The sequence below is a fragment of the Sminthopsis crassicaudata genome, chromosome 3 (assembly GCF_048593235.1).
Source record: "Sminthopsis crassicaudata isolate SCR6 chromosome 3, ASM4859323v1, whole genome shotgun sequence".
In the NCBI taxonomy this organism is placed as follows: Eukaryota; Metazoa; Chordata; class Mammalia; order Dasyuromorphia; family Dasyuridae; genus Sminthopsis; species Sminthopsis crassicaudata.
Genome location: NC_133619.1, coordinates 72,864,193 through 73,008,371, shown reverse-complemented (window position 1 = coordinate 73,008,371; position 144,179 = coordinate 72,864,193). Strand labels below are relative to the sequence as shown.

At 35.1% G+C, this 144,179-nt stretch overlaps 1 protein-coding gene across 5 annotated transcripts; it reads right to left on the bottom strand.

Annotated features, from left to right (window-relative positions):
- Positions 1-77,963: 77,963 nt before the first annotated feature.
- Positions 77,964-126,274, bottom strand: LANCL1 (LanC like glutathione S-transferase 1). 5 transcript variants are annotated; one of them, XM_074298802.1, is made up of 11 exons: positions 126,058-126,274; positions 125,325-125,808; positions 124,259-124,355; positions 117,888-118,005; positions 100,106-100,313; positions 87,538-87,673; positions 87,096-87,242; positions 81,358-81,540; positions 79,884-80,060; positions 79,276-79,348; positions 77,964-78,876 (listed from the first exon to the last, which is right to left on the bottom strand). In XM_074298802.1, exons 2-11 carry the CDS (start codon positions 125,483-125,485, stop codon positions 78,800-78,802), a joined length of 1,377 nt encoding a protein of 458 aa, XP_074154903.1. In that variant the 5' UTR covers positions 125,486-125,808; positions 126,058-126,274; the 3' UTR covers positions 77,964-78,799. The 5 variants fall into 5 exon arrangements, with proteins under 5 accessions (XP_074154903.1, XP_074154904.1, XP_074154906.1 ...); XM_074298803.1 differs by lacking the exons at positions 125,325-125,808; positions 126,058-126,274 and adding an exon at positions 124,645-125,044; XM_074298805.1 differs by lacking the exons at positions 125,325-125,808; positions 126,058-126,274 and adding an exon at positions 124,743-124,878.
- Positions 126,275-144,179: the final 17,905 nt, after the last annotated feature.

The window sequence follows — 144,179 nt, the reverse complement described above, 5'->3', positions numbered from 1 at the left end:
TGTCTGAGCAGCATGTACAAATTGCAGTCCAAATTTGGTGGATAGGATCTATATGGAAATCACATCTTTTTATTTACTTTCCCCCCTCCTTAATGAATTGGGGGGAGCAGAATTCAATGGCTGTGCATCACTCAGGCAGTAATAAGTACCATTTATTGAAACCACAGACTAATCCAATCCTAATTTATCTCATCAGAAATCAAGCTACTTTTATGTCATTTCAGGGAATGAATGTGAAGAATATGAAATTAAATCTCATATGTGAGAGACTTGGTGGTGAATAATGCTATCACAAATTTTCACCCATACTCATCTCTTATTACTTTGGTATCTCTTATTAGTCCTGTATCAAATCCTAATAGTGAAATTTGGGGTAATATACTTTCATATGTGACCATTTCCTTATGTGAAAAATTAAATCATATATTTCATGTAAGATGCAACCCATGGGTCAAGTCCTATCTATCTAACAATAGTTACAATATATCTGAGATTTTTAGAAAGAAAAGCTTATTTAATTTTTAAATTATTTATTTATTTTATTTTAACATACAATGAAATAAGCATTTCTATAATATAGTATAATAAAAAGACGATTGCACATAAAACTGCAAATCTATTATGTGCACCTTGCTATTTCTTCTTTTAAATATATTATGAAGTTATCATATGGATTTCTTTTTTCCTTTCCTCCCTACCATTGCCCTAGAAATGGCCACATTAGACACAAATAGTGTGTGTGTGGAAGTGATTATAAAATTGTTCTATACATACTTCTACTTATCAAGCTTTCTCTAAGTGCAGATAGCATTTTTCTTCCTATGTATTTTGTAGTTAAACAATATTGCTGTTACTTTATATAATGTTCTCTTGGTTATGACCTATTCATTCTTCATTATTCCATACAAATCCATCCGTGTTGTCCTAAGATCACTGAGCTCATCATTTCAGTACTAAGAAATAATTTTTTAAAAGTAATTTTGAAAGACCTTAGAAGTCTAATCAATGCAATGTATCTACCCAAAAATCACCAGCAAGAATTAATTGTGAAAGAAGTAAGCTAAAAGCTTTCCCAGTAAGATTGGAGAGAAAAAAAAAAAAAAGGATGTTCATCAATACTAGTACTATTCAATGTTATCTTAGAAATGAATGCTAGCAATAGTAATAAGAGAAAAAGAAACAGAAATTGAAGGAATTAGAATGGACAGGGTAACAAAATTATCTTTTTGCAGATTATATGATGATATGCTTGGACAATCCTAAAGATTCAACTAAAAAGTTAGTGGAAACAATGAATAATTTTAGCCAAGTAGCAGGAAATAACATAAACCCACATAAATCACTAGTATTTCTATGTATCATGAACAAAACCTTGCAAGAAGAGATAGTAAAAGAAGCCCCATTTAAAATAATTGTAGACTGTATAATACATGTGGGAGTATACTTGTCAAAACAAGCCAGGAACTACATAAACATAATTTTAAACAGTTTTTATACAAATAAAATAATTTACAAAATAAAATAAATATTAATTATTCATGAATAGACAGAGCTAATATAATAAAGATAATAAATTTACCTAATCTACTTATTCAATGTCATCCTGATTAAATTACTAAAAAATTAGTTCATTGATCTAGAATAAACAATAAAAAACTCATTTAGAATAACAAAAAGTCAGTAATTATACTGACATATATATAAGGCAGTAATTATCAAAACTATCTGGTGCTGACTAAGAATCAGAAGGATTAGTGGAACAGAGTAGGCATAAAATGCATAGGAACTGATTATGGTAATTTTATGTTTGAAAAATGTAAAGATTTCAGCTTTGAGGATAAGAATTCATTTTTAATAGAAACTGCTGAAAAAAGCTGAGAAGCAGTTTGGCAGAAATTGGGAATAGACCAATATATTTATTACACTATTTACCATAAGGTCAAGATGAATACATGACCCAGATATAAAGGGAGATAGAAGAAAATTAGAAGACCAAAGAAAATATTACCTACCAGACTTATAGTACAATAATTTATGAGTAAACAAATAATAGAGAGCATTATAAGATATAAAATGGTTGATTTTTATTATTTTAAAATGAAAGTTTTTGTGTAAAATAAAACCAATGAAGCCAAGATTAGAAAGAAAATTTAAAGCTTTTAGAGATAATTTCTCAAAGCTCTCATATTTCACATATATAAGAAAATTTGTCAAATTTATAAGTCATTTCCCAGTTGAAGAATGGTCATAGGAAAGGAACAGGAAATTTTTCAATGAAGAAATCATATATATATATATATATTATATATATGTATGAAAAAATCTTCTAAATTACTATTACTTAGAGAAATGCAAATTAAAGCAACTTTGAGATATTATATCACACCTATTAGATTGGCTAAAATGATAGAAGGGGAAAGCAACAAATGTTGAAGGGGATATGAACAAATTGAAACTCTATCTACATCCAGAGAAAAAACTGACAAGTAGAAGTATGCATAGTATAAAGATTATATATATATTTGTTTCTATTTGTCTATCTATCTAATGATAGCCTTTTATATATAGAGTGGGGAGAGAGAGAAGGAAAAAAAGGGCATGGCAGAAAACAAGAAAACTTGGAAGCACAGAAAAGCAGCATAGCTTTGAAAATTACATGTAATATTAATTACATTTTTAAAATAAAAGAATGCAAAATGGAAATTCATGGTTTATATTAAATTCCCTTTTATGTTGTGCTGTGTATATGGAGATGTTTTTCTTTTTTCCTTTTTTTTTGTACTTGTTCAAAATGAATAAAAATTTCTTTAAAAATTTTAATCCAAAATTCTCATTGTGCCCTGTAGCTAGAATCCTTCATTGTAATTAATATGTTTTCTGATTCTATTAAGTATTAGGGCCATTTACATCACTTTATATATAGTTTTGTTTTTGTTAATTTATTTACATCTTATTATCCATATTAAGTGTAAGGTCCTTGAGGCACTTACTGTTTTTATTTTTTAGCTTTGTATCTCAATGCCTGGTACCTAAAGATACCTAATTTGCTTGTTGAGTGAATAGATGAAGCATTGAATGAGATAGGCTCTCATCATTCTCTCTGTTCTTAAGAATATGAAAAATATTTTTGTTAACAATCAAAGTTTCTTAGTACTTAGCAATAGGTCTTCAGAAGATTATAGAGTATATGAAGAGAAGCAATGTGTAATAATACTGGAATGATAGATTAGAGCTAGGTTTTGAATAGTTTAAGTATCACTTCAATCCTAGAGGTATTGGGGAAACATTGCAGTTTATTGAATAGGGGAAAGTCACTTTGGTGGCTATGTAGAAGATGTATTAGAATGGGAATCAACTTGAGACAGAGACTGTTGTAATTATCCAGGAGAGAAATGAAGAAGGTGTTGCTTACATGAATTGAAAAATGGGGACCTGGGTGAGAGATGGGGTAGGAAGACAAGTTACTTTATTGGGAACTTATTCAATATGAGGAGTCAGAGTGAGGATTTGAGGGTGACACTGAAGTTGTGAACTTGGAAGATTGAAAGGATGATGCTATCTTCCACAGAAATAAGGAAATTTTGAAGAGAAGACTGGTGGGAGAGGTAATGATTTCTGTTTTGGACATGTTGAATTTGAGATGGTCATAAAAAATTTGGTACTAAATGTTCAATAGGCAGAACTAGAGATACAGAGTTCTATCTTAAGTGTTGCGAATTGAATTGTGGTATATAAAAGGATCATGTGCGATTGAGAATTGAATAGTTGAGAATTACTCATGAGGACTACAGAATGAAGCTCCAGACATTTAGTGGCCAATTACCATTAAAAGATTCATGCTAATTAATGGTTCTATAATTTGAGACTTATGAAAAATCTGAATGATAGAGTGAAAAGGGAAGAGGTTTAAAACACTGAAGATAAGATTCTATTCAGAAAATGTGAAGTATTTATTTATCCAATAGAGAAGAAAGACAAAAGGTGAATTCATTATAACTTTTCATTATATATATGAGTATTGACTAGAGCAAAGCTTCATAAACTGTGAGTTGGGACCCATATGGTATCATGTAATTGAAAGTGAGGGCTATGAAAAATTTGGCAACAGTAAAAGATTTCTGAATTCAATGACCAAAAATTCATTCAGAATCAAACTCATAATGAATCTGAGGTGTTTCTGGCAGTGCTTGCCCATGTTAAATATTGTGACTTCCCTGCAGCCTTGGTTCTGAATATACAGCATGCACAAATGTTATCACAAACACCTCGACTCAGATTTGAGATGGGGTTAAGTAAAACTTTCTCAGATGAAAAGAGGTTGCTAGCGGAAAAAAATTAAGAAGCTCTGCTTTAGAGGATAATTTTCAGCTATTTTCCACATAAATCTAGATTAGGAGGACAAAGTAAAAAGACTTTTTCAGTCAAAAGGAAATAATTTCCTTATTGGGGGCTATAAGAGAGTGGGCTTGAAAGTTTGTAATATTCTGTTTAAGATTAACAGAGATAGATGGATATTTAGGTGTAAGACACCTAAGAGAGAGTGGAATAGGTTGTTTCCTTTTGAAGTAACCCTTCCCAAATATAGAGCTGTAAGGGAATTCAGAGATCTTCCATTCCAACTCCTTCATTTTATAAACAAGAAAACTGAATTAAGGAGAAGTTAAATGATTTGTCCAAGATCACCTAAGAAATGGAACTGAATTTGAATCCAGCTCAGCTGATTCCAAAACCCTCTAGGGCACCAGGCAACTTCTCTAATAAGGAAGATGTTTCGTATTTACACTCCTCTCATCACTGGATCTTAGTAATGTTATTTATTTCACACTCCATAAATCCCAGTGAAAGCAGGGGACTCATATTATTTTTCTCATTTTGTTGCTGAAGGAGATGAAGCCCAGAATGTCTTGTCAGAGGTCAGGCAGCACTGAGCCAGGACCAGCACCCAAGAAGTCAGTCAGTGTGTGCAACCTGGGGCACTGAACTAGCCATGATTCTAATCATGGCCCTCTCCTTCAAGGCAGAAGTGTACAGTTGCTAAAGGAAAGTCACTTGGAGTAATTAACATTACTCAGAGCTTGCTTCATTGTGTCATGTTCCCTAGTTTAGTGATAGCTCGAGAGGAATTTTGAAACTGTAGTATTGATGTTGGCAAGGGCAGAGAGACAAAAATATGAGGACACAGAATCCCAGACAGTGGCACAGGAGAACATGTCCCTCAGGTGCCACTCAAGGAATAGGCGGGGATGGTGATAAGAGAACTCTTAACACACTGGCAAAAGAACTCTTTTAGCTTTCGAGATCCTTGAAAACAGAAACTGTCTTTTTTTTTTTTTTACCAGCATTTAAGCTGTTGCTCTCAGCTTAGCATAGTGCCTGGTTTATTATAGGTGCTTAATAAATGCTTCTTGAACATGACAAATATGAAATTTTTAAAAAAGAATCTCACCTATTTAATCTATATTAGATTGCTTGTTGTCTTGGGGAAGCAAGAGGTAAAGGAGTGAGGGAGAAAAATTGAAAACACAAATATTTATGAAAATGAATGTTGAAAACTATCTTTACATGTATTTGGAAAGATAAAATACTATTTAAAAAATAAATGCTTGCTGAGTGACCAACTGTTTGAAGATTGTTCCTGACACAGAGCAGGGCAGCTCAAAGTATAAATACCTAGACAGTAAGTTCTAATACCAACATAATGTCCAAAAAAAAGCCAAAACCCGTTTTCCTACATGCCAATACTGTGCTAAGTTCTACTGACCTCAAGAAAGACAATAACATTGCCCTAGTCTTCCTCAAGGAGCTCATATTCTAATGGAGAAGATAATTAACATAAAAAAATTGGCCATAGAAGAGATATATAATGTAAATGAATAATGAAATGACTAGTGGTCTTGATACACTTTACAACTTTGGACCAATCACTGTTCATTTTTCTGGACTTCAGTTTCCTCAATCACAAAATGATGGGGTTGAACTAGAGGACCCCTAAGGTCCCTCCCTTCTAGCTCCAAATCTCATTTTTTATTGGAGTGAGCACAGCATGAAGAAACTAATAATAAATGCAAGTCACCTAACTCTGCCTCAGTTTCTTCATTTGTAAATGAGCCAGAGAAGGAAATGGCAAACTACTATATTTGTCAAGAAAATCCCAAATAGGATTCAAAAGACTGGGACATGATGGAAATGACTGAACCACAAAAAAGCACTTATATATCACTGAAAGATTTGCCAAGCACTTTATGTATATTACAACAAACCTGTGACAAAGGTGCTGTTATTATTCCCATTTTGTGGGATGGGGAAACTGATATTTCAAGAAAGTAAGTGAATTGCCCAGCATCATACAACTAGTGAGTATCTGGATCTGGATTTGAATTTGTGACTGACTCAAAGTCCAATACTCTGTCTTTGGTCCCATCTAGTTGATATATGTCTTTTTAAAATGATGTTTGTCAGATATTTTAATATGTTTAACACATATTGCATTGCTTGCCACTAGGGGAGGGAGTAGGGGAAAGGAGGAGAAAATGTGAAATACAAGGCTATGCAAGGGTCAATGTTGTCAAATTATCCATGCATATTTTTTGAAAATAAAAAGCTTTATTTAAAAAAAAGGGGGAAATTAAACTTTCTATATCAATAAAATCAGATTTAAATTAAAAAAATAAAATGATGCTTGTCATGAAACAATATGGATAGGGATTAATTGCAGAGACTTGAATGAAGGATGAAATGAAGAATCTGAGTTAGATGAAGTGGGTCTCTTTTCTAAAGCAAAAGGAACAGCCCATTTTCACAAGTGGGGAGGAGGTGGGTCAGATACTGTGAGTCCATGTTGAATCCTTTTGGATCAAAGGCAACAACTGCTGTGCCCTGAATAGCTTAAGCCTGACATTGCACTTGCTGCTCCTTGTGCCCCCAGCTCAAGGTTTTCTAATTTAGTCCTAAGGCAGTTGGCATCTGTGCTTCTAAGATGCCTCCCGTATAGCATGTAAGGCATGTCTCAGAGAGCTCTCTGCTGCCTTAATCCCAGTTTTGGTAATCCTGCTCTTCCCTCTGCCCACACCCCCACTCCAATCAAGGAGAAGAACATCACTTAAGGAATACTGGTCTCACCATGTACACAGACTTAGAATAGAGCCCCTGCTTTTAAAACCTGAAAACCCAGCCCAAACTTCAGAATTTTTATCACATATTGTCTGAGGATTAATGTGAAGAGAATCTTTTGGAATTTCCAACTCACAGTTTGTAGATTTCTGAATTTATCTTATACCCTCCTGAGTTATCAAAAATAAACACTTGCTTTTGGACATGTTAATGGCCAAAACTGTAAAAGGCAAGTAGAAGATAACAGTGAAAAGATTTGCAACATGTGTTTTCTCAGCTTCTAATGAGAGATTTGTAGCCAAGACCAAAAACACATATTGATTCTCTTCAAGTGGGATTTTTTTTTTTTTTTTTTTTTACAGGCTTGGAAATGTTGGCTGTCTCAGGGAGCATCCTTGTAGTGTGAAGTCATGCTGCATGATTTCAAATGTACAGATTAAATACTGTACAAGATGTTGTTCCCGACTTAGGCACAAGGTAGATATTAAAAATCCCCTGGGTTCTACGTTGAGCAATTAAAATTCTTGTAGTTTCAGTGCCCCACAACCTGTGCTCCAGCTGGAGAATTCCTTTTTTGTCTCCCCAGAATGTGTACAGGAAAAATTCGATTACTATTCGTTGAAATGGACAACATTGTTCACAAGTCCCGTTTCAATAATTTGCTAGAGACTGCAATGACTTTAGGATTGGAAAGGGCATGAAAATGTGGCTAAATAAATAGCACGGTGTCCCCAAACACTTGGTTAGCCTACAGTGCTACAGTATGACAAACACACAACTTTTAAATTCTACAGCCTTTTTCTTCATTAAACAAAACCTTAAAGGTCTCTCATGAAATCAGAATCAGTTTAAACAGTTATGGAACTTATTCTAATTCTGAAGAATTCTTCTGGAAACCCTCAAAAATGCTAGATCTTTACACTAAGTCTTTTTTATTTGTGGAGTTGGTTTATTTGCCATATGTTAGATTTATATATGAACTTTGTAATAATAATAGCTAACTTTTATATTGCACTTCAGATTTTCCAAAGCCCTTAACATAGATTGTCTCAAACCAAATTTATGAGGCAGGTTCTACTATTCCCATTTTTACAGGTAGGGAAACTGACATTGAGAAAACTTAAGTGACAATTTTGCTCAAGGTCACACAGTTGATAAGGACCTAAGGCTGAATTTGAATTAGGAACTTCCTGACTCCAGAGGTTGCACTCTACTCACTGTGCCATCTAGCTGTCTAGGTAGATGTACATGTTCTCTCCTCTGAGAGAATGTAAACCCCTTGAGGAATAGGATTATTTCATTTTTGTCTCACATGTAGCAACAAGTTCTTTGTTGTTTGAACAATTCTTAGAACTGGAAGGCATCTTAAAGTCCATCTAGGAAAGTGGCATTGTACAATGGGGAGTAAACTGGATTTGGATTCAGAAAATCTGGTTTCAAATCTCAGCTCCACTATACACTTATATGACATTGGGCATGTTGTGTCACCCTTCTAAGCTTCAGTTCTCCATCTTTAAAATGAAGGACCTAATAACCTCTAAATCCCTCCTACTTCTAAATCTATTTCTAACCCAGTTCCCCTTAAGATCTAAGTCAATTATTTTTATAAGTTATATTAGTCTGAAATGATTGATTATAAAAAAGGTAAATCTGTCTTCTCTATATTCTGCCCCACTCAGGATGGAGTTCTGCCATCTCGAGTCTAATGAAGATATGGGAAGAGAAAAGTCTTACTGGTTCATGTGGATTTGGAAGAATCCATCAAGGGAAATGAGAGTTAAAACATAGTTTGAATTTCTAAACTTGCTTTTTTTGGTCCTTTTCTAATTATGTAACTTTGTTGGTCAACAAGTATATATTAAGTGCTGATTTTACATTTGATTTCATACCAGCAAAGGTGTTTGAACCATGAATAGACATAATATGTCAAATCTCTTACCTCCCTTTCTTCCAATCCCTTTATAACATTAGATTTTTCCATATGCTGTACTTACTCATAGTAATAATAGCTAGCTTTTATATTGCACTCCTGACTTTGCAAGGCACTTTACATAGATTGTAAAGTCAAGTGCTACTATTCCCATTTTTATAGATGAGGAAACTGATACTGAGAAAACTTAAGTGATTTGCTCAAGATCACACAGTTAGTAAGGATCTGAGGTTGAATTTGAACTTGGAGCTTCCTGATTGCTGACTTCAGCTGTAGACCAATTAAGATGGAAATGGTGGGCAGTTACTTCTGAATGCTACATCTTCACTGTGTTCTTTTACTAAGGGAACTGAAGAAAAACAAAAGCAATTTTTGGTGGCTCTTTGACTTTTGTTTTTCTGTGAAGTCTGTGATTTAAGTAGATTTCTCCTCTTTTGGGAAATTCTGGAAATCTGGGAGCAAATCCAATAAGGTAAAAAAAAAAAATTCACGGCTTCTTTGGGACAAGGGAGTCTTAGAACAAGAAAGTTATTTATACTCTCTGTTTTCAAAACTTTATCCTTTTGGTTAAATTTCTGAGTCTTTTTTAAATTTCTTTTTCTTCTTCTATGAAATTTTTCCCCCTTAAATGATCAATCCAAGCCCACATTCTATTTAGTTGGCATAGATTAATTTGAAGTGGTCACAGCAGATCTGGTCTATGACTTTATATGGGATACACATATATAAAAGCAGTAAAAATCAGAGGCTCTGGGGCAGTCAAATTGAGTCAGGTAAAAAGTCAATTTGCTATTTCTTGCCTCCACAACCAGGAACTTATTTCTTACAAAGAACCTTTCCCAATTCTATAGCTGTTAGTGCTTTACCTTCTCCTTCCAGATCTTCCTCAAGTTATTTTGAACTTGTTTATCATGTATTTTGCATTTACTTATGAGTTCATTTTAATTTCTGAGAGTAGAATGCAATCTTGCTTAGGGCAGGGACTGTTCTCTTATTGTCTTTGTATCATTAGTGTTTAGCACAATACCTGACATAAGATGGATGCTTAACAAATGCTCATCAAAATACATTGAATTGAGTCTTCTAGAATGAATCTTTGTTCTCCACTTCAGTATCCAGATCTTCCTCAGACTTTTACCCTTAGGATCATAGAATTAGAGTTGGAAGGAGCTCAGAAGCTACATAGTCTAACATTTTATTTTACAGATGAGGAATTTAAGGTCTAAGGAGGTTTGACCTGATTAAGATCAGTTACTCAGGTAATGTGTATGCTTGTATCCTGAGTGGGGGATTGTCCCACCTTCTCCAGGAGACTGCTTACCTCTCATCCTGATGTTTAACCAAAGACTGGAATAATATTCCCTGATTCTGACAAAGATACTTACTCCATCAGTGGTAACACTGGGCCTAATAGCTAAGTTACAGAGAACCCTCTTGTCAAGGTACAGAACTGACCCCATTCTATTTTTTTTTTGCTACTGTTAAGGTTGTGAAGGGACCCCAAAAGCTTGTCTCAGAAGAATTTGCAGGCTTGAACCCATTTCCTAGTCAGGGAACAAAGTTTATTGTAATTGTAATGCCATTTGGAAACCGTCTAAATTCCAAGAGAATTTAGCAAAGAAACAGAAGCAAAGAGAAACATTTATCTAATTTTTCATGTCATAGATATGCTCATTTTATGGCCCAGAAGTAGGACCAAGGAATGGTCTCTGGAATTTGATTCTCATTGACCAATAGAATATCTTTTTGACAGTCAGCAATGAACTGAGGAGTGGTCTATTCACTACTGTCTAAGAAGTTTGATTTGTGGGACTATCCTGAGGCTAGAAGACTTTAGAACAGATTGGATGTGGGAGTTCCCAGAGCCATATTCCAAAGCCAGAGGACTTAAAATCACTGACTTATTGTTAGGGCAAAAGCCCCCAAAGGTCACCGGACCTCAAAATCATTGTTATATTTCCCTAGAAGCTATACCATATCATTTCCCCTCTTAAGCGGTCAGTTTGGACAAAGGGACGGCGATCTTATCTTCTGGAGCTGCTTCACTACTCTCTGGAAAGTAAAGTCCTGGCTCATGTAGTTGTTGGAGTCAACTACCTTTCCCCTTACAGCACCTAGAAATGGTAGGAAGCCAATAAAAGATTCCTGGCCAAACTACTCATGGACTTCCCTCCAACTAACCAGGCTATCATAGCCTTTATGGTATACTGCTTTACAGGTCAGTTCGTTCAATGATCTGCCTCTTAAATTCACTGAAAATAGTCTCAATTGGACAACATAGAAAGATTCCCTTTAAAAAATGAGAAATTTGACACCCTGGGTCAGAGTAGCAATATCTATCATGATTCATTCCCCACCTCATATCATATCTCCTATCCCCTAAATAGAACAGGGAAGAGTGAAAAGGTCAAGACCTGGAGGGTAGGACGAGGCTCAAGCTGTGTCTCTCTAGATGTAGCTTCTGGTAGCCATTTGCTGTATTGACAGAGGCAATAAAGGTCCCATTCATGTGGGATTGGGATCCCTTCAATGTGTGGAATTGTGAAGACTGTGTTAGTTGCTACATCCTGTTCCACAGGGTCTTCTCACCTTATATTTGTATTCATGCCTCTAATCCCATGTATAGGCTTTGAAGTACATATTATGTTGAACTGCAAATTCAAAGAAATAGCTTAAATGCTACAGGAGCTTGTATGAGGACTTAGCTTAACTAAAGTATTCTCTTTGCATTAGAGTGATGCTGTTTCCATATGGAGATGATAGAACCTCTGACTTTAGAAGTTAAATGTCCTTGCATCCTTGCCATGTTAGGTACTAAGTACACCTTCTATTATTAATCATGCATTGTGTTGCAAGTACCTCATTTCACCTAAACACTGAACTTGAACTAAAAGGCTCTTCACCTGCCTTTAACACCCTAGAATTGAGGCTGCTCCAACAAATATAAGAGACTGTGCCAAAATGTATGCCACCTGCTCCTAGACCCTAAATAGGCACTTAGCATGAGTTTTTGGAGTAAGATGGGTTGAGTGATGTAGCAAAATATAGCTATCAAATAGAACTTAGGAAGGTAAATGCCTTGTGCTATTAGATGAATTACTTAAAACAGATGTCTACAACATCTTTCTGGATAAGAACCACTAGATTATGTTAGTATAATTTGATGCACCATCCAAGGTCATTCAATGGCATGATCCACCTATTCTAGGACCCTCAATCCCAACCTGCTGGCGTCAAATCATCCAAGCAATCATGGATCATCAGATACTTGATAGTGATACTGTAGTACTTTTTGAAAACAAACCCCAAAACTGGGTAAGAAAAGTTACTAAACTGATTATACCCTTTAAATGAGTGATCCCACACTTTGGGGCATCTTTCCCAAGGAGATCACTAAGCAAAGGTTTTTTAATTAGAAAGTGGAGGAGTATTTGTTGACAATGCTTTATAAGAGAGTAGCTATGGTGAGAATAAATATCCTTTTTAACTCTGAGATTCTGTGATATTCTCCCGTCACAAAGATAATGGAATCACCACCTCCACATTTTGGATTAGCCAGAGTTTAGACCTCTCTAGAAAATATAGGAGCTAGTATATGATGTTTATGTCATAGGCCTTCTAGCAAGAATTGGACTGGAGCATAAGTGACTAAAGAGCCTAAGAGTTATATTTCTCCTCAGACTGGGAAAAGAGTAAATTAATGTGAAATTAGGATTAGAGAGTGGGATTTTGTAATGGGAGTTTCAAGTATTTCTTCAGAGAGAAGACAATGTCAATGCTTTCCTGCATTGCATTTATACCCCTGGATTCATAAAGAAATTCATTCTCATCAAACCACAGTCTAGAGAATTGGAAATTATATCCTTTTTCAAATGGCTGAGTCATGAAGAAATGTTATCAAATGTTTTACCTATGAGCACACTAAGAACTTAGTATATAAAACAAAGACTGGAAACATATCAAGCCACCATAAATGACAGAAGCTTTAGGGAGACTGGTTGATTCAAATAGCTTCTAGAGACAGTGTTGACCTTTGGGGCTTGGATCTCTGCTTCTGTACCTGGAATCCAATGCAGCCTCAGCCTCTTGATGTAGCAGTCTTGAAAAACATAGGTTTCTCACCCTGGATAACCTTTAGGATCATTTCCACTTGGATACCCAATTTGAGTCTTGCTCCACATTTACAGGACAAGTAAATATTTCAATCACTGGCATATTTTGGCTTTACAGAGCATATAACAGCAGCCTTCTTTCTCTCCCTTTAAAGGTCAGCTGTCTTGGCACTGAGGAAAGAGATAACATTACCCTATACATTTGTTTGTTGGAATTAACTTTCTGCAGTCACAGATAATTGTCCAGACTTAACAAAGATATTTGCCCAACTACCACGACACCTGCACAATGTCTTGGACAGAGTAGCTATTCAGCAAATATTTATCAAATGAATAAAGGAATCAAATGACTCTATTGCTTCTATGTCATCATAAATTAAGACCATCAGCTACAAAGTTATAGAAATACATGTCAATTTTATTTCAAAATAATTTAAAATACTATTAAGTTGTTACTTCCATGATATGAAGAGTTACCTATAAAGTTCAAATTCTATTATTTCTAACCTTATTACTTCATTCTCACTCATGGAAAGTTTCACCTTTTCTTTTTTTTCTTATTATTTCTCATTTAAACTGTATGTATATTTAGATAATTTCCCCTGACATTAACTCTACTGACCAGTGGACAGAATTTTTTTTTTGTCATTTTTAATTGTCATTATAACTGTTACATTGACAAAAAGTCATTATTCTGTTCTATTCATATTCTGTTGTTACTGTCATTTTTATATGCTGCCTCTTTTGCAGCATATAATGTTTCATAAGCTTTTAAATGTTCATAATTCTAATAGTAGCTCTATTTGACTGAATTACTCCTACTCTGATATCTCTACATGCCAAATTTCTTTAAATGGGCCACAGAGTTTTAGATCCAATTTTAGAAAAGAGGAATCGTGACATAGTAGATCACAAGAATGTCATTCTGGTTCTCATGTAACTTATATGGCCAGAGTTTGCTGAAGGAACTTACTACTGCATGGCATAAAGTCTAAATGAAGATCTAAGTTATTCAAAGAACTCTGAGCGTTTGCTCACAAGTGGGATATATAGACAAGTATAGAAACTGTTGGTTAATCTGAAACCACGATGCACAATGATATTCTAACAAAAATGGAAACACCAAATAAATAGAGGATTACCTTCCAAAATATAAAATAATCAAACTAACAGAAAGCCAAATGGAGATCTTAAATAATCCAATCTCAGAAAAGGAAATAGAATTAATTATAAGGGGAATGCCAATGTAAAGAACACCTAATCTTGATTGATGGATTTATAGGAATTTATCAAAATTTTAAGGAATAATTAATATCAATACTACAAAAATTATTCTCAAACATTGAAAGAAAATACTATATTAAGCTCCCTTTTTTGAGACAAATGTAATCTTAGCAATTACAAAAGAACTATAAACCAATTTCATTAGTGAATATCAAGTAAAATATTTTAAATCAAATTATGTCAAATAAACTTTAGCAATTCATCCAAGCAATCAATTTGTATTTATACAAAAGATTCTTGGATAACTAAACATTATCAGCATAATTACAAAACAGATATCCAAAACCAGATACTTATCTTAATAGATGTAGAAAAAGTCTTTGATAAAGCACAGAATGAATTATGTTAAGATCCTACAAAGTATAGGCATAGAGATATTTTAATAGCATAAAAATATCTGAAATCAAAAGCAAGCATCATATACAATAGCAATATGCTCAACATTGTCAGTAGATACAAGAGTAGCGATAGGATGCTCATTTTCCCCACTATCATCTGATATAATTCTAGAAATATTAACAATAGCAAAAAGACAAGAGAAAGAAATTAAAGGTATGCAAAAAGGTAATAAGGCTACTCCTATTTGATGAAGGAATGATAGTTTATTTAGAAAATCCTAGGAAACAAAGTAAAGAATCTAATTGAAACAATAACTTCAACAAAATTTCAGGTTACAAAATAAACCTAGAGAAATCAATAGTACTACTATTGTAACAATAACAAAATCCAAGAAGCAATATAGACAGAAAATCCTATTCAAAGCAACTATAGAATACATAAAATATTTGAGGATACATTTACAAAAATATTTGTATAGATTCATTTAAAAAGTGCTCTTATTATTTTGTAATTTAGTTTTGTAAAAGAAATATTGATTCATCTACAGATAGGGCGTTGTGAGTTCATAACTTTTCAAGTTTCATCACTCCTATTTAACTTCTGCTTTCACTCTTGTCTTACGTACATTTAGAAAAAAAAATCACTAATGGTCTTTCATATTGTTGTTGTCCTTGGTTGCTATCTTTGCTCTTCGTGTATTTCTTTTGTCTAGGCTGTTGGAGAAGTAAATAGTTTCTTCAAGTTTTGTTTTCTTTCCAGAAATGCTTCAAACATTAAAAAAAATCGAATATCCATCTTTCTTCATGTATATATGAGCTTAGATTTGCAAGGTAGGCCACTTTGGACTGTATCTTGAATTCCTTTGCTCTTTGGGACATGTTTATTCCATTCCCTTCCATATTTTTCGGTGGGTGGAGAATTGTCCTATGTTATTTAAATTTTCTTTTCTTTATATTTGGAGGTCTTTTCCCTGATTACTTGAGGAATTTGTTGCTTGGTAGTGGAGTTGTTAAATTTAACCCATATGTGTCTTGAAGTTTGCATAATTTTAACGCTCATGAATGGGTCAATATAATAAACATGACAAAGTTAATTTACAATTTTAAAGCTATGCCAATTAAAATATTAATTTAATATTTTCCAGAACTTGATTAGATAATAACAAAATTCAATTGAAGAAACAAAAAATCAAGGAAAGAAAAATAATAATAAAAAATATAGGAATGGAGAAGAGAACTTCTAGGCCTTAACCTATTCATAAAGCAGAATTCATTAGAAACTATTTTAATTGGTTAAAAAATAGAGATAAATTAATGAAAGATTTATTGGACAAAAGAAAATTTGAAATAATGAAACTCAGTAAATCAACATTTGTTAAACTGGAAAGCATGCAACTTGGGAAAAAACTCCATATTTGATGATAACTGCTAGAAAAACTGAAAAATAGTCTGGTGGAAATTAGGCTTATATCACCATTTTACATTTTATTCCAAAGTAATTTTAAATTTTAAAATGAATATGTGATTTGATTATTAGAGATTATATCATTAAAAAAATTATAAGGGAAGCAAGTAATGTGTACTTTTCATAGTTATGGGTAGAAGATGATTTCTTGACCAAAGCATAAAGGCAATTACAAAAGATAAAATAAATTGATTACATGAAATTGAAAGGTGTTTGCACAAATAAAATGAACACATCTAAAATAAAAAAGAGAGGCAGTTGAATGGTTAAAAATCTCAGTATCAAATTCTCATACAAGAGTTTGATATGCCAGATTTATAGACAGCTAAAAGATAGGATATATATTGAAGACCAAAATCCACTCCTTAATAATTAAGTGATCAAAGTATATGAACAAACATTTTTCAAAAGATGAATTGCAAGCTATTAACAACCATGTGAAGGAATGCTCCAAATCACTAATAATAAAAGTAATGTAAATATAAATTAAAATAAATCAGAGGTTTCATCTCATACCCAATAAACTGTAGGTGATGACAAAAATGAGATTAGTCATTATTTGAGGAGTCTTTGCAGATAAGCACACTAATGCATTGTTGGTGGATCTATGACAGTACCTTCTTAGTAAGCAATTTGGAATTATCCAGATAAAGTGATTAAAATGTCTTTAAAAAGTGATACAAATTGGGGGCACCTAGGTGGTGCAGTGGATAGAGCACCAGCCCTGAAGTCAGAAGGACCTGAGTTCAAATCTGACCTCAATCACTTAATGTTTCCTAGCAGATTATCCATCTGTTGGGCAATAGCTAAATAAATTGTGCTATTTTTGATGTAATGGAATATTACTGTGTTGTAAGAAACAATGAGTATGATAAATACAGAAAATCAAGGTGAGATCCACATGAACTGCATCCTGCTTACAAATCTTTAACGAGGGGGACTTACTATGCCACAAAATAGCCTTTCCACTTTTGCAGATCTTTTATGGTTGATAAGTTTTTCCTTATGTGATGTTAGGAAGTGTTGGCAAAATGTTAATGTATCATTCTTTTAGCATTTGGTGATTTTAAATACTCACTTTTAGGGTAAGTTTTGTCCTGCATTGTTTTATAAAAAAGAAAGGAGAGATGGTCTTATGAAGACCTGCTTGCCCATTGTCTGCTCAAAAAAAAGTAGCATATAGAATATACCTCTTCTCCCAGCAATACCAGATAAACAAAAGGAACTTATAGTAAGAACTGGATTATGCCCAATCATGTGAGTTCAGACAGAAGCAATTAGCAACTATCCCTGCCTAGTTAGTTGGCTGGGAAAACATTTTTGCTCAATGAATGAAATCTGTGTGGCTTGAAGCACAGAGGAGGTCTCCTGTGTATTCTCCATTGTCTGATTTTTCTCAACCTTAAGAGAAGAGGGGAAAAGAAGGTGGCAGAGGGGAAATGGAAAATATAGTATAAAAGAGGGACAGAACCCTTAATAACATGCTCTAAAGCAAAGCTTCTTAAACTATGGGTCATGATCCCATGTGGTGGCGCATAACTAAATGTGGAGGTTGTAAAGAAAATCTGGCAACATTAAAAGGTATCAAATATTCCACCAAGATTTACTTCTTTATGTAAAAAATAAACAAGCACATCTATCTCATTAGTATTTAAATTTGTACTCATCTTTAATAAATGGTAAAATTATATACATATCAAAGACTTGTTTTAAAATAAATTTCTTTATGACTTATTATCAATTAATGCTTGATTTGTATACCTCTTTTATATATTTGTACATCTGGAATTGTATAAAAATTTCTTGGATGAAAAGGGGACACAAGGGGAAATTTAAGAAGCCTTGCTCTAAAGCACAGTTTTTTTGTAAACTGTTTTCTTTTCTTGTTCAGGTTGAAAGTACAATGGTTATTGAAATCTCATTGCTGATGATAATAGGAGGTTTGACGCCCTGTTTCTAATACACATAGACTGATCCCTCAAGCAACCTGCTGTTGCCATTATTCCCAAAGGGCTCATCATGTTGGTGCCAGACTTCATGTAGATACTTGGCAGATTTAAACTCTATTTCAGCTCAGAATTTCTCAGCTCACAAAAGGATCCACTTCCCAGGAAAAGGCATCATAGGCATGTATCACTTGTCTAGCCTCCAAAGTACCTTTCATTTTAGGTCATTTTTATATGGAATAAGATTTTCTCTCAGGGTAATTTTTCTTGAACTCTCCATTCTTTAATTTCATATGTTTTAACTGCAGAGATGAGTTTGTTTTCTCTTTTTTTTAGGGTCCTTTATAACTTTTAATGGTCTTTTGGGATATTGGGTGCCTATAACAATATCAAGAGAAAAATATTTGGCTCATTTCAAAATAAAGAAGCTTTCCCCTGTGTCCATGGCCTCATATTTGTGCAAGGACACATACGCACATACACACACACTTTGGTAACATTGATTTTTTTTTCATATCTCCTTGAAAAACAGGAGCGAAGGTTCTTTTTCATCCAAGTAATGGTTTAAATATCCTATTCTCTGTTTGCCTTCCAGGAATTATAGTAAAGATATCTTCTCATAGCTCTCCCAGGATAAGAATGTTCCCATTTTACAATATGTAATTAAAAAATTAAACAGTGCAAGCAGAAGAATATTTCATGATAAAAAGGATTTTTTTCTTTTTATATTTCCCAGGTGATTCCCTAAGTAAAATGGCTATAGGCTTCACTTAGCCCCCAATCCCCAAATACTAAACAATGATCTCTTAATGAATGAAATTTCTGTGACTATGGTTAATCTTCTTCAGTTTTGGAAAACAGGTTCCCGAAAATAGTTGTAAACCTTTTCTTTTCTTTTTTTTTTTTTTTTCTTTTTTTTTTTTTTTTTAATCTGCTTTCTTTCTGTGACAAGTGGACATGTATTGTTTGGTTCCATGTGACATTCTGGGAAAGGAACCTCCCACCAACATATGAATTCCATTTCATGTTGATTAATTTCCTGTCTATTTTCTCAAGGGACACAGGTAAATGGTAGTTTCTTCTTCTTCTCTTCTTCAACTCATTCAGCATCAGGACCTGGTTCCACTTCACTTAATTAGACAGAATTATAGTTATATTGTTCAAAAAAGGGGGTGGGATCAGACTTAGTGCTTATTTCTGCATGTCAGAAGACAAGAGGAAGGGAAAGGAATAAGCATTCATATAGCACCTACTATGTTCCAGGCACTATGCTTAGTGCTTTTACAAATATATTTATTTCAGCAATCTGCTCTTATTATCACCACTTTATAGTTGAGGAAACTTAGGCAAATAGAGATTTTAGTGCCTTGCTCTCTGTCACACAGTTAAATGTCTGAGGTCAGATTTGAATTCAAATATTACTGACTCTAGGCCACAGTACCAACTAGCTGCCTCAGGAAAATATATGAGAGAAGTAAAGTGTATATATGTATGTGTGTGTGTGTGTGTGTGTGTGTGTGTGTGTGTGTGTGTGTGTGTGTGTTTTGTTTTGTTTTTTGGTTGGATGAGGGCAGGGAGAAATGGGGATTGAGATAACCTTTTGATTTTCATATACTATCTAACAATCTAATGTACAATTGATTCTTTCATGGGGCTTCTCATGCATCAAAGTTGGAATATATGAAGAGTTGGAATATATGAAGACAGTAAATTTTTGTATGAAATAAATAATGGAAGTGCTGATGTGAGATTTAGATAAAATAATGTGTATTAACATCTTTGTAAGTATTAAGGAAGTTAATTGATGCCACTTATAAAATAAATAAGGAAATATTTCTTTTTTATTAAAGCTTTTTATTTTTCAAAACATATGCATGGATAATTTTTCAACATCAACCCTTGCAAAACCTTGTGTTCCAAATGTTCCTCCCCTTCCTCCAAGGGGTAATTTCTTAACAGCTAGGGTGGGGGTGGGGAAGGAATCTCTAATGTTTAGAATGATGGATTTAGAATCTTGGAGATCTGGATTTTAATCCTGTCTTAGTCACTTATTGCTTGTGTGACCCTTTAGCATGCCTTTGTATGCTACAATTTCTAAGATCTTTTCCAGTTCTAAATCTGTGGTCCAATGGAGACACTGTCCCTTGAACTAAGTAAGCATTGAAGATTCATTCTAAGATGGAGGAGGAGAGGAGAGAGGGAGTCCTTGGAAATGCAAAGGATGGAGATGAGAGATGGAATCTTGAGTATGAGGAATGGAAAGTAGGCCAGTTGGGCTGGAGTTCAGAGTACATGAAAGGGAATAATGTGGAATAAAGCTAGAAAGGTGGGCTGGATTCAAGTTGTGAAGTTCTTTAAGTACTTGAAAACCAAGTGTGTGATTTGTCTGAGACTTTGAGGGGGTTTAAAACAATTCAATAAGCATTTATTAAACAAATCACTGAGGAAGCAAAGACAAAATGGAAAAACAAATTAGCCTTCAAGAAGCTCATTTTCTTCACAAGATACATGTTGCTGACCTTTTTTGAAGAGGACCACTGGGTGATGTGTTGACTTGTGAGTAAATTGGATTTAGGTGAAGCAGAGTTCCACAAAGTTAGCAGACTCACTTTCTCAGAGTCACTGAAGTTCAGTGGTGAGACAAAGGTGGAAACGACTGGCGATAGTCCAGGATGTGGTGGATGATCCTGACATCTTTGATTTCTGACCAAGCTCTTAGTGCTCCACAGCACCTGCTTCAGCTGCCTTCATGGCCATTGGAACAAATTTTTCTTATCTGCTCATCCACCATGGGAAGTTTCTACATCGTTGGTATAGACATCAAATTCATAAGCATTTATTGGAATCTCTTCCCAGCTGCTAAAATAATTTCCTAAAGCACAGACCTATCCATGAAAACTCATTTGCCCCTCTCCATAAATATTAATGGTTTATTATTACTTCTAGAATCAAATGTAAACTCCTTCTTTGGCACTTAAAACTCTTCACAATCTAAGTCTTTCCTACCTTGCCAGTCTTTGTACATATTCTTTCTCTCCATATACTCTTTGTCCAGCCACATTGATCTAATTGCTGTTCTTTGCACATGATGCTCCATGCTCAATCTCTCTTCTCCATGCTTTTTCATGGACTGTCTCTTACCCTTGTGTGTTCTCCTAAGGTTCATTTCAAGTACTTCCTTCTTCAAAAGACCTTTTATCTCCCTTCTTCCCCCTGCATTCACTAATGACCATCCCTGGAAGGCTCTCTTTCAACTACTTTGCATTTATCATATATGTATTGATTTAGTTCCAAATGGTCTCCCCTATTAGAATGTAATTTTCCAGGGACTGTTTTTGACTTTTTTTTTTTTTGTATTCTCAATGTTTAGCACAAAATAAGAGTTTATTAAATCTTTGCTTATTTCAGGGATATTACCTTTCTGATTTATTTGTAGCATCCAATCCTACTTACTGTAAAGTTAAGGAGATTTAGGCAAACTTTATATCCCTAACCCCCAGTGTCCTGCATAATGCTTGGCATGTTGTAAGCATCTAACAAATATCCATTGAACAAGTGAGTGAATGAATTCTATATTGAAAAAAATGGGTTAGTCTTCATTTCTCAAATTGAACTCTGGGCTCTACACTTAGTGACTTCTCAGAGAGGCAATTGTTACCTTCATTATTATTCACTTGTCACCATAGACCTAAATAGTATATTGCACTCAGTAAAACATTATGAAAAAGGCAAGCTATCATTATTAGGATTATTCTGCAATTTTCAGGAGTGAAAATACTCCTGGCACTCATCAGGAGTGCTGGGTGCCAAGTTCTAACATCAACTGAGCTCTTCTCTCTTTTCTCTTTCCAAATCTTGTCTTTCTATTCCTCCAAACCCATCAAGATGAACTTTTTGCATTAAGTCTTTGGCTGAAAGCTGTCTACAGTCAAGACTGGCAATTTGCCTGTCCCATTGAAGCCCACTTCTGCCTTTTCTGGACAGCAGGAAGCAGTGATACATTAGCTGTTTGTGATGGAGAAAGCCTCTCATGTGTATGAGCAGTTTATAAGTGGAGAGAATTTGAATCTATTTGGGAGAAGTATTCGAGACAAACCTTGGTAGAAATATCTGAGGCTTTATGTTGGGGTATATCTTTAGGGACCTTGGAGAGAAAATGTATCTGAGCAGAAGCTTCTCCAAGACAGCAAGGTGAATCAGTAAATAGAGTTCTGGACTAAGAGTTAGGAAGCCTTAAGTTCATCTCAGCATCTCTAGCTGGGTGATCCTAAACAAGTCATTTATTTAATTTTTTATTGCTTTAGTTGCCCATCTATAAAATGGGAATAATAATAGCACCAATTTGAGCATATAACTCTAAAACAAGGTAACATCTGTAAAGCATTTTGCAGATCTTAAAATATTATATAAATGTTAGATATTATTATTATGAAAGCTCTTTCTGCAAGAATAGGGAATGAGAGCTTTAAGAATATTTATATAATAGAATGGAACTGAATTAGAGATTGTTGTTAGGGTGAAATTGAATCAATACACTCTGATGAATTGTAGAAGTGAAAAAAAATTGGGCATTGATGAATAAGACAAAATAAGTGGTGATCCCTGCTAAGGGGACCAGGTGACCCTAGTGAAGTTACTGAAAGTCTTCAAAAGCATCAGTTAGGAGAATCAGTTCCAAGAGGCCATACATTTGTCCCTAATCAGAAAGAAAGAGAATTGTCTAGAAAATGGACAGGACAGAGCTTTTCCTTAGGTGAACAGAAGATTTAGAAGGCTGTTAAACTTAGTGTAATTGCTGAGATTGAGTATTATTAAAAAAACATCTTTTTTTTTGGTGAAAACAGAAAAGCCTTGAAAGGTTAGGGAGTCTTGGATTGAAATAAAAAACACTATATTCTCATCATAGGAAGTGGGGTGTTGAGGATGGAGGACTAAAGTTATATTTAGGAAGATTTGGGTTCTACTTCTGCCTTGAATCTTGACATTTCCTAACTACATGATTGTGGCCACTTATCCTCCCTGAACCTTAGTTTTGTCAGCTATAAAATAGGGCTAATAATAACACCTGCTTTAGAGAGTTGTTGTGAATACCAAACAAAACAGTAGTTATAAAATGCCTAGCAAATTATAAACCATATGTCAGCTACTATAATTATTTCTATTAATAAAGAGATAATAATAATAATGATAAAGCTATCTTGCAGTTGGGATGTGAGACTAAAATGAAATATCGTCTACATTAAGTGGTTTGTAAACTTGATAATGCTATAAATCCCAGTTGTTAATGGTTTAAGGGTACAGTGAATGAACAAACCTCAAATCTTGATGTCTCAAATAATGAATTAATGGTAAACCACCAAGGTCAGGTTTGTGTATTTCTTAAAATGAATTTAATTTGGAACAGTAAACATGACTCAGTACTTGGACCCTATCTTAACTTTTTTTTCTTTTTTGCAATGATCATGAACCAGAAAAAGCCATATATCAATCACATACCAAATTAATGTTTTAGATAGTAAGAATAAAGTATTAAGAAACATTTTCTTTTATCTGGTGGCAGTGTGTACATCCTGGCTAACAATAAAGTTTTAGTATAGTACCAAAAAAACTTTGAGAAGATTAACATTTCTAGCTTTAATCTGATTCGTGATAAATGAATGACAAGGAGTGTTTCAATTGTGAAAATTACTTTAGCATACAATCAAACAGGGATTTTTTTTCTCCATATTTAAAAATTTGTTTTATGCTTCCATAAACTTACAGTACTTGATATGTAACTTTTCTCTGAGGATTTCAAAGTAATTTCTAGATAATTCTCTTAAGTAAACATTTATTAAACACCTACTATGTACAGGGCATTATTTTGAAAGCTGGAAGAGACAAAAGTTTAGATCAGACATGGTCCCTGCTTAAGAGAAGTTTATATTCTAGATGGAGGGTGTGATTTATATTGGTAATCTAGAATATAAAATAAGATAATGCAATTGAGATAGACAAACAAGGTGTCTTCCAAAGGGGAAAAGAGAGTTTATTTCCTGAAGAGGCAGGCATCACCTTAACACCTGACAATAGTTTGAGTAAGGCAATTATCATTAGTAAATAAGAGAGTTAACTTAGACCCCAGAAGACCCTGGATTCAAGTTTTGCCTTTGATATATAATGCCTGAATGAAGATGAGCATAATTTTCACTCCTCAGTGTCCCAACAACTCTCAGAAGTTAAAAGCATCAGTGGAAGGAGCTTTCACTTTACTGCCAGTGAAATCATAGGTTTGGACAAAATAAATATGTTTATGTACAAATCATAAGTCTCTGGAGGTTAAGTGAAAACTAACATTCCCAAGACTGACATAAGTCAAGTGATAATTCAGGGGCATCTTTAATGTTTTATATGTTAATTCCTAATGTCCATACTGTACCTCCTCAATTAACTGCATCTTTGCATAATAATCTCTCTCCTTTCTTCCTTTCTATAGGGGGTAATGTGGGGGCAGGACGCAGATGCACTTCTCTTTTATGGATATTTTTAGTAGATTGCATAGTGCTGGTAAAATTAGATCGTTGAAGGTGCTGGATTGAAATTCTTCATAGAGACTAGGGGCTTTCTCTTTCTCCCACTGCCTTTAGTTTAAAACAAGAACAACACTAATACATTCATAAAGAGAAATTTAGGCTCGCTGCTATTAGATTTCCTTTTCTGAATTCAGGTTTTTAAAAAAGTATGTCTGAAGGTCATAGTTGATGAATGATGGGGCATCCGGCTATTAATATTCCCTCAACATGGCTATGCTAAGTGGCATTACTGTAACATATACAGGAAATCAACCTTGCATCATTTGCCGGTAGCCTTAAGTGTTTATAATAAAATTCCATTAAAAAGGAGATTAATATCACTGACAACTCTTTATATTTCATGTCATCAGAGATAGGGATGGATTAGAGACTAATAGACAGCAACTTATTTTCAGGATCATTTGTGTTTCCCTCCCAAAGAACATCCCTATACTGTAGAATATGAGGAAAGAACAAATTCATACTTCCAAAAAGTCTAGCTATAAAATGTATATAGGTAGGGGTAAGGATGGAGAGCAAATTGGGGGGACAAGGTTGAGGTTCTAGGTATTACAGGGTATTTCAAAAGTTTTAGTGCAGTTTTAAGCTGCCACAGTTTATTGTTTCTAATCTGTATTTTGATGATATTCTTTCATTCATTCAGAAGGCACTTATTAAAACCCTATTATATTCAATTCCCATTGCTTGGTGGTAGGAGACACTTAAAAAAAAAAGACAAAAATGCATCGTTTTTGGCTTGAGGATGCTTATAATCTGACAGGAGAGAATAGATACCAACTTCAGATAAATAGATTAGAATGAGATAAGCAAAGGAGGAGTTTATATAGTTGATAGGGAAGTGACTTTGGAACTTAGGAAGCAAATCTTTAAATTTTTGGTGTAAATATTTGTCCTTGGATAAAGGCTACAAGCCAGTGTTTGATTTACTGCTTTGTTGATTGTTTAAATTTTAAAAAGTGTTGGAGAATATGTTAATAAATGCAGTTTAAACATAAAAAATGTGTTCAGTTTTAAAGAGCTGGTTGTTAAATCTTTACTTAGCACATCACAGAAGACATGAGTTCAAATTCTCTACTGACATATTGATGGTTTGAGCCTGGGTAACTTCCTTAGCATCTCAATGATCTCCTAGATAATTTTTATCTTAGACTCAGCCTCATGGAATAAATACATAAAACGCTGGATTTGGAGGTAGGATGATTGGGGTTCAAATTCTGCTTCCATGATTAAGTCACTTTTCCTTTTGGGGCCTCAGTTCCCTCATTTCTAAATTTGTAATATTAGAAGAATATTCTTCTTCAAGGATTTGTATAAAGTTCTCATGAGATAATGCATATAAAATGCTTTGTTTATTTCAAAGTGCCACATAACTATTAGTTATTATCATTGTTATAATTTGAACATAGATTTATTTATAAGTACATTTTCCCCTTTTGTATTAAAAATGAATTTACATTTATTTAGTATATTTCTCAGATTCATGTGAATATCTCTTAATGAAAATTAATTTGCATCTCTATTCATTGAAATATTTTAATTATAATAACATCCATAAAAGTTTTTCAATAGAAAAGATTTGGTAAGTTCTGATGACCTTTTTGGAAGCATTAATGTTGAATATGCAATAGGAAACTTCTCCTGACATGCATATTCTCTTTCCAGCCTTAGTTTTTGAAATGGCAGAAAGCCCTGTCCAAAATTCAGTATCATTACATTTAATGGAAGGCCATTATGTAATACAATGGAGCTTAAGCTGGTATTTGTCTAATTAGTTCTAAAAGCGCATCTTGCTGATTGTAGGATCTCTTCAAAGGAAAAAGGGACAAAAGCTTCTGCCAGGGAATTAAGTCAAAACCAGCTGAATATTTCTGCACTCTGATTTCTGAGTCTATTTATTCTCTGTTCTCAGGGATAATGCGAGCAATGTTCCTTCCTCTGCAGAAGCAAAGGGTGAAATGAATGAAGAGAAGAGTCAAAGAGAGTGATGGTGGGTAACTCTTGGGGTAATAAGACATCTGTCAGGAAGACATTTCCACTAGAAATCTTGCTTCCTCTATACTATGGAACATTAATTTTTCCCTTTTAAATACACTTCAGTTGAGAAAATATTAACTGCTTGTTATCTATGGTATTAATTCAATGAAAATATTCTCATCTTTTTGATCATTTTTCAAAAATAGAATGGTGAAACAATTTCATGAGATTTCACAAACATACTTATTTTGTACTTTTATATCCTAGAATTAAAGAGTGAATGGGATCTGCTAGAACTGGAAGGAATTTTAGAGACCATTAAGTCCAACCCTTTCATTTTACATATGGATAAACTGAGAGAAATTAATTGATTTTCTGACCCTCACATAGAGATATAATATGTTCTGATAGTATTTATCTTAATCTTACCATCATGTCTAGCCATTCAGCTTTTCACTTGTAGAGAGGGTCAAGGTAATGTGTGGGATGATAGTGATAAGGTCGAAAAAAGAGAAATACCTTTTTGGGAGAGGCGGAAGGAGATAACAACAGAGAATTCCTGTCTTATTTACAACAACAGAAAATTCCTGTCTTATTTATGAATATCTCCGAACCTCTTGGATAACATCTTTGTGCAAACATTGTTTTGATGACCCTAGTTATGTATAAAAGGAAGGTCTAAAAAATGGAATCCTTGCACTCAGTCTACACCAGCCTTGTGCCTGCCAACTGGCATCCCCTTGCCAGGCAGTTTGGCCTTCCTGGAGGCCCGTCTATCCCTTTACTATCAATAAAGACTTTATTTTGATACAGCTTTGAGTAGCGAATTCATTCGCTACCAAACCCGCCCATTGGGACTTTGGGAAGGAGAGAGATAATTAGACATCCCAAAAGGAACTGACCTATCTCAGTTTAGAACCTCAGTTTACTTCTCATCAATAGCAACTACTAAGACAATCATGAGTCCAGGTATGAGTGCAGGAAAAAAGTTTCTTTCTCATGAGAAAGGGTGCAAAGTCTTTGACACAAACCATGGTTTAAGAGGGAGCTATACACACAAAGAAGGGGCAGTCCCTTTTTATTCCCTAAGGCGAGCTCCCTGGCTCCTTTCCCCATTGGCTGGGTTTTCTAGAGCAGTTTCTAAAAATGTGAGGTAAGAAATCCTGAGACTTTCAAATGCTTGACAGGACATGATGTTTCTCATTCACCTCAGTCTCTGCCCCCAAGGAACTTCCACTCTGGAAGGGGAAGCTTACTTCGGAAAGCTAGGGGCAAAGAACAAAAGATTCTTTAAAAATCTCAGGTCTCCATCCCTGATCCCAAAACCTAGTTTCTGTCCTGAAGGAGCTTGCATACTTACATGTTTGTGGGGGGATAATCCCACCCTCAACCTCTGATGTCCCTGTAGCTTTCAACCTTCCAGTTCAAGCCCTTTTTCTCCAATTCAACCTTCACAACCATGAAAGCCAAACAAATGCCCCTCCATTTCTCACAGAAATAGTTCCTAATGTGAAATCATAGCTCAAGGCGTAAAGCACGTGTGAAAAATTCACAAACAGAGTTCTCTTTGCCAAAAGGTACCTTTCTTTATGTGAAGAGGTCATGGACAAAATGAAGAGGTAAAATAGATACCAGGAGTAGCTAATATGAAATAGATTCAGGCAAACAACAAGAAGAATATTATAGTTAGCAAGAAAAAGGTTTTTAACAATGGGAAAGACAAATTCCCTAGTAGAACTCATAGTTAACCAGGAGAATGTAAATACATCATGAGATAAGAATACACCATTGACTGGCAGGCTAAACCATGGAGGAGTTTAGCAGACTAACCTCCAAAGTCGTGAATGGGACTGATTGGATGAAGTTTTCTCAGGTTATAAGACTAGGCCTAAGTCACATGATCCCTATTTCCAGTCTTGAACCCTGGGTTGCAGGGAGACACGTGGTCTCTAAAGTTCACTCCCACAGAAAGTGATGTTGTAATGCTGGAGAAACTGAGCAAGATAGAGATTAGAGAACAATTTAATAATTTATTTAAAAGGGAGAGATTTACTGGGACCAAATGGTCCCAGGGCTGAATAAGACTGTTGTCTCAAAGAATCCAGCAATGAAATGTATGATACAAGATTCTTTTATAGGGTAACAAGAACAATGACATAATGGGGGCGGTACCTAGGATGACATAATGGGAGGTACTGGAGAGGCTCCTGATATTCTAATGATGTCTAAAATGAATAAAGACCTTTATCCCATCAAACATTAAGAGGGAATGACTATAGCCTAAGGTTTAAGATATAAGACCTTTATCCTAACATTAAAAGGGAATGGTTATAACCTGAGGCAGAGTAATTGAGTAGGACGATTAGGGAAACTGAGTCTGGACATTAAAAGAGAACTATGGCACAAAATGTCACCCATAAGAAGCAGACGACATTGGTCAAGGATAGTTATGTCCTTTTAGTCTACCCACTGAAAAGTCTCTGGTCTTTTGCTTTTTAAATTTTGGACAAGCCAGAAGTTGGCAACGTTCACCAGCACATGGCAGTAGTTGGGATAGCTCCCAGGTGTGTGTCTGGGCCTCTCCCAGAGGGGAGCAAATAAATGCTTTTTCTTTGTACCTGAAGATGTCTTTAATTAGCTAATTTGGGAAAACCCATCCCACACGGTTGTTAACTAGAGAGGGGATTACACCTTTGGTTGGTGAGCTAATCCTAAAAGGGATTTAATAAAAGAGTTAGCTATAACAAGGAGAAAGATACCATGAAGTGGAGCATGGGGATTTAGCAAAGCTGGCATAGGCCATGGGCAGATTTATAGAGGAAATTTAACCTCGGAGGTTTGACATCATAACTTGGGTTTCTGGTTGGACACAATAAGATGAGGTTTCCAAAGACTTCCATGGGGGAGGGCTGACTGTAAAACTGAATTGATCCCACCAGCTCTTCCCTGCTTATCTCAAGGAGTTGTTACTGTTTGTTGTTGTTTGTCCTTCTCCAAAAGGAACATGATTTGGGGAGGGGATGCCATGGCATGCAAGTGAATTGGACTTAAATGAGGGAGGGCTATGCAAGGTCAAGTGCCTCAGTTTCCCCTCCAGAGTCATCTGGGTCCAGTGGCCAGATATAGATCAGGATGACTGGAGATGGTCCCTGGATGCAGTGGGAGACCTTGACCTTTTCAAGCTAAGGTCTTCAGCAGGTCTCAGGTGAGTTAAACCTACACTCATTCAATGACTAAATAGCAACTGAGGCAAAGAATCTCCTTTTTCACCTGTTCCCCCCCAAATCTAAACAGATAATTAAATGAATGAATAAATCTGGCAGGGGAAGACCCTCAGGGTTTCTGGCCAAAGCAGAAATTATAGCCACATTCAATCTGAGTCTATTAAGGCTTTCTGTGCTATCTCCACCTAGCTACCCAGGACCTCAAGGTTGCTATTGAATCAGTTCTTACAGAGGCAGTTTTTTGTTTTTGTATCACAATTAAACCACAATCACAAATTGTATCACAAATTAAACTTCATCAGCAGGATGTGCCATAAACCGGGAAGTACCTGGGACTAGAAAAGAAACTTACTAGCTAGCTAGGAAATAAGAACACTTAAAAAAAAATACTTTATCATGGGGAAGCTAGGTGATGCAGTGAATAGAGCATCAGCCCTGAACTCAGGAGAACCTGAATTCAAAACTGGCTCAGACACTTAACACGTATAGCTGTGACCCTGAGCAAGTCACTTAATCCCAAGTACCTCAGCAAAAAAAATTAAAAATAAAAAAAAGTGCTTTGTCACTACAAAGAGTCTTATTGCGAAATGAAAGTAACCTTGCATATCTTGTCAGACTTTTTCAATGAATTGATCAGTTTTGATTAATAGTAGGTAGCTTTGCAAATGGAAGAAAACCAACATTAGTTAGCATATTCCTCTTTCTCCTCATTTTCTTCATCCTTCATCTTCCTGTTCTTCTCAGTCAACTCAACAATAAATTTTTAAGCACATACTATAAATGCAGTCACTGTGTAACACTTTGGAGACACCCTCATTCCTGTCCACAAGAACCTTACATTTTCCTTTTTTTCTTCTTTATAATTTTTTGGGGCAGTTACTATTAGAAAATAGAAGATATTTCAAGTCAAAAGTGAATCTAATGTAATTCTTTTTCTTTCATAAAAACAAAACTTTGTTATGTCTGATGATTCTCAGGGAGAATAAAGGGAAGGGATACAAATTATGAAAAACAAAAAGTTCAAATATATTAAAATATATCATCATTCTTTACCTTCTCTTCCAGTTTCAAAATCTTTGTTTTGTCTTTTATTCTTTTTGTAAAGATGTAAACAAATCTATAAATATATATATTTTTAAATATATTTTAATTTAATTTAATTTAAACATAAATTTAAAATAGATGTATATATATATGCATATATATATATAATGTTTTATATATATACACATACATCTGTATTTTAAGAAAGGTTTCAGACAGAAGAAAGTGCTTGAGCTGAGTCTTAAAGAGAAAAATTCAAAAATTCAAAAAAAAATTAAAGTCTTTGAAGTGCATAAAAGGATGGAGCAGATTTTAAGTATGTGAGACAATCTATCTCTCTGTTGCTCACTGACTCACAGACACATCAAGGTCCCATTTACTCATATATAGCTATATGTCCAGTTTTAGTGCAGGCTGATACCATCTCCACTTACTACTTCTTGTTTCCCCATATACAAGCTCACTCTTATTAATGTATTTGGTAAATCAATCTGAGTCAGACATTGATAATTGAAATAATGAAATAGAATTCTCATTCATTAGCAAAGAAAAACTTTAAAATAACTGATCTTTTAAAGCATAGTTTTTCTATGAAAAATTCCTAATTATGTTTCACTCTTTCCAAAGAGGGAAAAATGTCCATCTAAATAGAATTCAGAGATAAACATATTTTACTTCTTTGTGTTTTTTCCTTCTTTACTATCTCAACAAGGGATTAGTTTTGCCAATCTTAATTCATTTATAAGGAACTTTGCAAGTGTATGCCCCTAGGCACAGAATGTAAATGGTTCAATTACTTTTTTAGTGTCTAAACCTGTCCTGCTCCAGGTCAACAGAAAGGCACATGGTTTGGTAACCTCTTCTGTCTTGGTATTTAGAAATAGGAAGAAACACCTGGACAGTGTTAATAATAGAATGTCCCAACTTTGAACTGGGGGTGATAGAACATGGCATCTTTTATGCTAATTACATTCTAATGTCTTTGGATAAATAGAGACATTAGGCTTTATATTGTTGATAACCTGACATTTGCTATCATCATTGCATTCAGTTTAATTTTTGTTTTAATACAGAAATTATTTTAGTTTTCTCATGATCTAAAGAGCTTTTGACAGATTAATCACTGGTGAAAATACTTGGTTGGTGCAGGCATTCTCAAATCAGTGATATTTGTTTATGGATCACAGCTGGCTAGGCAGCTATGCAAAGGGAGGAGCAGAACCAACATCAGTCAGCATATTCCTCTTTCTCCCCTTTTTCTTTATTCTTCATCTTCCTGATCTCAGCCAATTCAACAATAAATTTTTAAGCACATCCTATAATCCAGGAACTGTGCTAAGGTCTAGGGACACCCACATTCTTGTCCATAAAGCACTTACACTCTCCTTTTTTTCCCTTCTCTAATTTTTTTGAGGGCAGTTACCATTAGAAAATAGAAGATTTTCAGGTCAGAAATGAATCTACTATAATTTTTTTGGGAAGATTCTTAACAATATTAGGAGGGCAGCTAGATGTCTCAGTGAATAGAGCACCAGTCCTGAAGTCGTGAGGATCTGAATTCAAATCTGACCTCAAATCTTAACACTTCCTAGCTGTGTGACTCTGGGCAAGTCACTTAACCCCAATTACCTCAGCAAAAAACCCCAAAACAAAATACTAGGAAAACATAATTAAGTCTCGTCTCATCATCATAATTCAGCATTTCCAACTGACAGAGACTCCAGATTTACACAGACAAGAAAATAATGGAAGGTACTATTCATAGGAACTCATATCTAAAGCTGGAATTTGTTGAACCCCATCTTTTTACAGAAAAGGAACAGACCTCCAGGAGAGGTTGAATAACTTGACTTAGTCAAGGTCACATAGAGATGACAGAGTTGGGATGTCCTGGGTGTGTGGTGTTGGTAAACACAGAAGGACCTTACAGACCTTCAACATGACTGAGTTTTATTGCTACAAAATTACATTTGTATTGATGAGAGTTAGGAAAGGGGGAACCCCTTTTGGTTAGGCACAAAGATAGTCTAGTGATGATAAAGGAATTTACAGGCCCAAAAACCTTGATTGATAAAAAAAGGTTTATTGTAGGATTTGGAAGTAAGATTAAAAGGTAGGAAAACACTAGAGCTAGGGTGGCTCCAGTGGGCAAAAATCCTTGACATGACCAGTGTAAGGATGCCATGTTTGGGACCTCTGCAAAGAGTGGACTCCAGTCTGGCTCTTTTTATAATAGGAGGGCTTTGGACAATCCAAAAGGGCCCATGGGTGGAGTCCCAAGCTGGCCTCCAGCCTGAGCTTCAGCCAGGGTTAGAATTTGAATAGAATTCAATGGGTTTTTAGATAAGGAAGAAGCTGTTTGTGGGGGTTGGGGAAACCTGAGCAGATAGTGAAGGAATGGGAAAGCCCAAGCTAGCTCAGATCCAGTGGGGGCTGGGAAAGCCCAGATATCATTGAAATTCAAAAAGGGTGCTTTTGGACCAGGATTTCAAATCAAAGATCCTAGCTTCTTCAGCCATGGGGGGGGGGGGGGGTGGGGTGGTTGGGAATCAGAAAGGAATCTTAAAGGGACCTTAACCCCCATCAGTATCTCTCCAATCTTGAGACACTTTGCCCATTTTATCTTGTAAAGATTATAACTAGTGACTCAGCAATTACATTTACCATTTCTTTCAAGGAAGCAAACAATTTCCATTTTGTTTTCATGGCCATTTTTGTGTAATTATGGCAAATATTGTATTCTGTATGTATTCTGATTCGTGTCAACTTTTGGAATATGATAAAATTTTAGGGTTTTAAAGTCAGCAAGCATATATTTAGTACTTACCATGTACTGGTAACACTGTGGTAAGAGCAGGGATACAAAAGAAATGAAAAAACATCCCCTTTCCTCAAAGAGCTCACATTCTTTGTGATAAGAACTGGTGAGCCATCTGGGAGACTAGGATTGGGAGAATTTAAGCGGTTTGAGTCTATAAAAGGTTCCAGTTTCCCTTTTGATAGTGGAAAACTCTAAGTAGTTCAGTTTGAATCCATAAGGGTTCTTGAAATTTTCTTTGTTAAGATTGGGCGAGTTCTCCACCAAAGAGGACAAGATACTGTGAACCCTGGGAAAGTAGCAATCTAAAGAAGCTGTCTCTGAATACCCATCTATTGTCTTGGCAAGATAATCTTTTGGGAAGAATTGGGAAATGTTTGATTGGGGAGGTGCCCTACTCAGAGGAACTTTCTTTCTATCCCCTGAGGGCTGGGTGGAAATTCAAAGGAGCTTTCATCTGGCCAACTCCTAAGGCTTCAACTCCAGAACTTCCCTTCTAGTTTCCACTCCAAGGTGGGGCCAAGAATGGGAGCTAGATTGATTTAGAAAAGCAGTTTGTGTTTGTGTGAGTGTGAGCCTGTATTTCTGTGTTTCTTCTGTGTTTCTCTTAGCCTAATTACAAAAGAAAAGATCTGGATATTTGGAATTTAAAAACTGCTTGTTTTGTACATAATTGGACTTATATAAATAGTTCTTAGCTAGAGAGAGGAAGGACTAGTTCTGAGATAGGGAAAGTTTTTAACTGCCACATCAAAAAGAGAAAAAAAACAAACACCCCGACAGTTCTGTGGATCTAGAACTGGCCAATTTGGATCTGTGGAAATAGTTAAAGTTACAGAACTGCTACAACACTTTAGCAGATTTTGGGGGTTTTGAAGCTAAATTTTAAGTTGCTTGGCACTTCCTTTTAGTCTGCTTACTTGAATTAATTTATTGTATTTTTAAGTAGGTTTAATTTACATGACTAAAAGCCTTCTGAGGGTCTGAACCTAAGGCTTACAGAAAAATTGCAAAAGGAAGAAAAGCCCCTGTGGGATTTTCCAAGCTTCCTTCCCTTGATCAGGCTTGTGGAATTTGTGCTGGCTAGGCTGGGGTACTTTGCTGTCCTGGATTCTTCTGGGGTTTGAGCTGGTGCGCCAACATCTTCTACATGGATCCCCTCATTTCTAGCATGGAAGGTGGGTTAGTCATTGGGCTATAGACCTATAGATGGACACCTAGATCCAAATTTCTCCAATCCTCTTCCCCATGGTTCTAAAGTCCTCCAGTTTCTTAAAGCCCTTTTTGCATGGTCCCCTCCTTTGTAGATGGACTTGAAAGGGCAGTTTTCTGCCACCTTAAATTTTGGAGCTGTGTGTGTTTAAAATGGAATTCTGATTCTAAAATTGTATGAGATAATTGCTATTTACTATTGAGTGCTAAAATTATAAATTTGTTTATTCTGGTATAAGATTTTAGAACAAAAAAAAACATTTTTTTCAGCTCAGCTGGATATGTAGTATAAATTTTATGAAATTTGGTCCAAAGTTATTTAGATATTACCTATATTCTGAATCTTAAGATTTGTCTTGCTTTCTCCCTTTAACAAAGAAATAAAAGGAGATAGAAGGATATAGAAATAAAAGACAGAAGGATATACTCAATTGCAAAGCAAATTGTTTCTGAAAGGTGTGTAATATGTCTATTACATATAGGTATCCCTCTGGGGAAGGAGCCTGGCTTCAGAATATTCAAGTTAGGTTTTACTGAAATGACACCAGTGGGAAAACTGAGGGATTTACTGATTATAATGGACTATTTGATAGGATAAGTAGATGCTTCTCTTGAGCTCTGCTGCCTTGAGAGTGTTGTAGAATAATGAACAAATGGATTGGTAGAGACTATTGATTCTGATACTTTACATACTTTGCTTCTAAGTTTTATAAGAAATAATGGGGAGAAACTGCAAATTTGAGTGGCAATTCATACACCTGGGCATTTGCCCCCATCAGGGAAAGAGAAAAGAATGAATCAGATTCTTAAGAAATGGATTACTAAATTGATGCTAGGGACTAAAATGCCTTGGACCAAAAGTTTGCCTATTGCTTTGTTAAAGAATTAGAAGTGTCCCCAGAAGTGATTTGGGACTTTCCTTATATGAGATTGGTTTATTTTATTTGGGAGGAGAAAGGGAGAGATGCTCTTTTGAAACAAAGGTACATGTTTAAGGAATTATATAAAGGCAGTGTCCTCATGCCTTTTAACCCTTAGAAAACAGGATTGCTGACTCAGACAACAGCTTTGTAGTTCACAGTTCCAGGACAGTGGGTGTTTACTAAGTCCTGGAAGAAACAGAGTAGGAAGGACCTTATCAGATGTCACAGATGACTGAGACTACAGTCTGGAGGCTGAGAACACCAGCCTTAAAAGACCTTTAGAAGAACCTGTGGAGGTTCTGTGAAGGACTGTTAAGGACAATGTATAACCTCTAAAATCGACTTTGTAATTAGGAATGTTTTGGTAATTAGGAGAGGAGATTAATTGTGCTTAGAAGAATTTTAACAATATTGGTGTTGTACCTGTTAATTTATGTTTCCAGAAAAGTTTATTGAAACTCCTCATTTAGAGGAAGTTCAATTAACATTTTTTTTAAGGATGAAGAATTTTTTAATGTTAATTCTGATAGGGTTCTTTAATTGTGAACTTAGAACAGTATATTCTATTTGAGTTTTAATTGGTTGTATTGAGTCATTTTAAAGCTGTTTTCATTGTTTAATGAGATTCTGAGAACAGTGATCAATGTCATTGTACCTTTAAATATGGTTAATACCAAAACAAATTTTGATATAGATTGGTTATTGAGCATCTTACAGATGAATTTAAAACCCATCTACTTAGATATGGAGATTAGCTGTGAACTTTCTAGGATGAATCTCTTACTGTTATCAATATAAAATTATAGTCAATACTTATTTAAGTATGTTATCCTTGAGAGCTAAATTCACCTGAAGCTTTGATTAATGAGACTTGCTATTTGAAATAAAATCTCTTGAAATTGTAGCTGAAATTATTAGGAGTTTTGAATTCAGATATGATTGCCTAATGGATCATCAAGCCAGCATTCCACCATCTGAAAGGAATATGCTACAAGGAGAATGTGATTCTGATTGTTACAGGTGGACATTAATTAATATCTGGGCAAGAATTAGGAGGACAACCTTGCCCTCTGTTTAAGGTGGAATCCTTCTGACTCAGTTTTCCAGTGGTGTTCTTTTGAATAAGAACCCATCTGATTATTTCTGAGTCTGGCTATCAGGTGGAATTGTTATTGTATATAATTAGCTAAGGATGCTTTTATCCTGTCAAATATGTGCTCTCAGGCTGAGGCCTGAAGGACCAATTTTCATGTTATTATAACCAGGTCCCTGCTTTTTCCTCTTATAGCAAATATTTATAATCAGGGCAAGTATTCAGTAGAAGCTATAAGCACAGTTCAAGCATGTAAGATCTTGCAGTTTCCTATCTGGAAATATGTGATCATTATATCCTAAATAAGTAGGTAAGTGTTTGATTTAGTCATCTATCTGTTGCTAGATGCATATGTCTGTCTATTTCTTTTAGCATTTCTGTTGTTGCTGACTTTTTTGATAAACATCTTTATTTATGAAGAGTTACCAACTCTAATTACTGAGGACTACAAATGGCTGGGGTGATAGATGGCTCCAGATGGGAGTTGAAGGTACAGAACCCCAATTTGTATGCTAAATAGACTCATTAGACTCCAGGCCATGGTCAAAATAATTACTAACCAGATGACAAAGGCATTGAATTTGTTAGTAGACCAGGTCATTCTAGAGAAGCAATACTCTAGCGTAGATTGGTATTAGAAGGTAGAGTTTATGGGAAATTAAATTTTTGCTGTGTGAAAATTGATGATAATGGACAGGTAGTAAAGGGAATTGCCAAAGTCAACAGAAAATTAGCCCATGTCCCATTCCAGACCTTACTGATGTAATTTATGGTATGGGGCTTGTCACCAATGATAGCAGGGTTCAGTCATTGAAGAATTCACAATGCCATTCTCTTTGACAAAAGGTAGATTTATTTGGGAGAATTGGTTACAGATAAAATGAAGGGATATGAAATAGAATGAAAGACAAGTTCCTCAGTAGAACTCACAACTTCCCAGTAGAAAGAGAGCAAGGCAGAATGCTGTGGTGGGCTGACCCAAAGGAAGGTAGTGGTCAGTGGGTGGATGGGATGGAAAATTTAGCCTCAAGGACATGACTGGGATTTCCAAAGAGAATGGGTCTCTGGGGCTTGACATATCTGGGATAGTAAAGATGGAACAACCTGGAAGGTAAAATCTAATTAGATTTGGGACTAAGGAATCCAATTGAAAACAGGTTCTTTGGTTCCTGAAGAAAATGGTCCCCAGTAGAAAAAAAGGACAAACCAGACCAGAGGAATTGGAAACTAAGAACAAGATGGTTGAAGAGATGCATCAAAAATGGTGTGAGAGATCTTAATAAGTAAAGAGGGATTGAATAATGTTTTTTTTTTATTTTTAATTTTAATTTTATTTTATAATTATAACATTTTTTGACAGTACATATGTATGGGTAATTTTTTACAACATTATCCCTTGCACTTACTTCTATTCAGATTTTTTCCCTTCCTTCCCCAACCCCCTCCCCCAGATGGCAAGCAGTCTTATATATGTTAAATACATTACAGTATATTCTAGATACAATATATTTGTGTAGAACCGAATTTTTTGTTGCACAGGAAGAATTGGATTCAGAAGGTAAAAATAACAGTTTACATTCATTTCCCAGTGTTCCTTTTCTGGATGTAGCTGATTCTGTCCATCATTGATCAATTGGAATTGGATTAGCTCTTCTGGGACTGAATAATGTAAACTGAGTGAAGATCTCTCATAAGAATGTGACCTTGACCTAGGCCCTAATTGTGACTTGAGACTTTGCAATAACAAATTGAGCTATAGCTAAAAGCTGTAGGTGTTTGAACATGTCCCCTCACCACCATCTTTTAATGAGCATGTAAGTACTTAATGAGTAAAGAGTTTGTTATTTACCAATATTCTTTTGTTTCTGCGATAGATTTCCACCTTTAAGGTAGAAACCTGGACTCCCCCAGACAATGGGAGAAAAGGTTGGAAATGAGTATGGGGGCTTCTGGTTAGAGTCCATGTAATCCTATGTTTGTAGCTTGTGCTTTGCACTCCTTTACTGATGATACCTTGTCTGTTAGGAGTTGCCCTTTCTCTGAAGATTGTAATAAATCCTTTTTTGCTTTTTTTTTTTTTTTTTTACTTTAAGAGACTTTGATTTTAATTTGGGTTGGGGTCATAGCTGTTCCATACAACAGGAAAACAATTGTGCTAGGTAATAGGAATTGCCCTGTGGTTTCTGGACTTGTTTCAAACTCAAGCCAATAAACATTTATTAAGTAATTATTGTGTGGGAAGTAGTTTTTAAGATGCTAGAGTTAAATAATAAAAATAAAGTGAAAAATCATTCTGCTTATGATGACCTTAGAATAGCACGCTCTTAGGAGATGACCTTTCATGTGGACTCTATATTCCAGATCCTTGAATCTATGAGCAGTTTCTGGCATAATCCTCTATATCCAGAACAGAGGCTGTTACACATGAATAGCAGATATAGTGACATGTACATTTCCTCTGTTCTACTGACCCTGTTGGCAAGTTTTCTCTGTGTTGAAGGAAGCATTTATATTGGAGTTACTCCTTTAATTTCTTTGATGTGTAGTGATGCAATATTACTCTAAAGCTTTGCTTTCATCCTTTATATGATATAAATTTTGCTTTAGTTAAGAAAGACTACTAGAGAGCTTCATTGTGAATTCCACATGTAAGGTAATTCTGTAACATGTCATCTTAGAAGTTCCCCAATTTGTAGTATTGAAGCAGATCTCACAGCTCTGTGATTTAAAAGCTGTGATTTAAAAGTCCATCAAGACTTGATTAAGCTTCACAAATCTAAATTCTTGTAATTCTGTTTAATTTAGTTCCATAAAATACATATTTTCTATGTTCAAGGGCTTTGTGTTAAGCTTTAAGAATGCAAAAGAAAAAGGAAAACAATCTATGACCTCAAGAAGCTTACATTCTATTGGACAATGATGGTTCTAATAAGGAGACTTCATTACTTCTTTAAATCCATTTGAAGTCTCAGTCTCAATTAGCACAGAGATGATGAATAATTTTATTATGATTTATTGCTTGGATTGTAGCAATAACCAATAGTATAGAATGATCTTATTTATAATATTCAATTTTGTTTAAAATTTGAAACAAAGTCTTTTTATATTAGAATTTAAGTAAGTGGGGTAACAACATTCAACCCTTTGAAATGTACCCAAAGCAGCTGTTTTAAATAAAGGTCTACAAGGGGTAGGGAGCTGAATCCACTTCTTTATTAGGATGTTTGAGGATGTAGTTACTTTGCCTCTGTTTTTTTCCAAAGCCCAACTTCTCAGGTAACAATGAACAGTCAAGGGACAAGCAAACCTAACTTTAACTGTTGTATAATTACTCTAATTTTGGTGGTGATGGTGGTGGAACTGCAGTGTCTGCCTAAAGGGGGGAAAAGTACCAGGAACTTATAATGCATATAAATACTATATTGCTGGGCATATATATAATAGAGAATTGAGGCAATTATATGATTTTTTAAAAAAGCATGCTATTAAGAAATTAATGGTTCTGGAAACTTAATATTAGCCCTTTACAATAATAAAATTATCTAGATGATTGTTTAACTTTCCACTTCCATCTGCCTATGTAAATTTAACTAGTATGTTTCTCAAGTGTCTTATTTCCTGATCTGCATTTTGAATAAATTATTCTTGAAAATAGCTTTATACATCCTCCCAAATATCCTTTAATTATTTTATTTTAAAGCAAAAATGAGGTAAGAAAACTGAGATGAAGAGACAGTTCTGTGATAAGTTACAGAACAGCTGCATCTTTAATTTGTTGGATAGTGGGTGTCCCTAGGGGCTGACATTGTCCCATGGGACTTATGCTTGAGGAACCTACATTCAGTGATATGATAGTATCCCCTTCACCAATGGGAAAGTGCCAGGACATAAAATAGGAGGAATGGACCTCTGGGACTAAAATAAAACTGAACCAAATGGTGGAAACATGCTCGACTCCTTAATTTATCTAATCAGAGATGACAGTCGCCATGTAGAACATTTGCTCCCATTCTGCATGCCATTACAAACTTCAGTGGAGCTATTTCTAGGCTCTGCTCCAAATTTATGGGAGATGAACTAACAGAGGATTCAGTTACAGCCTGGAGTCACTGCATGAACTGTGATAGACTGCAGCCACTGCAAAATGTCCTGGCAGAATGTACCCAATGAGCACACATCTTGCCAGCCTCAAGATTTCAAAGTAGTAATATTTAGAGTTAAATAGTACTCTCTTCCTCTCCTCTCCTTTCCTCCTCACCTCTTCTCTCCTCTCCTCTCCCACCCTCTCTTCACTTCTCTCTCTTCCTTTTTGTTCTCTTCTCTCTCATTCATTCTTTTTCCCTTTTTATTCTATTTTACTAAAAAAGCAAAATTGTTAGCACAAAAATTGGAATTCTGATTCAATGTTGTTTAGAAATTAATAAAGCAATGCAATACTGAACAAACTTTTGAGTTTTAAAAGTGGTACTACATTTATTCATCATAATCAAACAAATGGATTTATCAAAACACTATGCAAAATGTTGGATTATAATACAAAGCCTCCAAGAAAAATAAGAATTGGGCTCAGGCCATGGAAGTGCAAAAGAGATTTTGAAAATCAAATAAGAAAGATAGAGGGACAATGTGGAAAATAATTGAGAATGATGTAGGAGGAAATACAAAAAGCAAATAAAAAAAGAATGCCTTAAAAAGCAAAATTGGCCAATTGAGAAAGGAGGTACAAAAGGTCACTGAGGAAAATAATTCCTTAAAAAATTAGAACTGAGCAAGTGAAAGCTAATGACTTTATGAGAAATCAAGATACTATAAAGCAAAACCAAAAGAATGAAAAAAAAAAAAAACCAAAAACAAAATAAAAACAAACCCAAATGTGAACTATTTCATTGGCAAAGCAACCGAGTTGGAGAGAGAATTTAAAAATTATGGTTTTCCTGAAAATCATTATCAAAAAAAGATCCTGGATATGATCTTTCAAGAAATTATCAAGGAAAACTTTCCTGATATTCTAGAATATTGGATTATAAAATGACATTGTTATCTACTTGATACCTGTTCTGATTATGGTATTTGTTAAAGGGAGAAAAATAACAAATATAAATAATAGTATAGTTTTATAGTATAGCTGCTTTTTCCCACAGTTTAAGAGGCCTTGTGCTAAGTCACATTATAATTGGAATTGGACCTGTAATCCAGGGCTACAGACTAGAATTGTGATCTTCTTAATAAACCATATGGATTGTCTTTTGGGAAAATAAGCAAGAGGCAGCTAGGTGGTGGAGTGGATAGAGCACCATCTCTGAATTCAGGAGGACCTGAATTCAAATGTGGTTTCAGACACTTTATACTTCCTAATTGTGTTACCCTGGGCAAGTCACTTAACCCCAATTGCCTCAGGGAAAAAAAAAAAAAAGAAAAGAAGCAAACAACCATCTTATTAGTATGGAAATTTGGATTTGCCTTTAATAAATGGTAAAATTATATGTATACCAAAGAACTATTTTAAAATAATTTTCCTTAATGAGTTATTATCAGTAAATGTTTTATTTGTATTTTATATACCTATCTACCCAGGGTCAAGTAAAAATTTCTCAGGCAAAAAGAGCTCACAAATGGAAAAACTTTAAAAAGCTCTGATTTTGACAACTATTTAATTTATCTGTGCCTCAACATTTTTTTTAAAATTTCGCATGAAAACTAAATAATATTTGCCCTTTGTACAGTAATGGGGAAGTGAGCTTTTTTTTTTTTTTTTCCCTGAGGCTGGGGTTAAGTGACTTGCCCAGGGTCACACAGCTAGGAAGTGTTAAGTGTCTGAGACCAGATTTGAACTCAGATCCTCCTGAATTCAGGGCTGGTGCTCTATCCACTGTACCACTTAACTGCACCACTTAGCTGCACCACTTAGCTGCACCGAAAGTGAGCTTTTTAATGAGAAAAAAAATTTAAATGTCTTATAAACACTTCCACTAAAGTTGTTATCAGTTTTTAACCTGAGTTACTTTAAATAATTAATTTTTATTGCCTCTACTAAAATCTTACTGGAATTTTCACTTTTCTGACATAATCTTCAAGAATCTTGCATCTCCATAAAGAGGCACCTAGGTAAGATTTTAGTAGTAGTGTCTCTTTATGGAGATGAGAGACTCTTGAAGATTATGTCAGAAGAGTATAAGTTCCAATAGGATATGTCAAACTAGAAAAGCTTTCACTATGGACCTAGAGATAATGAATCTTTTCTTTTAGGCAAGTGTGATATGGCAATCTGATGAAAATTATAAATCCCTTCTCAGAATAATGTTTTAAAATAAATAAAGAATAATGTATGAGATTATAAAGAAAATTAATATTGAAATGTGGTTAGAAAAAGAAAAAAAACAAGACTCATAGATATTGGGCTCTGCTATAAGGATCAGCCTTGCTAAATTAAAAAAAAAATATATATATATATATATATATATATATATATATATATATATATATATATATATTAATGTCTTTTTTTTTTTTTTACATCAATTTATTTCCCAGTATAAATTTATCCTCCCCTACAATTGGGCTCTCTCTCATAAAAGAGAAAAAAAGTAAAGCAAAAATGACAAAACACTTGTGTTTGACATCAAAGGCAGTATTTTGTACCCATAGCCCCTATTTTTCTGGCAAGAGGAGAGAAATGTTTTTTTTTTTTTTTTTTTTTTTTTTTTTATCATTTGTTCCCTGGTATCAGTTTTGTTCACTGCAATTAACCAGACATTAGTTGTTGTATTAATGTTATTTTCAATTACCTTATGATAGCAACTGTGTTGTTTTCTTCTTACTTTGAGATGATCAAATTTATTAATTTTGTAAAGGTGAGGAAATGAGACCAGTAAAAACTGGCTAAAAGATAGACTTCAAAATGTATAGAAGAAAGGTCTTGTCAATATTTTAAATAACTTGATTGTATATGAAGGAGCCTGGGAGACAATGAACTTACATCTGGGAACAAAATATATTCTCACCCTAAGCCAAGTAACTCATCTATGTGAAAACTGAAGAGGAATTCCAGGAAGGATAAGTGACTGAATTAGGATCACCGAAAAGCAAGGGATAATGCCTTTCCAGAAGAGTGGGGCTTTTGAGAGAGGAAAGATTGTCTAATAGGAGAGCCTAGACTTTTACTCCTAAAGTGACTAGATGATGCAGTGGATACAGTGATGGATTTTGAATCAGGAGGACTTGAGTTCAAATTAAATCTCAGAGACTTAATAAGTTGTATGACCCTGGGTAAGTGACTTAATTCTGTTCATTTTAATTTTCTCAACAATAAAATGGTGATAATAGTAGCATCTACCTCACAGAATTGTTGTAAGAATAAAATGAGATTAATATTTATATTTAAAATTTTGACTAAGTGTTAAAGGGAAGCAAATTAGGGGCTATGAGCTAGAATTAGAAGTCTAGCCTTCCAAATTGTTTTCTCTAAGATCCTGAAATTAGTAGTAGTCACTCTTCTGGAGACCAAGTATATTAATACTAATGCAACTTGGGAAGTGAGCCCAAATAAATGTTGTTATATGTTGGTATACTACAATTCGTTCATGGGTGAATATTTATTAAGTACCTATTAGGAGTTACACAATGAGAATACCAAAAAAAAAATTCTTTTCTCAAAAAGATCACAGTGTAATGGGGAAGATATTATGCAAGCAACTATGTACAATTAAGCTATATACAGGACAAATTAGACATGATCATAGAAAGAAAGAAGTATGTTAAGGAGGATTGGGAAAGATTTCTTGTTAGAACGAGGAATTTTGGGTGCTATTTGAAAGAAGTCAGGAAGGTCAGGAGACAGAATTGAGATGGAGAATTCCAGATATGGGGAATACCTAGTAGAAATAATGGGGGTTGAGGTCCCTTTAAGAACCGCCTTCCTCTCCCCCCCTCCCCCCCACCTCCCGTGGCTGAAGAAGCTAGGATCTTTTGATTCACAAATCCTGGTCAAAAAGCACCCTTTTGAATTCCAGTGATATCCAGGCTTTCCCCAGCCCCCACCGGATCTGAGCTAATTTGGGTTTTCCCAACCCCAACAATTGAATCCTATTCAATGCTGACCCTGGCTAAAAAACCTGCCAGGAGCCTGGGACTCCACCCACCTTCAAAATCACCAAGAGCCCCCATTATAAAAGGGGCTACTTTGGAGTCCAAGTTTTGCAGAAGTCCTAAGCATGGCATCCTTATGTCAGTCATGTCAAGGGTTTCTGCCCACTGGACCTATTCCGGTGCCCTTTTATTTCTACCCTCAACTTTACTAACTAAACTTTACTTCCAAATTCCTACAATAAACCTTTTTATCAATCTAGGTTGCCGGGCCTGTAAATTTCTTTACAGAGGACTCTACACGTTACTGGACTATCCTTGCGCCTATCCAAAAGGGGTTCCCCCTTCCCTAACTCTCATCAGAAACTCCTGGAATTTGAAGATGAAGAGTCTTGTATGAGTTTCCACTGAACTGCCTCACAGTTCTCTTTTATTGTCCTGACTCAGTTTCCCTAATTGTCATGCCTTGATATCCCTGAATTGTTCTGCTTTAGTTTCCAATTGTTCTGCTCAACCACCTCTTCCTCCTATTCATGATGATCCAGAGAAGAAGAAAGACCTTTTATCTTAGGCATCATCAGAATGTTGGGTGCCTCTCCCCACTGTGTGATCCCAATTATCAGATATCCCCCGTATCTCCCCTCACCAGGTCAGAACCAGATTATTAGTCCTGTGTTCCTGCTCTCAACATCCTGACTCTGGCATTACAACTTGCCCAGGGTCACACAGCTTGTAGTAAGTAATAAATGTTTGAGACCACATTTGAATTCAGGTCCTCCTGACTTCAATGCTGGTGCTCTATCCACTGTGCCATCTAGCTGTCTCTCTATGATGACTTTTTTTTTTTCCCCTGAGGCTGGGGTTAAGTGACTTGCCCAGGGTCACACAGCTAGGAAGTGTTAAGTGTCTGAGACAGATTTGAATTCGGGTCCTCCTGAATTCAAGGCTGGTGCTCTATCCACTGCGCCACCTAGCTGCCCCCTCTATGATGACTTTTTAAAGGAAATATTTAATATCATATCTCATGCAACTTTACCTATTGTTTGTTAACATTTAATACCCCAAATTTCTTTATCTTGAGGCTGTAGCTAGTTATTCTATTACTGTTTCAAATAATAATAGAGAGTGGAAGCATCTTTGTTTTACCTGGAAATTGTTCCAGTGTTCCCCCACTGCTTTTGGGTATGTATTTGTATTTGTTGATTTTACAGAAGGGTCTTTTCACACCTAAACTTTTAGAGTTTTACACAGAGTGCTTAATTTTTTGGAAGTGTTTATTTTTCCTTCCCATCTATAAATATAATCATGCAATCATGTTTTTTGCTTAGTTATACTGTTTCCTAATATTTGAGTGGTTCATCACCATGTTAGCTTCAGTGATGATTTTTTTGACCACAAATTTCAAAAAGATAGTTTACCATGTGATAGAATTGTAATTTTTGATATGGAGGAAAACCCAACAATAATATCATTACAGAATCATAGAAATATTGTTACAATCAGATGCCTTACTACTTTGCTCCTAAACAGATGGATTTTTGCAATTTTGTTACATAGAAAGGGAAATGATCTTCATTCATTAATTCATTTATCAAACTTTTAGTACTTACTAAATATATGACATTATGTTAAATAATTTGAGGAATGCAGGGATATGTAAAAAGACATTATTTCTGTGGTTAAGGAGGTCACAGTTTGGTAAAACTTGAGATTCCCCAACAATTTATCTATCTATATTGTCCACTCACAGCACTCCCCCATTACAAAAATGACTCAAATTATCACAAGTTTTTTTGAGTGTTCTATTACTTTCCTCTTCATTATGAATAAAAAAGAGTATTTAGTAGAATGTAGAGAAAAATCAGTATCATTTCCCCTTTGTTCTGAGTAGACACATTGGTATAAAGAAAAAAATGTTGTGGACTTTTCCTAGATAAATCTCTACTTTTGAAAATATCCTGTCTTAGTGGATATTTCCTTATCCTTTCTGCAAGGAGATTATAAGAGAAAAGGCAACAAAGGGAAATGGGACAAATTGGTACAACATTCTGCCATTTGACAGATACATTTGATAGCTATGGTGATATGCAGCAAATTACAGAGTTCAAGAAACTGAAACTTGGGGATAGAGATCTGTTAAATGATAATAACTTCAGGCCTAGAGGAAATGGAGCATTAGCAATCTGATTTTGTGTGCCCTTCAATAAATACCTCTGATCTCTTGTGTAGTCATTTCCTGCACCTTTTAATTTGACTTTCAGGCACTGATCAGGTATTCCCATCAATCTGACACATGACCAATGGATTTTGCTGCTCTTCTTTGGCAAGATTTTAAGGATGGTTTGGAACTGATTGGTCTTTGCAGAGAAAATGTTAAGTTGATATTATTTTCATTTTGAATGAAATAGCTTACAAAGGCCATTTCAGAATTTATATCTATTGGACTCCAAGAAAAAAGAATATTTTTAATAAGACACACTCAGATTAGTCATTAGATAGCACACTGATTACATGCGTACTTGTGGCTGGTTGTCTAGCTCAAAGCTAATCAGAATCATTATTCTCTCACAAAAAATCTGGATGATTGCTAAAAGAATGGACAGCATAAGACAGAACAAAATAGACCTCTGATATTTATACAAACAACAAAGTCATATAATTCAAACCCCCAAATCTGGTCTGACTATCTTTGTTAGTCATTCAAGTAGGAGAATTGTCAAATCTACTTTATTTTGTATCATGCTACAAAAAAATTCCAGCCTGTTTCAGCAGCTATATAACTGCTCCTGAGATCTTTCAAACCATACCTGTGTACTTAATTTTAGAAATCAATGGAAGAGATTAGTTATTTGAAATTTTATTGATTCATGTTGCAGTGTAAATTTAGTTGCTGGCTAGAAAAAGCAAGCAAGAATTTAAGGCACATTTTATTTGATCAGCTTAACATTTAAGAATTAATAAAATAATGAAATGGTTAATGAGTTGTGTAGAACATTTTCTATTATTGTGTACAAAATGGAAATCAAGCATTTTTGGATTGATTGGCTGACATATAAGTCTGAAGTGTGAAACAGTTAAAATTATTTTCTAATATATTTTCACTCCTTATCGGTCTATGCTATAATCATTTTCAATTTTAAAACAAGCTTCAGGCAAGATTAAATACTTAGGTATTCTGGTTTATACAAAACTTTTAGATCCATTCAAATTAAACTTCCTCTGCCTAAATGACCCTAATCATTCTAATTTAACTAGATGGAGCTTATTTCTTTATAACAGTGCTTGTCATTTTGAATCTTATCTGAGGAGATGAACAGCATGCCAAATTGATAATATCTATTCCAGATGTTACCTTGCCACTTTTCAGCCAAGTAATTAATAAAAATGCAGTAACTCCTTCTCCCTCTCTTTTTTTTTCTTCTCTTACATCCACTATGAATCAAAACTTTCCATTAAGAAGCTGAAAATTTTAGGGCTACACTGGTGGAAAAGGAAGATGATTTCATCAGTTTTTATGTTGGGATGTTAACCATACTTATCAATAATGGCATACTTCGGGTTTGAAGTACAGAATCTCTAATAATTTTTATTTCTACTACCTCCTCAACACATAGATTTACCTTTAAGAGCATGAATTCCAAAATTCCATTTTCTAACTACCAACTCCTATTCTGCTCATTCATATTATACCTCTCTTTGCCCTCATCAAGCTCTCTAATGCCTCAGTTCTTTCCTAGTCTTACATCTAGCATCTTCATTCTGGCTTTACTTGAATTGGATTGGCTTCACTTGGTAACTTAAATTTCATTTTTTTTTGGTGCCCCTTTCCAAAAGAAAAAAAAAAGGATTTCTCTCACTTTCTTCATTATACATTCTTCAAGTTTACTCCCCATTCTCTGATTTGTGACTCCTATGATTATCTAGTATATCTCTCTTTTCTCTGTAGTCCTCAAACAATCAAAATGTCCAATGTAACCATTCTTGAGTCTCCCCTTTCTTCACTACCTTTAAAGCTTGGTTGAAAGATTCCCTTTTTCTATTATGCACCCCTGCCAAAACAAGCAATGCCAGTTATTGCAGACATCAGAGAAAATAGGATCCTCCCTCACAATATCCTTGATTATGTAGGCTACCATTGAACTATAACCTCCCTTGTTAATTTCCCACCCCCTTCCCCAAATTGCCTAAAATCTCTTTACTGAGAACCATGTTCTCCCACTTCTCCAGATGCCAGTTGTTCTAGGAGTTCCAAGTCCCCTGTTGCATTTCATAATGTTTCATAATGTTTGCATTTCATAATGCAATCTCCACAAATCTGAGAGGTAGACTATGGCATATTCTATGCTAATTTCTGCAGAATATTTTCCAGTTTTTCCAGCAGTTTTTTTTTTTTTTAATCAGAGAATTTATCTCTAGGCAACTTATATAAGCCTGTTTATCAAACACTTGAGTTATTACCTTATTATTTCTGAATCTTCTTTGTCCAGTATGTTCCACTGGTCTAGTTCTACTTTTTAAACAATAACAGATGATTTTGGTAACAGTTTTCTAGTATAGTTGGAAGTCTAAAAGTGCCATGCCTCCTTTGTTCCTTTTTTTTTTGTTATTTCCCTTGATATTCTATAGCTTTTGATTTTTCAAATGAATTTTGAGAGCTCTTTGAAATATCTTTTTGGTAATTTGATTGACATAAGATTAAAGGTGGAAGTTAATTTTGATAGTATTGTCATTTATATTATATTGGAATGGCATAACCACGAGTACTGAATATATCTAGTTTTGTTAGGTTGTTCTTTAATTCTTTAAGGAATTCTTTTTTTTTTTTCCCTGAGGCAATGAGGTTAAGTGACTTGCCCAGTATCACACAGTTAGGAAGTGTTAAATGTCTGAGGCCAGATTTGAACTCAGGTCCTCCTGACTTCAGGGCTAGTGCTCTACCCACTACACTACCTAGCTGCCCCGATTTCTTTAATTCTTTATAATAACATGCTTTAGGAGATTGATCCCAAGATATTTTATATATATATACGTATATATGTAGTTATTTAGAATGGGATTTTCTTTTCTATTATTACTTATTGATTTTGTTTTTATTATATAGAAATGCTGTTGAGTTTTGAAGATCATAGAGCCTGCAACTTTGTTGAAACTCTTGTCTCGGAGAAAAGAGTAAGACTTCCGGCCAAGATGGTGGCGTGGAGGCAGATAGCTGCTTGAGCTCCTCGTTTTCTCTCAGAACTTACTTCATGACAAGCCTCTGACTTAATGCTTGACCCAGAAAGAAATCCACAAATTATCACCAAGAGAAGACATCCTTGAAAGTCGCCAGAAAAGGTCTGTGTTTGTTCGGGGGAGGGTCAATCAGACTGGGCGCAGACTGAGGGCAGACAGCCAGAGCAAGACAGGCAGCTCACACAGCTCAGACCAGAGGGGGAGGGGTGTGATCTCTGCCGTTTCTGTGAAAGGGCTTTTGCCCCAGTGTGGATGCTCCATCTTGGCAGCAAGCCAGGAGCGGTGGAGAGGGTGTAAACACTGGAGGTGAAGATTAAAACCCCAGAAAGCCAGCGTCTCTCAGAGCCCGGCCACCCCCAACCCCCACCTGGACTGACTCGGTGCGTTCTCGGAGCCTCAGAGCGCAGACTCAGTACAGTCATTGCTGTTCTGTTAGTGGTTCTCTGCTGCCCTACCCCCAGTCTGTAGAGGAAGCCCATTAATACCATCCAGCCCCATCCCCCCGCAAAACAGACCAATTGTTTCTCTTGTCAGTTTGTTTTCTTTGATTCCTACTCTGACAAAATGAACAAAAAATTCAAAAGGGCTCTAACCATTGACAGCTTCTGTGTGGAGAGGGAGCAGACTTCAAATGCTGAAGAGACTAGGAACAGAATGTCCCCAGATGTATCCCCTGGGAGGGATATAAGCTGCTCCTCAATACAAAAGAACCTCATAGAGGAAATCAAAAAGGCTCTCACAAGAGAGCTGGAAGAGAAATGGGAAAAGGAAAGGGAAGCTTGGCAAGAGAGCCTGGAGAAGTCATCCCATGCATTCAAAGACAGAATGGATAAAGAAATCAAATCATTGAGAAACAGGATTAGTGAGCTGGAAAAGGTAAACAACTCCAAGGAAAACAGGATTAGAGAGCTGGAAAAAGAAATCAGCTCTCTAAAAAATACAATGGAAAAAAATTCCATAGAAGATAAAAACTCAATTGGACAATTACAAAGAGATATAAAAAAAGTGAGTGAAGAAAATACATCATTGAAAATTAGACTGGAACAAGTAGAAATGAATGACTCAAGGAGAAACCAAGAGGGAGTCAAGCAAAACCAGAGAAATGAGACAATTGAAAAGACTGTCAAGTACCTTACCAGAAAGACAACAGACCTGGAAAACAGATCCAGGAGAGACAATTTGAGAATAATCGGACTCCCTGAAAAATGGGAGGAAAAAAAGAGCTTGGACACCATTTTCGAGGAAATTATCAAAGAGAACTGCCCAGACGTTTTGGAAACAGAGGGTAAAATAGACATTGAGAAAATCCATCGATCACCTACTGAAAGGGACCCTAAAATCAAAACGCCAAGAAATATAGTGGCCAAGTTCAAGAACCATCAGACAAAGGAAAAGATATTGGAAGCTGCTAGAAAAAAACAATTCAGATATGGAGGATCCACAATAAGGATAACACAGGATCTAGCAGCGTCCACATTAAAAGAACGCAGGGCCTGGAACATGATATTCCGAAAGGCTAAGGAACTTGGTATGCAGCCAAGAATAACTTACCCAGCAAGAATGAGCATCATTTTCCAGGGAAGAAGATGGACATTTAACGAAATAAATGACTTCCATCTATTTTTGATGAAAAAACCAGACCTACATAAAAGGTTTGATCTTCAAATACAGAACTCAAGAGAATTCTAAAAAAGGTAAAAAGAAATCTTGAGAACTATACTTCTGTCAAAAAAATATGTAAAGAACATATGTACAATTTGTCTTAGAAACTAGAGGTGGAAAGGAGATTATATCATAAAAAAGTATAAAGTGGTGGTACTACATCTCATGAAGAGGCAAAGGTAACCTATTATATCTGAGAGAAAGAAAGGAGGGAGATGAACATAGCGTGTATCAATAGACATATTCGATTTATGGTGAAACTTCTTCCACTTCATTGAAAAGTGAAAGGGAAGGAGTAAGCTAAGGGGAAGGGAATACAGTAATTTCGAGGAAAAGGGATAAAATAAGGGGAGGATCTTTAAGGTGGGGGAGGGATCCTAAAAAGGGAGGGCTGTGAAAAGCAAGTGGTGTTTACCAGTTTAATACTGGATAGGAGGGTAAAAGGGAAGGAAAGGGGAAAAGCATAAGCAGGGGTTAATAGGATGGCAAGCAATATAGAATTAGTCCTTCTAACCATAAATGTGAATGGGGCAAACTGCCTCATAAAGAGGAAGCAGTTAGCAGACTGGATTAAAAGTCAGAATCCTACTATATGTTGTTTACAGGAAACACACCTGAAACAGGATGAGACATTCAAACTAAAAGTAAAAGGGTGGAGCAGAATCTATTATGCTTCAGGCAAAACCAAAAAAGCAGGAGTAGCCATCCTCATCTCAGATCAAGCAAAAACAAAAATTGATCTAATTAAAAGAGATAAGGAAGGGCATTATATCCTGCTAAAGGGAAGCATCAATAGTGAAGCCGTATCAATATTAAACATGTATGCACCAAGTGGTGCAGCATCTAAATTCTTAAAAGAGAAATTAAGAGAGCTGCAAGAGGAAATAGATAGCAAAACTATAATAGCGGGAGATCTCAACCTTGCACTATCAGAATTAGATAAATCAAACCACAAAATAAATAAGAAAGAAGTCAAAGAGGTAAATAGAATACTAGAAAAGTTTGATATGATAGATCTTTGGCGAAAGCTAAATGGAGACAGAAAGGAATATACTTTCTTCTCAGCAGTTCATGGAACCTATACAAAAATTGATCATATACTAGGGCATAAAAACCTCAAAATCAAATGCAGTAAGGCAGAAATAGTAAATGCATCCTTTTCAGACCATAATGCAATCAAAATAACATTTAATAAAAAGCCAGGGGAAAATAGACCAAAAAATAATTGGAAACTAAATAATATTATACTAAAGAATGATTGGGTAAAACAGCAAATCATAGACATAATTAATAACTTCACCCAAGAAAATGACAATAATGAGACATCATACCAAAATGTGTGGGATACAGCCAAAGCAGTAATTAGGGGAAGTTTTATATCTCTACAGGCCTACTTGCATAAAATAGAGAAAGAGAGGGCCAACGAATTGGGTTTACAACTAAAATTGCTAGAAAAGGAACAAATTAAAAACCCCCAGACAAACACAAAACTTGAAATTCAAAAAATAAAAGGTGAGATTAATAAAATTGAAAGTAAAAAAACTATTGAATTAATTAATAAAACTAAGAGTTGGTTTTATGAAAAAACCAACAAAATAGACAAACCCTTAGTAAACCTGATTAAAAAAAGGAAAGAGAAAAAGCAAATTGATAGTCTTGAAAATGAAAAGGGTGAACTCACCACTAATGAAGAGGAAATTAGAACAATAGTTAGGAGCTACTTTGCTCAACTTTATGCCGATAAATTTGATAACTTAAATGAAATGGAAGAATACCTTCAAAAATATAGCTTGCCCAGATTAACAGAGGAAGAAGTAAGTAGTCTAAATAGTCCCATCTCAGAAAAAGAAATAGACCAAGCTATTAACCAACTTCCTAAGAAAAAGTCCCCAGGACCAGATGGATTTACAGGTGAATTCTACCAAACATTTAAAGAACAACTAACTCCAATGCTATGTAAACTATTTGAAAAAATAGGGATTGAAGGAGTCCTACCAAATTCCTTCTATGACACAGACATGGTACTGATACTTAAACCAGGTAGATCGAAAACTGAGAAAGAAAACTATAGACCAATTTCCTTAATGAATATTGATGCTAAAATCTTAAATAAGATATTAGCAAATAGACTTCAGAAAATCATCCCCAGGATAATACACTATGACCAAGTGGGATTTATACCAGGAATGCAGGGCTGGTTTAATATTAGGAAAACTATTAGTATAATTGACCATATTAATAATCAAATTAATAAAAACCATATGATCATCTCAATAGATGCAGAAAAGGCATTTGATAAAATCCAACATCCATTCCTACTAAAAACGCTTGAGAGTATAGGAATAAATGGACTATTCCTTAAAATAATAAGGAGCATATATTTAAAACCTTCAGTAAACATCATATGTAATGGTGATAAACTAGAACCTTTCCCTGTTAGATCAGGAGTGAAACAAGGTTGCCCACTATCACCATTACTATTCAATATAGTACTAGAAACTCTAGCCTTGGCAATAAGAGCCGAGAAAGAGATCCAAGGAATTAGAGTAGGAAATGAAGAAATCAAATTGTCACTTTTCGCAGATGACATGATGGTATACTTAGAGAACCCCAAAGACTCTGCTAAAAAGCTATTAGAAATAATTCAGAATTTTAGCAAAGTAGCAGGATACAAAATAAATCCACATAAATCCTCAGGATTTTTATACATTACCAACACAATCCAACAGCAAGAGATACAAAGAGAAATTCCATTCAAAATAACAGTCGATAGTATCAAATATTTGGGAATATATCTACCAAAGGAGAGTCAGGAATTATATGAGCAAAATTACAAAACACTTGCCACAAAAATAAAGTCAGATTTAAATAATTGGAAAGACATTCAATGTTCTTGGATAGGCCGAGCGAATATAATAAAGATGACAATACTCCCCAAACTAATCTATTTATTTAGTGCTATACCAATCAGACTCCCAAGAAACTATTTTAATGACCTAGAAAAAATAACAACAAAATTCATATGGAAGAATAAAAGGTCGAGAATTGCAAGGGAACTAATGAAAAAAAAGTCAGAGGAAGGTGGTCTAAGTGTACCTGATTTAAAGCTATATTATAAAGCAACAGTCACCAAAACCATTTGGTATTGGCTAAGAAATAGACTAGTTGATCAGTGGCATAGGTTAGGTTCACAGGACAAGATAGTGAATAAAAATAGCAATCTAATCTTTGACAAACCCAAAGATCCCAAATTTTGGGATAAGAATTCATTATTTGACAAAAACTGCTGGGAAAACTGGAAATTAGTATGGCAGAAACTAGGCATGGACCCACATTTAACACCACATACTAAGATTAGATCAAAATGGGTCCAAGATTTAGGCATAAAGAACGAAATCATAAATAAATTGGAGGAACATGGGATGGTTTACCTCTCAGACTTGTGGAGGAGGAAGGAGTTTGTGTCCAAGGGAGAACTAGAGACCATTATTGATCACAAAATAGAACATTTTGATTACACCAAATTAAAAAGTTTCTGCACAAACAAAACTAATGCAAACAAGATTAGAAGGGAAGTAACAAATTGGGAAAAAATTTTTACAGTTAAAGGTTCTGATAAAGGCCTCATCTCCAAAATATACAGAGAATTGACTTTAATCTATAAGAAATCAAGCCATTCTCCAATTGATAAATGGTCAAAGGATATGAACAGACAATTTTCAGATGATGAAATTAAAACTATTTCCACTCATATGAAAGAGTGTTCCAAATCACTATTGATCAGAGAAATGCAAATTAAGACAACTCTGAGGTATCATTACACACCTGTCAGATTGGCTAAGATGACAGGAACAAATAACGATGAATGTTGGAGGGGCTGTGGGAAAACTGGGACACTGATGCATTGTTGGTGGAGTTGTGAAAGAATCCAACCATTCTGGAGAGCAATCTGGAATTATGCCCAAAAAGTTATCAAAATGTGCATACCCTTTGACCCAGCCATACTACTACTGGGCTTATACCCCAAGGAACTACTAGAGAAGGGAAAGGGTCCTGTATGTGCCAAAATGTTTGTGGCAGCCCTTTTCATAGTGGCTAGAAGCTGGAAGATGAATGGATGTCCATCAATTGGAGAATGGTTGGGTAAACTATGGTATATGAATGTTATGGAATATTATTGTTCTATAAGAAATGACCAACAGGAGAAATATAGAGAGGCTTGGAGAGACTTACATCAACTGATGCTGAGTGAAACGAGCAGAACCAGAAGATCATTATACACTTCAACAATGATACTGTACGAGGATGTATGCTGATGGAAGTGGATTTCTTCAACATAGAGAAGAGCTAATCCAATTCCAATTGATTAATGATGGAAAGAACCAGCTACATCCAGAAAAGGAACAATGGGAAATGAATGTAAACTGTTATTTTTACCTTCTGAATCCAATTCTTCCTGTGCAACAAAAAATTCGGTTCTACACACATATATTGTATCTAAATTATACTGTAATATATTTAACATATATAAGACTGCTTGCCATCTGGGGGAGGGGTTTGGGGGAGGAAGGGAAAAAATCTGAATAGAAGTAAGTGCAAGGGATAATGTTGTAAAAAATTACCCATGCATATGTACTGTCAAAAAATGTTATAATTATAAAATAAAATAAAAATAAATAAATTAAAAAAAAAAAAAAAAAAAAAAAAAAAAAAAAAAAAGAAACTCTTGTCTCAGTATATTTGCTGATTCCTTGGGGTTTTCCCAGTAAACTATCGTATTATCAGCAAACAGGGATTGTTTTATTTCCTCTTTACCTCTCTTTATTCAATTCCTTTTTCTTGTCTTATTGCTATGATTTCTAGAATTATATTATAATAGTGGAAAGAGTGGGTAATCTTGTTTCATTATTATACTTACTGGAAAAATGCTAATGTATACCCATTACATATAACACTTGCTTTTGGTTTTAAATGCTTTTTTATTTAAAAAAAAAAAGTGCCTCTAAACTTATACTTTGTGTTTGTTTTTGTTGTTTTTAAACATAAATAGCATTGTACTTTTTCAAAGAGGAGTAAAGTCTCTCCCTATCCTCCCTATTCCATAAATGGTGTTCTATCCTCCCTATCCTCCCTACACCAAAAATGGTATCCTATCCTGATGTCCTATCCTGTTTCCTGTTCTTTAGATCTCTGGTTTGGCACTGGCAGAAAGATGCCATATTGATGGTCTGAGATTGCGTTCTCCAACTAATGGGTTTGCTGTTTGCTCCATCAGTGCTCAAATTTCCACAGACTGGAGCTGGGAATTAATTCCCATAGTGGGAAGATGGAGAGAAGTGGATTTTATCACAACCTTATATTGGGTCCTTGAGTTTGTTAATGCAGACTTGTGGGTAGTGGGGAATGGGTCAGTGAGCATTATTTTATAGATTTGAGTATTTTTAAAATTATTCTTTTGGATTCCATATGCCCTAGACCAGAGAGACATCTGAAGTCATTTTATCTTTGGTTCATGATTTCTGTTTTAAAGAGGTTTGAGAAGTTGTGAGCATTAAATGTTTAATACCCCATCTTGTTGCTCATATGACCTAGAAGTCACCCCTTGACTTAACTTAGTAAGTTACGTATTAGAGGTACAATTCATATTACTATGTAAATGCATTAGAGAGTGGGAAAATGCTTTATGATGTTCAAGGAGGAAGGTCATGGAAGGTTTCATGGAAAATTTGGCATTAGAGCTAGGCTCTAAAAATGTATAAGAATCCAACAAATGAAGAACATTTTAGTTACAGAGAGCAATGTAAACAAAAGCTATGACGTAACAAAGAGTTGTTAATTTGCCTAGAATATAAGGCATAATATAAGGATGAAGGGGTATAATATAGCCAGGATGTGGATGGCCCTGGATTCCAGGAAAGGAGTTTGAACTTTGCTTAGTAAGCAATGGGGAGCCTGAAGATTTCTGAGCCAGAGTAATAACATGATCAAATCTCTACATATTCACAAACTAGGTATAAGATTCGACAAGATTTATGAAGTTCCTTCCAACTTAGAATTTTATAGTTTTAAATTGAATGAAAATACAGGGATTATGATCCAGGAAAATTCAGAGGAATCAAAAGTAAAGTGTTTCTAATTGTTAAATTTAATGTCACAACCAAAGAATAGCATCTGAGTGAAGATGAAATAAGAGCTAAAATATAAGAACTTGTTAATATTTACCCAGTATTGTCCAGGGGAGGGGATGTTCAAACTAGCAGACAAAAACATATTGGTCTGCTTGTCATATTCTTAGAATAGAGATTAAGATTGGGTTTAATGACACTTTCAAGGTGAGACTCACGAAATCATCCAACTCCATTTATTTTAATACCATAGTGACTGAGTAACTTTTACTATTAATTTTGTTTCTTAAGTAAGTTTTCCTGTTTGGAAGTGAATATACTGGCCAGTTGACATGAGAATTCTGGTTTGCTGGCAACTTTATTTTTCAGGGTAAATTAATTTCATTCTGATTTATTAGTTTACCTCCTCCAACTTTCCATAGTGAGAATCTTTCCTTCAGAGTTTGGTTACCTCAAGTGATATAATTTAATTCATTAACCTGAACAGACCCTTAGTTGGGGGGATACTTTCTCTCCTTGCTAACAGCTTATAAGATGCTTCCTGAAATATCTGGCCATGTTTTTTTTTTTTTTTTTTAATTTTTAATAGTTTTTATTTACCAGATATATGCACGAGTAATTTTACAACATTGACAATTGCTAAACCTTTTGTTCCAATTTTTCCCCTCCTTCCCCCCCCAGATGATAGGTTGACCAATACATGTTCAACATGTTAAAGCATAAATTAAATACAATATATGTATACATGTCCAAACAGTTGTTTTGCTGTAAAAAAGGAATCAGACTTTGAAATAGTGTATAATTAGCCTGTGAAGGAAATTCAAAATGCAGCTGGACAAAATTAGAGGGATTGGGAATTCTATGTAGTGGTTCATCTCCCAGAGTTCTTTTGCTGGGTGTAGCTGGTTCAGTTCATTACTGCTCCATTGGAACTGATTTGGTTCATCTCATTGTTGAAAATGGCCACATCCATCAGAATTGATCATCATATAGTATTGTTGTTGAAGTATACAACGATCTCCTGGTCCTACTCATTTCACTCAGCATCAGTTCATGTAAGTCTCTCCAGGCCTTTCTGAAATCATCCTGTTGGTCATTTCTTACAGCACAATAATATTCCATAATATTCATATGCCAAATTTATTCAGCCATTCTCCAACTTATGAGCATCCACATAGTTTCCAGTTCTGGCCACCACAAAGAGAGCTGCCACAAACATTCTTGCACATACAGGTCCCTTATCCCCTCTTTGGGATACAAACCCAGTAGTAACACTGCTGGGTCAAAGGTGTGCACAGTTTGATAACGTTTTGATCATAGTTCCAAATTGCTATCCAGAATGGCTGGATGTATTCACAATTCCACCAACAATGTATCAGTGCCTCAATTTTCCCACATCCCCTCCAACATTCTGTATTATCTTTCCCTGTCATTCTAGCCAATCTGACAGGTGTGTGTGGTATCTCAGAGTTGTCTTAATTTGCATTTCTCTGATTAATAATGACTTGGAGCATCTTTTCATATGACTAGAAATACTTTCAATTTCTTCATCTGAGAATTGTCTGTTCATATCCTCTGACCATTTATCAATTGGAGATTAGCTTGATTTCTTATTAGTCTCAATTCTCTATATATTTTGGAAATGAGGCCTTTATCAGAACCTTTGACTGTAAAAATGTTTTCCCAGTTTATTGTTTCCCTTCTAATCTTATCTGCATTAGTTTTGTTTGAACAAAACCTTTTCAATTTGATATAATCAAAGTTTTCTATTTTGTGATCAATAATGATCTCTAGTTCTTCTTTGGACATAAATTCATTCCTCTTCCACAGGTCTGAGAGGTAAACTATCCTATGCTCCTCTAATTTATTTATCTCATTCTTTATGCCTAGGTCATGAACCCATTTTGACCTGACCACAGTGTACAGTGTTAAGTGTGGGTCAATGCCTAGTTTCTATCTGGCCATGTTCTTAAATTTAATTCTAAACTTGAATACCCCAGAATAAAAAAAAAAAAAACAAAAAAACTCAAAGGGTATTTTTGTATTTATAGTCAAACAAAAACAGGATTCCTATGAAAAAATAAAATAACCATTTAAAACTACTTAATTTTTAAATGTAATTCTACATGTTAAAATGTTCTGTTTGTGCCTCTTCTCCAATTGATAACTGGTCAAAAAATAAGGACAATTTTTCAGGCAAAATTAAAGCCATTTCTAGTCATATAAAAAAATGCTCTCAATCACTGATTAGAGAAATGCAAATTAAGACAACTCTGAGGTATTATTACAAATCTATCAGAAAAGCAAACATGATATGAAAGATAAATGGAAGGGACATGGGAAAACACATACATTGTTGGTGTAGTTGTAAACTGATCCAATCATTCTGGAAAGCAATTTGGAACTAAGTCCAAAAGGCTATCCAACTCTGCATTCCCTTTGATCCAGCAGTGTCTCTACTGGTTCTGTATCCCAAAGAGATCATAAAAAAAGGAAAAAGAACATGTACAAAAATGTTTTGTACAAGTGTCTGCCTTTCAGTTGCAGATAGCTGAAAAACTTTGGTATGTATTATAGGATATTGTTTAAGAAATGATCCTGAAGAGATTTACATGGAGTAGAAAAAACACTGTACACAACAAGATTATGTCATGATTAATTGTGACGGACTTGGTTTTATTCAACAGAGAGGTGATTCAGCCAATTCCAATAGACTTGTGATGGAGAGAGCCATCTGTATCCGGAATGAGGACTACAGGAAATGAATGTGGAACACAAATTGTATTTTTGCTTTTGCTTGCTTTTTTTTCCCCCTTTCTGATCTTTTTTTTCCTTGTGCAGCATGATAAAAGTGGAAAAGTTTTTAGAACTGCACATGTTTAACCTATATTCCTTATTTCTCTAGGGAAAGGGGATGGGGGGGGGGAACAAAGGTAGAAAGATATTTAAGGGTGAATGTTGAAAACTACCTTTACATGTATTTTGAAAAAAAAAAAGGCTATTAAATAAATTTTCTACTATGCATGAAAAAATAGGTTCAATGTTATTTGGTGTCAATTTTACCTTCTTGTCCCAACTAATCTAAGGAAAGGAGAAACCCTATCCTCCCTGCAATATTAAAATTAATCCACACAATTGTCATTCCCATAAATGTCTTACTGTACCTTGCATCTATTACATCTTGTCAGGTGGTAGGTAACATGATTCATCATAGGTCCTCTGGATACAGTTAATTCTTTCAAAAATTTCTTTATAATGTTGCTCTCCTTGTATAAATTGCTCTAGATCTGCTCATTTCACTTTCAATCAGTTCATGCTACCCAAGATTCTCTGAAATTTTATAATTTTTTATACCATAATGTTACATTACATTCATATATCAAAATTTATTCAGCCATTTTCCAATTGTCAAGAGACAAAAAACTACTTGACTCCTGCCTTCTTTCCCCTTCCCTCCCTTAAGTTAAATTGTTTCCTCCCTGGTATGATTTTCCCTTTTAATTTCCTCCCATTTTACTTGTGTTTAATTTGATCTATTTCTACATCAGATTCTTTTTTGTAAATGTGTATATATTCAACTCTTTGTTCATTTCAAAAAAGAGGTTCATCTCTTGATGGAGCCCATTGGCTCCACTATATCCTTTATATATTCTTTTCGCATAGCCCATTTATGAGAAACAGTATATTCTACCCACTTCTTCCTTTCTATACATATGTTCCTTTTATCCTTGCTTCTTTTCCATCTTCTTCAAACTTTCAAAGCAAAATCCCCTTAGGATCTTTATTGAACTTCAATACAATTTGAAGACATTAAGCTTATGAAGACACTAGATTTTTTTCTCCTAATTAGATTAGCATGTCACCATATAGCTTATTCAACTTGCTGAAGTTTCTTTGGATTTCTGTTTTTATCAAAACTCTGGTCTTCTCATCAGACATATTTCAGTCTTTATTCTATTTAAAATGCACTATTCCCCTATAGAACAGAACTTTTCAACTTTTGCCATTTGGGTTATTGTACTTCAAGATCTCTCATTTAACATAGAATCTTACATGTTTTGTGTGAACATGATTATCCTTTGCTAACGGAATTGCTTAATAGATGTTCCCAGCATTTCTTTGACCTCCTGGGAGAGCTCTGGGTTTGGCTATGACATTCCTGGAACTTTTTTTGAGGTTTTTCAGTGGATTCACTTTAATAGATCTGAACAGTTTTCACTTATTTCTTGAAATATAGCATCCAGGTTTTTTTTTTAATGGTTTTCAAGACATCAATGATTCTTAAATTCTTTGACTTATTTTCCAGGTTGTCTTTTAATATCATATATTTTCTACTTTTTTTCAATCTTGATTTTGATATATTTCTTGAGAAATATATTGAAAAGTTGATTTCTGTTTGGGTTATTCATTTTGAAGAGTCAATTAAATAAATGATCACTTTCAATCCTATTTGTTCTAATTCTTTCCTTAAGAGCTTTTAGTTGTATTATTTGCTTTAGCTCTTGCTTCAATTCTTCTAGGCATACATGTACTCCTTGACATTTTTCCCCCTTTGAGTCTTTTGTCTTGATTTTTTTTTTTTTTTTGTGGTAGAGTTTTAGATTTGCAATTATTTTTTAATGCTAGTTCATGTCTCCAGATTCCATTCTCGAGTTGCTTTGCACCAAGGTCAGGCTCTGTCCCGTTACTTTTTTGCATCCTGGATCACCTGAATTCTTGTGCTGACATCCACACTCCTAGGGTTGGGTCCCTCTAGATATTTGAGGTTCAGAGTGTTGAATTTTCACTTAGGCACTTCTAAAGTGTTTGGAACAGATGCTAGCAAACTTAGGATACTCAGGTCATAATTCTTCACTATGCTATGCACTGGTTGCTGCTACTTGTTACTCCCATTTATCCCCATTCCAGGGCTTCCTGATCACAGAACTTTTTTTTTTTTTTTTTTTGAGCTCCTTACTCTTGTTATCCAGGAAACTAATCCTTTTCATACATTTTCTTGGCAATCCCCAGTTATAGCGGGGAGGCTACTATGTGTTAGTGCCAGGTACTCCCTTTCCTATTGGTTTCAGGCTTCACTTTTGGCTAATCTCTTGTGAAGTCAGGGTAGAAATGATTATTTCTCATTGGATTTCTTTTTAAGTTATTTGATCCGATAAGAACTTCAAGGCTTTGTATTGCTGGTGGATTTGTGGGAGCTGGGTAACCTGCTTCTAGTTTAAGCAGTCTTAATAAGCTGCTCTTCTCTTAAGGTTAATTGCTTTGAATTACATCACTTTTTCAAGTAGGGAAGGAAGAATTAGTGATTGTGAATATAAGGGGACAAGGAGATAATTCTATTGTGGTTATACTTGCACTTTTTGTCATCATCCTCATGGCTAATTTTCTTAACAAGTTTATTATTTTAAAAATTGAAATGAGAAAGGCTTATGTTCACTTGCATTTCTTGTGAAAATGGAAATGTTATTTTTGCTAATACCTCAGAATATACAGAGGAACAGGTATAGTGAATAAAATTCTTTATTATTTTGTAAAATATCACTTAGCCATACTTTAAAAAAAATTTAAAAAAATTCTGGAGGATATTACAAAATGTTTCATAGATGCTATTGTTTTTAATACTGCAGCCATTTCTGGAAGTAATACCCTTGGACATTTAACCTTTTCTTTTAATAAAGAACAGTTAAGCAAAAACACTTGAAATAATGACCATGCCTTAATGGATATAATACCCTACCTTAGTAAGCTTCCACTTCTTCCTGAGAAGAGGTATTTTTCATCAACCTTCCTTTTAAAGGAAGTATTGAAAGTGACTTGGAGCCTGGCTTTCTCATAGTGTTCAAAGGAATTATGTATATTTATATTGTAGTTATTACACTCTCCTGTTTCTATTTAATTTCTATTCATATAGACCTTCCCATGTTTTTATCTGAATTCATCACATTTGCCATTTCTTTATGAATGAAAATATCACCTTATACTTAATGGGCACTCACTTTGCTTCCAGTTCTTTGCTATCACAAAAAGAGAATTGGACTTTTTTTGCTTTTGACCTCCTTGGATCAAAGTGTATAAAAAAATGTAGTCTTTTCTTGAATAATTTCATTTAAATTGATATGCAGAATTGGTTGGACCAACTCAGGACCAACTCCCACTTCTAAATGGTCAACCAAAAGATTTTTTAATTGAAGATTAATTTAAGATTGAATTTAATATTTTTTAATTGAAGTTTAACAACTCACCATAGTTGTTATTTATCCTTTTATGGGCACATTGGCTCACATAAATTAGAAAACTTTTAGTGAAAGTAAATGTATTTTTACTTTCATATCAGTCCCTAGTCTTTCTAGCAAGTACATTATCCTATGGTAAATCCTTTAGGGATATGACACTCCTATAAATATGGAGGTTTTATTTATGGAAATAAAAGCCCAGGTTGAAACCACTTACTCTAGCAGCATAATCTTCTTGAAAATTAAGTAAAAAAACCAATACATTTTTTCCCCCAAATGTGTAAATGGGAGAAAAATAGGTTTTGTAATAACATAAAACAGATATAATCTTTTCAGTCATGTGTTAAAAGTTTGGAATCAAGTAGATTTTCACAATCAACTCCAATTAGAGCTATGGTAGAATTATTTTAAGAGGTTTACTGCTTATATTCTTGTTCACAGAGTAGTGGTTGATTTCAGTGACTGAAGAAGAAAATATCCCACTGAGAAATGTTCAGGTTTTTTTAAAAAAGATGATTATTTTATTCATGGAAATATAAAAGAAGAAGAAAGTCTCAAGGCTATATACACCCTTAGAGAAATTGTGTGCAATGAGCTTAACAGATGATCCCTATTCAAAGCCACCAAGGGATAAGAAAATTTATGCTTCAAAAAAAGATACCCATAAAATGAAAAATCTACTGAGACAATGATTAGGAAAATTTAACACTGTTAACTTTGCAAATAAGATGTTCCTACGGCTTCTAATTCCATAGATATATATTTTCCCAGTGCCACTGTGTGAATGAGAATGCTTTTCCTATTCCCTTGTTGTTGGCTCCATCATATGGAAAACATCTATTATTCTGGTGAGTGAGATTAATCTTTTAAGCTGACAACAAAGGTTGTAACAGTCTCTGGGTTTGGAATATGTCCTTATTAGTGCTGTGAAAATGAGGTGAGAAACTGAAGCACCTCTCAGTTAGGAATCAAGAACTTGGGAGTGGGGAAGAGTGTGAGAGAGGGTGAAATCTTTTATATAACCCGAGCTTGATGTGATTGTGATTCAGTCCAAAAGTCTAAGGAAATATGGCCTCCTCATCACTCAAGAGTATTTCCAAATTGTAGGTTGGAATGGTAAGTGAAGAGAACTATCTTTATCGAAAGAAGAAATCTTAAAGGAAAAAGTTCATATCTATGTTATACTTTGTTTACAGAATATTTTACATATTTCATATGATCCTCATAACTGCTTTGGGAAGTAGTTCGGGCAAGAATTATCTTACTTATAAAAACTGGAACTCAGAATTAAAGTCATGGCAAAGTTGTAATTTATAGGGAGCAGAGCCAGTATTTGAACCTATGTCTCCAAATCTTAAATTCAATAATCTTCTATAGTCTTGCTGCCAGATTGCCAGACTTATCTTTTTTAATATTACCATAAAACCACCTTCAGTAATCAGCTCATATATTTAGCAGATGCAAGAGCAAAGAAAAATGGGTCCCCCATAAAGCATATTCTTAACCCCAAAGATGTATAATAAAACCATAGAATTGCCCCAGGGGCCTAAAATCTATGAAGCACAATGAGAATTTAGGGGGTGTGCTGAAGTTAAGTGGGTATGGGATAAGTGGGTATGGGTTAGTAAGGAAAACTGGATATGGAGTGGGAGTGGAGTAGGACATAGAGGAATTGACCTACCTAGAAATAATTTGACTACAATTTATTTTTGCTAAAGTTTTAAGAATCTCTACTTAGCATTCATTCTCTCATATCCAATTCATACAGGGGAAGAATTTGTGGACTTCAGTGCCTTATGTGCTGTTTTAGCCAAACCAATATTTGATTATATGTTAAAGTTAGAATAAGGCATATTCATTCTATAAACTATTGTTTCATTTCTATCATTTGTTTGTTGTCTTTAGTTGCGCAGTAAAAATTCATTTTCAAAAACAATTTTGTCTTACTTGAACTCAAGGGTAAAATGGATTCCTCCCCATCTCATACTCTAAGGAAGACAGCTAGAAAGATCAATGCATTCCAAAGGTCAGTGTAGCTAGAGTAAAAGCAGCTCTGAAGTTGATATTGCTGTGATAGATTGGCTATAGGCATTAGTACTTTCCCAACTATGTTTTATTCCTACCCTCTATAAAATAGCTAGACTGCAATGACTAAATTTAACTCTTGGATTAGTAGAAACAGATTGAATTAATCTAGGTTTTCCAGAATCATTTAATAACCCAATAAAAGAGCAAGATCTGTATCACATAATCATTTAGTTTTAAGCATGGAAAGGACTTCAGAAATCATATAGTTTAAACCTATTTTATAACTGAAAAACTGAGGTAATTGAGTGCATCCGTGGTCATGTAGCTGGTTGGTGGGAAAGATAGACCTATGTGGGAGAGGCAGGCCTATGATCCATGTCTCCTGATTATAATCTATATTTTCCTTAATAAAGCATAGGGCATAGTAACCTATTAATTAAAAAAAATTCTTAAGAGTCTTTCTATGAGTGAAGATTTATTATTTTCTCACTGATTAATGATATAGTTGAAATGTTTCCCATATTGGTAACAGTTCAACAACCATTTCTAGGAAGCCTGTACAACATCCAACCTGTAGCAAACTTCTACTTATCCCTTTGACCTTCTAACTTTTCCATTTGGTTCTATCCTAGAGCAGAAGAAACTCCAACTGCTGACTTTGAACCATAGTTAGCACTCCAATAATAGCCTTTGAGTCACAGAATTAGAATCTTAGCACTTGAAGAGACCTTAGAAATCTTTTCCAACACTCTAATTTAACAAATGAAGAAGCAGGACTAGAATGGTAAAAAGAATTTGTGGCATCATAGCTTTAGAATTGGAAGTTAGAATTCCAATTTAGAATTGGGAAGAAAATTAGAGGCTATCTAATTTAACTCCTTAACTTTATTGGATGAGGAAATGCAAACCTGGTACCCTCTAACTCCAATTCTAGTCTCTCTCCATCCTTAATGAGAAAGCCTATAAAAATAACAGTAATGGAGGACATAGAGAAGGGAGAGCTATTCAACTTCTATTTTACGTATGTTTTCTCTATCAAGAGGAATGATGATTAGGAAATATGAAAGGTAATGGTTATCAAAACCCAAAATAAGTTGAAAAAATAAGAGAGGCCTTAGTTGGTCTCAAAGAGGCTATTGTGTTGCCTAGACAACATACACACCAGATGTAGGATGTAGCTGTTATTGCTTCATGATCTTTGAAAAATCATGGAGAATAGAAAGGTATTACAAAAATGAAAACTAACTTTGTTCCAGTTTTGAGAAAAAGAAAAAAGATGAAGTGTTCAAATAGGGAGCTTTGATATGTGGCAAAATTCTAGGTCATTTATAAGCACTTAAAGGGGAAGTAAGGTTCACAGAAAGCTAGCATGCATTCATCCAGTACAACGCTGAACTCATATGTTTTGCTAAATTGGTAACTAAGGAAAATGTTGTAAACATAGTAAATTTGGATTTCAAGCAAAGTACTAGCACTATCTCCCATCGTGTCATTATTGTGTTATCTAGACAAGACATTATATAATATAATGCAAACATTGTTGAAAAAGGTAGTTGGGAAAGATGTATGATTAGGTCTCAGTGAATGCAAGAAGATGGAAAAAGAATGGAAAAGGGTTAAGATGAAAGCTAGTTTGTTACTTATAGAGCAAACATTCTAGAGAGTACAATGGGTAATGTAGTTTTGACACAATGAGGGGGGGCAGAATGGGGAAATTTGATTTCAGGAAATGAGATTAAGGAAGTGTTCAATGAGGGATGGAGAATGGGCTTTGAATAACAGGAGCAAGGTGTTCAGAATCCCTACCAGGTATGATGGGACAGTACATTAATCATTGAGGAATGAGTTCAGGTTAGTTTGTCATTGTCCAAAAGGGTTCTGCCTCCAGGAAGTTTAGGCCTAGGGTACAGGGAAGCTGTGGGCAGCTAGACAGCATAAAGGTTTGTGGCTCCCCAGCAGGACAAAGTAACTCCTAATTGTAAGAGAATGAAAGGAGTATGATGGAGTGGCTGTTCAGGGAAGCTAGGAAGTTCCCTTCCTTCCCAGGTGGAGCAGAGGCAGGATATGTTTCCAAGAAGGGGAAAACAAAAAGTATAGCATAGTCCTATAAAAAAGTATCATGGCAGCAAAAACTTGTTAGTAATAGTGAGAAGGAAAGGAAGCTCAAAGAAATGGTGGACTGGGCTTAGGTGGTGGTGGAATGATGATAAGGGATGAGAGAGAGCAGAATTGCTCAACTCTTATTCTGCTTGTCTTTTTCCAGGAGCATCCTCGCTGAGCTGGAAGTGCTCCTGGGGAGATTGTAAGAGAGCATCCGAATATGATGAGTTCAAGTCACCAAATCCAGATGAAGGACATCCACTAAGAGGACTGGTGGATATAAGCACTGAGGCACTATCAGTGCTGTCTGAAAGATTCTGCCATTATCAAAGCCTGTTCCATTCTAGATAAAATCTTTACATCTTAAAATTTATCTCAAGTCAAACCAGTAAGCACTTATATACCGGACACTGTGATATGCTAAAAATACAAAGACAGACAAAAATTAAAATAAAACAGCCTTGCCCTCCATTAGTTTACATTCTAATCAGGGAGATAATAATTAGGGAGATACAAGATCTATAGAGCAGATGTTAAGAGACTAAAGATGGGATAGCATTTGTAGTTTGAGGGGTATGTGTGTGGAGAGACAGGGAAAAGCAGCCTGAAGTAGATGGGATTTGAGTTCTTAAAGGAAGTATTGGAAACTGAGAGGCAGAGTGAAGAGGGGAAGATTACTCATGGTATGGAAGACAGAAAGGCCTACAGATAGGAGATGAAGTTCACATTCAAGGAACTACAAATAGATTAATATTGCTGAAATGTTAAGTGCAAGGAAGAGAATCCAAAGAAGTAAGAATGGAAAAAAAACTGTAGGGAACCAATTTATTAAATGCCCAACAAAAGAACTTAATTTGAGCTTGGGCAAGGAGCCATTGGAACTTGTTTAGCAGGAAATTGATTCACTTTTTTTTTTTTTTTAATTAACAAAATATATGCTTAGATAAATTTCGACATTCATCTTTGAAAAATCTTATGTCCCAAATTTTTTTCCCTTCTTTCCTTGCACTCCCTCCCACAGATGGCAAGTAATCCAATATGTTAAACATATGCAATTCTTCTATGTATATATTTCCACAGTTATCATGCTGCACAAGAAAAATCAGATTAAAAAAGGAAAAAAATGAAATAAAATGCAAGCAAACAACAATAAAAAGAGTCCCCATAGCTCTCTTTCTGGGTGCAGATGGCTCTCTCCATCACAAGAGCACTGGAATTGGCCTGGAAGTGATTCAGTATGGATATGTGTGTAAGTGTAGCTGTAAATATAAATACATACGTATGTAGATAATGATAATTTACGTATGTAAATGATAATTAAACCCATGGGAGCTCATGAGATCAAGCAAATTAATAAAGGAGAAGAGATGATATCCTATGTCAGAGCTTTGGGGGATTACCTAGGAGTAAACCCCAACTAGCAGATACCACATATAACCCAAAGTGTGTTTGATTAGAAGGGAGAACCAAAAAAAAAAAAAAAAAAAGAGAACCAAGAAAGAACAGGATCACAAAAACCTCGTGAGGAGTATCCACAAAGAGAAGGCTCTCAAGAGGTGAAGAAGGATCCTTTTGAAAAGAGGTTTGGTCTATCTTTGAAAAGAGCAATTTCAGTTGAATAATAGGAATGGAGGCAAGAATGAAGTGGGTTTAGAAATGAGAAGGAAGGAAATAAAAGTATCTAAAATGCTTGGCTTTCTCCAGGATTTTAACTAGAAGAAAAGCACAGTGAGCATTTTTTTAAAGATGTGGGAAAATGTGGGTGAACGTTTGTAAACAGCAGGGAAAGAACCAGTATATAGGAAGAGACTGGAGGTAGGGGAAAATGAGGATAACTGCAGCAAGGACGCATATAGAAAGCGTTGATCTTGTCAAGGACGACAGCTTCCAACTGAGACTGGAGTGAAGGAGGTAGGGGAAGATGTCTGAATGATAAGAGCTAGTGAGTAGGGTTGAAGAGGAAATTCTTTTAAAATGCTCTCAATTTTTTTTTTTTTTTTGGAGGGGGCAAGGTCTGGGGAGAATGGTGAGAGTAAACTAGGCCTGGTCAAAGGGACAAGAGATTAGAGATGATCACTATGGATCCCTGTTCTTCTAAATGCAATTACAAACATATAAATACATAAAAATCCATTCATTAATTAGTCATTAATTGTGGATGACCAAAATCTATACTGAACCAAAGTTCAAGAAGAAACAAAATTATGAACTTAACTCTACTGACATCTGCTGGAGAGAGTATTTATCATTGTGTTAGCCCCAGGAGTAATGCTGTTTTTATTGGAGAGATAGTTTTGATAGTCTGGGGAGCAAAGATCTGCAAAAGAAAATAAAATCAGCATGGAACCAAGTTAAATATAAATTCCTGAAATAGTATGGCACAAACTTAAGACAAAAGTTCGTGAAACATGGGTAAGTCAACTTCACTATCAGAAAATTCATTAAAAGGTAAAACCAATTCCATTTTAAAAACTAAGCAGTTGAGTATAGCACGCTTTTTGACATGATATACATTGACATTCCAGAATGGTTGTAACGTGCTGTTGTCTCTTTTTTTGTTGTCACTTTAGTAAGAACCTAATATCTTATTATCTCATTAGCACTTAGGAAGAACCTAACAAATGGTGGAGAGTAAATTTATTAAGAATGATTTAGAACTAATTTCTGAATATAAAACACTCCAAGAATAGACATATTTGATTTTTATCATTTCAAAAATTTTTCAGATACATCCGCAGCTCTTCTAAGTAAATCACTGACAAGCTAGGTGGCCTAGTGGATAGAGTAGTGGGCTTGAAGTCAGGAGAAACTGAATTCAAATTTGACTTCAAGACACCTACTAAGTGTATGACCCTCAATTTAACTGTAAAATGGAGATAATACCTATACCAGAATTGTTAACACTTGCAAAGTGCTATATAAAATTTTCCCTCACCTTTTCCTTCCTGCCTTTCTAACTTGCGCCTACATTGTTATTGACTACTCAGTTCATAAAATCATCAATTTAGAACTGGACTTTAGAGATCATCTACCCTAAAAGTGCCACTGCAAGTGGCAAATGGTCTATAAAATTCCAAAGTATTTTGGAATTGAATTGAAATGTAACTGGGAAGAAAACATTTAGCTAAATAAATAAAAACAATGTTAATCTGTGATTTTCTAAGTTAATGAGGTCTGCAGGGATGTGTTCTAATTGTGTTTGACACCACTGATCTAGTCCAGCCATCTCATTTTATAGATAAGAAAACTGAGGCCTCGGGATGTGAAGCTACTTGCTCAGGATTATTTCTGAATGAATTATTCTAGTGAACTTTTTGATATAAAGTGCCCCGTGGTATTCTTGTTGAGAAAGAAGACTGTTCAGCAAAAGCAACCCCAAATACGTATCAATGACCAATAGTTTATCAACAAAAAAAATTTAAAATTAATTTTTGCCTTAGTGATTGAATTTAAAGCTGATTTCATCACTTTGAAATTTTGGAGCATGGAATGAATACTGTACTTGAGACTCAAAGGCCTATGTTCAAATTTTGGAGCTGTCATTTATCTATAAAACAGGGATATATAATCCTAGCTACTGACATAAGGCCATTGGGAGCCAAATGCTCTGAAGCCTTAAAGTACCATATGCATGTAAAATGCAAGCCATTATTTTATTATGTATAAACCATTTTTGCTGATATAAAATAATCTTATTAGTACATATGCAATCTGTCAGGGCCCACAAAGTCATCATCTTACAAAGCAGGGAAACTCAAAAACATCTAAATTGTTAGTTGGAAAGGATGCAAAATGATATGTAAAACAAGAGTGTATTATCCATTGTTTTTATTTACATTTAAGGAAAAAAGACTTTTTTTTTTTTTTTTTTTTTTTGCCTTTGTCACCTTCACTTTTTTCCACTGCTAAGACTTACTGACAGGTGAAACATATGAAGATTGATTATGTATACACCTTAACAAAAAAAACTATAAATTCAGAATATTTATTTCCAGGGTCAAGAATTCAAAACAGAATGAGGTAACAATACTAAAATGCAAAAGTATGGAATTTTGATGAAACCCTTCTATATCCTCCTATAGAGATCTCAAAGACAGGTTTAAGATTAATGTTTTCAAAGGAAAATACAAGGATTTTGTATTACAATTTTGCTCAAGCGATTACCAAAATCAATTAAGTCAGGTAAGTCTGCAGTTTGGGGACAGAAGCAGTTTTGAGAGGTGCTGAGGTAGCTTGGAGAGGCATTAAGTGTCACATTTCACGCTGCAAGGGGGAGAGATCCACAGCTTGGCAACTGGCTTCCCTGCTTGATTCTTATAACTGTGCCAGAAACAATCATTCAAGGATACAGGTCATGTGATCATATGACCTTGTTTCATCATTTTAGAGCATATTTCTTCCCTGTGATGTGTGTTACCAGAAAGTGAGTTAGAAACCCCAAATTCCTTTGATGTAGCAAACAAGAGACCCTGAGTATGCCTGCAATCTTTGGCCTTTTTATCATGTCTACTAAATGATTCTGCACATATTTGCAGAAGTCTTTTCCCGGACACCTGTTTCTGGAGTTACTTCTTTGCCTGTGTCTTCATTTGATACCTTGACCCCTTTGGTCTTCATTGACTCAGAAGAGTCGATGCATCCCATCATAACTTTGCCATCGTGTGTTGTTAAGCTTTATGCTGATTGGATGGACTGTCTGTAATATTCTTGAAAAGGATGCCTCGCAGCACTCGGGAAAGCCTTAGAATGACTTATACCCACTTTCGAGGGCTGGCTCAGAACCAGATTACTTGGGATTGCCCATGGGACCGATTTGTGCAAATTTTTTCTTAATCACCCTGTACATTCAGGTACCACTCTGTACCCACCTTATTTTTGGTCAGAGGGTTCTGAACCATGTGGGGGGATGACACGCCTCGGTCATAAGAATTCTAAAGCTAAGAGGTTACGCAGCAGGAGTTAACCCCACCAGTGGAAGTGTTTAAGGAATTCTGGGTGCCAGAAGCGACCATAGGCTGATCTACTGGTTCAGTGTCCTAATAACTAGCTGTGACTGGCTGAGGGTCTTACAAGGAATCCTTTGGGCCAAAACTTTGAGAATCACTGGCTTATACACTGAGCGATCCAACATGATCTCTGATGTAAAATTGATGACGTTTTTGCATACTGTTAGATGATAGGTTTGAGTATGAAAAGAGGTGAATGTGGTATTAGGTATGAGAGCCCAAAGAAATTAAACTTGCAGATTTTTATTAATTTGATGCCTGTAGGAGCAGAGCATGAAGCATTTATGAATTTATGGAGTTATCAAGTTTAGGAAGGAAAAAAAAAAGAAAAAAGAAATTATGTGACAATCTTTCCTTCAGTGTTGTTACTAGGGAGACAAAGAAGACTTTTTCTGAAATTCAAAGATAGAAAAGGACTGAAGAAATCAATTACTATGAACAAATCTGCTGCAGTCAAATCAGTTCTCTATCACCGGGGGACCCAGATTTGTTTGTTTATGGGATTGGAAATGGTTACCTTTGTGATTCCTCTTAATCAAGTAGAGAAAAGAAATGAGGGGAAAAAAATCAACTGAAGAGGGAAAATCAGATGGCATGAACTGTGACATGTTCTGTGGCTGAGTCATGGGAGAAAGTAGCAATACTCTAAATACCACTAATGCTTCTTATGAACTAATACTCCCTGGGCTTCATATTCCTTTCTCAAAGGTAAGAATTAATTGGTATAATTGCATATTTACTCTTAATCATACAAAACTTATGGGAAAATTTAAATAGCATTTTAGGAAAATGTAATCAAACTTACTAAAGAAAACAAAATAATTTAGGGTTAAAAATTAACATTTTTTTAATTTTGGAAATTCTTGCCATTTGTTGGTGACACTGAAATGTAGCATACAGAATACTACACAAGACAAAAGATCTTCTTCCATAGTACAAAAATATATTTTACAATTATTTCTAGCCTATTCCCAATTCTTTCTATCCCCTTATACCTCTCTAATTCAAAATTCATCTACGAAATAATCCACAGGGTCAGGGAAATGAATTTTTAGAATTACAACTTTGTTTATCAATGATAGAATGGAGTCTCACATGTATGAAATGTTAAAGATACTTTTTGTGACATGAAGGTTGAGGGAATGAGCTATAGAATCTATTAAAAATTCTTGCAGTTATCAATGCAGTTATCAAACGAATATGTGGGCCCACAAAATTAGTTGTTACCTTAAAGATTTGTTTTCTCAAAAAAAATTGTGCTTCTGGAAAATCAGTTTTGGTCTAAAGAAAAGAAGGCCAGAAACATGCCTCAGACACTATTGTATAAGAGAAAGGTGGGAAACTAGTATTCTTTGATTTCACTTTTGCCACTGAAATAAGAGTTTGATTTATGACAAATTTTTCCACAAAGTACACATGATGATGACAATGTTAACATTTACTAATAATCAATAAGTTAATTATATATATCTCTAGTCCTAAAACATAACACAATAAAAGGGGTTAAACCAATTTATGGGAGGGAAATAGCTATTCTAAAGACCAAGGACATATGTTTACAGAAAAATTGCTTTGACTTTGGAGGGATTACCCACTGAAAAAAATAAAAATGGAATCAATAGTGCTATAGGTAAGAGTAATAATAGACTTCTGAGAAATTCAGAAAAAATAAATGTAGGCATACAATTTTTATTTGTATAATTTTTTATATATTTTTATAATTTTACTAACTATTCATAGAAAGCAAAGCATTTTGGGACCCAAAACAAAACAATAATAAGGTGATGGCAATGAAAAACATTTATTTTAATTTATTCACAGAATTTACTGATGCAGAAGGTGCTCCTAGATCTAACTACTTTTATTTAAAATCCTACCCATCACAAAGATTTCTAATGCTATATAATTATAACTGGCATCAAAGTATGAAGAGAAGGGAAAATGCTCTAAGGATGATTAATGGTTGCAAACTCAAATAACTCTAGGCCCAATAGAGATCTGGAAAAACTGTCTTTAAAAAGTTACCTTGGGATGAGAAATTAATTACTTCAATTTCTCATCACTGTAGACATAGGCACATATCATAAATGTTAATGCTTTTAACGTACATGCTGAACCAGCTTCTCTGTCTTAGGTCCACACAGAACATAAAAAAACCCTACACCCAGGAAAATGCAAATGAGTTTTCATTAAATCAACTTTTTTTGGGAGGAAAAGGAAAAGCATAAATGAAAAAAAAAATACCAAACCACAAGCTAAGGACAAGGATACTTACAAGCAAAACACAAAAGTAAAACTGAAACCAAAAAACATTTTCTATTGTGAACTTTTAAGAAAACTTGAAGTTTTCAAGTTTCTATTGCCATTATAATGTCTCTGATTCTGAGCATAAATAAAATGATGGCACCAATACTTAACACAATGCCAATTGAAAATCTCATTTTAAAAAATCCAGCAAACCACACTTCAACCATATGATTTGATTAATTCAATTCTGTTTACATTAATGGAAGTTTGCTGGCCTGCTACTTTAAAGTAATTCATAGACTGTTTGCAAGCCAACTGTTTTAATACCTCTGGAGTTCATGAAAGGTTTACCTGAAACTTTTTCTAGATAAAACTTCAGTTAAAATCCAAACATCAACTAGGATTCTCAATGAAAACACAATTTTCATCAGAACAGAAGTCTATCTAGAATTAATAGAAAAAAATTCAAAGCAGTAGAAGCTAGTTATTTCTACCCTCCAGCTCAGAGGAATGTGCTCTTTTTCTCCATGATTCACAACTATTTATTGAAAAGTGCAAAAATAATACAGCAGACATGTAGCTAAACAAATGAGCTTTATTCTTTCAACCAGGACAATCAGCCAAAGGCAGATTAACTTCCTTGTGACTTACATTTCTTTATTACTATAACTGCCCACACAGCTGACCCAAAATCTTTCACAAGGTACAGCTTACCCACAGCACTTTGGAAGGATATGTGACTGAGGGTTACCCACAATTTGCACAATCCACAGAAGGCCAACCAGGAAATTGTGTAGTTAAGTGTTTTCAGATTCTACTATCAGCAATATTTAAAGGTCCAAATTATTTCCAGTCACTATTAGCTATTTTTAGATAACAGGGAATGTTAACATCAGGAGCCAACGAGTAGCTCACGTGCCAGATTTCAATGTCAGCAACATGTTTTTATTCTTGTGAGGGGATGCTGATATCAAACAGGTACATTCCATTTTCCTAAACTGTTTTTTAAGCCCTTAAAGAGTACTAAAAAGCTATAGAAAAAAGAGTAAGAGGCAAGGTCCAGCCTACCCCAGGGGTCAGTAGGGGAGGGTGCTAATCAGTCCGGAGTTTGGGAGGATTTTGAGGCACCAATGTTTCTTTCCCTATATAATTTTAAAATCTTAGAAAATAGTGAATTGCAACACAAATGTTTTGTATTGGGGAAATAATTTTTTAAAGGTACATATTTTTGTTATCATTAAGCCAACAAAACAAATTTTCATTTATGATTTAACAATTCTGTAAGTCCCGATTTGTGTTTTGTCTGTTCTGGGATCACTACATTTGAGTACTTCTTGCTTATTCTTTCCTCCCACTTTATAACAATCTTAGTCTTCCAATTAAACATGTAGCACTCATTTTCTATGAGTTTTTATGAAAAAGATCAAGAAAATGCCATACAGCCAATAATTTGAAAAATTGGCCCCTGAGTATTCAGCAAAGTTCTATTTGTTCACTGGGGTATTTAACACAAACATCTTAATAAATCCATTAGTCTCAAATCAGTTGCCTATGGGGGAAACTAATTCTGTTTGTTCATGAGATTGGAAGTAGGTACAAACTAGGTACTTAAGATTGTTCTACTATTTGTGCTGAACACAATCCATTAGATAATTTTTTGTTGTTCAATCGTTTCATTTGTGTCCAATTCTACCCTCATTCTACCTTTTCTTGGCAAAGACATTGCCATGGGAGCAGTTTGCCATTTCCTTTTCCAGCTCATTTTTACAGTTTGAGAAACTGAGGTAAACAGAGTTAAATGACTTGCTTAGGGTCACAAAGCTAGTAAGTATCTGAGGCTGAATTTGAACTCAGTTCTTTCAGACTCCCAGGCTTAGCACTCTGTCTCTATACTTAGTATCACCTAGATGTCTTCATTTATAACCTACAGCTAAATAGAGCTTCCACTAAATGCTGAAGTGCCTCCTTTTCAAGTAGTTGGCTTGGGGGGATTTTTCTTGGTCTTTGTAACAAAAGTGGGATAAGTGCTATTCTATTTAGTGAGAAGAGCAGACTCATATAACTTGAGAGATTAAACTATTCTACAGCATTAGCAAGCAGTACACCAAAGCACAATGATCACAAAGTTAGTAAAAGGGAAGTAAAGGCTCAAGAGGGTGAAAAATTCACAATATAGTAGTAAACAAAAACATGTTTCACTGATCACTGGTAACCACAAAATCATCCACCTTTTAATAAGCATTTCCAAAATTCAGAACATTTTTCTAGAGCCAAAAATAATAAATGTGTAATTCTAAGGATACTTTGAAAAGTTTATCAAAACATTAAAGTAAAATTTTTAAATTGATAATCACATTTTAAAAGTTTTTTTTTAATCTGGGATATATATATATATATATACAAAAGCTAACTTATATCCATGAAATAAAAAGAGTTCATTAAATAAACTCTGAATAGATCATGTGAATTTAAGAAACAGATTCGGATATCCTTGGTTCAGCTTGTGGCTTTTGCAATTTTCTAGAGGAAATATCTTTCTGCTCCCCTCCCCTTTGATAGTCGGCAATTCATAAAGAAAGCATGGCTATAATAATATGTTTTCGATAGGCCAAAAGAAAATGAGTATTTAAACAGTACTATTCACTAACTGCTATGTACTAATCTTTAAGTACAACTCAGTTTTTATTATAGTTGTGAGAATTGTATCAACATTAAATCATGTTGAAAAGTTTAAATAACTAGCAATTTCTTCCAAGTTCAGAAATGTGTGTGTATGTGTGTTTCCAACAAAATACTGTTCATTTATCCCCTTTTCAGGAAAACAACCTAAAGTTTTTTTTTCCCCTTATCCTTTTAAACAAAAGAAAACTCCCCAAAATGAATTGAGCAGAAGATTATTGTGGAAAAGACCAATTATTTTCAACACAGAATTTGTTCCCTTTAGTTAAGAAAGATGGTGAAAAGTAATGGACTAATCATTTAGCCAATGTTTGCATGGGTAGTGATGGACATGCAATGAACTGTAGGGATGTGTTTGGCCTTTTATATTTCAAAAGCTGGGAATCTGGCTTTTGTTGGAACAAGCAGGTCAGACAGGAAATAAATTGTTCCAGCCATTCCTGAAGAAACCAAAAGAGATAAGAAGTTATCATATTAAAGTACTACTACTATAGCATAACTCTAGTTTTCTGCACTAGCTTTATTCTGAAATTAACAGCACAACCTTAGCAGAATTAAAAGTATCTTTACTTAAGTTACATGTTAGGTTTAGAAAGCACTACAACTATTCTCAGCTTCTAGGTTTACATTTACATTACTGCTTGCTTTAGTTTATCTGCTCATTACTCATAAGCAAGAAAAGGTAAAATAATTTTTTCCACTAAATGCAAAGGGGGGTTCAGCAGTGAAGGCTAAGAAATTAAAAGGATCATTACATTAGTGGAGAGGAATGCCTTGGGGAGGGTGTCTTCAAATGTCTTTTTCTATTATAAGGAAAACAAGTAATGTGAAAAGAATACCTTCAAAGAGGGAGAAAGGTGAGTCAGGGGTCCTGCATCCATGCTCACCATAATCTAGACACCATTCAGCAAACTGAAAAAGAAAGGCCATGTCAAATTATTCAGAATACATAACTCAATTCAGATGCCAAAACTCTGAACAGTACTCATCCGAAAAGATAATGGGTTTATAAGGAAGATCATGGTGACCCTATGGGAACTACAAGGGAAGCTGAGAAGACTTTGGCCCAAAAAAGAAAAAGTGATGAACTGGCTAAACTGTACTTATTTATGTAGAACATAAGCTTCTTTAAATCGAGGGTTGTTACAGCAGCCCTAGCCTAGATGATGGGCTTAAATGACTGAAATTTTATCTCAAGGCTTGTAAACCAATTGCCAAAGGAAGATAGGAACAAAATAAACAAGCTACTCCACTGCCAGCTCTAACTAAACTGCTAAATACAGCAATTTGTTTTATAAAAGGCAAATTAAATTAAATAAACTTTTAAAAGGTCATTTTAACTATTTTCTATAGATTACTAAAATGGGGAAAATGAAACCAGAATTAGACACTTTAAAAAATATCTTGAAAAATTTTTTCTTCTTCTTTGGATGTTCTTCATACCTACCTTACAAGCTCTGTACAGATATTTCACATCATGCGTGATTTTGTATAAAGACAGGAAGGCATATGCATTGCCTGCAGCACCATGGCACAGCCCATATCCTTTTCTGAGTAACCCATACTTCCAGATCACATCAGCACACTTAAAGGCATCATTAAGATACTTTTCCTCATTAAATATCTGTAGGCAATTAGGAAAATCGAGTTTTATTGTAAATGGTCATTTTAACTTCATTAACAATTAAATAAAATTTTTTAGATGACAAGAAAATAAAAAGAGCCCAAAATAATGGGTGAAATACAAAAGGATGAAATTTAATAATAAAGACAACTGTAAGGTCCTGAACTTACATTAAAGTCAACTGCAAAAGTATCCATTGGGGAGAATATGGTCAGTTATGAGCAGTACCACATGCCAGTCACTTTTCCCCACATTAACAGAAGTCTGGTGTCCAGAATGAGAGCATCTGGGTCTGTTACACCTTGACAGTCTCTCTGCATGGTATGGTGCGGTGTGGTATTCTAGGAAGGGGGGGGGGAACCAGACAACTCCTAAGGTGCTTTTTAACTCAAAAGACCCTGTGGTTCCTTCCTGTCCTGGAAGCTGAGGGCTAAGAGAAATGGAGCAGGAGGGGAGGTCACAGACAAGGAGAGCTGCACTGACTACAGATGGGTTACATGGATGGGGCTCATTTTTCCATCCCTCAGTGGCTCTCCTTATATTAAAGATGACTGTGACTTTGTCTGTACTTGTAAAGGGTTTTAGAGTGATTGATGAGGTAGCACGAACATTATCAAATTTACATCAAACTGTCATCATTAGTCACCTTCCGTAGAATACATGGTTGCTTTCTTCGTAACAAAAAAGCCCAAGTAACTAAGAAATGAGGTTAAAATTTATCCAAGGAAACTTTTTTGTAATGTTTTCTTCTTATTTGGGAAAACACAATGCCACTTATGGCACCAAACATTATACTTATATCTTATAAAAAATGAAACACGAGAAACCTCACCTGGCCCGGACACGGAAAGGATTGACAGATTGATAGCTCTTTCTTGATTCGTCTCTGTCATTTATAAAATACACATCACCATACAAACAAATGCTTACCAAAATGTAACAGACTAAGTTGGTAGTCTTTTTTCCCCTTCTTGCTTATAAGGACAATCAAGTATATTTAGCACCATATGAGCATCAGGATTTTTGGTTGTTTTTAATCTCTAATTAGCTACTGAAATGTGCCAGGAGACACTTTTACAAGTTCTTGGCAATGAAGTTGACTTGATTTAATCTGGATACCTTCGCTTTTATATTGTTTTCCTGACTTACGTGATACATTTTGAAAAATTATTTTAGTTCTTAAGTAAAGAAAGGAATGGAAGAATGGAAATGTACATTGTTTCTGAAGTACCATTTTTGTTCATGAAATTATACTTTAGCTTAAAGTTGTCTCCTAGGGTAAGAAAGAAGTATATACCTTGTAAGCCTGGACAAGCATGTAGATCACCCCAGGAGCTCCATGGCACCAATGGACAAGAAGATCTCTAGTATCGTCCACACATGGAGGATAGTTGCCAGAAGGGAATTTCAGGTCACAGACATAGTCTACACTGGGCTTGACCACGTTGTGCAACTTCACTTGGCTTACCTGAAGGATAGGCTATGAAATAAAATGATATTTTAAATGCAAAAAAGTATTAACATACTTAAGAAATTTCCAAATTAAGAAGGAAATGAAATTTACTATGCACTTGAAAAATTAAATTCCTTAGACATTTAAGGAAACATTTATATTTAATATATATAGCTTCTTGGTTAAAGATTAATGCTGGACTTATTACAAATCTTTTAAAAACAACAATAACAAATCCTTTTCTTCCTAATTCTGAGGAACACATTTTAAACAGAAGCAAAGTACAAGAAAATATCATTGGCATCATTAAGACACTTTAGGATTTATTTATTTTATCTTCTCATACATAAATCTCTTCTGTACCTTCATGTTATTTCTTAATTTTGAAGAATCAAACATTTCTAATTACATAATCAGTCCAGCTTTCAGGAGTTTAGGTTACAGAATTATTATATACTTTTTATTTAATATTCACTTCTATCTACATAAACATAACTTTTGAGTTTAGGCTCTCAGTAGAATCTCTGAAGAAGCAATTTTATGGATTTGTCCATGTCATTCTGCTACTTAAGAGAGATGCTAGCATCCCAAGAAGTCCATGTTCACTATACATTTTTATCACAGATTATATTTATTTTAGAAAAATACGAGGTAAAATTTGTCTGATGGAAAACACACAGATATGAAAGTGCTGCATAACTCAGGACCAAAATTGTTCTCTTGTTCTAACTCATCTTAAAATAATATGTACAGCAAATGAACAATGTCTAGCTATATAAAATTTATAGGATCCAATGACAAAGGTAATGCAAGTTCTTTTCTTATTTTATAGCTCTCAATTCAATATTATTTGTTCACCAACTTCCCTGTAAATAACAAAATCAAATTCTGGTTTTTAGGGAATGAAGGAAAGGAAATGAGGGATAAATAATGATTACTAAAAGAATACTGTATTCTTTAGCAGAAGCAGAACATCTCCTGTTCTCTATTCAATCCCAAGTACACTTCTCTCAAATTTGAATTGTCAGTATTCTCCCTTCACCCTAAAGTAATTTTGTTTTGCTTTGACAGGTGAGAACTTAGTTAAATGAATCTTTTTTAGATTATGAATAATCTGCAAATGGAAAACTCAATGCTTCAGCAATAATTATTAAGTTAGCTAAACAAGTAAGAGGACCTGAAGATCTGTTTTTTAGTGTCAGTGTTAAGTCAATTAATACCTTCTGTTTTCTGTGACACATAAACTTAAGTCTTATTTACAAATGTTTAAAGGAGTATATTTTTATTCTTCTTTCTTGAAGAGGGTCTATGGGCCTGTATATACCTTTGGAAAGAGAAGCCATAAGAACAAATGCCAGAAAAAACAATGATATTTTAAATCTAAATAGGCATTAATAATACTTTAGGAACTTCTAAATTAAGAGTCAATTTATTATTCACTTGCAAAATTCACTTCCTTAACTTAAGGAAGTATTTACATTCAACAGCATAAACAACCTTCTAATGATCCACTTCATGAAGGACCTCTGTGCTGGACTTGTTTTATTATATTCCATTTTGCTACTTAATCAGCTGGTATTCCTTTTTGTGCATTACTAACTGAAACATTCTTTTCTACTATGACACATGGTGCTTATGGATGGGCATTATCTTTACTAAAATCTTTTATCTTTAACCATAAAACCCTCAACCTTACAAAAACACTAACAAGTGTCAAACTCTAATTAAAGAAAATTATGCAACTTTCAGGGAAATAAATCAATAGCATTTATTATGTACCAGGAATTGCGCTAAGCTACGGGAATACAAAGAATGGCAAAACAAGCCACTGGTCTCAAGAAAATGAGATTGTAATGGAGAATCCCTCTTCTTCACATTCTACATGAATTCTGTTTGTGTTAAATTTATCTTATTCAGGTAAACATCCCCAAATGGCATTAGGTCTTGAGACTTATTATACATATAAAATTTAGTGTTTTTTTTTTTTTTCAATAGAATTACACAAAATCCATTAAATGCCCCCTAAAGACTTGTTATCTGAAACTATGCTCAAGTAACATGTACTCATTTTTTAATTACTGATTTTCTTCTTCCTGCAATGTTTATTTTCAAGAGATTGTCCCTTATAATGAGAAATGATTTCTCTATTCAAGAAATTTATTAAACAAGTGAATGCCATAGCAGGAGCTCTGGAACTCCAAGTCATAACCTTTTTAGTTTCTGTAAGTCCTAAAGATTTATACCTTGATATCATTTGGTGACCCATCAAAATTAAGGATAATGCTATGTGCTTACTACTACTATACTTGCACATATACAAGCACACCATAATCCACACAAGTATTATGTATGGAGACATATAGGTTTATATATACATGCATGTAAATGTTATACAAATACACATTAATCTAATCATCAGTGTTGAAGAAAGAAGTGTAGGGAATTCTTTGATGTAGAAAATTTCCCCATGGGTGCAAAATGACAGTTCATCTGACTTGTTCAGGGCATGGAGGGATTAAGTGACTTGTCACATGGGCAATGAAATATATGTGTCAGAAAGAGTATTGATTCCCAATGTGGGTGTTCCAGAGTTCAAGGTGAGACCTCTAATTCATCATAATATTCTGTTTATTTCCTTATCTTTGACTAGTTTAAGTATTAATGTGGGAAAATAAAAGAACTTACCTTAATATATAGTTTGTTGGAATTAATGTGACATGTGGGTGGCCAATGAAAATGTTAAATGTGTATAATGAGCTTCCCAGAAACAGTACAATCATAAAGTTGTTCTGATCAATCTTATTTGTCTTTCCTATTGTCATATTAAAACCAAACCCTATACTAACATGTGTGGAATTGATATCAGAGCTCTAAACGTCAATCTAAGCCAATTGCATTTTTTTGCTCTTTACATTAAGTTATTAAATAATACAGATATGAAATACTTTATGTAAATAATTCACTGAAAAGGGAATTGCCCTTTATCCTCAGCAGCCTCATTCAGAACAAAAAGGCATCAAGTTAAGTATTCTAGCAACTTGCTCAAAATACAAAAAAGAAAAAATAAATAAAAATATTTCCCAATTTCAGCAAGTTCAAACCACTTGGTTCAAACCATTGGCAGTCTTACTCTGATAGTTTTTTGAAGAAGGAAAAGGGAGGCATTTGTCTCCTGAGCCCCAAGTCTACAGCTCACTCTTCCACAAAGCTAAAGCACTACAACTTGTCTTGCTCTTTTTTTGTTGTTGTTGTTTATTTGTTTTAGATGGATGTAGATTCATCCAGCTGAGGACAGCAGGTCTGTGAAAACCAAAATATAAATCTCTTCTCTTGACAAATCTTAACCCAAGGTTAAGAAGGTTCTGAGAAAAAAAAATTAAATCTTTTTCATATACTCCCTCACTAAGATATCATTGGATTTTTTTTTTTTTTTAGCTCTTTAATTCAGTTTCTGCAAATGTCTTTTTAGAGAGTCTATTCACTGCTGCTTCTTGTCCAAGAACCAGTTTTTACCACTGCTCTCTCAATTATACTATGTTTTGCCATGCAAATAAATCTATCATCCAAATAAATCCACCAGTTGTAAACCATAGGGTTCCTTCTGCTGACTTGGAGTTTTAGGAACATTAGTTAATCTGAGTTACCTAATTTACCCAGGCTGTTCTCCAGACTTCCTTATTTAAAATTTCACGTGTCTGTAAAAAACAATTTTAGGTTCTTTTAGGTCTAAATTGTAGCTATCTTAAAATGTAGTTAAAAATAGAAATTGAGGATTTCAACTATATTCTGAAGCAACAATCGTCAAAACCATTTGGTACTGGTTAAAAAAAAAAAAAAAAAAGGTATTTTAATGGAACAGACTAGATAAGGGAGAACCAGAAGGAAGAGAATTCAATTAACCCAGATTTAAGAAATTAACCCAGTTCTAATAAAATGGAAAACATAAATCACTTAGGAAAGAATTCCTTATCTGATAAAAACCACTAGAATAACTGGAAAGCAGTTTGCCAGAATTAGGCTTAAAATAAAACCTTATGTAATATTTTACAATATTTCTAAGTATATATGTGACCTTAATTTTTTTCTTTTTTCTATTTTTATATGACTTTAATATTAAAGATCATACTGTAAAAAATTAGCTCTGAAATTATGCTTCTCCTCAATCAGTAAAGAGATATATTCTTAACCATGCAAGGAATAGAGACAATTACAAAAGATAAAATAGATAATTTTGATTATATGAAACTGAAAAGCTTTTATACCAACAAAATTAAGTCATTGAGGATAAGAGGGCAAAGTGATTGGTGGAAAAACAAAAGCAAAAAGCCTTTGTTTCAAATTTCTCTGATAAGGGTTTTGGCATCTAAACTATAAAAACCATTGTCATGCATATTTATACATACATACACATTTATACATATATACACACATATAGAAGACCAAAAGCCACCCCAGAACAGATGACAAAAGATATGAATAAACAAGAGAATTGTAAAATAACCACATGAAAGAATGCTCCAAATTACTAAAATAAGGAGAAAATCAAATCAAAACAATCGAGATTTTCATCTTACACTCTGCAAATTGACAAAGATGTCAAAGGTAGGAAGAATTGATTTTGGAACGCTTGCTTGTAGGAAGATGGGCACACTGATGCACTGTTGATGAATCTGTGAATTGGCATGATTTAGGAAAGCAATTTGTGATTATGGAAAAAAAGTGACTAACATATCCATAATCTTTGATCCAGAGATTTTATTACTGGGCTTTTACCAAAAGGAGCTACCAATAAGAAGAAAGACCCCATACCAAATTCATCAACATACTGATAGCATCACTTTTTGTGATTGCCAAGATTTATTGAGGAAAAAAGGTAGATGAAGCTCATCAATTAGAAGGGGCAAAAAATTGCAGCATATAAATATTATAAAATATTACAATGTTATAAGAAACTGTCAATGTGACAAATATATTAGCATGGAGAGATCTTTATGAATTGATACAGAGTGAAGTAAGCAGAATCAAGAAAATGATTCACACAATGACTACAACAAAATGAAACACACACACACCAAAATCAAAAATGAATGCTTCAAAATTATAAAAGAACAAGCATAGGCTCAAAAAAACGTAATACAAAAAAGTGAAATAAGACACTCCTAATCTAATCTTTTGCAGAGGTAAAAGGTTTACATATATTGTACATTGTGCAAATTTGCAGACATTTTTGATGTATTGATGGGTTATGCTGATTTTCCCCCTCTTTTTTCTTTTAGTTTCTAAAAATAGAAAGGATGCATGATGATGTAAAAATAAAAGACATTAAAATGTATTTTAAAAGCCAAAATTATAAAGTAGAGCAATGCTATTTACTTCTTTTGATGAGTGTCTTAAATAAAAGAAATAATTTTTCAGCATAAAACACAACACTTAAAAATTATGGAACTAATATCCTATTGACTTAAATCATATCCCAAAGTCATGCTTTCATGGAATCTATAAATCTAAACTGCTAATCAAGATTTGCAAAATGGGGGAAAAAGAAAACAAAACTTAAGAATTCTTAATTTAATCATTCCTACCTGCATCAAGAAGTAGTAAATACCTGCCAGTCCATGGGCAGCACCCACATAATATTCTTGATACCATTCATACATCAGTGGTGTCTTTGAAATGAAGTTTCTTTTTCTGGCAAGACCCTCACCTGATGATACTACCATATCACACATCTGTAGGGGAGAACCAAATGTGAATAACTGAATTAGAATAAAAATATCTCCACTGCAAGGAGATGGATTCTTTAATGGAAATGACACTTTTGTCACTTGGCATAGATCTCAATGTCATGTTATGCTGTTTGAACGTGTGTAAATTTCATAGATTATAGATAATCCCACCATCTCAGAAAGACGAAGTATTGCACAGGAGCAAAGTCATATTTTAGAAGAACAGTGAATAGGAGGATCCCATAAAAAGCATTAAGAAAAATTTTAAAAAACAATGATTGGTAAGAGAGCTGGGTACCTGCTGAATATGGTGCTGAGGTATCTTTTCTTGTCCAAAGTATTTGTTCACAAAAAGCAAAGCATAAATGTAGCCCATTCGTCCATAGAGCATTTCATCAGGAGCTCGGGGGTCAAGCTTACTCAGCTGAACAAGACTGAAAACAAAAGGATACATGAAAGGGAATTGGGTGGAATGTAAAGACAGACATGTAAATAAAGCTCTGTAATTGGTCCTGTTTGGGTTTTTCAAGGGAAAAGAGAACATGGCTACATACACCTTAACTAACTGCAATTTGTGAATTGAATACAAAGCACCAGTATTCTAGTAATATTAGAATACTGACTTGTGCAAAAGTATACAAAGGAGTTATATACTTCTGCTTTACCTCCTGTGATTCCCATCTTCATCAGACTCTGGGAAATGAAGCTATATCTAACTGTTCCCAAGAAGGAAGAGACAGCAGGGTGGAGTGGACAGAAAGCCAGTCTTAAGAAGTTATCCTATCTCTGACACACACTTGGGTAGTTGTCTAAGAGGTAAACTCTCCTTGCAAATGTGGTGCCGATCTGTATTGGCAGAGGGATTTTCCTTACACAAAGATTCTTAAATGAAATAACAGATCCATTTTCTATTTCATTATGGTGGTTGTCTTTTTTCCCCCTGAAAGGGGCCAAAATGACATCATTCTGTTGGGCCAAGGTGTTTCTGAGCGTGGAAGGCTCTACCACAATGCACACAGAATTTAGGAGTGGGAATGTCTCTAAATTTCCTTTGAGCTACTGCAATTCTGCTTAGCTCATAAAGCACAGTGCCTTCTTTGATGTCAGCATGAAGGGTGGTGTGGTTCTGTGTCAGTGCTACCCATGTCTCAAATCAACTTCAAAGTTCTTCAGAGAGATCGTTAGTGTCCTTGTATCAACATTTCTTCTGGCTTCCATGGGACTACTTTCTTGTGCAAGTTCTCAATAAAATAGTCTTTTAGGTAAATGTATGTTTGGTATTCAAACAATGGGGGCCAGCCAATTGGAGTTAACTCTCCGAAGCAGTTTGAATGTGGTTCAGCTAAAGAAAGGACCTCACTGTTCAGTGCTAATCTTGCCAAGTGATCTTCAGAATCTTTCTAAAACAATTCAAATGAAAGTGATTCAGTTTCCTAGCATGGCATGGGTAGACTGCCCAGGTTTCAGAGCCATCCAATAATGAGGTTAGCACAACAGCTCTGTAGCCCTTCAGTTTGGTCGGCAGTTAATGCCTCTGCTCTCCCACATTTTCCTTTGGAGTCTTCCACACATTAAACTAGTTCTGGCAATGCATTCATCAACCACATAATTTATGTATATATACAAACACAATATCCTATCTACGTGTGCATCCCCCAAAAATGTATCGAACCAAGATGAGTTAACTTATCCACAGCACTCTGCTATAACCAATGGTTAAATATATGGATGTGGTGTGATGTTGGCCGATGGACAACTGGTTTTTTTGCTTTTAACTGTTAGGCCAAAATTAGCACATGATACAGAGAGCCTATTCATACTTGGTTGCATCTCATTCTCAGAGGCTGCATTAAGTGCACAATCATCTGCAAACAAAGAGTCACATATCAAATCTCTTTCCACTTTAGTATTGTTATGTAGTCTTCAAGCTAAATAATTTCAACAGTGTAGTAGCTGATCTTGTCATTTTCAATCTCTCTGAAGGCTTCTAATATAGCTGAAAATTATCATGCTTTTCAAAAAGCATATGAGCAAGCACAGAGCTCCTACTTTCACTCCATTGGTGACTGGGAAATTTTTATTTATTATTAAATATTTAAATTTAAAAAATTAAAAAAAAAATCTGTCCTTGATGTACATTCTAAAGATGAGGATGCCTTAAAATGAATTACTTCTGATATTTCAATAGCTAACTTCCCTCTTGGAGGAAATTAATAACCATATAAGTTGAATTTCCTTACACTGAATTATACAATTTTTTAAAAATCAAGATTCCAGGGTATTTTCCTATTTTACTTATCATTTGGGTAACACACACACATCAATAAAGAACTCTGATGTCATCATAAAACTCTAATAACAATATACATATTTTATTTTGTAGGCAATTTCTTATCCCTAAGCTTTGTAAAAAGCAGATTACTGCTATCCTTAGGAAATTATGAAAATGGTTTTATAGGAAATCACTTTACTTCTAGAGGACTATGTTTCCTTATTCGTAAAATGAGAGGTTCAGATGACAAGATGTCTCAAGTTCCTTTTAGCTGATCCTAGATGCTAAAATCTCTTATAATTCAATTTCTTTTTATTGATAGTACATATGCATGGGTAATTTTTTTACATTATCCTTTGTACTCACTTCTATTCTGACTTTTCCCCTCCCTCCCCCTCCATTCCCTCTCCCTTAGATGGCAGGCAGTCTTATACATGTTAAATATGTGATAGTATATCCTAGATACAATATATGTGTGTAGAACTGAACAGTTTTCTTGTTGCACAGGAAGAATTTGATTCAGAAGGTAAAAATAACTTGGGAAGAAAAACAAAAATGCAAACAGTTTATACTCATTTCCCAGTGTTCCTTCTCTGGGTGTAGCTGATTCTGTCCATCACTGGTCAATTGGAACTAAATTAGATCTTCTCTTTGTCTAAGAAATCCACTTCCATCAGAATACATCCTCATACAGTATCATTGTTGAAGTGTATAATCTCCTGGGTCTGCTCATTTCACTCAGCATCAGTTGATGTAAGTCTCTCCAAGCCTCTCTGAAGTCATCCTGCTGGTCATTTCTTACAGAACAATAATATTCCATAACATTCATATACCACGATTTATTCAGCCATTCTCCAATTGATGGGCATCCATTCAGTTTCCAGTCTCTGGCCACTACAAAAAGGGCTGCCACAAACATTTTGGCACATACAGATCCCTTTCCCTTCTTTAGTATCTCTTTGAGATATAAGCCCAGTAGTAACACTGATGGATCAAAGGGTATGCAAAGTTTGATTACTTTTTAGGCATAATTCCAGATTGCTCTCCAGAATGGTTAGACTCGTTCACAACTCCACCAACAATGAATGTGTCCCAGTTTTCCTACATTCCCTTCCCTTCAATATTCATCATTATTTTTTCCTGTCATCTTAGCCAATCTGACAGGTGTGTGGTGGTATTTCAGTTATCTTAATTTGTATTTCTCTGATCAATACTGATTGGGAATACTTTCATATAAGTAGACATAGTTTCAATTTCATCATCTGAAAATTGTTCATATCCTTTGACCATTTATCAATTGAAGAATGGCTTGTATAATTCAATTTCTAAATAAAGTGGACAAAGCAGAATCTATATTATGCTATTTTAAAAATTCTCTTAAAAGACTTTAATACTTTTTTTTTTAATTAAGAAAATTGACTTCCAAATGCATTGCTTTTGGAGAGCAGCTTGTCTATTGGGATGGTAAAACTTCTTAGAGAAAAGAATTCATAGAGGAAATGGTTCATAACAAATTAAACAAAAATACCAAGACTGAATGGGGTTCTAAAGAAGGATCCAGTTAATTCTTATTTTAACTGACAAATATTCCAAACATGTTATATGCTAATACTAACAATTAATACTATCAGCTACATTAATACAGTGCTTTAAAGTTTACAAAGCACTTTACATACATTATTTCATTTGATGCTCACAACCACCTCCTGAGGTAGGAGCTATCATAAGCCCTTTTTGATTAGAAATTTGAGACTGAGAAGCTAAATAACTTGCCCAGAGTTCACATAACTAGTCAATGTCTGGACAGAATACAAATCCAGGCATTCCTAACTCCAATACTTTTATGCACTCTACTACCTGCTAAAACAGAATAAATTGATTTAACCAACTTATACTTTTTTTTAAATTTAAGAGTTGGTCTATCTTGATACTTAACTTGAAGCAATATATTTGAATATTGCATCATGTTTTGTTGCTATTCAGTCATGTTCAGCTCTTCTGACTCTTTGGGGGTTTTCTTGGCAGAGCTACTGGAGTGGTTTGCCATTTCCTTCTTCAGCTCATTTTACAGATGAAGAAACTGAGGCAAACAGGGTTAAGTGACTTTCCCAGGATCACACATCTAGTAAGAGATTGAGGCTACATTTGAACTCAAGAGGGATGAGTCTTCCTGACTCTGCAATTAAAAAAAAAATCTTATAGAAGAAAGACTTGCTTTCATCTCCATCAGAGTTGTCAGATTCTTTGAGGTGACTCCCCCATTGCCATTTCCAACTTACAAAGGGAAACTGACTCTAAAAATCACACAATGCAAAAATATTTCTTTAAAACTCTCAAAGCAAGAGAGAAAATTTAAAAAGGCAACATCAGCTTGAGGTACTGGAAAAAGCATAGTACTGAACAAGGTTTAGGAGTCTTGTAATTCTACCACAAATTAGCAGTAATTCTAGAAAAGTCACTTATCCCCTCTAAATGTTCAGTTTTCTCACCTATAAATTAAAGAGGTTAATTTAAATGGCTTCTTTGTCAAAGATTTTCATTTTATATTTCACAGATTCCTTCTGTTTGTACTCAAGAGATCATTCTAAATCATGCATTTCGGGGATGCCAATTCTCACAATGGCATCAAAGAGTGAAACTAGGAGAGCTATAAAGACACATCAAAAATTTATGCACAGGCAGGATTCTAGCACTGAGGTATGACAATAATATGAGTATTATAACATCTTAAATATATTTTTATTGTATGTATGAAAGTGGAGATGTAATCATAACAAGCATTTGAGAGTAAGGTTGAAAAAATATTTGTATTCTCAGTAAAAACTTTGTTATACACTTCATACCTCTTCAGATTAACTAAGATGACAGGGAAAGAAAATGATAAATGTTGGAGGGGATGTGGGAAAACTGGGACACTAATACATTGTTGGTGGAGTTGTGAACTGATCCAACCCTTCTGGAGAACAGTTTGGAACTATGCCCAAGGTCTATCAAACTGCATACCCTTTGACCCAGCAGTGTTTCTACTGGGCTTATATCCCAAAGAGATAATAAAGAAGGGAAAGGGACCCACATGCGTGAAAATTGTTTGTGGCAGCCCTTTTTGTAATGGCTAGAAATTGGAAACTGAGTGGATGCCCATCAATTGGAGAATGGCTAAATAAGTTCTGGTATGTGAATGTAATGGAATACTATTGTTCTGTAAGAAACGACCAGCAGGATGATTTCAGAGAGGCTTGGAGAGACTTACATCAACTGAGGGTAAGGGAAGTGAGTAGAACTGAGAGAACATTGTACACAGCAACAGCAAGATTATGTGATGATCAATTTAACAATGGAGTGATTCCAGCCAGTTCCAATGGACTTGGGATGGAGAAAGCTATCTGCAGCCAGAGGGAAAAATGTAAGGACTGAATATGGATCATAGCACAGAATTTTCACCTTTTTATTGTTGTTGGTTTCCTGCTTTTTTATTTTTATTGTTTTCTTTTGATCTGATTTTCTTTGTGCAGCATGATAAAATGTGAAAATAAGCTATTTAAGGGAGGAGGGATGGGGGAAGGGAGGCAGAAAAATTTGAAACACGTTTTGCAAGGATAGATGCTGAAAACTATCTTTGCATGTCTTTTTGTAAGGGCCCTTTAAATGGGCGGACACAGTGCATCGGGATTGAGGCCCAGAAATTTCTGTGGATATTAGGACTGCCCTTGGGCGGGATCCTGGCCATATTGAGATAGCTTCGTAATGGGTGACTCTCTCGCTGATTGGCTGTGTGTGTGACCTCACAGGCCCTATATAAGCCCACTGCAGGCAGCAACTGGCCTCTTTAATCTCCTGCTGTTCACCCTGGCTCCTAGCCTGGGCCAAGCCAAGATGGGTAGCCGAAAGAGGTAAGGATTTTGGTAGTGAACACATGGGTCTTCTGACCAGGTGTTCACCAGGGAACCAACAAGTCAGGGCATCAGTTAGGGCATTATGTGCGTAGGTGTAATAAAGGCTTTTAAGATTACATGTGGTTGTTCTTGAGTGCGCTACCGGTTACTAAGCTATAGATTCAAGAGATTGTGGCCAGAGACCTTAGAAGGCCTCAGAGGAGGCGAGCCAGGTAGAGCTCACACTGCAAAGGACAGTGGTCAAAGGTACTCTGGTGGGTCTAGAACAGACTAGTAATTGTAACTGCCAGGAGAGCACATTACAAATGGCGCCCAACGTGGTGGACGCATCAGGAATTATCAGGTTTTGAAAATATTTAATATTCAGAATTAAGATTCTGAAAGATCCGGTAGAAACGCCACTTAAGAGGGAAGACAGAGAAGCAATATGGACCCAGGTAAATCTGGGATCAGACTCAAGGACACAGCTGAACATAATGCTTATATCCAGAGGTTAAAGAGCCAGATGGAAGATCTTTTAACAAAGATCACCACTGAAGAACAGCAGGAAGCTTGTAATCAAGCTCCACAAAGGCTATCCCCACACCTATTAGATATAGCTCGGAGAGGGAGCAACCTAGAGCTAATGCGTATGTATGACAGTATAGAGTATAAAATGCCACAGCAAGAGTTGCTGGAATTGCAGGTTAAACTACAGATGGAGATAGAGAAAGAAGAAAAAGCTAGGTTACTACAGATAGAACAGGAAGAGTTCAAACCAGTGGCAGAAACTAAGGAAGGAAATAAACGAATCACATGGACTTCAGTTGTAGAAATTCTTCTTAGCGTTTTGTTGGTTTACCTCCTGCATTGTTGTTTTAAGGAATGTATTGATTACTCTTCCATTGAGAAGAAGTTTAGTTCTTTTTATGTGCAAAGCTCAGGTTTGATTTTAAATCAGCCTTTGGGGAATTTTCCAATTCTTCTTCCCTCTGCCTCACCTTCTTGGGCCAAGGGAGAAGGGGGAGGAGGAAAAGGAAGGGCGATAATATCATCAGCACTGCCCATTAATCCATTCAAAACTCCTGTGTCTTCATTTCAAAGGACAGGAGTAGGCTTTATGCCCCAAGGCAAAAAGGAATTGTGGGGTATTGAGTATAATCAGAAAAGTTTTGAAAATACAGTTCAGTTAATTTCTAAGAAACCTTACAGGGATAAGACCTTGCAGTTAGAGAGAGTGGAGTTTTATACTTGTAAAACTGCTAGGATCGTCTTTGGAGAGTTGAAACTCCTCTTTTCTTACCTCGTGGATTTTCCACTTCCACAGGTGAGCTTGATTTCCCAACCCCCTACGGGTACTTATAAAACAGTGTTTATGTCTAGAATGGGTTGGAAAATTGCTGTTTTAATCACTAGAATAAATAGACAGTGTGTGATCTTTGACCCAGGAGGAAAATATCAGATTTATTGATTCACACTCCTGGAGTACAATTCGGTATCAGAAACTCAAACTTTGATTTTTAGGCAAAAGAATTCAGGGATATAGCCAGAGTGTTCTAGTAAAGTCATTACTGCACAGACTATCCCCAAGATCTCTTCTAAACAAGAGAAGGGAATTTTGGGATATGTGATTGCTTACAATTTTAAATTTTGATTTTACATTTTTAAACACTTTTGATTTTACATCTTCAAAGTATTTTGATTTTACATTTTAAAGTTATTTTGGTTTTATATTTTTAATCTATTTTGGTTTTACATTTTTAAATTCTTTGCCTTTTACCTTAGCAATGCACTTCGGGCATACACAGAAAGTGCAGCTAAGTGACAGACTGACTTTTGTCTGACTTTTGATCTTTTTGACAACAACTTTGTTTCCACTGTGATGTGGAAAGGCCTGGATGGCATTTGGAAAGGCCCAAGTTGGGCCCCGGGGACATTCCTTCCTAGGTGCAGATCCAGCAGCAGAGTTCATCCCCACCAGAGACATTTGTAACCTGGGGATCCAAGAGAAGGACCAGACAACAGTCCAGAGAGACCAGCCAGATGTCAGCAGCCCTTCAGACGCTGATGGCAGCGATGCCCCTCCTGACCGAGACACCAGAGACAGCAGACACGGTTCCAGTGTTGCAGCTGAAATGGACTGTTTTGGGTGATACGCAATATAAAGACTGTAAATGGACAATGGGCCTGCTTGCTTCTCCCGTGGTCACTTGCCATATGGTGGCCTGGGAAGAGGCTTTGCCCTATGCTTTCTATTGAAGGACTATGCTTTTAAATTAGTGGGTGAAAAACCAACACACCCACCTGCCATTGTTATTGAGACAATGTTACTGGACATGACTGCTTATGTGCACCTGTGAAACTAGAATTGTTCTAGAATTGTGAAAAGTGCAATAGAGAATTGTGATAAGCTAGAATTGCTCTAGGATTGTGAAAAGTGCAATAGAGAATTGTGATAAGCTAGAATTGTTCTAGAATTGTGAAAAGTGCAATTGAGAATTGTGATAAACTAGAATTGTTCTAGGATTGTGACAAGTGCAATTGAGAATTATGATAAGCTAGAATTGTTCTAGGAGTGTGAAAAGTGCAACAGAAAATTGTAAGAAACTAGAATTGGTCTAGAACTGTGATAAATGTAACTAGAATTGTGACAACCTACCTACTGATATTTGTTAACTAGAATTGTGATGTTTTACCTTGTTGACTTCCCACCTCAGTGTTGACATCCTACCTCATTGGCATCCAATCTCTTTGGCCTATTATCTCGAGTATGACTTTGATGAATGGGTTGAACATTTGGGCCACTGTTGAGCCTGGTTCTCATTGTCATACTTCTGTTTACTGATCTGCTGCTTTGTACCTCTTTGGGCATAACACTCTGTCATCTCATGGACCAAGTGAACTATAGCTGGTGCTAAAAGTTTAGCTTGGTGAGATGTGCGGTTCCCGCAAAACAAGAGAAAGGGAATTGTAAGGGCCCTTTAAATGGGCGGACACAGTGCATCGGGATTGAGGCCCAGAAATTTCTGTGGATATTAGGACTGCCCTTGGGCGGGATCCTGGCCATATTGAGATAGCTTCGTAATGGGTGACTCTCTCGCTGATTGGCTGTGTGTGTGACCTCACAGGCCCTATATAAGCCCACTGCAGGCAGCAACTGGCCTCTTTAATCTCCTGCTGTTCACCCTGGCTCCTAGCCTGGGCCAAGCCAAGATGGGTAGCCGAAAGAGGTAAGGATTTTGGTAGTGAACACATGGGTCTTCTGACCAGGTGTTCACCAGGGAACCAACAAGTCAGGGCATCAGTTAGGGCATTATGTGCGTAGGTGTAATAAAGGCTTTTAAGATTACATGTGGTTGTTCTTGAGTGCGCTACCGGTTACTAAGCTATAGATTCAAGAGATTGTGGCCAGAGACCTTAGAAGGCCTCAGAGGAGGCGAGCCAGGTAGAGCTCACACTGCAAAGGACAGTGGTCAAAGGTACTCTGGTGGGTCTAGAACAGACTAGTAATTGTAACTGCCAGGAGAGCACATTACATCTTTTGAAAAATAAAAAGCTTAAATTAGTATTAAAAAGCCCCAAACTTTAGTATAATGCCTTTTAAAAGATTTTGTAAATGGGTCAAGGTTGCACAGGGACTACTAGTATAGTTTTATGCAAAAGTCAATAAATAGGCTACTCAAGGAGTCCAGTTATCTGAAATACTTTATATGGTCTTTAAGGCAAATCCTAATAATGAGGCTTATTCTTCTGGCTATAGAAAAAAATGGCTCCAAACACCAAGTCAAATGTTTACAATTTGCATGTACACAATCGTTCTATAGCTGTTTCTAGATACTGGCATCTAAGGTCTTTTTTATTCCTTTCTCTCAGAACATCCCATGATATTTTTTGATGGTAATTTTACTCCAATAGCAGTTAAGTCAAATGAACTTCATCCAAATACTTCATAAAATTCCACTTTTCTACCAGTTTCACAGAAGTTCCTTATAAAAATATGGATTATTTTTTTCACTAAATTTTTTCATAAAATCTTATGACCGACATTTTAGGACATAAATAATGTTTTAGGGAAAAAGTGACATCTTCCAGCTTTATAGAATTCTTCAGGAATATGAAACTTTCCTTCCGTGAGATCTGTGAATTCTAGGTTTTCTTGTGTCTTTTAATTCAATAATACTGAATGCTTTTAAAAATAATTATTTTATTTTATTTCCCTTTCAATTATATGTAAAAATAAAGTTTTGAATTCTAAATTCTACCTCTTCTCTTAACCTTTCCTGAGATAATAAGCAAGAGAGACTAGAACCCTGTAACTCTGGACAATTCGTGTGCTTCTATAAACTCAAGTTTCCTCATGCAAATTGTATGTAATGAGTGAAGGGGACAGACTAGGTGATCTCTACTAAGGTTTCTTTATTATTATTATCTATTACTATGATTCTATGATATTGCATTAAATTGCACAAATGAAAATAACAAGTGGTAAGCAAGGTTTCACCAAAATCCAGAGTGAATTAATACTTTCTATATCATCAAAATCCCTCAAGGAGAGAAAAAATGCCTTGCAGAAAAATGTTTTTAATAAATCAGTTTACTTTCTATTTTTGCCAACATAATCGATCATATTGTTGAGGACTTCAATGAAACCCTGTAGTGAGTTTCTAAGTTTCAAGTGTTATTCTTTTTCCCTCAGAATTTTTTTTTTTTTAAACAAAGACTGTTATCCCAGGGCTGTGAGCTTAATAACTGCCAATAGATGGCAGTACAGAATTAGAATTCTGATAAAATTCTCTGTCTTATCAAAGTTCAACAAAGAAGCGAATTCTCTTTAAATATATTATAATAAAGGATAGTATCCCATTAAAATTATACTGTATACTTTTGGAGAAAACACAAATATTTCATACTTGTTGGATATGAATTCAAGTCACGAAATTCATCAATTCGGTTCAATGATCATTAAAGGCAATGTTTTCTTTTAACTGAATGTTTTATATTTTGTACAATGACGATAAACTGAAGAGATAATGGCATTTATAAAGCATAATGGATATTTTAAGTGTTTTGGAAACTTTAGAATTCAGAAGTAGATATTTGCTTTTCTATTTATTTGTTTTGAAATGTTGGTGATATTGATTATAACACAAGACTTTATTACAGGGAATAAAGCAATGAAGAAATAGCATTGAAGGAAAAATAAAAGCATAAAAACCAATTTCATTTGCCATCTCTCAGACAGTTTTTAGAGTGTTAAGTTGTTTAGAGGAAATTTTGGACTGTACAAGGAAATCATCTTAGCAAGTTTTTCTGAGAAGCCTTTTCTAGACACATCATACTATAAAGGAGATTCCCTATTATCCTTTTTGTACAAAACTAGAAAGTAAAAGTTCTAGATCATCTTCAAAATAGTTTATAATAAATTAAGAATAAATCACTTCCCTGATTATAAAATGATGATAAATTACATTCATTTGGGGGACACCTTTTGAGATCTCTGGGTAGGAGGAGTTAAAAACAGTAAAAATGGGCATAGTATAAACTCAGAACATCTGGTGCTCCTTAATGATACTTTTTGTTTAAAGTAATATAAGGCTCCAAAATAGGCACATATTCACCATGATGTTAACACCAAGATGTTAACATTCTAAAATTATTCACTCCCAAAAGGCTGTTTCTTTAAGACACCTCAGAAGGTGTGCTCAGGGTGTGATGGTGAGTTGAGAGATAAATTTATTTCATCAAAGGATTGTTGTATGACACACTAGATGATGAGAACCAAGAGAAAGCAAAAGAAGAGTAACGGAAAGGAAAGACCAGAGGGGAAGGTGGTTTGGTGCATAAGAAGAAAAAACTCAAGTTTTCTTTTGTGGTAATAAAAGCAGTAAGATCAAGTACAGTTCTCATGCTATGGACACTTTGGGATAAAATGAATTTATGGCTTTGTTAATGAGAAGGAATTATACATAATTTATATATTTTTCAAATTCTTATTTTCTCTGATACAAAGTCTTAAAAACTGAGAAAAGAAATGCTGCTATCATAATGAATGTTCCTATCACATATCTACATTTTATACTATAATTGAAGAAAAATGTTTTAAAAAAAGAGAGATGGATTAACATTTGATTAAAAGTGTTTATGACTATAGTGGCCATACTAAAATTGAAATATAATGCTGGGCTTACTTCATTTGTTATTATTTAATCTATGAGAAGTCATCAAAAAAAAAAAAAAAAAAAGTTTCCAAAGCACTCTGAACTTGCTTAGCCGAAAATGAAATTGCATTGGACATGAAATAGTATTCTTTGTTAGTTAAAGTTGGGCAATTCAGCTTTAACAAAAGGAAAACATGCTAATAACTAAGAATAATCAGTATTTTTTCACCTGCAATAGCTGGTAACACACAGGGAAGCTTCCCAAATGGATTCAGAGTGAAGAGGTTTAGTTCTTCTGTTAGGACTATCACTGAATGGCTGCTAAACTTTGAGCATACTAATATCAAGATAACTTGCTATGAAACTGAAATTATAGCCTTAAATCCTAAATACAATAAGGGAATTGTACACATTACTCAGATGATCATAATAGGAATACTGGAAAAAAAGGACTTTTATACATAAAAAGTAATGTTCCTTAGAATATTCTTGATTTAATTCTGATTACACAGGTAAAATGAGTGCATTTTATATCAAGATAATCCTCTCCCCAAAGAAACTTACCGAGTAAGGCAGTCCTCTACCTGTTTCTCATTCCCCATCTTGTGGTACACCACAGCTCCTATCGCTAAGGGGCCAGCATCCCCACAAAGGAAGGTGATGGTGCGCTTGGTCAGAGTATTTAAGCTCTTTTTTACGTATTCATGGGACATTTGTAGGTAGACTGGGTCGCCATATACTTCATAGAGATGTAAGTACAGAAGAGCAATGCCTGGAAAGGAAATATTTATTAAGATAAGGAAGGGCCAACTGAGGCTGTCTTTTGGTATACTATCTAACAGAGGCAGGCAGGTGGGTCGTGGGTCTTGGGTCAGAATGACGAGTTCAGGTCCAGAATCAGATACTTACTAGCTGTGTGACTCTGGGCAAATCATTTAACCTCAGTTCCTTCAACTGTAAAATGGAGATAACAGCATTTTCCTCATAGGGTGGTTAGAAGGATCACTTGGGAGAAAATCTATAAAATGCTTAGCACAGTGCATTATGTTAATGCTTATTCCCTCTCCCTTCCTTTTTCTTGTTCAAAACAGAATGAAACAACTAATTGTACATCCTTTTATCATTGCCATAATAACTAGTACACAAAACACTCCATAAAAATTTGCCAAATAACTGAATTAAAGAAGTTGGTTGATAGTAATGAATAAAAAATCAATTAAAATACATTCTATAGTTCACAAATAATTTTCCTCACAACCAAATTGTAAGATTAACAGTATAAGCTAATATCCCCATTTGACAAGGAAACAGATTATAAGGGTAAACTAGTGCTCAGTTTAAGCTCAGGGACTGAATGCTAGTAAGTCCCACAGAATTTAGAATGCTTAGAAAACAGAGATTATCTTATCCAACTCTCATTTTACAGATGAAGAAACAGAGAACCTGAGACATTTAAGTCATAAAGTAGTTAAGTGTCAGAGCTGCTCTTTTAATGACTTCAGGTTGCCCCTCACTGAGAAAGGCAAAATTACTGATCTTTACCTTCACAGTGACTAGTGCACCAACACTTTTTTCTTAATTCACTTGACATTTCAAAAATGTGATGAACTCTTGATGAGGAAACTCCCTCTACGAATGCACATCACCATATTGTCTTTATTTTTTACAGCTGTCTGGGGGACACTGAGAGCTTCATTAATTTGCTTGAGGTTAAACAGCCAGTATGTATCAGAGACTTGGACCCAGGTCTTCTGGGATACAATGTCAGATCTCTACACTATGTCTTGCTACCTCTCAACAACTTGTCAGTAATTAAACAGACAGCTGAACTTGTTAGTAATTAAACAGTCAGCTGAACTCCATGTGCAAATAATCAGGAATTGGTGAGCAAAAACAGGGAAACTAGCTTGATGCATTGTAGATAGGAAGAGCTCACTTTATCTTCAGGAGGAAGATGATTTTCTTTCATAATAATAAAGAGAAATATTTTGCTCTCCTATCCTGTCTTCTTGTTTGCTATAGGCAGGTCTTTTAAGAAACACATAAAAGTTATTCATTCTCTGGGAACGTATATTCTACTTCCCCCGGCTCTTTCCTATAGGCACTCAGCCATATCAGCATTGACATTATAAAAGCTGTGTCAGAGGCTCTGTCTCTTAGCTTCTCTACTCCCCTTTGTGGTCTTCAGACCGTCATATAAAATTGTGAGGAATCATCAGGATTTCCTTATTCCAAATGCCTGTCACAGTAGGGAGAACCTCCTTTCTAAAGCCAATTGGTCTCACTGCAGACTCAAAGGCTAAGACATAGAGAACTTACTCGCCTGAAGCATTTCTAGAATTCTCATTTTTCTCCTTATGGTACACTTTCCATCTCATTAACCATTTCTAAGAAGACACAGGTTCTGTGTTTAAGTCTAAATTAATAGAGCCCATCTCTGTACAGATTTCAATGCAGGAAGAACACAGCCTACAAAATTACTTTCCACTGTACTGAGGCCAATTTTAAATTTAGATCGTTTTCTCATTTTGCATGGGTAATCTCCAAAGCTTCGTGCTACAGACAATTCAATTTCACATGTATATTAAAGACAAATTTCCATTTCCTGCCAAAGTTAATAACCTTGTCCGTTCCTTCAAGGCAGCTCAGTGTTAGTAATTCCACAAGCTGATGATCAGATGTACCAATGCTTGGAGTTTCTATGTACAAACACATGAAAATGTGTTTTGGGGTAGGGAAAAAAATTCCTTTTCACAAGTGATCAATGTCAAGTGCTTCTCCTTGAATGAGGTCCTTAATAGGCTTTATCTCCATCTACCCAATTCATATGAGAGTGTGATAGGTTTTAAATTGTTACATTTTCACTAGGCAGGCAGCTTCTATTCCCATTGCTGTCTCAACTGTCCTAATTAAGTAATGTAAGCACTATGGCCAGATAACTGACATGACTGAAGTTTAGGAAAATAAAAAGGGATTAAATACAAGCCTCATAATTGTTTCTTTCTACAGGCTTTTTCCATCTCATTTTCAGCAATTTTACTGTTCCCCCTCTCAAGTCAATTCTTCTTCTTCTTCCTTTTTTTTTTTTTTTTTTTTTTTTTAAAGGAACTCGAGCTTTCTGAAAGCCTTAAATGTGAATTTTGGTGTGTTTTCTATAATATACACTACATTATCATTCCTCAAATCTTGTCTTTGTTAAGGGATCTTTTATTTAAAAACTGAAACTGAAATTTAAAAAGCATTAAAACTTTATAGCAATGAAAATGCTTTAAACTATCAAAAAGTTACTAGTTATATGGATGTCTAATATTTATAAATAATGTAGCCAGATATGAAAATTACAAGGCCAGGTAAAATGCACAACATGCTTAAGTTATATAATGTGATGTTCTATACTACCAAATTTTAATAGTACAAAAAAGTAAAGAGAGGTTTTTAAAATTTTCAGTCCTACAACGTCTAGACTTGCTATGTATATTGCTCTAATCACAAGGAAGCTCCATATACAAACATGATCATAACACCTCTAAATAACTGCAAATTTCTAGACAGAAACAGGAAGAGAATCTTCTTAAGGCTATACTGGAAAAACTTAAAGGCTTATATTTCCATTGATCCAATTTTTATTGACATTACTTCTATCCCCAGATAATGCAATAAAGCTACTCTAAAATTTAGGGGGAAAACTCTATTATTTGTGGGTTCCTCTCTACCCCCTTCATCCTGAGTTAAGAGTTTATTTCACACCTCAGTGTCTTGGAGAAGCATGTTTCATTTAAGTTTACCAATGGATAAACAAAATGAAAATGTTAAGATTCTTCAAAAATACTAAAAATTGTATTATCTTTTTTTGGGGTGGCTAGTACAAAGAAGAAAAAGAAGAGGGGTGTAGTGTTTATGAGACTAAACAAGCAGAATGCTAACTAGCCAAGAAAGAAATGAAATACAGCAGGCATCTTCCCTCTATAGCTTATCCTTAACTCCATGGAGGGAAAAGGAGGTTTCTTTCAATATTTTGATTCCAACTTGAAATTCCTATTTGAGATGACTTTTGAAATTTGATTATTTAAAGGGATTTATGTAAAATCAATATCCAAAGAATCACATATCAAGCTGTCAAACATCTTGTTCAGGAAATAGAAGGGACCATAATTTCTCTATGTCCTTGCATGTGAAACCTTCTTAATTTTGAGTGGTTTCTAAGGGACATTTCAAAGGTAATTTACTTTAAAACCTTCACTTTAGAAATGAGGAAAAAGAAACACAAAATAAAGCAACTTGCCCATGGCCACTCAAATTATAGATAGTAAACTCATTATTCAGAATGGTTGAGAAACAGAATAACTTAATTTAACATTCTGATTAATCAAGTGTTAACACATGTATCATGCAGATTTTTATTTATTTTTAAGAATTAAGAGCATGGTACAGTGAAAAAAGTGTCCTGGATTTGGAGTTAGAGAACACTAATGCACTATTTCCAACATGCAATGACCTTTGAGGTATTTTCTAATTCTAGTTCTATGGTCATAAAGAATAAAGTATAAATAACATCCAAATGCAATTTCATTGCATCATTACAAGCATAAATTTCACTGCAGAATACTATGAGATGAATAGTAGTTATCTGAATATTTTTGTCATTTGGATTTTGACAAATAAAGAGTTTAATGTATGATGTAGCATCATCAAAGAAGTTCAGTATGATGTTTTCCTTTTATGTCAGTCCTAACATGGCTAAGGGGAAGTAACAATTGAAAGTGTAATATAAATATAAGTTGTGATGTTAAGAATATGAATACTATGCTATTTTTCACTTTTCCCCTTTTACTCCAAAAGTCTTGTACAAATACAACTAAAATGAAAATGTTTCACAAAATTGCACATATGTAACCTATATCTGATTGCTTACCATCTCAAGGAGAGGAGGGAGGGAAGGATAAAATTTGAAATTCAAAACTCTAAATAAAAATCTTTAATTACAAAAAAAAAAAAAAGAATGTGAAATCTATTGAAAATTCCAGACTAGTTTCTGTTCCAAGCAAATGACTTTAACCATATAAATTCTTACAGTGACATTTACAATTAAAAGATGTTCCTTAATTTGTTACTACTATTAGATATTCAGCTGTAAAAGCTGGAATCAATGTTGTATTTCTAAAGATGCATCTTATATGAACGACCTGATCACGTTTCACAGAGGCTTATCTTCTCTTTTGTGGTTTTCTTTTTAAATTAATACCAAAGTATCTCAAAAAGAAAAATAAAGTTTCAGCAAGTACAAATGCTATTGACAATGAATTACAGTGAAATGGTCTATTTGATTTCTGGTTAATCAAGGTGTTCATTTTCCCAGTAACTGCAATTGAGATAAAACAGAATGACATTTTAGTTAATAATTCTAAGGTCTGAATATTAAAGACTCAGAATCATTCTTTCTCACAAGAAATAATAAACTCCATTATTTGCTTCAGGAAGATGGAGTTTTCCCATCAAGGAAGTAGACAAAAGTATTTCCACTTCCTACTATTATAAAAAGCCTATATACTTTTCTAAACACTATTCACGGATCAACAAATACTCTCAAATAAAATAATTGTACTCCAATTTTGTTTACTTAAACAATCACATTAAAAAAAGGTACTTATGAGGATAAAACTTGTTAGGATTACTAGGTGAGAACTCAGGTTGTCTGGACAGTGATAAGGTGAGAATTCAGGTTGTCTGGACAATTACAAGGTGAAAACTCAGGTTGACTTGACAGTTCTCTGGCTCAGACCTTTGAAGGGAGTTTACACCTTAGGAATTCTAAGAGGAGCAAGTTCATTGCTTGGAGTACTTCTTCCCAGAAGCCCTTTGCATTATTCCACGCCCATTTCTCACCTAGTAATCCTAACAAAAACTGGCCACAATGGTTATCTAATCCAGAAGTATCAAAACTGCAGGTTGCAGGCCACTTCCCAGATTAAAATATGTAACAAAATTTTGAAAAATACAATCAAATATGGTAACATTGATATGTGATTTCTAGGTCACGGATTCTTATGGCCCCATTTCAATTTTAATTTGACAAACTATTCATTTTATAGATAACATTTTAATTCTATTTAAATAAATAACCCCATATTCTCAGAGATTAATGTTTGTCTGTTGTCTTGGGACAAAATGGATTTTAATTTCCCATATGTAATCATGATAACCTATAGAGCAAGTTTAAACTAAAGATGCAAGATGTGCTATGATATTCCTTCAAGAATTCTCTAGGATCTATCACCCATCACTACTGAGAATAGAATAGTTTGTGGGAAAAGTACTGGGGATATTTGTGTATGCTACACTTGTTATCAATTACCTAATGGAGGTAATGAATTACCTATAATGGATTACGTCATTCCTGGTTCTGTAGATGAGATATAAAAGAGGGGGAAAAAATCTTACTGTCTTCTTGGGATAAAAAAGGTTCATTTTAACAGATCATTTGTATTTTGTATCAAGGGCTATGTTACTGTTAGACAGGATGCATAATTTGTATGTGGTTTATTATTTTCCCTTCTTTTTTCTTCAATACACATTTGTCTTAATTCTTGAAGATGTAGCAATCCATTTTTAATCAAGTAGTGTCTTAAGTTTGTGACGTTACCAGAGACAATTAATTCTTACACTACACTCTTTTGAATTGACAAACAATAGGCCTCTTACATTTCATTTATTCTTTCATTTTTTTTTGAAATGCTAAATAATAATATCTGTTCCTCTCCTTGGTTTACATATCTATTTAAAAATGTCTTTCATATTTTAAACTATCTATATATCCCCTCCATTTTTCAAGATTGATTTTGTTGAGTTGTTTTAATCATGTTTTATTCTTCATGACCAACCATTTTGGGGTTTTCTTGGTAAAAACATTGGAGTAGTTTGCCATTTCCTTCTCTGAATCATTTTATAGATGAGAAACTGAGGCAAACAAGGTTAACTAATCAGACCAAGTTCATATAACTAGCAAGTATCTGATTTGAACTCTTCTTCATGATCCAAGCCCAGTGCTCTATCCATTGTACTATCCTGTAACTGCCATCCAATGTTGATAATCTATAATCAGGAATTCTGTATTAATTTTGTATAAAGCAATATATGGCATTTACTCTGGAATGAAGATTTCTACTACTTTTACCAATGTTTTAATTAGCTTATTACTCTTCCATGACTTCTTTTAAACTATTCAAAGTTAATACATTTTATAAATCAGAGGATTAAGAGCTTCATGGGACCTTAAAGCACCATCTAGTCAATCCTTCTCCTTTTAAAGATGAAGAAACTAAAGATGAGAGAAATGACATGTTCTTTTAAGGGTCACATGAGAATAAGTGATAGAGTCTGTGATCAAACCCAGTTCTTCTGACTTGAAGTCTAGAATTCTTTAAAACTATCCAATACTTTTTCTGCAATGTAGTTGTCCTTGTTAACAAACGAAAAAGTCTCACTTCAATGCCTCAATGTGACAGAGAACATCAGTTCTGAAATGTTCTATCATAATGAAAAGTTGGTCATTATGAGCCCAGAAAGAAATTGAGTCTATTTTCTGAGGACAAGCTCTGCTAATCATAAAGAGGGACAACACTAAAAGACCAACTAGTTTGGTGATGACATCTTTTTTTTGGCATGAAACAGACAAGAATACAAAATGACCCTCAGTACTATGCAATCTTTTTTTCTGCTTTCCTGGTTAATAGTGGGGAAATGTGGCAGATGGTTCTATGAAACCTTAATTTTACTACTGGCATTCTAAATGTCAATAATTAAGTAGTTTATTTTGTTGGAGGACCTGAATCATATCAACCTCGATATTCTTGCTATAAATAAAACTAAATGTAAGAAATTACATTTATAATGAGGCATAACTTACAAAACCTACCTGGAGAGGCAAGGAAAAAAAAAAAGGAGTTGGCAAAGTAGATTTTATTTTATTGAAGACCTAAAATCTGTAAGACTTATTTCACTTATTAAAGACTTACTTTAACAGATTCATCATATATTGAAGTATTAATGATAAGTTAAAAGCAAAAAGATAACCACAAAAATAACTGCAGCTAATGTACCAATATTAGTTGCTAAGGATAAAATAGTAGGGAAATACTATGAAGATATTAATTTAGTAACACTTCCCAAATTAAGTCAATAAACACTCTACAAAGAAAAATATTAGAGTCCAGATTGAGGAGGAATTCTCTGTAGACGGAGAAGTTTTCAAGTTGTTCCTGGGTGTGATGTAAATGTGTTGAATTCATCAAGCCTCAGGACATTCAAGAGCCTCATGGGAGAGATCTGTAATTATTCAAAGAAATTTGTCCTCTCCATTCACAAGAGAAAGAAAAATTGGATGAAAAAAGTCTACTATTCAAGAGTTCAACAAGTATCTGAATAGACATCTAACCAATAATATGTATATCTGGGACAATCAATACAGATGAATAATGAGCTAGATATCCAGAGTTGGGACTGCTTTTGAGAAACTTCAAAGAACTTTTACTGATTACCCAAAATTCCCATAACAGCAACGGCCCATCTTTACTATATAAATAAGTTACCAGTTTTTCTGTTTTTCAGTGAGACTGGGAATATCATGTTAATGACAAGGAATTCAAGATCATACAAAGGATAATGGAAAAGTTCATGGCGAATAGAAGCAGGCTGTAAACATAATCAATGAGGAACTCTAAAGAACAACAGGAGTAAAGGACATCATTAAAAATATTGTATAGCACAAAGAACTGACAAACTAGTCACATGGCTAGAGCAAGAAATGATGATGATAACAAATTGACTCATATTTTTAAGGTTTGCTAAAACACTTTACAATACAATCATTTTAGCAGGATAGGGGTCAAATGACTTCACAGAATCACATAGATATTGGGATCCGAATTTTCTGATTCCAGGTCCACTGCTTTATCCTCCATGCCACCTAACTATTAAAGGCTATAAATCTACATAAATGGCAAGAGGGGCTCCAATGGTATCTTCATGGTGTCAGGAGAAAGCCAAGGAAGATCTCTAGCAGACTGGGTAGACTTCTTAAGGCAAACATAGATTGGGATGATCTATATGTTTGTTAGAACTATAGTTAATGAGATCCCAAATATATTTGAATACTCCTGAACAAACACATAAATGCAGTGACATTGTTTAAAACACATTCAAAAGTTAAAATGACAAATACGCTGCTCAAATCATTGTTATCCCAGTTCACGTCCAGGTTTTTTTTGAAATCATCTTTTTTCTTTGTGACTATATTCTTCTACATTCATATGTCGTAATTTTTTTCAGTCAAGTCCCCAATTGATGAACACTTCCTTGTTTTCAAGTTCTTTACCATCATTGAAAAGAAAAGCTGCCATAGACATTTAAGCACACATAAGATCTTTTCTTGTTTCTCTGACCTCTTTATTTACAGGCCTAGCTGTAGTATCTCTGAATGACACTCTATGTATGGTTTCATAATTTTTTTGGCCTAGTTCTCAACTGCTTTCCAAAATGCCTTTCCAATTCATAGCTCCAACAGTGCTCTAATGTGTCTGTTTTCTCACAGGCTACAATATTCATTATTTTCCCTTTTTGGTCACAACTTTGCCAATATGATAATCATGTAGTTCTCAGGCAAAAAACGAACAACTACAAAGCCCTATCACCTGTTACTTTGCTAATGGTTTTTTCTATCTGGGGGGAAAAAAGCCTTTTAAAATAAGAATGTTCCTGGGATGATCATTAAATCTTTTAATATTTAACATGTTAACTACTAGTTAATACCTTGATAAAAATTACTTCATCAAAAAATTTACTTACACACACACACACACACACACACACACACACACACACACACACACACACTCTCCATAGCTATACTACTCAAAATCCTCTGGCATACCACTTTTTTGATCTGAAAGTCAGATGGCTAATCTAAAACTACATGCTCAGCACTGAATTGAACAATTAAGCTTACACACGGCTTAAAACAGAGGATTCCTATCTTTCAGAAATTTATAATCTGTAGTATTCTGGTTGGTTTTCTGGAGGTCTCTGGACCAGCCAGGGATAAAGTCCAAATTCTTTATTGTCTCCTTCAAAGTCTTGTCTCCTTGACTGGGGCTTCAGCTAGCTTTCTGAAGGTCCTTCAGATGGGCCTTGGTCTTAGTGGAGGAAATGCAGGAGGATAGGCCAGCCAACATAGTGGTGTGAGATGAAGTGAATCTGTCTCTGAGTCTGAGGGCTCGTGCTTCAGTCTCCAGCCACCACAAAGGTGGACGATGGAATGAATCTGTCTGCATCCCTGCTGACTGTTATATACTCTATTATAATTACATCATCGTAGGTGTGAATCTTGTAGAACTATATTAAGTATTAAATACATGTACTAAACTAGAGAACTACTAATCATCATGCTAAACTAGAGAATCATTGTCTTATTAATTCCACTGAGTTAGCACCTTGTAAGAATCCTTGTTTTAAGTACAGACTTCTTCTGGCTCATAACAATAATCTAGTTGGATGGACAATACAAGTATGTTAATACTAACAGCTAATACAAGACAGGTTATTATTGAGTTCAATTATAATAAGAGTACATATACAATAGGACTTTAGAAAGAAGAAATATCACTGAATGTAGGATTCATGGAGGAAATAGGGCTTGAACAAAAATTTGATTATTAGATATTTGATAAGGTTAGGTAGAGGGAAGAGAATAGAAGCCAGTGCAAGCAAGAACATGAGGAAATGCAGAGACAGAAACAAACATAACAGGTCTATAGGACAAAAATTCTGATGAGTATTCTATAAATATGGTTGAATAAAGAGGATATTATCATATGAGGATCTAAGAAATTTCTGACATTAAAAGGTGTGAGCTCTTACAAAGGAAGTCTTTCTATGTCAGGAGATTAAGAACCCTATACTCAGTTCTAACTATCTTCTGACTTTTCTGTGGAGGCAGAACTTTGCACTTGGTATTAGAAGGTGTGGTTTAAATTCCAGCTTTGCATTTTGACATTCAGCAAAGCACTTAAGCCTCTCAATGCCTTAGTTTTTTTATCTGTAAAATGAGGAAAATTCTATATAAACATTAACTTATAAACAATTAACTAATATTAACTCCACCTTAAATTCACAATGGCTGAAACCAAGTATATTTTTATTTCCAAGATTGCTCCTCTCTTCTTGTCTTAATTCTTTCTGTTAAAATGCCAGACCTGAAACCTTCATATTTGACTTTTCTCTCTCATCCTTAAGCCTCATATTCAATCAGCTATTATGTCCTATCAATGACATTATAGTAAATGTCTTTGATATCTTTGATGTCTGAGCAAGTTCTAAATGCTCCACAGCTAACCACATGGTTCTTGTTTTATTAGCATGTACTCTGATGTACTCCTTTTCTGAGCTATTTACTTACCCTTTGCTGCCTACCTGTTACCCAATTTTTACCTATGGCTCCAAGATGCTGTAGCATGTGCAATGGCCACATCCTAGTAAAACAATCCCAGGAGATGGAATAAACCAGATTGAGAAGAGCCAACATGCCTCAAACTCATGGTGAATTTGGCATCTATCCTATGCATGTGAAGATTTCCCCTGGCAGAACAGGCTTGTGAGAATAATTTATTTCAAAGGCCATGTGGGTAGCTGAAGGAGAACTGTTGATCACTTTGAACTTGGTCAGTCATCAAAGACATTAAGTCATCAAAGTCATCCACTATGACAAGGTCATCACCAGCCACTTTTTCTTTTCTTCTGCTACTGAATTTCAATGACTGAGGTGAAGAGTGAGGCTGATGACTGCACAACTATGTCTCATTTAAACCAATTCACATGGAAGTCAAGAAACCACTCTAGGGATGTCACTGGTTCTCTTAGAAAATGAAGGACAAACATCATTTAAGTCTGGTGTCAACATCATCTAGGAACCAAATTATAAGGTGGTTGCTCAAAGATTATATATATTGCAAGTCAGAGGAAGAAACATCTCTTATGACATCATAATACTGTGACCCTTTTGGACTACTAATATTGTTAATTGAAAATATCATCTAATGTTTTTTGACCTCTGTTTTTTAAGAGGACCAGTAACATTAACATGTCGACTTATTTGAATGGATTTAAGTGGAGGATTTAGGTGAGGCAGTTACATTTTTCTGAGCCACAGGTGAGAGTTGAGTGAATGGTTGGACACCAAAGATAGATAAGCAGCCCTGAAATGGGCTTGATAAGTCCCCACACCACAGGTGCTAATCCTCTCTGACCTATACACTTCACTCCATGTAAGAGTGAAATCATCTAATAGTTAAAAAATAAATGCATTCCAATTTGGCCCACATTTATTAAGCAGCCATTATATGCAAGATAAAAAACAAAATAGTTCTAATCCTTAAGCTTACATCTTACTGGGTGAAATATGATGTAAAATGATAAGTAAATACACCATGTATATAGAATAGAAGTAACGAAGTAATTTGGGAGAGGGAGGTAAAAGCACTAAGAGAATCATGAAAGACCTCATCATCTTTTTGTCTATTATCATTTAGGTACAGCATTGGGCATGGAGTCAGGAAAGCCTGAGTTCATTGTGTTAGGAGACATCCAAGAATGGAGAGATCACTTTCAAGGACAAGAGAAGACAGATTATACAGGATATTTGGGAGTTAGGAAGGATAGGATGTTGATATGAAGGATAAGAGAAAAGGACTAATCAAAGATTAGTCTCAGGTTACAAAATGGGGTGATTGGGAAGTAATGAAGCAGAAATATAAAAATTAGAAATGGAATATTTAGGAAGAGCAGCAAGTTTTTTATATAGTTTAGATTTGATTTGGAGATAATATGACCTCCAGGTGGAAATAATCAAAAGGAGTTTGAAAATATGGTCCACCAAAGCACTTGGAGGACGCTGGCAAGGAGATTCTATAAGCACAGTATGGAAAGATTAAACTGGAAAACTAACATCTTAAATCTATTGCCTGCAAACGTCATACATCACTAGGTATAGTACTGCACTTCGCTGTACCACATTTCATAAGAGGGGATTTTTGTGAAAAGAGCTGAAGCTGTTCATTTTTATATCTCTTATTAGCAGCTGCAAGAGCTACCGATTGATTTCAGACTACTGGGTGATGATTTACATGAGAAGATACTCAACAACCCTTTTCTACATAAGCAATTATGAGAAAAAGCTCCTGTCTTGGCCCAATTAATTTTCTGTTCAGCAATCACATTGAATAAATTAATACAGGATTAGGAAGAAAAAAATTATACAAAAGAAGATTCCATTTTCTTTAGGTGCAGACCATAGGAATCTTTCCAAGGTTTAATTTTAATCCTAAAAACTTTCACCCTAAACTTTTTTTTTTTTTTAAAAGACATTCTACCCTTGCCTATCCCTTCAGATTCCCCTTCATGACTTTTGCCTGAGCACCTTATTTAAAATAATTATTCAGAAGCTCTATACACTGCTAATATCATGCTGTCATTGTTTGAATGTCTTATGTTGTACTTATGACGTATGTAAAATTTAGACCATAAATTCCAAAGTCAGGAAAGTGTATTTGAAATACATCATCACATTCTGGAGTGTTCAAATGTTAAAAAATAGAAATAAAGGATGACATCTAGTATTCTATCAAGAGGATCTCTCAATTAAGGACATTTTTTTCTACTTGTCACCTAAGTGATAACTCACATTGATAATGATAATCCTGTGGTATTATACAATATTAAGCTATTTTCTGAATCAAAAATTAAAATGCATTCAGTCTTTTTAGTTCTGTATATTTTATTGATTTCCAGTTCTTTGAAAATCAGTACTTCTTGCATGGCATATAAGTTACTCTTCTTCATCAAAATAAACAAAACTCATCCTCCAATTTTTCAAGAATACCACCTAAAATTAGCCTTGTTGACTTCCAAAATGGGCTGTAGATAATAAAGAATTTTTTACTCATAAAGTTTTTACCATTTGTTACTCACTCTTTCTACTTTACAAAGGACTGGAAGGCAAAAAGCTAGGTATACAGCTTTTATGTGGTATTGAAATTAACTATGGAAGATAATAAAATACCAGATATATAAGTGTGCCAAACTTGGAGGAAAAAACAGTATGTTTGAAGCCTATTTAAAAAAATCACTAATCACTTCATTACATTCTTTGCTTTTCCTCCAAAAAGGCAAGAAGTTGAGTATAAAAACTAATCTTGGAAATAAAAATTTCAAGATTTTTTCTTTTGCTTTATTTAAATTTGTATTTAGGAATGACTACATCAACATTACAAAAGACAGCAATGAGTATGCCTGACTCTATAGGGGAATTTTTTGAACTTCATGCACTGTAGTGAACAGCATGAACTTCTAAGTATTCTGCTGAAAAAGTTTAAACTAAATCTTTAGTTGAAGTCCAAATATGTGGTAAAACCAACAGAAGTTAACATTTTTTGAATATAAAATGTTTCATTTTACCACTGCATAAAAACGAACAATCATGTTTGGCCTTTATTTTCACACTGAATCTTCTCAGAGAGCCCTATGTCAGTTTAGGACCTAGGTATCTTACCTCTGGCCTCATTCTAGGGACTTCTGCAGTGGTACTGAGACCATTTCCAGATCAGATTCACTTTGACATTCCTGCCTCATGACCAGACCCCGCCCCCCCACCTCACCCCACACTATACCTTTGCCTACTCCTGACTGATACACCCATTGGGTTAGACTGAGCAGACTTCAAGAAAGGTCTGTGAATTACCTTCCTCAATAAATCTCTCTGCATCCATTGATAATCTGCCTGAGCTTATTCCACAATGGGAACTTCTAGCCTACCTGACTCTTCCATTTCAGGATTCTGAATCCCTGGCTGTCACTGCACAAAGTCCAATCCCATCTCCCCTGCCTGCTCTTATTCCCCTCTGACCTCAAATGCCCATTTAACACCCCAAATCTCAACTCCATCCCCTTACCAATGTCTACTTCACATCCACTCATACCTTCTGCTGTGCTCCTTGCAATGCTTCCAAAGCTCACAAACTTATTTCATCATAAACCTTTTTTACTCCCTCAATCTTCTGGTTCTCACTGAAACAACTCCTCCTGATAACACACAGGTAGTCTTCCAGGGCCGGTTGTACATGCATCCATACCCACCAATGCACTGGGGCAAGGAAACACTTGTTGCTCCTCAGTCACTGAATGGCCTCTGCTCCTTTGAGATTATTCAATATGAATTTATCACCCAATCAAGATTCTTATGTCTGATATCTACCAGCATGGACACTTGGACACTCTCTTTCCTCCTCTTTCTTCCCTCAGTAAGTTCAGTGCCAGGTTAAATCTTTCTCTTCACTCCAAGTTCTATCCTTATCCTAAGGGACCTTCAATATCCATACTTCAATCCATACTCCCTAAAAGACCTTAATTTCCCAGTTCCACCCATAACCTATTTCTCCTCCTTATTCTTGCCATTTCTTCCGGATGTTCCACTTCCATATTCAGGAGTCCTGAAGTTCCCTTTTTTGATTATAATCTTTTATCATTCTTTTTCTCTGTCTTATGATTTCTAATTCTATACTCTGTCCTCACATGACCTTCAATCCTCCAACTCATTTTTATAGACCATAACTCCTATAATGCTCCTCTGATAGTTTTCTTATTCAGATTCCTTAGATATGAATAGACAGGGCACAGGGAAGAAGTGTAAGTGAATTATGATCTGTGTCTCAAAAGAATATCCCATGCTTTTGTCATCACAGACCTATTGGAGGATTTATTTTCCAAGAGTTACATCATGAATGTTTTCAAATACTGAATAAGGTGCTAAATTAGCACCTTAAATTTGGGGCATGAGCAAAAACTTTACCATCATAAAAAAGGCATACCACAATGTCTTAGGATTCAAAATTAAAATCAGTTTCAATTAACACATAATCCCAGAAAAGGAAATGGGGCAATTATATATCAAGCATAAGTAACATGGACATTAAGTGGTACAAAAGATAGAAAAGGATTAAGATCTTTAGCAAGAGGGTGCAGCTAGGTGGTGCAGTGGATAGAACACCAGCCTTGAATTCAGGAGGACCTGAGTTCAAATCTGATCTCAGATACTTAACACTTTCTAGCTGTGCGACCCTGGGCAAGTCACTTAACCTCAGCCTCCCCCCCAAAAAAAAAAGATCTCTAGCAAGACAATACAAAATGTACTGGTAATTGAATACTATTTAGATATTTAATTTAATTATATATTTAGAGTACATTTAAACACTGCTGTTAATGCCCTTGTTATAAAATGAAATTCTAGGTAATAATTTTGTATAACAAGACTCTATTCTTATGAGTAAAAGGTACTTAGTAATATTGTCTAGGATAATAAGTGGCAGGTTTTCATTATATTTTAATATTAAAAATTTTGGTTGTACACAGGCACTGTAAAACATTTATCAAACATTAGAAAGTATTAGGTTGCTTGCCTTAAAAATAATAAATTTATTTAGATGATTCTATTAACATAAAAAAAATCACCAAATGCCTAGCAACAGAAATCACACTCAAATATTTAATGTGACAATTAGCTTCATCCTGTTGTTATTTAAGTTGCAACAAATACTATAGCTGTTTTGGAGGAGAAAGATGAAGTGAACTTGGAATATAGAAGAAATACTATGGGCAAAACAGGTGATTCTACCAAGAAGCCTCTTTTAAACTGATACAAAATCATTTTTCAGTTTCCAAGACAATTCAAAATTTGGTTTCAACAAGGCTTTAGGGTCAAAGAGAAACCACTTATCAAAAGTTTAAATAAAAGCTCTATCTTCTACTTATGTGCTTTGAACCATTGGACACTATTGCCCTGAATTTAGTTTGAACTGGTGATTTACATGTGAAAGTTATTTGTTAGCAACCCTTAAATTCACATCTCTTTTTCAAGATTTTCTTTTTAGAAATGAAATAGCAGCATAAATGTTAGATAAGGTAGAAAAATGAAATTCAGAATCAGGGCTTGATTGACAGAAGCAAGATTTGAAATCAGGTTTTCCTAACTTTATGACCATCCTTTCCTCCCATATGTCATTGTGACTCGTGACTCTCAGCATATATGAGTTACTCTAATTTTAATATTTAACTACTCTTGTATTAGAGAGGAAAAGTCTCTGTGCATAACCTAAATTCCAAATACTGAACAAAAACTTCTTTCTTTTTCTTTTCTTTTTTTTTTTTTTTCTATTTTCAGGGGAAAAGGAAAACATTTACTAAATTTAGTATTTTTCAAGACTATTAAGCTTATTTTCTGGGCTTACATATTATTAAGACTGATTTTAATTTTGAATCCTATAAGACATTATGGTATGCCTTTCTTATGGTGTTTTGTATAGTCTTTGTGTGTGCTCTAAATTTAAGGTGCTAATTTAGCACTTTTTCAATATCTGAAAACATCCTTCTACCATTCTTCTAGGCAAAATCCTAGTACTTTTACTTCTCTCACTGTATAATTCGAGTCATCTTTGTAAATTTCCTTCCAGTGCTTTCTAAATTGTAAGACTTTTAAGTTTTGAAACTTAAGAACAGATAAAAGCTTAGTGTGATTAGTATTAAGTGCAATAGAAGGATTAGAGAACCATCACCCTATATCCATTAAAATGCTAAGTTTAACTAGGGTAACACTACTGACCCATGAGTTTTGTTACTAATTTGTCCTGTAGCTATATTTCCAAGTGTCTGATTACTTTGTATCTGCTCATACCTTGTAGCTAAGTATGCTCTTCAACCAAATGTCTTTACCACAATTAATTGTTTGCTTCTTAGCTGACTTTTCATGGTAATTTTGAATTCTAATTCCTTTCTGCAGCAGGCCATTCCAAAGTAGTTGTCATCTGTGAAATTAAAGTGTGTGCTTTCTCTTCAATTAATGGGAAAATCAAATGTAGTTAGGCTATAACTGATTGGCTTGCCATGGTGGAATGAGCACTAGATTTAGAATACAAAGACCTGGATTTGACTCCTGCCTGGTATTTCCTATCTATGTGACCATGGACAAATGATTCAACCTCACTAAGTCTCTCTCAGCTTCATGGGTAATGCTTCCACTGACTGTCATATAACTGTTGAGAAGATGGTGCTTTATAAACTTTAAAGTGCTCTGTAAGTATTTATGATTCTTTTAGGCTCTGCCCAGCAGATTAAAAATGATGATCTAATCACGTCTCTTTGAAAGAAAAGGCCACAAGAAGTGAATTAGTGAATTATTCAACCTGACAGCAATGATTAGCAAATATTTTTGTTTTCACATAAAAGAGAACAACTTGTAGAGTCTTCATACCTGCCCATCCAGTGTAGGTGGTGCAGTCTCGACGGTCGGCTGATTTTAGGCCTATTTCCATCTGCTGAAGAAGCTCTCGAATCCTATTGTTTATACGTTGAGAGAAGTCAGTAGTAAGCTGTAAATATTAAAAAAGGAAAAAAAATGCATTTGATAAAACACAGGACCCATTTGTCTCTCCTGGCAGTGTGAGGGACTGAGTATTAGACTTAGAATCCAAGATCTGAGTTCAAATCTGCCTTTGCTACTTACTGGCTATGAAACTGGGGAAATCACTAACCTCTCTTTGTTTCAGTTTTCCCATTTATAAAGTGGAGATAATGCATTTACTTCACAGGTTGTTATGAGGATATATCAAGACAAATATCATGTGCTAACTTTGATATGGTATATAAATATTTATTCCCATTAGAATGTAATGTCTTTCAGAATAAGGATTAAGTCTGATATATAGTAAACATTTAAAAGAGAACTTTGCTCCAAATAAACAGGCAGGCAGTTGGTTTTCCTCATTTCTCTGCTTGGCTGAACTATTTGTTTGTTAAATCAGTCAAGAGTTTCATTATTGCTTGTCATTTTGGGTGGCCTTGCTGACATATAATTTCTTAAATCTTCCTAAAAAGTTTCAGGTGGGTAATAATAGTAAAACATGATTTCACAGAGAGTATGCTCATGGAGAGCAGGTTCTGTCATTGCTATTTTTGGGGGGGGGTACCCCCAAGCACTTAGCACAGCACATAATCTTTTTATAAATGTTTGTTGAGGAGGAGGATGATGACAGCACTTAACTATTTATAAAGCACCTTCGCCCCTCAATAACGCTTTCCATACAGAATACAAGTTTCAGTATCCCTACTTTACAGACGCTGAAATCCAAGCTCAGAGAAGCTGACAATTGTCCAAGGTGCCATTGTTAGTAAATGTTGAAGCTGGTATTCTTCTAAGTATACTACTCTGCAGTATATCATACCACTTTCAGCACTAAAACATGGACAATACCCTTTTTTTTTTTTTGCTTCCAATTTAATTCAAAAGAACAAAGAGTTCTTAGATTAAATATGCCAAACAAAAACCGAATGATAAAACAGTTAAATATTTTTTTCAGAAAATGGGAATACTTTTTGGCTTAGTTTTTCATGTATTATCTTCCCTATTTCTACAGTATATTAAACTATTTACAATGATTTTAAAAACTAAGCATTAGAGGACACTTATTGTGGAGTTTTTTTCAAGCTGCTATGTTTTATTAGTCAAACAGTAACACTGTTATTTCCCCTAACAGTATATTTTAACCACTTTTGTTATAAAAACTCATTAAAAGTAGCATGGCAGAAAAAAGTAAAATAAATCACAGATCTCGTTTAAATTTCAACTACCAGTGCTTCACAACTATCAATTAAGTACACCTAAATCACTTACTACTTTGCTGCATTTATGTGAAGCAAATATTCAATGTTACATTTCACTAAGATAAGAAATAGCCTTTATGTTTCCATCAGGTTAAAAGTTTTAAGAATATTACATAGTTATTGGGGTAAAATTTACTTATAAGTAGTCATGTAAATAGTCTTTAAATCAATTAAAACACACATTAATCTACCTAACAGGTGAAATGAGTTATACTTAATTCAAGTCACTTCATAAAGACTGTGGATGGGGCATGTCAGAGAAATATGTTTTTCTGCCTAGCCTATAATGTATAATAAAATGATTCTATGATGTAAAATAGTATTCATTTGGGGGAAGTTATTAAATAATTAATATTATGGGAATAATCAGAAGAAACTCTCAAAAACTAGCTTAAGAGTCATTAAGAATGCCAGGACTCTCTTTTATTCTTAAAATTCTCCTTTTGAGATATATTCCACAATTTATGTGACTAAAGTGAAATTTTGGAGTTAACATATTAAAGAGGACAGCTTTCTGGAGCCAGATCCCCTGTGTTTTAATGTTTTTAGAACTCTTCCTGTTTGTTTTATTTTGTTTTCTGGGAACTGTCAGGAAATGGGTAATGTGAAATAAATGTGATTATTGTTTTGGTGTGGTTAATGCTTGGATATAGCACAACAGTAAGTTCTATATTATTTTTTTTAGAAAAAAGGAAAAAAAGGCTTCAGTGATTTAAATTTTTTTATAGTGAAATATCAGAAAGCAAAGTAAAAACTGAAATAAAATCAGAACACAGCATAAAATTAAATATCTAACATCAAAGAAATTAGATACACCATTTTCCTCCTTAAAAACATTTTATACATAAGACAACCTGGAATATGAGGTACCATTTTCCTATTTTGACACATCCTGGGGCCTTTAGTCTCAGCTGAGGTTCTGGCATGAAGTAATGTCACATAAATAATAATATTTTAGTAGTTTTATGGAACAAGTCAGGACCTATTTTTATGACATCTCTATATGCAGTTACCCTAGATTCAGAGTTACCCTAGATTCAGAGTTAAGTTTTAAGCTGCTAAATGGAACTATGAAATTTCAAGAAGATTGCAAAGACCTCCTCACTACGGTGACATTTAAAAAGTAAAATCCAACTTCATTTCTCTAATCACAATCACTGTCCTTTCTTTTTATGCATCACAGAATCACTTATAAATATATAGCCTCTCTAGCATTGTTAACTAGAGATCAGTCAGCCACTCTGAAGATATTAAAGGAAACAGTCCAGGATCACCTCCAAGGCATCCTATTCTACTTTTTAACAACTCCAAGTATTAGCAAGTTATTTTTGTTTTTGAAAAGGACCAAGGCCAGGGTGGGCAAAAATGAACTGGATATTTAAGGGAGACAATTATGCAAAGTTGTCAGAGGCACTGAAGTTGCAGGGCAGGACAAGGGTCGAGAAGGCTGTGAATGACCTTAATTTCCCAGATGTCTGACCAAGCTCAAAATGCTCCACAGTGCTGGTTTCAGCAGCCTTCATGGCTGCAGGAACAAGATGTTTTCATCCACCCATTTAGCCGGAGGAAGTCTTCCCATGCTTCCAATAAACATCCTCCAAACTCTCAGTCATCTAAAGCTTGTTCCTTCCACCAGGTTAATCCCATCTGAAGAGGCACTTCCACCAGGGTGTGGTCACTGCATGTGTTGTTACAAGCCTATTGGAACCCCAGGTGAAAGTGGGGTGAGGAATAATAACTCCGAAAAGGGCTCAACAAACCCTTGCACCAGAGGTGCTAGGCTTCCCTAAACCCTCCCATTCATCCCAGATGTGAAGTAATCACAGAGAGAAGAAAATAATCAAATGACAGGACTTTAAAAGGTCTTCTAAATAAGATAAGACTTGAGTTTAATCTTGCAGGAAGCCAGGGAAGTTAGGTGGCAGAGGTAATAGGGCAAAGCATTCCACGAATGAAGAATAGTAAAAAGACATAAAATACAGAATTGTCATGTGTGAGGTGCTATTATTTGGATAACGAAGTGAGAAGGGAAGTATATCTACACAGAGATGAAGGGTCTAAGGTGTCAACAACTTTAAAAATGGAAACTTTCTACTTGCTCCTGAAGGGAATAGGGGAGTTACTACATGAGATAGAAATGATAAAATCTGACAACACATTATATATATATTATGAGTCTAAGTAGAGGTTGATGATGAGATTTTGAGTCTGGGTGACAGAGGATGGTGGTCCCTGCCATAGTATTAGTTAAAGAGGAGAGGATTTTTTGGGGGGGAGGGGGAATGTGTTTTGTTTCAGACATGTTTAGTGTGAGATGTTGGGAGATGTCTGGCTCCAAATATCAGAAAGGCAACCCATAATATGGCCTAATATAATCTAAGTGATACTAGTATATATAGATCTGGGAATCATATATAGAGAGATGATAAATCTTTTATGAGATGATTAGATTACCAGGCAGAGTGATAAAGAAGAAGAGGATACTGTTCAGACCTCCGGGACACTCACCATAAGTAGGAGTGATTTGGATGAAGATCCACCAAAAGAGACCAAGAAGGAGAGATCAAATAGGTATAGGAAAAAAAAAAAAAAATCAGAAAAGAATGATGTCTTGAAAACCTACTGAGAGTGTCAAAGGCTGTCAAAGATCAAAAAGAATAAAGATTGAGAAAGTCATTGGATTTGGCAATTAAAAACTCACTGGTAACTTTGGAGGGAACAGATTCAGTTAGGTATAGGCTGGGTCAACGTCACTCTCTTGCCATGTCTTACTCCATTAGACATGTAACATGGGATCTATAAGTCTTTTAGAAGCCAATAAATTCTAGTGTCCTGTGGTATTGGAATATATGATTGTTATACCTAGAGGAGTTAACTGGTAAAGCAAAAAATTGGTTTGTGTTTTTAAAGAACCCAAAGTAAATATGTTTGTGGATTAGTTTCTTAAAACTGGTTACTCTTAAAAGCACTTTTTTTCTCACTAAAAATTCCATTCTCCAAATAAGACAATATATACTTCCTAGTAATTTCCTACACATTTTCAGTTTTCTCTTTTGTATGATATTAAGAATAAATTAAAGTAATCCAGAGAGTATCTACAGCTAATCAACTTCTTCATGTTGATGAACTACTTCTAGTGAGTAGGGAGATGCTACAGAAGACTTAAGGGCAAAAAGGATGGTTTTAAGCCTTTATCCCAAATTTCAGGTCAATCTAAAGAATAAGATTTTCAGTCTAAATACTTAGTGCCCAACAAAAGACAAAACCTCCATCAAGTTGCATAAGCAATTTGAGAACAAGAATTGTCCTTCAAGCTTAGTATAGTGTCTGAAATATGAGAGGTGCTTAACAGATGTTTTAACAGACTCCTTGTGTTTTTATCAGAACATAAACTTGAAATAAATCTCAATCATAAAAAATGAAGCTTGTCATCAAAAATAACAAAAACTACCACTTGTCATTAAAAAACAAACCACCACCACTTCATTCTCCAAACCTAAGAGGTAACAAAAGGAAGATGGAGGGGAGAAGAGGGAGTAAAGGAGGGATCTCTTGGAATGAGGAAGATCTGGATTCAAGTCTTGCCTTTGACTCCTATAAGATGGGGGGATCCCAAAGCAAGGCTAGAACTATAAATTATTGAATTGTTAGAAGAGTTTTCAAACCAGGAATAAAATTGAAGGCCCAGGTTTTTCCAGAAAAAAATCCTCCATATTTACAAAGCAAACAACAACTCCAAATATTTTTATATGCATTAAAGCTGAAAGCCTTGATTTGGTATTTTTTTTTTTTTTAAAAGCCTGGTTGTTTTTGTGTTTTTCTTTGGAGGCAGTGAGGTGTACAGATTTGGAGCTGTAGTTCAAATTCCCTCTCAGATTTTTAATAGTTGTAATCCTTGGTAAAGAAAGGGAAGTAGTACACCAGAACTATGTATGTACCAGGTAGCATGCTAAGTGCTTTACAAATCTCATCGGATGGTAACACCACTAGGAGATAAATGCTATTACTGTCTTCACAATCCAGATGGCCATCATTTATTGTTTACTGATTAATTGAACGTTACTCATGAGGAAATTGGCAGGAGGTTAAGTAACTGTAGCAGACCAGTAATTCATGAGGAAATTGGCAGGAGGTTAAGTAACTGAAGCAAACCAGTAACTCACACAGCTAGAGTACCTAAGGCCAGTATTTGAACTCAGGGCTTCCTGACTCCACGCTTATTGTACTGTTCACTGCTCCACAAAGCACCCTTAACTTCTTTCTCTCACTTAACCTGCAATACACTAGATTCCTCAACTGTAAGATGGGGATAATAAGAGAATTTACTTTTCAGGTTTGTTGTCAAAATGAAAATGGATTTTATTTGTAACGTGCTTAGCATAGTACCTAGCACATAGTAGGTACTTAATAAATTTCCTCCTTTCCGCAATGACTACACTTTCTTCAGACCATTGATCTTGCTGGTTTCAAGTCCAAAATAAAAATCACATAGACTACAGGAAGCCTTTCTTAACCTCTCATTTCTAGTATTTTCTCTGATGATTTTTTTTTCTTATTTACATTATTTCTAAATAAAAGTGTATATTGTCTCCCCCTGAACTCATTGAGGGCAGGGGCTATATTTTGCTTTTTTTTTTTTTTTTTTTTCAAAGCCATCTACACTTTGCACAATGCTTGACCCATAGCAGGGAATCTGTGTTTATTTTAGACGATAAGCTACCAGAGAGGCTCTTTAGTATCCCCAAACACGAAGCACGTGCCTGGCCTGAAAAGAGCGTTTCATGTTTTGATTGATTGATCCTTTTCTCTTTCCCTTCATTTACCAGCAGGAACATCTAATGGCGGAACCAAGACTCTGGGGGAGGGGGTGGGGGGGGAAAGAGCAAGACATGAATGACTCCCCACAACGCATTCTTCTCCCCCTCCAAAAAACACACAAAACAAACAAAGCCAAAAACTCACCCTCCCCGAAGTGTCAAAATACTCCATTGCCTGGGATTTGCTATAATCTGGGTAGGGATTCGGGAAGGCCCTTTCTGCCATCATGCCAACTGCGAACCTGCAAAACAGGGGGGAAGGAAGGCGCTGGGGTGGACAGAGAAGGGGCGGCTGCTGGGCTGCTCCCAGTACCGTCAGCACCGGCTGGGACTCACGCAGGCTCGGGCAGGTAGGGGCATCTCTCTCTGGAAGGGCCTTCGCCCGGAGCCTGTGGGGGGCGTCCCCTCAACACCCACCCCTGGGACCCACAGAAACCCCCTTCCCAACCCCCTTCCCTTTTGCCCCCGTCCCCTGGGAGCCTTTTCTTTTTTTTCCCTAATGAAAGGGAAGAAGCACCCACTCCCCCTCACCAGTAGCCTCCGACTCCAATAACAGAAGCGTCCTACCCACGCCCACTTCTTGTCCGCAAGGGCCAATGGGAGTGTCCGCCCGTCCTGCGGGGACCCACCCTCTAGTTGTCAGTTTGTTAAAGAGACAGGAGGTTTTCGGGCCTGGCGGAGACGAGGTGTTTTCTAAGTGTCTCGTTTCTTAGACGTCGAGATGGCCCATTCCGCGCTTCATAGTTCATCCGTTTTTCCCCGCCCCCCTCCTGCGCGCACGCACAATGCCCCTCCCCACCTCGGGGCGGGAGATTTCGGGCTTTTTTTTTTTTTTTTTTTATCGCGAGAGTGGAGAGTAAGCTGCACTTCTAGACGGGTCCTTGAGCTCAGTCTGTGGGGCCTGGTGTCTGGATTGGAGGTCTCCTTTGTGGCGCTGGGTGGGCAGGGCTGGGGCATCACACCTCCGACCCGGGAAAACTTTCCAGGGCAGGCTACCAGCGTCTGTTTATGTGTCGTAGAGGATCCTTCCCTCCCTCCCTCCCAAGCATTTATTCAACGCCTACTGTAAAACAGGCACCGGGCGCTCAATCCCCCTCGAACTCATCCCCCCGGTTAGGGCCATTCTTTCCCCTTAGCTCTCCTTCCCACTAATGCCCTTTTTCCAGCTCTTTGGGAACCCACGGGCGAGAAGATCCCTCTCTGAACCTCACCTGGCGCAGTTTAACCCCATTTTTCGGCCCCGGGAGGCAGCCCAGCCAATCAGGAATCGGAAATCGATTCTTGGGCTCCCAGTCGTTCTCCATTTCCTGCTCGCCGCCCCAAATCCGGCACTCGCGTTGGCTCTTCTCCACAGCCGTAAAAGCTGCTTCATCTTGACTTCTGCTCTTCTAGAAGCCAGAACCAGCCTCGGATTTGTTGTCTCGGCGTTTGTCCCTCCAAACTCGCAGTGTAACACTGCCTCCAGAAGTGACCTTGGCCGGCCTGAATTTTCTGCAGCGGTGCGGCTCACGGGTCATCTTTCTCACCGTGCTAAATGGTCCGCGCAGGGGTTGACCGCCTCGTGATCACTGGCCTTCAACGGCAAATTCTTCATGGGAGACATTGGAAAGAGCCCCGGATTTTGAAGTCCAAGGAATTGGGTTATATAGTCCAAACAGTAAAATGTGGGAATCAAGTCATCATCTATACACCGGGCTTTAGCAATGAGGAAACAGAAAAAAGGCAAATTGTACTAAAGCATCATCCCGGGATCAAATGTAGAAACTAAACATAAATTAGAAATAATCTTAGGGGGAAAGCGTTGACATTGGGGGAGGGGAGAATCAGGGAAGGCTTTTGCAGAAGGTGGGATTTTAACACTTGAAGCCCAGGAAACCGAGTCAGTTAAAATGGCTACATTTAGGAGATGGGATGTCTTTTGTGAGGAACAGTCAGAATACTCACTGGTTCAGTCAAGTACTGGAAGGTTATAAGGAATAAGGAAAATGGGAAGATAGGAAAAATAATTTGTATTTTATCTTGGAGGTGCTAAGAAGCCATTAGAGCTGGGGTTCTCAAACTGCTACCGGGCTGGCTGGTTGAGGACGTTTATGCAAATAGGCGGAGGGGCGGAGACAGTGTGAGGTTTTGTTTTTACTGTAGTCGTGCCCTCCCACAGTCTGAGAGACAGTGAACTGGCCCCCTATTTAAAAAGTTTGAGGACCACTGCATTAGAGTTTACAGAATAGGAGGAGAGGGCATCATAATATCTAGTATTTTATGTGGAATTTTTATAAATCTCATTGTGTCTTCACAACAACACTGGGATTTACCTGCTATTGTTATCCCCATTTTACAGATGAAGAAATGAAGGCTGAAAGAATTTAAGAACTTGGCCAGGGTTGCACAGGTAGTTTGAGTGAGACAGGAAATGAAGTCAGGTCTTTGTGATTCCATGTGGAGCACTTAGTAATCTGAGTCACTTAGCTGCCCAGTTGTTACATCATTTGCCACTAGTCCAGAGTCACATAGCTAGCAAATTACAGAATTGGGAATGCTTTTATAACTCATGATACAGTGCTTTTCAGAAAACAAAAGTATTGTAAACTGGAAAATGAAGAATTGAATATAGAAGAAGAAAGTGTCATTTGACACGTTAATTGTTTTCAGGAAATGTATTAGGTATTCTATATGTATTTTGTTAAATATCAGTAAATCACAAATTTTTAAAAACAAAAAAGGAAAATACTATGTTAAACACACACAAAAAAATCATTAAACACTACATGTATCCCATGTCATATGAGACAGAATATGCTATTTTAAAGTACATCACATACTTAATAGAGGGAACAACACAATGATAGAGGGGTACAACACAAATGAATAAGGTCTGAGAAAAGTACACGTTAAAGTGATGGCAAATTTAAAATGTCAAGAGTGATGAAATCCATCAAAAGTAACCAAGTGATATTGGAATAGCATAGAACTAACATTAGAAAAGATGAATAATAGAAAATTATAACATTCCTATTTCAGGTAGTGGATTGTAGAATAATATCCAGTTAAGAATCTAATGGGAACTTGATAGAAAGTAATCTCTAAAATTAGAATACAAATAGCTCATATATATGTGTACATACATCCATATGTGTATATATTTTATATATTATGAAATTTTAACATTTGCAAATCATTTCCAATTTTCCACATACAGAATTGGTTAAAAAAAAGTGTTTAATCTGGAAAAAAGATAAGGTGATGTGATAGTTATATTTGAAGGCCTATGATATGAAAAAATGAGATTTGTATAACAATGAATAAAACTTTTAGAGGCAGATTGAGTTTTCAGTTAAGGAAAAACTTTCAAAACAATTGCAGCTGTAATTGTCCTTACTCAAAGAGGGGTTAAGGTACTATGTGTATAATATGAGCTCTAACACAGGTTGGGTACAAATAGTTCATTTGAACATTTAGGATTGAGATGCCTCTACCATCTCATGTTTCCTTTGTGTTTCTGGAATTCTTGAGTAGCTAGGTGGTGGGATGGATAAAAGTGCCAGTCCTAGAGTCAGGACGACCTGAGTTCAAATCCAGCCTCAGAAAAAGGATCTCAGGATTCATTACCATATCTTGCCAGGTTATCTTCAGAATCTTCCTGAGATAATTCATTTGGAAGTAGTTCAATTTTCTGGTATGGTGCTAGTAGGCAATCCAGTTTTTACAGACATATGACAACGAAGTCAGTATAATACTCTGAAAACTTTGTTTTGTTTGTCTTAAATACTTCACCCACTTTCTTTTGGAGCTTCACAAACATGGAGGTAGTTCTGGCAGTACATGCATCAACCTCATCATCCATCCATGTGGATATCCTTAGAAAGTATACTACTAAGATAAGTGAACATATCCACAATATTCCACATTTCTCCATTTGCTACAACATACGGTTCAGTATTTGAAAGATGCAGTACCAACTGGTAGAAAACCTCTATTGTCGGGCCAGAATTAGCAAAAGCAGCAGAAAATCAATCCATAACTCTCTATACCTCAGAGGCTGCTTTTGGTGCACAATTATTGGTCAACAAAAAGTTACCAACTTTTTGTTGCCTTTTCATGAGGACTAGCACTTCTGTGGTGAGGCCTTTGGAACAATTACAACTATCTCAAAGTAAAATGGACTCCATTAGGAGTTAGTCAGTTCCTTTTTGCTGTAGTTCTTTAAACAGAAACTAACTTACTGGGGACTTTGTTCTAAGAGGATTCATTCTTAGGATGAGTTAGGCCTCAGAGCCCATTTTATTCAGCTTTTTGATTCAGACTAATGAAGATAGAAGGCACAAACATAAATATAATAAGCATATTAATTGATTTAGAGACTAGCAAAATGCTGACAAGTGATCATAGAAGATGTCATGTGTTAGGATTACTAAGTGAGAACTGAGGTTGTCTGGACAGTGACAAGGTGAGAATTCAGGTTTTCTGGACAATTACAAGGTGAGAACTCAGGTTGACTTGATAGAGGGGGCAAGCTCATTGGCTGGGGTGGTTCTTCCCAGAAGCCCTTGCATTATCCCACGCCCATTCTCTGGGAGAATAAAAGAGAGAGCACTGGGCGCAGAGGGCAGATCGGCCTGAAGAAGGATAAGAGTTGGAGGAGATTCAGAGCCAGGATTCAAGAGAAAGACTCTCTGCATTACATCAGGCCTGACGGGGCTCTCTGCAGGAAGGGAAGTCACTTCTAAGGACAAGAGTTAACAGCAACTGCCTGGAGACAACGGTTCACTACAGGAAGAAGAATCTGTCGGAGAGATTTGAGTAGAAGACACAGCAGATCTCTTCCCAGAGAGCGATCCAGCAGCTTCTGGAGACGACAGCTCGCTACAGTCATGGAGGAAAGTGGCATTTGAATGTAGTTGGATTTTAAAGGATAGAAAGGAAGGATTATGTGCTCATGTACCATGCATTATATTAAGGATACAAAGAGCAAAAACATTACCTGCCTTTAGATATTAGTAGTATAGAAAATATGTACAAAAGGAAAATTAGATGAATAACATTGTGGTATAGGGAACTCTCCAAGAAAGGTATGGAGGTGAGAAAACTCAGTGTATTCTCAGGACAATGCATATTTCTCCTGATTATTTGAGATAAGAAAGGAAAAATAAGGCAGAAGGGTTAGATTGTAGAGAGCATTGAATGTAGAGAGTTTGAACTTTATTCATTAGAACCAAATGGGGAACCACTAAATATATTTAAACTGAAGACTGGCTATGTATAGTATATTGCCATGATGGTTAGATAAATGTATTCTAATAGTAATTTTCTACTAAAGTCCTTAAATAAATTTATTATATCTAAAATAGTTCTTTTCAAGGTCTGACTTGAAAACAATCTTCTTCCTATACCAATGTAGCCGCCTCTGTTCCTCTTGATTGGAAAGTATTCTTTTCCTCTGCAAATTTATCTTAAACCATTTCCTGGACCTTTGAACATACCAGTATCTACCTTGAATCACAGTTATTAATGTACTTGTCTTTTCCCTTTCCCATTCCCCAATTATAATGTAGGTACCCTGAGATTAGAGGCTTTTGTTTTTATTTTATATAAACATTTTTTATATTAACATTTAGAAATTTTTTCTTTGTAATTTTTAAATGTTATTACTGTTACTAAAAGTTTTAATGAGAGTTTTATTCAGTAATACAATCATATAGAAATGAATTTAATAGAGGAAATGAGTTTCATATTAGATAAACTTGATTATATTCTAGTTATTCAAAGTTAATGTTACTATGTAGATTGTGTTATTAATAATAAAAAATGAATGATAAGACATTAAGAAATTTTTTTGTTTTTGTTTAGTACTTTCAATCATGTCCCATTTTTGGCAAAGACCATTTATTTCTCCAGACCATTTTACAAATTATTAAATGAAGGCAAAACAAGTGATTTGCCTAAAGTCCCACAAGTACTAAATGTTTGGGCCAAATTTGAACTCAGGAAGATTAGTCTTCAGGCTTACTGAACCACTAGTAAGCAATTATATTTTAAGTATTGGGGATAAAAATGCAAACAAGGAAAAAAACAGTTCTTGCCCTCTAAAAGTTTACCTTCTAGAGAAGACAACACATAAATGGAAGCTGAAAGGGCAGAAGGATGGGAAATGTGTGTGGACTCATGGTTGGAAGAGATAAAGAGGATGAGCCAGAAGGAAGGATTTTTTAGGTAGCTTAGTTTAGAAATGGTCAAGATTCTTTTACCGTATAATGACAAACTATTAATGATTCTGAGATTCTATTTAACTTCTGATCTTAAGTTTTTACAACTCTTATTGTCATTAATGGGGGGGACAGGGTATCACACGAAAAAAGTGTATTGCCTATAAAAAATGAGAGGGAAAGAAAAAGAGGATGCTGGGAACTAAAGCATCTTAGGTTTTCCTTGCTCTCTCTTACTTCTGTAACCAGTGGTGTTGGGAAATTTGCCTAGAGTAACAAACTATGTCCCATGGCAAGAGGTAAGCTATCCTGACCAGCTCTAATCGTTCTGAAAAAAAAAATCTCAATTTGAAATATTTTTATCTTTGCCTTTCTCCCATGAATCATCTTCTACAGAATGATTCTACAACTTCTTTAGACAAAGGAAAAGTAGACAATTTTGTGTTTGGTAACACCATATCAATAGCCCAACATTCTTCTGCACTATTATTCTGAGGCAGACACATGGTACAAAACTTAATTGACAGCGGCTATTGCCTGTGGTGGAAACAAGGACGTAAACAGATATACACCAGTGCACACTACAGTACACTGTTTTAATATCCCAGAGACAACAGTTCCTAGGGTGACTGGCAAGATTTTTTTCCTTTCTTGTCAGGCCTGTTATTAGTATGCTGATATATTGCTTTCTCTAAATGTACCTGCTGGGTAAGTGCTGCTATTATGTTAAAAAAGCAGGTGTGCTAGGATTTCCTTGGGAGATTTAAAAGATGGTGAGCCTAAAAAGTTGAACAAAGATGTACAAAAGCATCAATTTTTTGTCTTGTACATTTAATGCTAAGAGAGGTACTTGGTTAAAAGCCTTAATCCATAATTATACTTTGAGAGAGAAAAGGGAGATTTCTGAACATCACTGAAAATATTCCACTGAAGTCTTTCTCTTGAGTTCTCAGTACCAGTGCTTATACGTGCCAACTCTGATGGGTCTTACCAAGCAAGAAAGGCTTTGGATAGAAGTATGTGTCTTTTCTGAAAACGAGCCTAGCTATATTGAAGTTCATCATCACAACACAAAACATTTAAAAAAAAAAACAACATATATACTACAAACTCATGAAGGAATGGAGACATTCTGCTCCTTATCAGTGAAAGATATATACACAACTATGGCAGATTAAAGTATTTTAAATATTGAAGTGTTTTGCAATATTGTATTAAGCTAAAATATCATTTTTTCAATTGAAGTTGGAAAAATATACGTTTCTTTATAAACCTAGAGTGCCTACATTTTTGGTAGAAACATAGTCTTCTCTACAAACCCACCAATTCTGAGGATGCTCTGCCATCTTCGCTATTTTGTTTCTCGGGCTGAAAAGTAGGGGGAAAACACTTTCCTGATCTTTTAAATATTGGAGTCATAGAACCTTTCAATAATTTAAAAATGAAAAAAAAATTTATTTGCCTGATAGCGGTACAAACTTGAATAAAGACTGATTGCCTTTACCTTTAAACTTTAAAGATATAATCAGTTAGAAAAGTACAAAGAATTCCCTTCAATGCCTTGGAGGAGAATTCTTTCCTATTTCTCCTTAGTCTTTAGGAAGAATAGTTTTACTATTAGCACAGCTTCTACTTTACATTGATTCCACCAAGTTATGTCCAGATGCAACAGGACTAATAAATGAGTCCTTATCTAAGCTACCTTCCCAAAGGTCACTTTTTCTCCTCAAAGCATCAATGTTGGTCTGGCTGCAAAAATCTGGCTTGGATATCAACTCCAGGAATTCCAAAGACTCACTTTCCTGACTGGAAATTCACAATGTTGTGGTTTCGAGAAATCTTTATCTAAAATGAAAGGACATATATTGAGAAAAACAAAGGATCAGAGTCTCTTTTTATGAGACCACATGAATCTCAATGAGGAGAACCCAAAGCCTCTTTCATTATAATTTTGTCTCATAGCAAATCTCATCCACAAAGGAGTTACACCAAGAGCAGGGCAGCTGAAGAGTAAAAGGACAGAGGAGACCAAGTACTTTTTGAGGTGCTCCTAGTACCAGTTCTACACCAATCAGAAAACCTTTAATCACATGGTTACCAGATCAGAATCAATTATATATTCCAGTATCCCTTTTAGATACTGCTATTACATGTCATCATCACTATTCAAAAATAGGCTCATAGGCTTCCTGTAGAGCCACTCAGAGATTCTATGCAATTGGGATAATCCCTGTTACAATCTCAAAAAATGAAACCGACAATATCTTAACACATAGTAAATGAATTAAGTAGTTATTGATGTCAGAGTCATTTTTGAATTCAGCTATTAGTGTTCCAATCACTGACTGATTAGGAAATAGATCAATATGTGTATCAAATTAGGAAAAAAATGAGATGAGAGCAAAAAACCCCAAAAACCTCTAAAATAAAAAAGACTTATAAAGATTTCTATGATTATTTTGTAGATATTAAATTAAGAATTTCCTATAAGTTAGGTACTGCATACACAAAATATAAACCCAAGCCAATTCTAAACCATTTCTCCATTAATGATAGTGAATTCTTCATTTGAACTATCAATATCAATATCATGGTTTTGATGTGTACCATAAGGAATTACAAATGGAATCAAATCAAGTACATGTAGAGAAGGTGATATTAGAGATTATAGAGTTTTAAGAATATGAGAATTCAGGTTTCAAGTTATATGAAAGCGTGTAAGATACTGAAAAGAAAATCACATGTTATTACTACTAAAAAAATCATTGAAGCCATATGCCTCCGTTTTTTATGTGAATAACATTCATGCATATATATGCTTCTAGAAACAATATTTCATAGAATACCACATTTTTATAGTCATTGACAGAGAGTCAGAAAATAGACAAGATGCTATTTGTATTATTGACGAAAATCAATTTGATTCAATAGAGTATAATGTCACCTTGAAAGTAGTGTCTTTAAACAAGGTGCAACTTATGTATAGATATTAAGATCATATAAGATTTGTGGGTAAACAAAAAAAGAGGTAAATTTGATCATTCTTTGATTATTACTATCAAAGGAGGCATAAAACATGGAGATTGATACATTAAAAGTGTTTGCAACTGTCATGGAAGATGCCCTGTCTGAGTCAAATGACAGAAATGGTGAGACTTTCTAGATACTTTTTTTTTGCAGATAATTTGTGCTCTGTATCAAGCCCTAGAATATTGAAGAACCATTTAAATGGGATCTGAAATCACACAAAAGATTTAGGCTCAACTACTCAAGAAAAACAAAACCAAAAATTACTGTTATCCAGATCATGATACCAAGTTATCTAGTTGGATTTATAACCCATAGAGTTGATGTGTGTGTATGTTGTAAATATTTATGTATGTGTCTATTTATCTTGGACACATACTAAAGATAGTTTAGTAAATATGAGTTGGTAAGATAATTAAAACAAGCTTTTCTTAAGTACCCACTATATACCAGGAATCATGATCAGCACTGGGGAAATACAAGTAAAGTTAAAAACAAAACAAAACAAAAACAAAAACAAGAAGCTTATAGTCTAGTGAGTGAGACAATGTGCAAATTATGTACAAACAAAATATATACAATATAATTTGGAGATAATTTAAGAGAGATGGTTACTAAGATTAAGTAAAACTGGAAAGGGCTTCCTGGAGAAAATGGGAGAGAGATAATAGCTCAACAAAGAGAAAAAGTTCTAGATCTCACCTAAGGGGCAATTTCTGGAGACTAACCTCAAGGTATCATTGTTAGTTTTCACTACTCCTTTCCTCCACTGGTCCAGTTTGGGACCTTTCTTTCCTAAAAAAGAATAGAGATCAGGAGGTCAGTTTGAGTCTAAAAATATTTTCCCTAGACTAACAATATTTAATATGAACATAGAAAGATACTTCTAGCCCAATACTCACTTTTTGAGGACAGTAGAGTGGTGGCCAGCTTCTGGACCCACCCTAGTGGTTCCTTTTCTGGAAGGAATCAAAGTCTTCCTTGGAGAAAGGAGGAGATTCTAAAGATAGTTAGTCTTGGCCCCCCCCCCCCAAAAAAAAAAAACATGTTTAGACAGATCCATGTGAACACCCCAGTTCCTTCAGGTAGTGGTTTAAATCAAACACATCTTGGTGAATAGAGTGATGGCAGTACCCTTGATAGGATACTTGATAGTAATAAGGAATCTGAGAAGAAGAAGGGTGATAAATTGTTTTAGATATATTAAATTTGAGGTTCCTCTAGTATATAAAAATATAGTTGTTCAATAGGCAGTTGGTAATACTTACCTGGAGATTAAGAAGGCAGAGTAGAAGTGGATATAGATCTGCAAATAGTGTGACCAGAGATGATAACTGAAACTTTGGGAGTTGGTGAAAACACAAATAAAAAGGTTTGGAGAGAAAATGAAGAGGGACAGGATGGAACCTTGATTGGACTTTTTAGCTGAGCCTAATCTGTCTTTTTCAGATTCTTGAAATCGTGTGTAGGTATTTGGATAGTGAATTTACCTTCACAGATGCTTGTTCTCCAAGCCATACATGCCAATTTTTAAAAAGCCAAATGGAGAAGAGTTTGGCAGCAGTGAAAAGGAAGGGAAATGCACAGCAGGCACCAATGTAATACAGGATGTTCAAATCTTGAAAATGGAATTAGGCCAATGAATCCGTTTGTCTGACTGTTATGGACCATGGGGATATGTCCTAGTTCTTAAAAAATACATCAATAGTTTAGTACAGGTGTATGACAAAATTCAGTGAGAGAACTACCTGGTGGGAAATCGTTGAAATTGGGTCTCTCTGGATCTGTGCTGAACTTGCTTCTTTGTTGTTTGTTTTTCTTGAGTCTTATTTGTTCATGTGTACACACCCACACACACACACGTGTTAAATATATAGAGGTTGTCCCAAAAGTCTTAGTACTGTTTTAAGCTTTAATAACTTCCAAAGTAAAAATGCTATTATATTACAAATAGCAAGTCTAATTTTTTAAGTTTCTTTTACACTTATTTAGTTTCATGAATTTGAATAAACATTTTAAATTTTAAACAAGATGGCACATGCATGGCATGGATGATTTTCTGGATGACACTTTTTCGGGCTGGTGTTTGGCCATCTCAGTCACCTGTTCTATCTCTGTTAGACTTTTTCTTGTGGGATCACTTCAAAATTGATATGTATACATTAACATCTTGTTCTTTGCATGATCATAGATTAGGTAAAAAGTGTAGTCTTTTCATTCATTGAGCATTATGTGATAAAAATTTTTATGTACACAATTGGAAATCAACTGGGGTGATATGAAGAATAAGATAGTGCTTATGTTGATGTAAGGGTGTGTAGAAACTGTGTTGTTTTTTCTAAGTAAGTTATTTGTGTTCACATGGTTCTGTCTAGATGTGACTTTCAGGGGGAGAGGCAATGCTAGAATCTCCTCCTATCTTTCTCCAAGAGAGTCTGTTCCTTCCAGAAGGGGAAGGAGAGGGTAGGTTCAGAGGCTGGCCACCACAATATCCTCAGAGAGAGGGGTATTGGGCTAAAAATATCTTTCTATAATCTTAAATAGTTGTTAGTCTAGGGAACATATTTTTAAATGCAAACTGATCTCCTGATCTCTAACATTTATTAGGAAAGAAGGGCCCAAACTGTATATACATAATATATAACAATAAATACATAATAAAACATAATAATAATAAAACATAAAATAAACCTATTTATCCAAAATCAGTAGCAAAAGAGAAATCAGAGAAAATATATGTAAGAAAATATATCTCAGACAATATAGAGTGAATGAGCTCTGTCATTGGGAACATAAGTCTCCTATCTTAATCAAGAGTAAATCCCTAAAGTCCCTAGTGTAATAAGTTGGAGATAGGCACATAATCAAAATCCTGGCTCCTGTATATGTCAGCTTCTTCCCAGAATCTTTCTTTTTTTAGAGTCCTGAAGAACCTGGAATACCATCACTTCCTTCTTGAAATTGGAAATAGAGAACCAGGAAGCCTTTTCTATGAGATTCTCACTGTCTTTGCTGTTGGGGCAGGTATAGAAAAAATTGATGTTCACCAGTGAGGAGAGACAAATGAGTTTTGAGCCAAGGGTTACATTTAATTTTAATAAGCACATGAATATTGTTAATAATTTAAATAATTTTAAATATTTTATAAGTTTGTAGCAGTTATATGTCTGAAATTATTAATTTTTTTTTAGTGAGGCAATTAGGGTTAAGTAACTTGTTCAGGGTCACACAGATAGTGTTAAGTGTCTGAGACTGGATTTGAACTCAAGAGCTCTTGATTTCAGGGCCAGGTCTCTCTTCATTCTCCATCTAGGTGCCCCTATGTCTGAAATTATTAAAGCTTAAAACTGCACTAAAACTTTTGGGACATTATGCATTTATGTGTATGTTTATTTTATATATATATATATATGTAGATATATTATTTATGTGCACTTATGTATTAAAAAAAGATATGACTTGTTGATGCCATTTGAATTGGTAGCAGTCATATCACTCCCTTCCAGACTGAACTTTTCAGAGAACTAAAGAAAAACAATGGACAAAATTATCTGTCAGTGATCACCCATGAACGTGTATTCTATTTTTTCTAGTAATTCTTTGCTCAGCTATGAAGGGGAAAATCTTTCAGATTGTGAGTTCAGTAAGGGTAGAAACTATTTTTTCCTTTCTTTGTCTCTCTAGCAGTTAGCATAGAGCCTGGTATATAGAAGACACTTAATAAATGTTTATTAATTTGAGTTGTTAACATTATCTACTTTGTGGGACCTTAATTTTTCTAGAAATTGACTTCCATTTAGTCATTTTTCATTTGTATTGCTGTAGCTACTCTCTGATTTTGTTTACTTCAGTTATTTTTAGTAATGTAAACTGGATGATTTTAAATAAAAATTGTTAAAGCAAATTTATTAGTCAGATCAATTGTTTCTACCCTTTGAAAGCTGAGAAAATCTAGTGACACATTTTTTTCCCATTTGTTTTCAGTGCCTATGGTGGTTCCTTAATTCCTCAAGGGAAAAATATAAACTCCTTAGTGTGACAGTTAAGAATTTCTAGTCTGGCTCCAATTTTTCTTTCTAATTTTCATATCCTGTATGCTCTGTTCAAGGCAAAAGACACTTCTGGCTCTTCATCTTGGGCAATCAGTGAATGGAATGGAATGGATCTTGAGTAGGGAAGACTATACTGAAGCAAGTTTGAATCCTCAAAATAACCCATTATTAAATTTTCAGTGTGAGCATTTACATCTAGGAAATGAGCAAGTGGTACAAATCAAGGCTTAATTTATTATATTGTTGGTTGTCTAGACTTAAGAAAGTAATGGAGAAAATATTAATAATGTAGATTGAATTTAAAATTATATCATGTATAATTTTGGATGTAAGGGTGAGAGGAAATGGTTTAAGCCCTTTAAAAAATTTTACTGGAGGAACATTGAGTATAACCCATGAAACTTGAGTTAAAACCCATATGAACTGACTCCCTAAGTGACTTCATTTTCTCACCACTGAGAGACTTAGGGTTGATGCAGTAATCTGTTGGTCATCATAACTGCAGCAAGGTTGATAGGCCAATCTCTTAGTTACCGTGACTGCAGCAGAATGATGGCACTACATTATAGAGGATTAATCTATAATTTACATATATCATATATAAAACATAAATATGCATACTTAATTTATATATTTTATTTTATATGTAATATATGATTATATAAACATAAAATTTATATATTTACATAAGTAAAAATATAAATAAATATAATTTATAATCAGATTCAAGAAGAGTGCTCCATTTAGGAGACATTCTTGGAAGTGATTCCATTATCTGGGACTTTCTCTCTTCTTATCTGCTAAATGAGTGAATGACCCTATAGAGGGTCTGTCTTAGATTTCTTATGGATGGATAGATGTGTGTGTGTGTGTGTGTGTGTGTGTGTGAGAGAGAGAGAGAGAGAGAGAGAGAGAGAGAGAGAGAGAGAGAGAGAGAGAGAGAGAGAGAGAGAGAGAGAAAGGAGAGAGAGAAAGGAGAGAGAGAGAAGGGATGGGGGGAAGGATCTCTTTCCATCTAATATGTTTAAGCCTAAACTTTTGTCCCTGGCTGCCTCTTCTACTTAGCCAAGATGACTAAGTAGCAATCCTGAGAGATAGACTTTTTAGTATTGAATACTTCAGGAATTCAAGAGGGTCTGTAATGGATGACAATAGGATAGGATTTCTACAATTATATTCTTGGAGAATATAACTATTAAAAGGAGGATGAGACAAAGGCATGTCCTTGCAGGCCCGAAGACAGGGATCTTAAGGTAGTTGGTATAATGGGAAAAGGAGATGAAGGTGAAATATATTTAGCAGTCCCACAAAATGTTTCAGGCTTTAATGGTTTATATATTAGCCTCCTGGGAAAATATAAGGGCAACTAGAAATGTTCTGTGATGGGACATTTGATCATCATTTTTCGCAGTGCTCATATTAATCATAATTTATAGTAAGTCTATGAAAATAATTGTAGTTTATTCACCAACATCTGCTAGAGAATAAAGAGAGAAAATTTTACAAAGAATTTAAGATCTCCTAAACTAAATCAATATATACTTTGATGCAAAGATTTGCATAGGGGAAAATAATGCAAAATATATGTTTGAAGATATTTCAGAACATTCAGAAGCTTCAAACTTGTATAACATGGATATTTTCTTTAAAAAAAGAATTAGAAGATCTTAGAAATGGAAAACATAAAAAACATTAAAAAACAAAAATAACTATATATTAATGAAAAAGAAATGGCTAATTACTGACATGGGAGTCTTTTTAGAATTGCCTATCTATGTGCAGTAGTAACCAGAGTTACACTCTACCAGAGTAAAAGTCGAGTCAGCATCAAAATAGAAGAAATGCTTACAACTTCAACTTGAAATATTCATATAAGCTATCTATGCTAGAAATTGAAAATGGAAAATAAAAGATTGACCTTGATTTCATCATTTCCTGCTAAAATTGAATAGATATGAAGCAGTTTTCTAAAAAACACTATAAAGTTTGAGCCCTAACTAACTTTGGATTTGTTGCCTTGATTAGCCAATGAGTAGCTTACTGGTGGAACCAGTTCCCTTTCCCCTTTCCCTTCTAGGGCATAAGGGATATAATTCAGGGATATAATTAAATGGAAAAAACCAGATGATTCAGTAGGGCAATATAGACGATAATCACACAGCGGAAGGAGTAGATGGGGCTATGCTCTGTACTAATGGAGAGAATACTCCCAGCTGTGAGCTAACAGTTCCAAGGAAGTATTAAAATACTGTTGACAGTCTCTCTATTTTCTTCCTTCTGATCACTTCTCATCATGTTTCTAAACTGTTATTTTCAGGGCCTAGACTAGGATGTTAATTTGTCATTGAGAAAAGCTATGGTGAGTAAACATTGCAATTTTTTATAGTTACAGGGCAATTTATTTTCTTTCTAATATAGAAAATGAAACACGTGGTCTCACTGCAGTTTGTCTAACTGCTGTGTTTCTCCTCTACTTCATAGGGAATGAGATAAGCAGTTATTTCTGTTTCTTTCCATTGCTGCCCTAGGGCCCCTTGTGAAGTTTACATGGTTACTGATGGAATCATCAAGTGTCAGGATGCTTTTACTTTTGATTGCTTTGTTAGAGATAAATTTTGAATCCGGGCATATTAAAGAAATATATAATAGAAATAATACTTTTCTAGAGACTATTACAAAACCATTACAACTTTAGCAAGGTTACCCTTTCTGGGCCTCAGATATTTTATCTGAAGGATGAAGATTTGGACTAGATTGTAATCCTCAAACTAATTTGGTGACAGAACAGTTAGTCTTCCCTAGTTTTCTAGTCCTTTTAAATCTTATACACTCTATACATTCTTCCACTCCTCCAAAAAAAGCAAAAAAACTAACAAAAAAAATGAAACAAACAAACAAACAAAGAAAACCTCTTTGCTGTTGCTTGAACAAGACATTGCATTTCCAGCCTTGGCTATTTTAACTGGTTATCCCTGGAATGGTCTCCCTCTTCAGCTCCAACCGCTGATTTCCTTGGTTTTCTTCAAATTCCAGCTAAAATCTTACCTTTTATAGGAAGCCTTTCTTGATCCCCCTTAATTTTAATATCTTCTGTCTGTTGATTATTTCCAATTTACCCATCATATTGCTTTTTGGAATATAGTTGTTTGCATATTGTCTCCTTTTATGCCATGAGCTCTTGAGAGGGATGACTGTTTTTTGCCTTTCCAGCAATTCAGCACAGTGCTTAGGACACAGTAGGAATTTAATAAATGTTTATTGACTGATAACTGACAAATCATTCTGCCTAAAGTACAGATTCTAGGCCATTCATTTCCCTTCTCAAAAAGCTTCAGTACTTTTCTGTTGCCTGTAGAATAACATAAAACCACCTCTATTCGATTTTTAAGTTCTTTATTCTCTGGTTTTAACCCATCTTTTGGAGCTGTTTAAATATGGCTTTTTTCACATATCTTTTAATCCAGCCAAATTGGTTTACTTATTGTGCCCTCCTTGCCTTTTTGTGCAGTCTGTTCCCCATACCTAAAAACTCTTTCATCTCTGCCTTTCTATTCAAGGTTGATCTCAAGGGCCATCTTTTATTAGAAGAAGCTTTCTGGCTTCCCATAGTCTTAGGGCCCTTCTGGCTTCCCAAATTACTTTGTTTTTATTTTGTAGTTCTTTATGTATGTGTTTTCCCTCAAAGAATAAAAGGTCAGTTGCTGGTCACTGAGGTAGAAGGAAATATTTTGGGAAGAGCATTTTATGGGACAATGAGGGTTGTTGTTTTAGAGAGGCAATAGGATGGTGAGAGGGATAAAAATGGAAGGAATCTTCAAATAGTGGAAGAATATTGAGTCAAGGAGAGAGTCATTTTAATCTCATAACCTCTCTGTTCCCCAAATATGCTGCAACTTGGCTATTTTATTGGTAACAAATCAATGAATAGTGCCATTTTCTCATGGAACCTTATTTATAATATGTGTAATTCTAGAGTTCGGTGGAACACATTTTGGAAAACAGTTAATTTCAGGTCAACTAAATTCATTTTGGTTCAACAAACATTTATTTTGTTTGCTGAAATCTTGTTTTAGAGGTAAATATGTGGAACAGTGAATAGAATGCTGCTCCTAGAGTCAGAAAAACCTGAATTCAAATCTACCTTCAGATATTTATTAGTTGTGAGAGCTAGATGAGTGACTTAACTTCTGTCTGCCTCAGTTCCTCAACTATAAAATGAGTAATATCACCTATATTATAGATGATTGTAAAGATCTAATGAAATAATATTTGCAAAGCACTTAGCACAGTATTTGACACATTATAGATGCTTAACACTTGGTTGTTCCCTTTCCTTACCAACTTTCTGTCACCTACCTTTTCCAGTGTATTTTCCCTACATTTCCCTCTCCTTTTCTGAAATATCCTTTTTAATAAGAATATAAAGAAGGAATAAAGGGAGGGGAGTTTGGCAAAACTAACAAACATAAAAAGAGATTAGTTTTGTGCAATTCCAAACCCATAGTCCCATAATTCTGCAAAGAAATTAAGAGTTCAATCTCATATCTCTTTAAAATCAAACTTGGTTATTATAATTTTATTATAATTTCTTTCCAACTATTATATTCCAATTATTATAACTGTCTTTCTGACTACATTGTTGTAGTCATTATGAATATTGCCTTCCTGGTTTTATTTACTTCCTTTTGCATTAGTTCATATAAGTCTTCTCAAGCTTTTTGATATTCATCACAATAATTGTTTCTTACAGCATAATATTTTATTCTATTTATGTTTAATAATAGATGTCACTAGGGACATGAGAGGGTCTGTGATCTTTTCCTCTCTAAACCGAATTTCATTTGGAATTCCCACAACCTCCATGTGCTATTGGATCAGCAAGGAGGCAGGCCACATATAGGACTTTTCATCCTAGCCCCTTAGTCACTCATGGCTAAAGGGAGGGATGATGAGGGGGGCAAAGAATATGTTAACTCATCCTCCTGTCCTAATGTTTTGGTGGACTATGACAGAAAGGGTAACCAGTACTGGAGCAGGTAGCCAAGACTGAATCATCTCCTGGGAAAGGTCTAAAAAGTTCCTGTGAGCACAAGAAGATGGAAAGAATATGAGAGAAAGAAATCTCTAACAAAGAAGAGTTTATTAATGATCTAGTGGGGTTTGTGGAGAACATGGGAAAAGGAGCAGAGGTTGAGGACCGAGTAGGTATGAACCTGAACAGGATAGAAATGAATGAGAGTTAGTTAGCAGGGGAAAGGAGATTTTTTTGGCCTTCTAGATCACAAAGAGTCAGAGAGTAAGATCTGGGAGCTTGCTAGCCACAAAATAAGAATGCCAGTTTATCAGTGTACTTAGCTGATCACAGGAAAGGACTCAAGGATTGAGAGTAATGGTGGTCAGGAAGGTTATGGTAGGAGAAAGCCCTACTCTTGGGCAGGATTCAGATGGAACAACCATTTCATTCCCCCTTTTCTCTCAGTCCTTGAGACTAACAGTCCTGGCTTAATAATAGATATATAACAAGCTTTTCTAATGCTTGTAACAGAATGTAGAAAATGAGTGAGGTGAAAATGCATATAGTCAGGGGATGATGTTACATGTTTGAGGAATACCAAGTAGAAATGGATAAGAATAAAGTGTGAAATTTGGAAACATAGATAAGGGAAAGTTTGTGAAGGAATTTAGATGTCAGATAATTTTACATTGATTCTTGAGGGAATAGTAATTTATTGAGTAGGGGATGACATGATTAGGTCTATGCTTTTGGAAAAACACTTTTATAATTGAATGGAAGATGGACTGGAGTGGGGAGAGACTTGAAACAAGGAGACTTAATTCACTTGGTCATTACAATTCTACAGGTATAAGATGATGAAAGCTTTCATTAGAGAGATAGTTTTGTGAGTGTCCAGGAGGGAGCATATAGAAAAGTAAAAATCACCATTATATAAAGGATTAAGGGGAAATGAGGAGTCAAGGATGATATTAAAATTGTGAATTTGGGTGATTGGGAGGATGTTAAAATGCTCCCCCAAATAACAAGTAAATTGAAAAGGGAAAGTAGTGGCAGAAATAATGATTATGTTTTGGACATATTGAATTTAAGATATCCGAGACATTCAGTTGAGATGTGAGACTTTTTTGGGATGCAAGATTTTGTTGGAAATTTTACTTGGTGGGAATAAGGGACAACACATTTATCTATAACACAAACGTTTTTGACAGTTTTATTAGAAACTGCCACTAGATGGCGCAGATAATTTTTAGGAAAGAGAAAATTCTGGTTATCTGGGATTTTTGTTTTCTTTGTATGATATAATGCAGACATATAGCTTAGGAAGCTTTGTGGGGACATGACACTTCAGTGTATTTGTGAGCTTGAGGCCCTTTGTTTGACAAGCTGATGGAGAGAATCATTAAATAACACTCTTGTCTGAACAAAGAGAAAAGATGAACCATGGAATAATATCATTGCACATTTTTTCTTCTCTCTCTGATCCTCTCTGTCTCTTTGTCTTTCTCTTCTGCCTCTGTCTCTGTCTTTGTCTCTCTCTGTCTCTATCTGTCAGTCTCTCTGTCTCTGTCTTTCTCTCCCTCCCTCCCTCCTTCTTCCTCCCTCCCTCCCTCTCCCCCTTTTCCTCTCCTCCTCCTCTTCCTCTCTCTCTCTCTCTCTCTCTCTCTCTCTCTCTCTCTCTCTCTCTCTCTCTCTCTCTCTCTCTCTCTCTCTCTCTCTCTCTCTCTCTCTGTCTCTCTCTCTGTCTCTGTCTCTCTCTCTGTCTCTCTCTCT

Coding starts and splice junctions, on each gene's coding strand:
- LANCL1 (XM_074298802.1), bottom strand. CDS start 125,485: ATGAAGCAGCTTTTACGGCTGTGGAGAAGAGCCAACGCGAGTGCCGGA. Junction 100,314..117,887: donor CACCTACACTGGATGGGCAG/GTATGAAGACTC, acceptor TTTCCTTTCCAG/GCATTGCTCTTCTGTACTTA. Junction 87,243..87,537: donor CTCAGCACCATATTCAGCAG/GTACCCAGCTCT, acceptor TCTCCCCTACAG/ATGTGTGATATGGTAGTATC.